The sequence below is a fragment of the Trichomycterus rosablanca genome, chromosome 23 (assembly GCF_030014385.1).
Source record: "Trichomycterus rosablanca isolate fTriRos1 chromosome 23, fTriRos1.hap1, whole genome shotgun sequence".
Taxonomy (NCBI): domain Eukaryota; kingdom Metazoa; phylum Chordata; class Actinopteri; order Siluriformes; family Trichomycteridae; genus Trichomycterus; species Trichomycterus rosablanca.
Window position 1 is genome coordinate 2,623,924 of NC_086010.1, and position 144,179 is coordinate 2,768,102.

At 42.9% G+C, this 144,179-nt stretch overlaps 3 protein-coding genes across 6 annotated transcripts; 2 read left to right on the forward strand and 1 right to left on the reverse strand.

The window, feature by feature from the left end:
* Positions 1-34,333: 34,333 nt before the first annotated feature.
* On the forward strand, positions 34,334-96,843 carry znf385d (zinc finger protein 385D). Of its 3 annotated transcripts, none has more exons than XM_062985944.1 (8): positions 34,334-34,578; positions 45,577-45,719; positions 69,220-69,327; positions 79,294-79,465; positions 90,358-90,618; positions 92,264-92,445; positions 93,576-93,689; positions 94,328-96,843. In XM_062985944.1, the coding sequence occupies exons 1-8, from the start codon at positions 34,569-34,571 to the stop codon at positions 94,562-94,564; spliced, it is 1,227 nt and encodes a 408-aa protein (XP_062842014.1). In that variant the 5' UTR covers positions 34,334-34,568; the 3' UTR covers positions 94,565-96,843. The 3 variants fall into 3 exon arrangements, with proteins under 3 accessions (XP_062842014.1, XP_062842015.1, XP_062842016.1); XM_062985945.1 differs by having other exon boundaries at positions 94,331-96,843; XM_062985946.1 differs by lacking the exon at positions 69,220-69,327.
* Positions 96,844-108,906: 12,063 nt separating this feature from the next.
* On the reverse strand, positions 108,907-118,985 carry rab5ab (RAB5A, member RAS oncogene family, b). 2 transcript variants are annotated; one of them, XM_062985395.1, is made up of 6 exons: positions 118,817-118,985; positions 115,347-115,570; positions 113,021-113,172; positions 112,764-112,886; positions 111,817-111,910; positions 108,907-111,300 (listed from the first exon to the last, which is right to left on the reverse strand). In XM_062985395.1, exons 2-6 carry the CDS (start codon positions 115,513-115,515, stop codon positions 111,185-111,187), a joined length of 654 nt encoding a protein of 217 aa, XP_062841465.1. In that variant the 5' UTR covers positions 115,516-115,570; positions 118,817-118,985; the 3' UTR covers positions 108,907-111,184. The 2 variants fall into 2 exon arrangements, with proteins under 2 accessions (XP_062841465.1, XP_062841464.1); XM_062985394.1 differs by having other exon boundaries at positions 115,347-115,575.
* A 2,342-nt stretch (positions 118,986-121,327) lies between these two features.
* efhb (EF-hand domain family, member B) lies at positions 121,328-133,961 on the forward strand. Its single transcript, XM_062985788.1, has 13 exons — positions 121,328-121,393; positions 121,484-121,546; positions 122,932-123,075; positions 123,205-123,376; positions 124,156-124,266; positions 124,494-124,623; positions 125,218-125,301; positions 126,342-126,409; positions 127,138-127,292; positions 128,848-129,055; positions 130,829-131,059; positions 131,779-131,960; positions 133,738-133,961. Exons 1-13 carry the CDS (start codon positions 121,328-121,330, stop codon positions 133,876-133,878), a joined length of 1,755 nt encoding a protein of 584 aa, XP_062841858.1. The 3' UTR covers positions 133,879-133,961.
* Positions 133,962-144,179: the final 10,218 nt, after the last annotated feature.

A 144,179-nucleotide genomic window follows, 5' to 3' on the forward strand; every position in this document is an offset into this window, starting at 1 on the left:
GAGAACAGTGGGGGTAACATACAGATAATAATAGTAGCAATGTATGTAGATAAAATTATAAAATTATAACCGATATATACATACAGGTATGAAAACAAGAATGTAAGTACAGAATATGTAAAGTGGCAATACAAATGTATGTTTGAGTTGTTGATTCGGTTTAACGACCCCGTCGTTGTGTGGTGTTAAACAGTCTGACTGCCTGGGGAACAAAAGACTTTCTCAGCCTGTCTGTAGAGCAGGACAGAGACAGCAGTCTATCACTGAATACACTCCTCTGTCTGGTGATGGTGCTGTTCAGAGGGTGCTGTGTATTATCCATGATTGATAAGAGTTTTTTTAGAGTTCTTTCCTCAGCCACCTGCATGAAAGTGTCAAGCTCTGTGCCAATCACAGAGCCAGCTTTTCTTACCAGCCTGTCCAGTCGTGTGGCATCGCTCTTCTTCATGCTGCCTCCCCAACACACCACAGCATAGAAAAGAACACTGGAGACGACAGACTGATAGAACATCAGCAGGAGTTTTTTACAGATTTTAAAGGACCCAAGCCTCCTCAAAAAGTAGAGACGGCTCTGTCCTTTCTTGTAGATAGTGGCTGTGTTATCTGTCCAGTCCAGTTTATCATTGAGTTGTAGTCCCAGGTATTTGTAGGTCCTGACCACCTCAACGTCAGCCCCCTCAATTGTGATAGGTTGAAGATGGGGCTTGTGCCTCCGGAAGTCCACCACCATCTCTTTAGTTTTGGAGGTGTTCAGCTGTAGATGGTTTGACGTGCACCATGACACAAAGTTATCCACCAGGCACCTGTACTCCTCCTCCTGCCCCCCCGCTCCAATACACCCCACGACTGCAGTGTCGTCTGAGAACTTCTGCATGTGGCATGACTCAGAGTTGTACTTAAAGTCGGAGGTGTACAGGGTAAACAAGACAGGGGAAAGTACAGTCCCTTGTGGTGCCCCAGTGCTACTGACTACTATATCTGAAAAGCAGTCTTTTAGCCTGACACACTGTGGTCAGTTTGTAGGGACACATAATTGTTTGTTTTCACTTCTTTAATGAGCTTTGCAGACTTACGCTGATGATTTGCTTATATAGGCGTCCATCCAAGTACTTTAAATGAGAGGCTCCACGACGAGGTAAATCAGCCACGCTTAGTCTTTACGGCCCATGTTAGAACAGGAAACTCTTATCAGCTGTTATTGCATGCTTACAGAAGCCCTGACGACCTGGTGGAAGGATCAGCATTGCTTTTCACAACTCTACACATGATATTTAATTGCTCGCTCTGTACTTGGTTTCTTTTATGGTACTGAGGGAACATTGACGCTTACAGTGAAGTGTGTGTTGATCATGACGTAGATCTAGGATCAAGGAATAATCACAGAAATCAGTGTACCAACCCAACAGGTTGAGTGTGTGCACCCTAGTAAGGCATTATTTATTTTCCACAACATTTTGAAACCACGTTTTGTAAATTAAAGCTGCTGCAAAAGATAAATAAATAATAAGAATAAGAATAACAAGAATTATTATTTTTAATACATTATCTGTATTTGTTTATATGTTTTGCTTTGCTGTCTGTAGAAAGTTTGCATTAGGTGCTCTGATTTCCCTCCAAAAACATTCCAGCAACTCCAAACAGCCAGTAAAGTTTATTTATTTATTTATTAGGATTTTAATAATGTTTTACACATTCATGACAGGACAGGTTGTTACTCGTTACACAAGATTCATCAGTTTACAAGTTTAACACAGTCCTGGACAATTTTGTATCTCCAATCCACCTGACTGCATGTCTTTGGACTGTGGGAGGAAACCCACAGATATGGAGAGAACATGCAAACTCCACACAGAATGGACCCAGACCTGGGAATCAAACCCAGGACCTTTTGCTGTGAGGCGACAGTGCTACCCATCGAGCCACCGTGTCGCCCCAGTAAAGTATACAAATGAGTATGAGTGTGATTCCCTTATTCCACTGTTCAGGGTCTATTTCCACCTTGTTCCCATTGTTCTTTTAGCATGATACGTACCCACAAAGACCCAATTTGCTTAATTTCTCTCCCAATTCAGTCATTTATGATTTCCTTTTGAACTTTCTCTACCACTTGCACAAACAATGGCTAATTATGGGCCTCAGTAAAGCACCCGCCACATGAGAAATCTGTGGCCACTTCTTTACACCAGCTAGCGGTGGACTCTTATTAAGTCATGTCACTACGCTGTGATCACTTTGTAATGGTTGGCTGCACAAATGGGTCAGCTTCAATGCCCTCTGTCTTGTATTGAACTAACACACGGTGCACCCAGTTCTGTAAATTTTCTCTTGCATATAAAAGCAAGACCCAAAGCTAATAATAAATAAAGATTTTGCCATTGTGTTCCATTATGGGGCGGCACGGTGGCTCGGTGGGTAGCACTGTCGCCTCACAGCAAGAAGGTCCTGGGTTTGATCCCCAGGTGGGGTGGTCCGGGTCCTTTCTGTGTGGAGTTTGCATGTTCTCCCTGTGTCTGCGTGGGTTTCCTCCGGGAGCTCCGGTTTCCTTCCACAGTTCAAAAACATGCAGCCAGGGTAATGTGTGTCTGCCCTGCGATGGACTGGCGCCCTGTCCAGGGTGTTACTGTGTGCCTTGCGACCCGCGACCCTGGTTGGATAAGCGTTAAGAAAGTGAGTGAGTGTTCCATATGGAACCACAGCATGCTCAATGGTTGTAGATTTGACGTCCACCAATCATCAAACATAGATTGTGACAAATCACAATGCCACTTTTTATTGCTCAAGGGTCCAAGTTTGATTCTCTTTACACCGAGTTTTTTCATCTTCATTAATGATGCAAAAGTTTAGTTGTATCGAGTCTGGTTTTTAAAGTGTTCCTCCTGCTGACACACAGCAGAGGGCGGTAGCGTATCTCTTAAAAAATGTTCCCTCCATCCAAAGCCAAATAATTGAATCAAAAGTGACCAAATCTAATGCTGTTACCTGTTCTGTGGCAATCACTACTAAGCCCGAACCTTCTCCCAACATCTACACCCTCCATGACCAGGAATTTGATTGGATAGAAGTTTACAAACCTATGGCTGACATAATTGGGACCAGGTAGGCCAGAGGTACAATTATGTCCAGCCCACCAGTATATAGGATGCACACTGTTCTTTTATCTTGTTTAATAAATGTTGGCTCTTTTTGGTCCTCGACATAGTCCCGGTTTTTAATTTTGGCCCTTTCTGTGATTGAACTTGGCACCTCTCCATTTCTGTACTGTGCACTCGAATTTCCCCCATGGGGATCAATAAAGGAATCTTATCTTATTTCATGTGCTGGTGCCTTCTTCAGACAGCAGGGGTCACTGTTGCAGCAGCAATGAGGGAAATAAAGCCCTACCCAACCTTCCTGCTCTCAGACACGGCTGATTGTGACTGCTAAGTAGTAGGCTAATGTATCAGGCACACTAAACACACTTTGGTTTGATTATTCTACACATGCTATAGGAGCCCATTTATGTTCTCACTGTGGAACTGTCTGCCTTGATGGGCTCTGATGGGCTCCCGACAGCGAGATTATGGGATTAACTCATTACATACTGTGCAGTAATATCCAGACATACAGAGTACATGCGCAGTAATCGACTCTGGTTGTAAAGTATGTACATGAGATTGATGTGTAGGCTATACGTGCGGCTTCAGACTCGGGTTTGTGTGATGGATTTGTTCTCTGGAGCGTAGCTGAGGGGGACATAACATCAGTCACGGTCCAAATCCGTCATAATGGAGGTCTCACAAAGAGCAAAGCTTTTTACTTCCAGTAATAGCAGTCAATCTTTTTTTCTTTCTCCTGTCTTTTCTTTTTATCTCCTCACTCCAAGGAGAACAGCTGAGAAGAAGCTATCATCATATGCAGTATTTGCTGAGTAAAAATGCATTATATATACTTATATAAATAAAAAAAAAAACACATCTTGCATTTTCTTTAGAGACAGGGGACATTATTTGTGGACTTAAAAAGTTCTGAGGGCTGTCCTCCAGGCTTGATGGCTTTACTGACATTTGGCAAAAATGTCAGAACCTTTCCCCCCCAAAACCATGGCTTTGTATTTATTGTGCTTTACCGAATATGAAGCTTTTTAAAGGCTTTAATACCAGTCATCAGTAATCCAGTCAGTGCAGACAGTGGAGAGGACAAAGTCCAGTCTAGATGGACCTTAAAAGCAAACCAGAAAAGCTAAAAATAAACCAGGACTCAGCAGGGGGAGCCAGTTCCTTTCTGGCCTATACTGAGAATCTGAGCTTGTAGACTTACTTATGGCAATAAATCAAAGCTCTGAGGTTCTAACCACGGAAGCGGTAACTTGTGTTCCTCAGAGTAAAAAGTGCAGGAGCTTGAACACTTGTGTGAAGAGCTTCAAGAGCTCGTTTGTGAGATCCTTGCACAGCTTGGGAAAGAACCAGGAGCTAAAGGGCCTTTTTGTGGAGGGACTTTGAGCTTGTGGTCAAATAACAGCTTGTGTGAATCAGGATGAGAGGAGAAGCACCTCCTGGACCAGTTGGCATCCTTAAATGGCATAGGTTGATGCCATTAAGCTTTAGGATAGCAAGAGAAGATTCTTGTCTTCCAGCGAAATGGCCACCAGCTTTGCAAGGGTCTATTCCTGCAACACTCTCAAGATTAAAGCAGCGAGAGCTTCCTGATAACAGAAAAACGTGAGTAGAGGACTGTAGGTATCAGGATTTCCATTTGCTTATCACAGATCTGTTGTTGCTAGCTTTGAAAGCCATCTTTTATTTCTGTGTAATTCATATCTGGGCTCTTCTACCACACACCTTGTTACCACATCTAGTCTGTTACTCCAGGTAATAATGTTCACTGGACCAGTTTGGAAAGGAGAGGGACATCTGAGGAGATAAAGGGGCATATAATGGTACACTCTGCTCTGGCTAAATAGCCTAGAGAGAACAATAGTGTTTTAAATGAACATATATCTGAATATATAGATATACAGATAATTAACACAGCTCCTGGATTTTACTCGGATATAATTTCAGGGTCACTGAATGTATTTAGGAACTGAAGTTATGTTTGCTTGTATTTTTAAACTCAAATTCTATCATTCTAGGACTCCACCGAACCACAGTGAGGCTCATTATCTCTAAATGGAAGAAATCAACACTATGGTGAGTGCCAGGAGTGGCTTATTGACATCTCATTCCTAACCTATTATTGCTGCTATACAACACTATATACACTGATCAGCCATAACATTAAAACCACCTCCTTGCTTCTACACTTACTGTCCATTTTATCAGCTCCACTTACCATATAGAAGCACTTTGTAGTTCTACAATTACTGACTGTAGTCCATCTGTTTCTCTGCATGCTTTGTTATCCCCCTTTCACCCTGTTCTTCAATGGTCAGGACTCCCACAGGACCACCACAGAGCAGGTATTATTTAGGTGGTGGATCATTCTCAGCACTGCAGTGACACTGACATGGTGGTGGTGTGTTAGTGTGTGTTGTGCTGGTATGAGTGGATCAGACACAGCAGCACTGCTGGAGTTTTTAAACACCTCACTGTCACCGCTGGACTGAGAATAGTCCACCAACCAAAAATATCCAGCCAACAGCGCCCCGTGGGCGGCGTCCTGTGACCACTGATGATGGTCTAGAAGATGAGCGACTCAAACAGCAGCAATAGATGAGCGATCGTCTCTGACTTTACATCTACAAACTGGACCAACTAGGTAGGAGTGTCTAATAGAGTGGACAGTGAGTGGACACGGTATTTAAAGACTCCAGCAGCGCTGCTGTGTCTGATCCACTCATACCAGCACAACACACACTAACACACCACCACCATGTCAGTGTCACTGCATGATCCACCACCTAAATAATACCTGCTCTGTGGGGGTCCTGTGGGGGTCCTGATCATTGAAGAACAGGGTGAAAGGGGGCTAACAAAGCACGCAGAGAAACAGATGGACTACAGTCAGTAATTGTAGGACTACAAAGTGCTACTATATGGTAAGTGGAGCTGATCAAATAGAGTATATTTCTAATTGTGTTTGTGATATACTTTATTCTTCTAAAACGTCACTGCTGTTGACGGGCAAGCTTCTCTCAATAATTAGCGTTTTTATTCTCATGCGCATGCTTTTAATCCAAACAATAAAACGAGACTCTAATTCTTCGTTAAAAGCACGTGTGTACACTTTAAATCAAAATGAAAAAGCCTTTGTTATTAGGCATGTTAAATATTACATTACTGACAGTTAATGAAGTCTGTTGAGGCGAGCGCTATCAGTAATTACCGTAAGAGCTGAAGGTTCATTATGTAAAAACAAATACAAACCTCCGCTCCAGTACAGTCAGGACGTTGTGTGAAGGGCTAATTACAACAGAAAGCAGTAATCTGTATATTCTTTCTGACTTGTAATGAATTAAAAACACTACAAACACTGTATTCTGTGTTTCAGCTCATAAACACTCGTGCTTTTTTGTAAATATCATGATACGGTCATTTAAATTAGACACCAGACACACACAATTAAAACGTAACCTTCACTTCCAATAGCAAGTAATAACTTTTTTGGGACTGAAAACACCAACAGAATTTTTTTTCTTTGGTGCAATGGTTAGTGCTGTCGTCTCCCAGCAAGAAGGGCCTGGGTTCAAATCCCTTTCTGTATGGAGTTTGCATGTTCTCCCTGTGTCCACATTGGATTCCTCCAATGCAGTCAGGTCAGCTGGAGATACAAGACTTACCCTGTGTGTGTGTGTGTGTGGCGGGCGACACACCCGGTCCTGGCTGCCCCGGGAGGAGAGGCTGTGCCAGCACTGCACTCTCAGTACAGTAGAGACGGAGCTGCACTTCCTCACCCAGTGTACCAAGTACCACCACATCCGGTCCCAATTCTTCCCCAAATTTAACACCATCATCCCCAACTTCAACTCCCTCCCAGACACCGACAAACTGCCCCACCTACTGGGGGAGCACAGAGAGAGCTGCACACTAGCAGCACTCTATACACACACCTGCCATTAAGTGAGGGACAGTGGGTGACCATGTCTCACACACACACACACACACACACACACACAACTAATTATTATGACTACCTCATAACTGTCAATGTTACCATTTTTATTGTTATTATTTGCACTGTTTTTATTATTATTTTATTCTATTTTTTTGCATCTGTAACAGTTTTGTATATATTTGTTCTTTCTTATTGTTATTTTTCTTTTTCTCTGTAGCTGAGCTTTGGCAATACGAATGTCCTTATTTGTCATGCCAATAAAGCCTCTTTGGGTTTGTGTGTGTGTGTGTGTGTGTGTGTGTGTGTGTGTGCTTTGTCTGGGGTGTTTCCTACATTTCGCCCAATGAACCGGCCCCACAGTGACCATGACCAGGATAAAGTGGTGGTAAAACAGACACTATATGAATAAATGAATGTTTTTTAAAGTCCTCGGTCCATGTTCTCATATTTTGCACTTATTTAATGTGAGACAGAGAGGGCAGAACTTCATCTGCACTGATCAGTAATCTACCTAACCTAAATAAAATCAGTCCCGACTGGAGTCCCACCGAAGACGGATCAGGTCGGACCGACGGCAGGATCATCGATTATCCGTCTTAAAGTTTATCAAACAAAGGATCTGCTTCATCCAATCACAAGCGGAGACCGATAACACCGTCCTGACCTCTCGCCATCAAGGACGCTCCACTACACACTCCACTTATCCTCCGTCCAGAGTCCAGAGCCAGGAAAATAAATAAAGAGAACGTTTAATGATGCTCAGACTGGAGCTGTGAGGGAGACGAGTGACTGCGGAAGGTCAGCTTTTATTAAAAATGTGTTTCTGTTACAATATGCTAAAATAAACAGTCAACAAAGTAATAAATAAATAAATACAGTCATGGGCGGCACAATGGCTCGTTGGGTAGCACTGGCACCTCACAGCAAGAAGGTCCTGGGTCTGTGTGGGTTTCCTCCGGGTGCTCCGGTTTCCTCCCACAGTCCAAAAACATGCAGTCAGGTTAATTGGAGACACTGAATTGCCCTATAGGTGAATATCTCTCTGCCCTGCGATGGACTGGCGCCCCGTCCAGGGTGTTACTGTGTGCCTTGCACCCATTGAAAAGCTGGGATAGGCTCCAGCACCCCCCATGACCCTAATTGGATAAGCGGTTAAGACAGTGAGTGAGTGTAAAATGAGAAAAATTAAACAGGTCTTAATATTTGTTTAAATAATTTAGAAAATTCAAATAAAAATAGCAAAAATAGCTTTTTTAAACTAAAAATAAAATATAATAAAAACAATAAACATCAAACAAATACAAACAATTAAATCACTGATTCATGTGAATATAAAATAACATAAATAATAATATATATAATGGCAAACTATTAAAATAACAAGTAGTTTAAGAGACACTGGTGGTCAACTGGGAAGAGCTTTGGGCTACCAATTGAAATATTATGGGTTCGAATCTTAGCTCTGCCCTGGAGTCACTGTTGGGCCCTTAAGCAAGGCCCTTAACCCCCCAGGGGCGCCTTTTGGAAGCTTCCAAACAAGCTGTACTGTACACATGTATACGTTTCTATTGCTACTAAAATGACTGTGTGTGTTTGTGTGTCTGGTGTGTTTCTTGCCTTTCAACCAATGAATTACACCCACTGTGACCCTGACCAGGATAAAAGGTGGTAAAACAGACAATGAAGGAATGAATGAGTAAATAATTCTTATTCTAATTAACAGTATTGTTCAGTTTATTCTGTTATTCTATTAGCCATGCAGTCGATGCTGCCATTCCAGTTGATGCATTTCATCTGGTGCTGAGAATTAATAGGTAGGTTGTGTGTGTTTTCAAGTGTGTGTGTGTGTGTGTGTGTGTGTGTTATTATCTATTGAGCCATAGGGGACAGGTCTGTGGGAGAGCGATGGTCCATGTCTGCAGAGCCAGAGGGGGACGTCTCCGCGGGTGATGCTTGTCTCAAAGACAAGGCTGCGTTGGGGGTGGCGGTCCATGTAATAAATCGTCAGCCCTCCCCACGTCTCCCCCCGTACCCCGTCTATCCATCCATCCACCCCTCGTCCATTCCCACAGCCTTGCGGTCCGGGCTCGGCGGAAGGAGGAGAGGGTGCTGCATAATGCGTAACACACACACACACACACTTTCTCATTTAGCTCTTCAAACACAAACACATAATCGTCAGAGTCAAACTGTCACCTTCCTGCAGAGGAAGTGACATTCAGCAAATTGCCTGCAGGCCACACACACCGTATCTCTCTCAGCATTCGCTTCTCAGGTCCGACCCCCTCTCCGAAAAACGCTGGGCTCTGGATACTGGAGCTGGAAATAAGGAGCTCCGTAGGGCCAAAAGTATGTGAACAGCCTTGATTATTGAGTTCTAGTGTTTCACACACACACACACACACACACACACACACATTGCTAAAAGGTGTGATATAAAATCCTCCACCTTTGGTGGCTACAGTTTTAGAAAATATCCTTTCTGGTCCAGCATGACTGAGACCCTGAGCCTGAAGCGATGGTTTGATGAACCCATTGTGACGAAGCTCCAGTGGCCTGCACACACTTTGTTGTGGTCGGGGAAGCGATTTCGCTTCTTGAAGGCCAACACATAGAGGACGAGGAGGAGCTTCCTCACGCAAGATATTCAGGCCCTCAATCAGAATAGTAAAATGAGTGAAAAGTTGAAGTTTTAGGGTTTAGCGCTACTGAAAAACTGATCGTGTCAATTCCTCTGTACAAAAATCACACCACTGAAGCAGGTGAATCTGATCGACTCATCAGAAGCTCTTTTTTACCCTGATCAGGGTTGTGGTGGGTCTGTTTTCTCTAAAATCACTGGGTGCAATGCAACACACCCTGGAGAGGACGCCAATCCATCTCAGGACCTTGGTCAACCCCCCTTCCCAGAAAAGCCCAGACATATAAACATTTACATTTATTTACATTTTCCACATTTAGCAGACGCTTTTATCCAAAGCAACTTACAGTACTGTGACAGTATACAATCTAAGCAATTGAGGGTTAAGGGCCTTGCTCAAGGGCCCAATAGTGGAAACCTGGCCGTAGTGGGGCTTAAACTAGCAACCTTTAAGTTACTAGTCCAGTACAGGGCGGCACGGTGGCATGGTGGCTAAGTGGGTAGCACTGTCGCCTCACAGCAAGAAGGTCCTGGGTTCGATCCCCAGGTGGGGTGGTCCGGGTCCTTTCTGTGTGAAGTTTGCATGTTCTCCCAGTGTCTGTGTGGGTTTCCTCCTGGTGCTCCGGTTTCCTCCCACAGTCCAAAGACATGCAAGTGAGGTGAACTGGAGACACTAAATTGTCCATGACTGTGTTCGATATAAACTTGTGAACTGATGAATCTTGTGTAATGAGTAACTACCGTTTCTGTCATGAATGTAACCAAAGTGTAAAACATGACGTTAAAATCCTAATAAACAAACAAACAAACTAGTCCAGTACCTTAACCCCTAACTAGGACTATCTCAACATATAGTACAATGCATATAGGATGTTATTCTGAACATTCAATCTGTATATAGACTGTGTAGACTTATGTATGTAACCTAGTGAGCTGCATTGCTCCCTACCAACTACCTACCTGATCAGCTGCCTCAGTAGAGAGGATTCTAATAAGACATCGAACCCATAAAACAGATTATTTAGATGCACTACTTATACAGCGATTACATCACCACAGTTTTAGTTTACTAAGCTAACACAGTTAACCTCAGACCGTTCAAACCAACCAGCATGCCAGCTAACGTCTCCCTCCGTGTACCAAAAACGCTTAAACTGTCCCTGACGAGCCCCAATTTACAAATAAACGACACTCGTATAATTACACCTTTATACACATTAAACATCAACGAGAATTTATTTACATTCGAAAAGAACTCCGTTTGTTGCTCCGCATTTCATTCGTCCGCCACGTTTGTAGTTTTATGTGAGAAAAGTCGTGTCGCACTGAATGCTGGGATTGCCTTCAGAGCTGAGGAGGCATCGGACGCTCCCTCGTCATTCCAGCAAGTTATCGCTCAGAATTAAGGCGCCTCAGTAGGAGCATTTTAAGGGAGCTAAGAATTTAGACACGCCCTCTTCTCAGGAGTGTAGGATGACGTAGAATGTGTCTATGTAGAGAGAGCCTGTTTGTATATGCATATGTACTGTACATATATAGACATATTTACATATAAAACCATAACTCACACACATCTTGATTACACTCACAACGTGCTTACAGTGCGACAAGTATAGACTTTATATACTTATATTGGATATATATACACTTTGCATTTCTATTTTTCTATTTTAATTAAAATATTTTAATTGAAATTTCATTTTATCTTTGCATTTTTCTCCTTTTTTCCTCCCAATCTAGTTGTATCTAATTACCCGATGCCATTTTCGCTTCCTCTCTACTGCTGCACACATCCCATTTTCAATTGCATGAGGCAGGTTTTTATGGAGATCTGTATTGTGTACGGAGAGTCACACACCGATCTCCACTATCCCCTTATTATCGCCAGCAGAGGTCGTAATTGCAGCAGTCTTTATAGCGCTTGCTGGCTGCAAAGGAATGCAGTCATGCCGGAACATGAACAGGCCTTCCCTAAACTGTTGCTGCAAAGTTGGAAGCATATAATTTCCATTATATATTTGGTTTATCACACCTGTTAGCGATTAGTGTAGCTGAAAGACATGAATTCAAATAATGAATAATGAATAATTAAAAGGGGTGTCCCAATACTTTCAAATATTATATTTTCATATAAGCATCTATATTTGTTGGTAAATGTGGAAAAACTTTAAAAAGATAAACACTTTTGGCTTCCGTGGTAATTATTACCAAATGCACATCCATCTGTGGTTGCCAGATCAGTCGTAACATCTGGCAACCCTACTTCCAGGACAAAATAATAAATGGATGCATTAGTGTAGGGGGACACACATAAAGCCAGTTTAGAAATTAGGGATGGAACTCCTCCTCCCGCTCCCCTGCACGACGTAACTTCAGCTCCAAGAAATTCGATATCAGTTTTTATGAGTCATTATGATTCATCAGTGAATATTTGGCTCGGATATAAAGAAATTAAAGGGTTTTTTTTGGTAATGTGGAATGTGTGTGTGATAAAAGGCCCGATGTGCCACGCGTTCAGTAAAAAAGACATCTGGAGCGGGTTTTATCCCACATATTGTTAGGGTGCCTGCGACGTTTGGTGATAGTACCATCAGGTCACAGCGTCGCAGGCGTTACAGAACAACAAAGAGCTCGGCCTTAAATACTAGGCCAGCTCATTAGGTGCTAACGCGCGGCACCTGTGATTCCCCTATTTAAGGAGGTGTCATCTGGTTGCCGGCGTCGCACCTTTCTCTTTATTTCGGTACAGTACTGCTCAAGTCGCTTCGTTTTTCAGGGACAGTTTTGGGTAGCCCCGGGCGCTTTGTAGAGCGGCGGGTGTGTACGTCGAAAGGCGGAGGTATTATAGGATTTTGGTTACCTGGTAGGGAAAGGTGGTGCGACTTCGTACAGCCCTCGCGCTGTCTTTGTTTTGCAGCGCAGCGTTCCTTGCTGGGAATTGCGGTTAGCATTTGGCTATCATTAGCCTCAACCGCATCCTCAGCTCTTCCTCTTTGGCCGTTCTGCCTAGCGGATTCCCCAGATCCGGTTTGGTTGTGTGGGTTGGGCTTCTGCTGCCTCCCGCCGTATTCCCGGTTCGAATCCGCACCTCAGCAGAACCCTTTATTCTTTAACTCTCACACCGGCTCTTCCCAGCGGACTTACCACCGCTGGTGACACGCCGGCCGATTGTTATTGCCTGCTTTTTGTGTTTTATTTTCCCTTAGCGATCTCACTGTTTTTCCCGAGCGCTTGCGTCGGCTACGCCTCCTCTAAAGCGCAAGCGTTATTTCCGTAAACCGCGCTCTAATAGCGCAGCGAGCAGCGCGAACGCCTCGTGACTAGGCGATCCGGGTTCGCGCCTCGCCTCCTGTGTTTTGTTATTTTTGTGTTCTCCCCTCTCATTCAGTTTGCCAGCGGTCCAGCGGCGTCACTCGGCACTTTGCCTGAGTTGTTTTTTGTTTTCGTTATTTCTCTTTGTTCTTATTTATTTGTCATTTAATAAAATCCTGTTTTTTACTCTGCATCCTTGGGTCCGTCTGCATTCCTCATAACACATATCCCATGATTTATTTGTATTAAAGCTTTTAGGACTGTCCCATCAATTCACCACATAAAACAATTCATTCTATTCATCGTACGTTCATGTTCACTAATTATTTCATCATGGTACGAGTACGCCGGGTGCAAAGCAGGAAAACACCCCGGGTGCCACGTCCATCCGTCGTTGTTTAGTGAAAACACTTCTGTTTTGCATTTGCATTTAGTTTTAGGGTTTAGAGCTACTGAAAAACTGATCGTGTCAATTCCTTTGTACAAAATCTCAGATCACTGAAGCAGGTGAATCCGATCGACTCGTCAGAAGCCTGATTTTTACCCTTTTTACCCTGATCAGGGTTGTGGTGGGTCTGTTTTCTCTAAAATCACTATGTGTAATGCACCACACCCTGGAGAGGACGCCAATCCATCTCAGGACCTTGGTCAACCCCCCTTCCCAGACGTAGCCCAGACATATAAACATTTACATTTATATACATTTTCCGCATTTAGCAGACATTTTTATCCAAGGTGACTTACAGTACTGTGACGGTATGCTGTCTAAGCAATTAAGGCTTTAAGTTACTAGTCCAGTACCTTAACCACTAGGCTACAAATGCCTACATGCCTGTATTTACAATGTCTGTATTTAGATGCTCGACCGGCTAATAGCACAGCTAGGGATTTGATTCATGGATCCTAGAAGAACAGGGCTAATATAATTTACCGCTGCACCAACCGAGTGCCTCTCATCAGAAGCTGTTCAAATATTACTGAATGAATGAATGATGTATCATTGATTTCGCTGCTCATGTCACAACCTTCTTTCCTGAAGCCCTTCCGATTTATCTGGACCTGGGACTGGCACTAAGGTGCACTGATATGCCCACCCCCCTCCCCTAATGATTAGATTCATGTAACACAGTCTGCACTAACTGGCTCTCAGGTAAACATTTGGCTTTCATACTCATTGGTGGATTGAGTAGCTGGCAGATTTGCACCTAAGCCTGATTCTGTGTTTCCTGATGACTGTGTTGCATCAAATGCAGCTTTTCCACCCTCAAGTCTCAATTTGTGCCGCAGCCTATGGTTTTGTTTTGTTTATTTCTCCAGTTGTATTTTTTTGTTTATTAATTTAGCTTAAACTTTGTTTTTGTTTTGTTCTGACTTAAGTCTAATGCAAGTGTGTTCGTACCCTAATATCTCAGGTTAAGGATTACCTGTTTAAATATCACTGGCTCATAAAACTAAGTTGCACAATCCTTCACTGGAAATTTTAGGATTTTAGACAAGCCTCGTAGCAGCGGCCGCTCTGTGAGAATTTTAGCATGTCAAATGGTGCGTTCCAAGACGACTGATCCTCACGACAAACAAAAATCCGTTCTAATAAACAATTTTATCTCTGACAGCAGAATCAGCTGATTATCGCACCGTGTAATGTCGACTCAAGACAGATACATCCGTCTCTCTCTCTGTCAACAAGGTTTATTCTGTTGAAGGGCGTGATGAAAACACGTGTACCGTCTCGCCTGTCATAATTACACAGGATTTTTATTTCTGCCTGTTCATCCATCACTGAATGTTGTACGCGGCTCTTATTCCAGGTTGTTTATTTGCTCTGTATTACAAGATCACGTTCCTGTCAGTCCGTCTAACGTAACCGAGGTGAAAATAAATACTTGTGACCTGTGCAAGCGAGCTGCTTATGAGCAATTCATTTTATTTATTGAGAGAAAATGAGAATAATGAAACATTAATGAATTCATGTGAGAAAATAAAAGTACAGCTCGGTGTGTGGTGCTTCAGTCTACTGTGGTGTAAACAAATATGATTCAGACTTCTCTCAAGTGCTTTAAAATACAGAGGAACCTCGATTTAACGGACTAAACAGTGGGAGCACTGGTCCGTAAAATGCGAAACACAGCACTAAAGTCAACAAAAGTGCCAAACATGCACATATAATCAACAGTAAAATGAGCAACATAAATAGATAGTATAGTAAATATGTCATGTTATTAAAATTGGCGTACTGTACTACTAGTGATGAAGTTTATTTACCTTGTGTGTTGGAGGAGTTTTTTGTTGCTGTGGACGTATACTGGGGACTCTGAAGCTCTGCTGGTGGATACTGGAGCAGTGCTGGTGCAGAATTAAGCACTAAAACTTGCAAAAATGAAGCATAAGGCACCGAAAAAAGGTGAGAACAGAGTGAGCCTCCCTACCAAATAAAGCCTCTCACTCATGTAAACAGAGAGACACCATCTAGTGGACAATTACTGAACTGCTGGTCTCGGTACGCTTCTCTGGGGAATTTTACATTACATTTATCCAAACTGACTTACAGTACTGTGACAGTATACTGTCTAAGCAATTGAGGGTTAAGGGCCTTGCTCAAGGGCACAACAGTGGCAACCTGGCAGTGGTGTGACTTGAACCGACAACCTTCTGATTACTAGTCCAGTACCTTAACCGCTAGGCTACAACTGCCCTAGTAACTAGTAATTTTAAACAATCGTACCGGGCATTCGGTTTTCCAGATTTTGTCCTTTAAATCCAAAATTCGTTAAATCGAGGTTCCTCGTAATTATATTGTTTGTTTGTTTGTTTGTTGTTAGGATTCGGTTTCATTCATGACAGGACAGGTAGTTACAAGTTACCCATGATTCATCACTTCAAATTTAATGTCAAACACCATGACACACACGTATCATCCACACTCCTTACAACTAATGCTATACTTTGACCTCACCTGTATCAATAAAGTACAATTTTACATTGTTTAAAACCATGCTGTAAAAAGAATAGGTCCTTGCTATTAATGCCCACATTAGCCTCGGCGATCACAGCCCATAAGCTTTTAACTGGGTGCCTCAGCTGTTTTTTTGGAAGGTCAGAGGCAGCCGGGCGGAGAGAAGAGAGAATGAGATGCCACGGTGGAAGTGATGGCACGTAACGAATGGCCTCACGTCGCTCCGCCGGACGTTAGAACAATAGCTCGGCCGTGATGCCGCGCTAACTGAATCACAACTCACTCTAAAGGTCGTTTGGCCGGACATTATCGGGTACACAGCCGAACGACTATTAAATAAACCTTATAAATGTTACAGGCTTTTATTACGTGCACTGTTTTTAAAAGAAGCTTTTTATATCAGAGTTGTTCTGTCCTGTTAGCTGGTGAAACTGAATTAAATGAAGTTCTTAGGAATTATCAGACCAAAATGCCACTTAAGTGTGAAATAAAATATCTTAAAATAGCCCGGTGGCGGTATCATCACTACTACCGGCCGACCGGGCCCCTCACACAGACCTGATTGGCTGACGATTCCTCATCACTGCCGCAATTACGCCCTCTGCTGGCTGGTTGATGGCAGGGGATGTAGATTGACTGGGGCATGTGTTAGGTATGGCACTCTTCTGACATGCTAGACAGTCAGACAGATAAATAGACAGACAGACAGATAAATAGATACACAGACAGATAGATAACAGACAGACAGACAGACAGACAGATAGATAGATAGATAGATAGATCTATATACAGTGTATCACAAAAGTGAGTACACCCCTCACATTTCTGCAAATATTTTATTATATCTTTTCATGGGACGACACTATAGACATGAAACTTGGATATAACTTAGAGTAGTCAGTGTACAACTTGTATAGCAGTGTAGATTTACTGTCTTCTGAAAATAACTCAACACACAGCCATTAATGTCTAAATGGCTGGCAACATAAGTGAGTACACCCCACAGTGAACATGTCCAAATTGTGCCTAAAGTGTCAATATTTTGTGTGACCACCATTATTATCCAGCACTGCCTTAACCCTCCTGGGCATGGAATTCACCAGAGCTGCACAGGTTGCTACTGGAATCCTCTTCCACTCCTCCATGATGACATCACGGAGCTGGTGGATGTTAGACACCTTAAACTCCTCCACCTTCCACTTGAGGATGCGCCACAGGTGCTCAATTCTGTTTAGTCCATCACCTTTACCTTCAGCTTCCTCAGCAAGGCAGTTGTCATCTTGGAGGTTGTGTTTGGGGTCATTATCCTGTTGGAAAACTGCAATGAGGCCCAGTTTTCGAAGGGAGGGGATCATGCTCTGTTTCAGAATGTCACAGTACATGTTGGAATTCATGTTTCCCTCAATGAACTGCAGCTCCCCAGTGCCAGCAACACTCATGCAGCCCAAGACCATGATGCTACCACCACCATGCTTGACTGTAGGCAAGATACAGTTGTCTTGGTACTTCTCACCAGGGTGCCGCCACACATGCTGGACACCATCTGAGCCAAACAAGTTTATCTTGGTCTCGTCAGACCACAGGGCATTCCAGTAATCCATGTTCTTGGACTGCTTGTCTTCAGCAAACTGTTTGCTGGCTTTCTTGTGCGTCAGCTTCCTTCTGGGATGACGACCATGCAGACCGAGTTGATGCAGTGTGCGGCGTATGGTCTGAGCACTGACAGGCTGACCTCCCACGTCTTCAACCTCTGTAGCAATGCTGGCAGCACTCATGTGTCTATTTTTTAAAGCCAACCTCTGGATATGACGCCGAACACGTGGACTCAACTTCTTTGGTCGACCCTGGCGAAGCCTGTTCCGAGTGGAACCTGTCCTGGAAAACCGCTGTATGACCTTGGCCACCATGCTGTAGCTCAGTTTCAGGGTGTTAGCAATCTTCTTATAGCCCAGGCCATCTTTGTGGAGAGCAACAATTCTATTTCTCACATCCTCAGAGAGTTCTTTGCCATGAGGTGCCATGTTGAATATCCAGTGGCCAGTATGAGAGAATTGTACCCAAAACACCAAATTTAACAGCCCTGCTCCCCATTTACACCTGGGACCTTGACACATGACACCAGGGAGGGACAACGACACATTTGGGCACAATTTGGACATGTTCACTGTGGGGTGTACTCACTTATGTTTCCAGCTATTTAGACATTAATGGCTGTGTGTTGAGTTATTTTCAGAAGACAGTAAATCTACACTGCTATACAAGCTGTACACTGACTACTCTAAGTTATATCCAAGTTTCATGTCTATAGTGTTGTCCCATGAAAAGATATAATGAAATATTTGCAGAAATGTGAGGGGTGTACTCACTTTCGTGATACACTGTAGATAGCTATATAGATACATAGTATGAGGTCTGTATACATAGTACTATGTACATAATAATAATAATAATAATAATAATAATAATAATAACAATATAGATATGTAAAATAAATTATATACATAGGGTGTTAATAGATATATAATTGTGCAGATATTAGACCATGGCACTCAACTCTCCACCTGTCTGAATACACAGGACCAGCTGTAAAGTATGGTGGAGGAGGAATAATGGTTTGGAACTGTTTTGGGTGTCTGGGCCCCATATTTCCGGTTAGAAATATTCTTCACAGTATCTGTTTGTTGAATTCACTCTTTAGACTCAGTCGTTATGTTCTAATGCAGCACAAATGCTCGGCTCGGTTTCACCACATTTGCAGAGCCGACCGAGCTTCTCGCCGTTAATAAAGCCTCCAGCGGGTCAGGCCAAAAACATAAATAACGTCCACCTCCCTCCACAGACGCGCTTTAACGGGTGCTTTTGGGTTTCTCGGGCTGACTGAGTCGAGCGAAAGCGAGGGGTCCGAACGCTTGCAGAGAGCCTGGTCCTAATTAGAAAAGCCTGATGGCGAAGGAAGCTTTGGAAGGCTGAGATCTGCAAGTGGATCAAAGGCAAAATGAGGGATGACAAATATCTGAGAGCTGGATTCCTCTGGAATTCGACCGGCAGACTGATGAGAAGGAAGGGTCACGTCCATCCATCTTCTTTCTTCCTAAAAAAAAATTTAAATCCCAATAATACAAAACAGGTGCTCACAGTTCTATACGGTTCTGACTTTGTAAACATGTTTACTAGCATTTCAGTCTTTGTTGGCGATTTTAAAGTGGAGCAGTCGTCATATTTTTAACAGCGGAGACGGTTTTGTAATGACGCATTCTTTATTTCTTAAAATGTTTGTTTATGGGAAAACAGCTGGAGAAAACTGGACCAGTGATGTCACTGGGTCTGTACCAAGCACCAAGGAAAGGAATGCCCATAAATAAAGGTATGAAACTTTTTACTTATGCTGCTACATTCATTTTTGGGAGTCAAGTTCCATTGATGGGCGGGACGGTGGATCGATGGGTTGGATTCCCAGGCGGGGCGGTCTGGGTCCTTTCTGTGTGGAGTTTGCATGTTCTCCCCATGTCTGCGTGGGTTTCCTCCAGGAGCTCCGGTTTCCTCCCACAGTCCAAAAACATGCAGTCAGGTTAATTGGAGACACTGAATTGCCCTATAGGTGAGTGGGTGTGTGTGTGTGTGTCTGCCCTGCCATGGATTGGCGCCCCATCCAGGGTGTTACTGTGTGCCCTGCGCCCATTGAAAAGCTGGGATAGGCTCTACCCCCCCCCCCCCACACAACCCTAATTGGATAAGTGGTTAAGAAAGTGAGTGAGTGAGTTCCATTGATTCTCTTTTCTTTCTTTTTCTGTGGAAAAATAATCACATTTTTTAATAATCTAAATTTAGTAAATTTAATAATTATTTAATAGAATTTCTGGTTTCGGTTTTGGCTGTGGCACTGACTGGGCATTTAACAAACACAACCGGTCATGTCTAAGGAAGAAATCTACTGCAACAGTGACTCCTACTGTCTGATCGAGGCACTTGCACCTACTAGCCTAGCATGGGAAAAAACAACATGCTTTATTCTTTAGCTGTTACGGTACAGGCGTTTCTGTAACCCGCTGAGATTCAAATGCGCTGGTCCCATTTCTAGTTCATTTGTCAGCGCTGTGAGAAGCACTCGGAAAAAACCAAACCCTGCCTAAAGACAGGACGTGAACCTCCTCTCCAGCGGTTCTAAATGATCAGCGCTTCCCTAGAATCCCTGCCAGCTGCCTCCCCTCGGGAATCGTTCTTGAAATGATGCCGGGCTGCTATTAGACGACACTTGATTGTGTTTCTGAAGCTGCACAGGACCCACAGCAAAGAGCGTCAACGTTGGATACGTTGGGATATGTTGGTTCTGTCTGAAAACCTAGTGAGCTGCCTTGCTGCCTAATGCCTACCTGATCAGCTGCCTCAGTAGAGAGGATTCTAATAAGACGTCGAACTCATAATTCAGATTATTTAGATGCTCTACTTTGACAGAGATTACTGAGCCAACAAAGTTAGCCTCGGACCATTCAAACCGACGGGCTGAGGCGGCACAACCCGCTAGCACTCTGTGTACTGAAAACGCCTAAACTGTCCCTGATGAGCCTGAATTTACAAATAAACGACACTTGTATAATTACACCTTTATACACATTAAACATCAATCAGAATTTATTTACATTATAAATTGAAAAGAACTCTGTTGGTTGCTCCTCATTTGTCCGTCATGTCTGTCGATTTTTTGTGAGAAAACCGCACTGAATGCTGGGATTGCCCTCAGCGTTGAGGAGACGTCGGACGCTCCCTCGTTATTCAGTCAGATCATCACTCAGAATTAAGGCGCCTCAGTAGGAGCATTTTAAGGGATCTAAGAATTTAGACACGCCCTCTTCTCGGGAGTGTAGGATGACGTAAATGCATCTATGTAGAGAGAGCACTAGATTTTCAGACAGACCCCTAGACATGTCTCAGACTTGAGAAACGAACACCTGACGGTCTGCTGTAAATCAACAAGACGTCCACAGGAACAGAAGACATGTGCTCCAGCAAAGGAAACATGGATTGTTAAACGTGCCTGCCAGGACTTTACGGTTCAATATCTTTGGAAGCACCTCAGGAGGTTTTTTTCTCAGGGTCATGAGCACATTTATGTTAGTGCTATCAAATATCTGTGAAAATGCTTAACAAGTACAGTTTAAGTCTTGGAGCATGTTCACATGATACGCGTAAAAACCTTTTGCTTTGAAGCACGGCGGTGTTGCTTAGCTTACTGCTGCGCTTCGCTATTTAGCCATTTGCCGTGGTGGGTCATGATTTAGCAGCCGCTTTTATCCAATTGTAAGCAAATAAAAATTAAGGGTCTTGCTCAGGGGTCCAACAGTGGCGACTTGCTGGCGGTGGGGCCAAATTGGTCACCTTAGATTAAAATTGTTGTTTTATTTCATACACAGAAGCATTTAATCCATGCCAGTGTGAAGCTTTTTGGGTGTGGACAGGGTCGCTGATTTCCACCGGGTCTCATGTCAGATGTGATTGTTTTTATTTCCTTGGCAGGAGACCACTGTTCCATATACAGCAGAAGAACTGCAGTAGAGAATTGGATAAATAAATAAATGAAAAAAAATGATACAGCATACACTACATGGACAAAAGTATTGAGACACCTCTTCTAATTATTGAATTCATGTGTTTTAGCCATGACACGTCCTAACAGGTGTAATAAATCAGTGATATAATGGAAATTATGCGCTCCCGACTTGCAGCAACAGTTTAGGGAAGGCCCCTGTGCACAAAGCAAACTCTATAAAGACATGAAGAACCCCTCAGCCTCACTCAACAGCTCTGGAATGAACCGGAACGTCAACATGCTTTTTGATTGAACGGGCACAAGAAGCCTTCTCACATAGTGCTCTCTCTATTTTAACAGCATTTAATTTATTTCTATTGAGGACAGCAGTAAAATCACGAAGCTAACTGAAACAGTCCCGGCGGCTTTTCTACGTAGAAAACAAACATTGAGTCCGTCCGGTTAAAAACCCGTCGTGAAGCAGACCGATGGTGGCCGTGCTAATGAACAGTTCACTGCAGAATCGAATAATAGAGTTCATTCGGTCAATTTAATAACATTAGCCTCATAAATACCGCATTAGGTCATAAATCCCCACGCTAACACGCCTGCTCTGGCGGGGATCTGGTTCTGCCCCTCTGCTGTGTGTTAAAAGGCCTTTTTTAATCCTCGGAGGTCTTTTTGTAGCGCTGGCCTGCAGTGAACACGAGCCTCTTAAAATCTTTAACAGGGTAACTGCGTGAGAGAGCGAGTGTGTGTACGAGAGCAGGCAGGATTCTTTCGATCGGAGTCACGTGGTGTGTTTGGGTTCAGTCTATCTCGACAGGACACGTCGTTCCGTTTGTGCTGTTTTGTTGTTTTTTGTTTGTTTTTTCAGCCTCAGACCGAGTTGGCGTGCAGCTTTTTTGTTTAGGTGTCAAAGCCGATAGAGGCACAAACTGCATCTCACTCCGTGAGTCTCTGAAAAATAGGACACATCACAGTTCCAGCTGCAAAAAAAGTGATTAACTGAATAAAAACAGAACAAAACCAGCATGATGCTTCTGTTAAATGTGATTTAGGATTGATTTACTGATTTAGCATCGAATCCAGGACTTGTTTATCAAAGTCTGTGTGCGGATAAACCGAAGGGGGGTCTGTCAGGACGAATATGTGCTCAGAATTGTGTGTGTGATGGGCGGCACCTCACAGTAAGAAGAGTCTGGGTTTGATTCCGCGGCCCCGGGTCCTTTCTATGTTTGCATGTTCCTACAGGTGCTCCGGTTTCCTCACATGGAGTAAATTGTCCTAAATGTAAGTGTGTGTGTGTAAACGTGTGTGTGCCTGCCCTGTGATGGACTGGCGACGTATCTGGGGTGTTCCTTGTCTTTTGCCCAATGAATCGGACCCACCATGACCTTGACCAGGAATAATGCGTGAGGCATTCGGTAGAAAAACTAAGCAGCCAAAATAAATAAATAAGCAAATAAATAAATAAATAAGCAAGCAAATAAATAAACAAATAAATAAATCAATAATTAAGCAAATAAATAAATTAGCAAAAAAATTACCACATAAATGAGCGAATAAATAAATAAATAAGCAAAGAAATAAATAAGCAAAGAAATAAATAAGCAAATAAGTAAATAAATAAGCAAAAAACAAACAAATGAGCAAATAAAATAAGTACATAAATAAGCAAATAAATAAATACATAAATGAATAAGCAAATAAATGAATAAATAAGCAAATAAATGAATAAACAGGCAAACAAATAAATAAATAAGCAAATAAATGAATAAATAAGCAAATAAATAAATAAATCAGCAAAATAAAGAAATAAATAAGCAAACAAAGAAATAAAGTTAGTTACACCAAAAATGTTAGGTGATGGTAAGATATCTAGCTGCATTAGGAGAGTATATATTATATTATATTATATTATATATTACTAATTTCTCAGTCAATACAGTCCTTACACATTTTCTGCAAATGAACTGCTGCCAATGAAAACAAGTGTGAACAATAAGCCAGAGACCTGGAACAGGCAGATCTGAAACTGGAACGTAAAGGTGGAAAACAAACAGGTTTTTTTATAAACACTCTCTGTGTTTCTTTAGCACCTTTAAAAGTTTAATCCTGTCTGACAGATTCACAGCGCTGGACGCTGCACAGCACCGAGCAGAACCTGCAATAAATTCACTTTATTATTATACACAAAGACCTGCTGGCGTAACCGAACCCCAGAGGAGTCTGTGGAATGGGGTTGCATCTCTTACGGCCTAAAGTATTTGGACACCTGACCATGTGCTTGTCGGATTTCCTGTTCCAAAAATTCAGCTCTAACAGCAGCAGCTCTTCTGAGAAAGCTTCTCACAAGACTTTGAAGTATGTCTGTGTATGGGAATTTGTGCCCATTTGAACAAAAGATGACAGCATTTGTGTGGCTCGGCACTTATGTCGGTCAGGAAAGTCTCAGTTGATGTTCCGGTTCATTCCAGAGCTGTTTAGTGGTGAGGGCTCTGTGCAGGCCACTGGAGTTTCTTTAAACCAAGGGCCTTCCCTAAACTGTTGCTGCAATAAATAGAATAAATAACATCTCGTTTTCAATTGATTAATTACAATGTTGTATTACAATTGTGTTAAAAAAGTGGTGTCCCAATGCTTTTGTATGCTTTTGTTTTTTCCATGTATAACCCGTATAAACCTGCATTGTTTATATATAAAAGTGCTTCCCAATTTAAGATTCCTCATTAATTACATGCTTACAGTTCATCCCATAATAAACACGACACGCCGCTGTGTGACTTTAATTTTCCCCCTTTGTGCCTTTAACGGCCCGATGGCAGCAGGATTTATTGGCGTTCCCGCTCGTCTGTAACCTGAAGGTTGAAGTGAGGGCGTTGTTTTCAGGCTGCGGCGCATCACCACCGGCCGTCCATCATTCACCGGCTTCCTATTCAGCTCGGGACGGTAATTACAACCACTGATGTGTGTCTCCCTAATAAACAGCTCGCTGGAAATGTTCAAGGACTAAAGAGTGGACCATACTGACCCCCCGAGATCACTATCATTCACCTGTCAGTCTCACCTTATCGTCAACAGACCCTCGATCCCTGCTTCTATTCTCTTTACAGACCTGAGATACGTGTTGAGTATCGTTTACCAGGTTAAGTGGTTGTTTCGGCCTCTACAGAGCCTCAGCTGGACGTATATTTGCCGGCCACTTTATTAAAAACAAAGGATAAGCTGTTGGGAACATCCCTTGGTCCATGTGTCACATGATCGCTGCAGAATCTGCTCTGTTGGATTCAGATCGGCTAACGTGGGAGGCCGTTGAAGCACGTCAAAGTCATCGTCACGTTCACGGGACCAGTCCAATATCCGACGCATTATTATGCCTAAGAAAACCATCATCTGCTGGTAAACTGTGGGCATCAATGGAACGCTTCTATGCTCTTTTAAAGCAATGGATACAAATTCCCATAGACACACTTAAAAATCTTAGAAGCTGTTTTAGCCACTTGTGGTTTAGGATTTTGATGTCCAACAAGTGACCTCTATGTGATCTTTATCAGCTATAACAACAGCCGCTCTACAGTCTGTCTGTGGGAATTTGTGCCCATTCAGTCAAAAGATGACAGCATTTGTATGACTGGGCACTGATGCTGAGGTCAGGGCTCAGTGCAGGACACTGGGGTCTCTTTAAACCGAGCTTGTTTTGTGCACAGGGGCCTTCCCTAAACTGTTAAAACTCAAAGTTAAAAGCATGTAATTCCCTATATATCATTGATTCATTACACTTGCTAGCAGTTCTTGTGGCTGAAACACATGAATTCAAGTATTAGAAGGGGTGTCCCAGTACTTTTGTCCACACAGTGTTTGTTCCATGTTGAGGTCACTCACTGGAAGCTGCTCCTCTGTTGTTCCTCATTCCTGTTCCTCAGAATGAACAGTTGGGGTCGTGCCGGGTGGACTGAGCGTCTCAGCGTGGGCTTGAAGTGAGAACAGCGAGTGATATAAAAGCTTTTCTCTTCAGCCTTGACACGAGCAGCGTGGATCAGAAGAACATCCATCTCGGCTTCAGAGGCCGTTTGTGGATTTACTGGACTTTTGGTGACAGGAAGCTTCTATCTGCTGACGTGTTCCTGCTGAGTGATAACCACCGGAGGACCATAAAGAAACCGGGGGTGAAAGCTCGGCATGGAGAGATGTTCTGATAAAATCACAGTTCACAGGATCACTGAGAGGGTAACGTGCCACTGGAACACCATCAGAGGGATTAAAGGGCTCAACATGAGGAGGAACAGTGTAGAGGAACAGTATTAAGAGGAGGAACAAGGTGAAGAAACAGCATTTTGAGAAGGAACAGTACTGAGGAATGAGAAATGGTATTTTGAGCAGGAACAGTGTGGAGGAACAGTATTCTGAGAAGGAACAGTTTTTTAAGAAGGAACAGTATTTTATGGAGGAACAGTATGGAGGAACTATATTTTGCGAAGGAACAGTATGAAGGAACAGTATTTTGAGGAGGTGCAGTATGAAGGAACAGTATTTTGAGGAGGTGCAGTTTGAAGGAACAGTATTTTATGGAAGAACAGTATGGAGGAACTATATTTTGCGAAGAAACAGTATGAAGGAACAGTATTTTGAGGAGGTGCAGTATGAAGGAACAGTATTTTGAGGAGGTGCAGTTTGAAGGAACAGTATTTTGAGGAGGAACATTGTAGAGGAACAGTATTTTGAGGAGGAATGGTATTTTGAGGAAGAACAGTATGTATGAACAGTATTTTGAGAAGGTGCAGTATTTTGTGAATGAACAGTATTTTGTATGGACGAACAGTATTTTGGGGAGGAACAGTAAAACAAAGCAAAAAGTAATAAATAATATTAAAATATGAACAAATAAACAAATAACGAAGGTGTGTGTACAAAATGGTGCGTATATCCAATCATATTTCAGACCTAGGAAGGCCGTACCTCCAACACGAGTGCAATAGCTGACCGCTTCTTTTCACCTGCACCAGGCTGTTCCTCCTATTCTGTATTGCGCACTGAGTCACACTCTGAACTCCATTATTCCCTGTTGCATTGTGCAGACGCCATCGATCAGCCAGTAGACATCGTACACACAGCCAAGAGGTCAGACTAGCCAAACATCTGTGTGTGTCCGTATGGGCGCCCGGCTGGTCGACAACTCTATTTTGTTAAAGTGCTGAAGTACATAAACAATAAAAATTAATAAAATAAGACAAATAAACTCATTTTAAAAATGTAAAACAAAAAGTAACTAAAATAATACAATTTAATATTTATTTATGATCCAAATCATTTTTGCTTTCATTTAGTGTCCAGTTTCTTTTCTTGTGTAATTTCGGTTATGAACTCTGATATTCACTCCTGCCTGAGTTCTTTTGTTGAATAAATCAGTTCTTGGTGCTTTTACTCTCAGTAAGACTTTTAAACGAGCCACAGAACCCAAAACGAGTCACAAATCGGCATTTTTCCATCTGCCCGCGGATTCACCTCTCGCTCGCTACCAAGAAACGTCATTCCAGTCGATGTTTTGGTCCTGCTGGGATCTTTCCACACTCGTGTTTATCCTCCACTATGGAAAGCACCGGTGGAACGAGCTCGGCAGTCGACGCCCATTCCAGGACCTTTGTCATGTTAATTGGCGTCCTGCTGACCGGCTGATGTTCCGTCTCCGGTCAGAAAACAGCCGGGCGTCTTCGCCGAGCCTCGACCCACCGCTGAAGTCATGTGAGTCAAATCCGTATTGAGTTTGGAGCGCGGAGGACCGGCAGAAATCGATACTCGGCCGGCGCTTCCTGTCCATCACGGTTCTTAGGTGTAAAAAACACAATAAACATCCCTCAGGTCCGGGGGGGGGGGGGGGGGGGGTAACTTAGATGAGTATTATTAAATAGTTTAAGAGCTTATTGATTTTATTAGTAGGGTAGTGAGGGGTCTGGGCTACTGAAAGGAAGGTTGTGAGCTCAAATCCTTTCACTGATGAGCTATTGAACAAGGTTCAGGAACCGGTGACCCTAACTGACCTCTTGTTTGGTTTTAGGCCCAGTCAGCTGTAACTTACTGTGTGAGGATCTAGGAAAAGCTGCTTGACACCCAGCCTACATGAATATGGAATATGGATATTGCGCTATTCCAACAGCTCTGAGATCCTGGTTTGAATCTCAGCTGTGCTATCAACTGGCCGTGTGTGTACACAGATGTGATTTCCTACGTCTGAGGAAGATGGGATGGCCAAAGCCCATCCAGGTCCTGGATGTTTCTGCCTCACGCCCAGACCCGTCGCAGCCCTGACCAGGACCTCTCATTGACATAAAAGCTGTGTTTTTGGCCACTGACCACTGACCGCTCCATTCAGGGTAAAACGATTCTGAAAACTGTTTTTTTGTGTCTATACTTAAAACACTGATGTTATGGCATCAACTAGTCCGAACCTGCTGCTGTTTCCTGAGAAGTCCTGCAAATCCATCCATCATTTCTGTGCTCAATAATATCACGTCTAATTTTAGGTTACGCACATTTTACACATTTTACACATTTTACACCTGCTTATAATAGCAATTATTGGGCCGGCATGCACAAGTCGGGGTTTTTATAGCTTTCATGAGGGTTTTATAGTGGAAGATAGGAATTCCTGTGATGTGTGATAGGGATTTTATTTATAAACAATATTTTAATGTTTTTATTTGTTTGTTCGAGGCTTAAAGCTGTGAGCAGGAATGACCAGCTTCTTCTTCTAGTTTATTACAGCACTACATCCACAATGTCTCATTCTAACACTGAGCAGGGTGTTAGATGGAAAATTAAACACTCTAAATTAACACTAACATTTGTAGTTTACACTGGGGTGCTCAGATGGCACGGCGGTTAAACACGTTACCCCATTGGTACTAAAATCTGGAACTTTGTTCAAATCCTAGTTTTGCTTTCAGCTAACCGGGTGCCTACACAGACACCTGATTGGCTGTGCCTGTAGGAGAAGGGACGATGACTGAAACGGGGTTCTTCGCCGCCGATGCCAGTGCGGCCTCTGCTGACCGGTTGAGGCACCTGGACCGGGAAGGAGGTGATCACAGACGGCAGCTCTGAACTCTGACAGGTTAAAAAAGAAGCGACTGACGGCTGCGTACGTGTCCGAGGGGAAGCGTGACAGCCTCGAGTGGGGGGAGAATCAGAATACCCGTCCAAAGAAGTGGTGCCGCCTTTACGTTAAAAAGGTCACATGATCAGTTCTCAGCTCTGCATAGATGCAACTTTGGTTTAATGCCTACTGTGATTTTTACATATTTTGTCTCAGTGTTTTTTTAATTAAAATTGCTAGTTTCCATCTATAATCTAGGAGTTTTTTGTCTGCACTGTGTATGTTGTATTGCTTGCTCGTGCTGTGGTTCACCGTGGTCCTGGAGAAACGTCGTTTAGCTTCAGCATGTACTTGTATAGACCTGAAATGAGAATAAAATCTCTTGACTCTTGAACGAGTGAAAGCTGTCACCCATTAAGCGCCATTGAACAGATAACACGCTCGGTGAAGAACCTACCGTGACTGCGTGAGCGATTGACCAGCAGGGTTCGTTTTAGCTGTGTGCGCCGGTCATCGGCAACCCGATCCGCCGTCACACAGCTGGACTTCGGTTGTATCTCATTTTGTGGTATTTCAGTCCAGCCGTGAAGCATAACAGAGGATTTCCACACTGGTGTGATCGTCTGGTTCTGTCCTTCTGTGTTCACACCATTCATACAAACACTACATGGCCAAAAGTATTAGGACGCCTGACTACGAGCTTGTCGGACATTCCATTTGAAAACTTAGGTAAATAAAAAGACCTCTGTGTGATCTTTACTTCTGAGAGGGCTTCTCACAAGATTTTAAAGCACGTCTGTGGGAATTTGTACCCATTCGGTCAAAATATGGCAGCATTTGTAGGCCTGGGCACTGATATTGGTCAAGAAAGGTTGAACTGATGTTCCGGTTCATTCCAAAGATGTTCAGTGGGGTCCAAATCAGGGCTCTGTTTCTGCAATACTTTATATAATTAATTTATTACACCTGTTTGGAATTGTTGTGGCTGAAAAACATGAATTTAAAAATTAGACGGCGTGTCCTGATATATTCCTATGCACCCTGTGGGTTCCTGAGCAAGAGCCCTAATCCTCTCGGCTCCGGGGGCCATGCGATGACCCTGCGATCTGACCCCGGATTCCAAACAAGCTGGGATACGTGGAAAAAGAATGTCATTGCATTGTGTTTGTGTATCTGTATATATGAGAAATGAATGCGATTTTCTACATTTGCATGATTGAACGTTGCTAACCACGAATGTTTGGCACGACGCTGAATTCGGCTCGCCGATAAGATCTCAGATTTAATTTACATTTCTCTTAAGCCAGGATCAATAACCTCCCTGTTTTCCCAGCACTGCTCTTTTTTTTTACAAGCATTTCAAGCAGATAAAAGTGTGTTTGAGAGAGAGAGAGAGAGAGAGAGAGAGAGAAGACTGAGCTTTGTTTGTGTGTGGGAGAGAGAAGCAGATAAAAAACTACATTAGCTCCCAGGCTGGAACGAGGGTTTGATTGCTGGAGCCTGACAGGCATGTGTTGCATTAACTCACTGATAGCTGCAGATAAAGTGCCGCGGAAGATTCTGCACAAACAGAAACTCGATCCATCAAAGCTCTCTGGCGGCCGCGGGAAAACAAAATGTGCTTTTAATAAAAAAAAAGAAAAGGAAAGAAAGAGCAGCTCACGGCGCAGTCGGGGCGCGGGCGCAGAGATTTGGACGCACCGCCGCGGCTGATTGTTCTCAGTGTGAGATGTTGGTGTGTCGCGTTAAGCCTAGTGCACATTACTCAACGGTAATCGCTTCGGAACGTCGTTTTCTGATCGGGGGTCGTGCGCGCTATGCGAAAAGTCACATATAAGGGTCACACGACGTGATTTATCAGTCGCCCACACAAATCACCTCAAATTCAGACTGTTCCTCAAAAATAAATGTAGGACGTTCTTGATCTGGGTTTGGGAGTGGCGTTGAGAGCGCACTGACTAGTGCACTTTCTACTGGCTTGGCAGTTTTGGTCACTCCTTCTAGGAAACTGGGGAGGTGGGGGTGGGGGGTTGGTGTCTGGTTTTAATTCTTGCCCCCATTCGTGGTTTGGAATGAGCTAGACAGTTCTTCCATTGTTATTTGGTATTCTGCTTTCTTCTCACCACCCAAAAACATGCAAAAGGTGGATTAGCTGGTATAAATGAGGTCTGACCAGCAGTAAATATTGTAAAATTATTAGGGGGCACAACCCCCGATCTGATCAAGGAGAGACGACTCCCTACACTCCTCCTCCGAAATGTGCCAGCATTGGGTTCCCACAATGAGCCGTATTGTGTACGGAGAGTCACGCTAAGCTCCATGTGACCCCCCTCGCCCAATCACCTGAGCGGGCACCCATCCATCACACCCTCTGCAACCCTGACTTGGATGGAGCGGTCAGTAAGTAAAAACTCAGAAGGACTGACAATGAGTGTGCCAAACTATCATATCCAGGGACGAATTTAAGTAGTCAATCCACCTTCTGCATATTTTTACATTGACATTTTCAACTTACAGTTGTGACAGTATACAGTCTAAGCAACTGAGGGTTAAGGGTCTTGCTCATGTGCCCAACAGTGGCAACCTGGTAGTGATGGGGCTTGAATCGGCAACCTTCTGATTACTACATAAACCTAGGTGGTACCTAAACCACTAAGCTACAACTGCCTACGTCTGTGAGGGTAGATCAGAATACCAGGCCAAAGCAAGAGGACGTAAAACCTGTTCTGCGCGCCACACACAGTAGCAGCTCTGCCGGGCGCGCCGCATCTCCCGATTATTTAATTAAGCAAAACCGAAATAGAATCGGTTTCATTTATGCGCTTCTGCATGCAAGGTGTGTCGGCGTCGCGGCGAGAGGTGGTGAAACCGCGGTACGTAGCGGCGTTAATGGAAATGAGATCTGTAATGGCGGCGGGTTCACACTGTTATACGGTGAGCCCTGAGCTGGAAAATTACCTTTCTCTCCCGCGCCGGCCCGAATCAAGGCGCCGCTTCTTTAGTGCCTATTCAGAACCGATACCGCTTTTATTTTCCGCTCAGCGTCCGTGTGAAATCATGCACTTACATTCAGTTTCAGGCTCGTTTGCAAACAACCAGATGAGGAATACGTAGAGGAATCACTAACAGGATAACAGGTTCCTCCACCACGATGTGAAACAGTGGTCTCCAACCACCGGGTCACGGACCGGTACCGGTTAGTGGGTCATTCATTACCGGTCCAGGGTGCAAAAAATGCTGGGGACGGCTGATTTAAAAGACTCTTATCACATCCTATAATGGGGGAGAAATATGTGATATATGTGTTGGATAACTTTGTCGTGAAATTAATGTGACTTTACTCATCTGTTTTCACGGTGGCTCGGTGGGTAGCACTGTCACCTCACAGCAAGAAGGTCCTGGGTTCGATCCCCTGGTGGGGCGGTCCGGGTCCTTTCTGTGTGGAGTTTGCATGTTCTCCCCATGTCTGCGTGGGTTTCCTCCGGGAGCTCCGGTTTTCTCCCACAGTACAAAAACATGCAGTCAGGTTAATTGGAGATACAAAATTGCCCTATAGGTGAATGGGTGTGTGTGTGTGTGTGTGTGTCTGCCCTGCCATGGACTGGCGCCCCATCCAGGGTGTTACTGTGTGCCTTTGCGCCCATTGAAAAGCTGGGATAGGCTATAGCACCCCCCTGCGACCCTAACTGGATAAGCGGTTAAGAAAGTGAGTGAGTGAGTAAATACTGTATATGCTTCCAACTTTGCAGCAACAGTTTAGGAAAGGCCCTTTCCTGTTTTCTATAAAGACGTGAAGAAACTCTGGTGTCCTGCACAGAGCCCTGACCTCAGCCCCACTTAACAGAACGAACTGTAACATCAACATCAGTGCCCAGCCTTACAAACGCCCATTGGAGATATTCTGGATGGGCACACAAGCTCACGTCAGGTGTCCGAACACTTTTGGCTGTTTTTCTATCACTCACGCTGGCTGATAAGAGCAGCAGGATTAGCACACATCTCCTTCAACACGTCTAAAACTGACCGGTGCTTTCCTACAACTGCATTTGGGAGATTCCTACAGCTCTAGAACTCTTGGGCAGGAACCTTGACCAGACAGACTACCTACTAAGTGGTGCATGAGGTCCATGGATGGTCTACAAATTCCTTTTGGTGTCTGTGTGGCTACTTGTTCCTGTTTGCATATTCCACTGTAGATGTTATACCGAACCCCTCCACCACCCCACCCCACACCCCACACGCCCCAAAGCCATCGCCTGTTGATCACATCGGCTCCGTAACTAATGAAAAGCGCGGCGAAAGCGACAGAAAGATTAATGAAGTTTCCCAGGCTGCACCTCTGCGGGGGGACCGACGCCCGGTAAAAGCTACACACGTTGACAAATAATGCACCTTCTCCACGCCGACACCTCCGAGTCAAGGTTAAAAAACACATCTGGCCGGCAGCGGAGAAGGCAGCGGAGAAGGCGGCGTCCCGTTAGAGAGCGTCTGCTCCTGCGAATACACGAGCGGGAGATTTGCTCAGAGGGCTTCTGCTGAGAGAGGAGCAGAGGATTGTGGGAGAAAACACGGGGTTAACACAGCGTGGTAATGAACGCGAGGAGTGGTGCATCAATTCCTGCTGTTCGATTTTTAATACAAAATTACAGCTCTGAGCAAATGTGTATGTGTGTGTGTGTGTTTTGCATTACAGATATTGATTTTCTTTTTTATACACTATGAATTTGTGTGTGACATTAAATACATTTATTTCTTTGTATGTAAGTGTGTGTGTGTGTGTGATATATACACTACATTTATTCATTTGTTTGTGTGTTTATATGAGTATGTGTCTATGAGTGTGTGTGAGTGTGTGTGTGTGTGTGTTATGCACTGCATATATTGATTTGTGTTGTGCACTATGATTGTGTGTGTGTGTGTGTGTGATATAGACTATATGTATATACTGTATGTTTGTGTGTGTGTGTGCGTGAGAGAGAGACACTTTCCTTAAGTAGTGTGTGTGTATAGGTGTGTGTAGGTATGTGTGTGTGTTTGTGATTACATATTTCAATGTGTGTGTGTGTGTGTGTGTGTGTGTGTGTGTGATATACCCTACATAAATGTATTTATACGTATATATGTATGTGTGTGTGTACAGGTGTGTGTAGGTATGTGTGCGTGTGTTTGTGATTACATATTTTAATGTGGGTGTGTGTGAGAGAGAGATACCCTACATAAATGTATTTGTATGTATATATGTATGTGTGTGTACAGATGTGTGTAGGTATGTGTGTGTGTAGGTATGTGTGTGTGTGAGAGAGAGAGAGACACACACACAACATGCCCTTTAGTAGTGTGTGTAAATGTAAATGTAAATGTAAATGTGTGTGTGTACAGGTGTGTGTAGTTATGTGTTTTAGGGCCAGCGACACTGATGCCCTGTCACCAGAGGCCGTGTAAAGATCTAAAAACCAGCAGGAGCAGTTTATATTGTATGTGATGCTGTACTGTATATCAGTGCACCCTTAGTGCCGGTCACAAGCCCGGATCAACAGGAGGGAGTCAAAACTGTGCCAGTGAAACATGTGCACCGATAATCCAGTGCAGGAAAGGGGGGCATTTATTTTTTTCACACCATTGTGTGGATATACTGTAGTCGTTATCAAGGTTTGATAAAAGTGAGGCGGTACAGCAGCGTGAAAGAGAAAAACCTCTCTCTCTCTCTCTCTCTCTCTCTCTCTCTTTCTCACTCACTCGTACATTCTCACAGACGGAACATCAGACTGAGACAGAGAACTAGGATGACAAGTATGGACGAGTGAGGAGGAGAGACAGAACGCAAACGCTCCGACAGCACCGACATCACCGACAGACAGACAGAAACCAAAACCAGTACAGACCAGAATGAAGGAGTAACCAGCTGCAGAGAGAAGCACAGTGAGATATGATGGAACCTCTGGAAGTATCTGCAGCAGCACAAGTGACCGCGCGTACCGGAGACCTGCACGCGTAACTGTGTGTGGAGAGCAGCATGTTCCTGGGTGAGTAAGAACACACCAACACCTGGACAGAGCTAAACATCTAGCTGGAACATCTGGAACATGTGCATGATCAGCACAGACGGCAAATTCAGCACGATTCTCAGAGGATAACAACATTTCTAGAGAACTCGTTTTGCATGTAGTGAAAGTCTGTGCAGCGTAAACGCGTTTAAATCTGTTGCATAAAATGACTTTAAAATGATAAAATGATGTCTGATTTTATTAATGAAGGTGTTTAAATATAATTAAAGCTTTTTTTGGTGGGGGACACAGTGTCACTCGCTATATATTTCACTCACTTAACTCAAACTCAGACGTAGCCTTATTGGCATGACAAAATATGGACATATAGTAAAATAAATATAGTATAATAAATATAGTAAAATAATAATAATAATAGTAAAATAATACAGATTATACATATAAAATGTAAGAAAAACAGTGCAGATTATAATAACAATTTAAGTAATAAAAAAACTCACTTTCTAAGCAGCTTATCCTAATCAGGGTCGCGGAGGGGGAGATGCTGGAGCCTATCCCAGCTCTCAAAGGGCGCAAGATGCACAGAGACACCCTGGACAGGGCACCAGTCCATCGCAGTGCATGCTATATATTTATTTTTAGTTAATTTTAAATCATTTAGTTAAATCAAACAAACTGGAACTGTTTTTTGTTTACTCATGTGATCCATAAAATCGCCTTAAAACAATTTAAAAAAGTATCTGGACACCTGACCATGAGCTTGTCGGACGTCCCATTTCATAAAACAAATGGTGTTAAAATAAAGTGACCTCTGTGTGATCTTTTCAGCTGTAATACGACTTCACAAGACTTTGAAGCTCAGTATGTCTGTGGGAATTTGTGCCCGTTCACTCGAAAGAGCTTTTGTATGACTGGGCAACGATGTTGATGTTCCAGTTCATTCCAAAGCTTTTACCGTCTCTATAGAGTTTTGCTTTGTGCACAGGAACAGTAAAGGACCTTCCCTAAACTTTTGTGTTGTTCATTATTTTACATCCTCCTGCAAACATTTCCTTCATTTTAACTACAGTAGTTGTATTTAACATTAAGAGCAGCTTGTTTGTTTACATTCATGTCTGCCACCTTTTTAATGTATGATTAATGTGAGCGGGTTCAGGGTTTGAATCCCCAGTGGTACTATGAGGACATGATTGGCTATGTCTCATGAATATCCGAGGCTAAGTGACGGGGTGTGTTACTGCACTGCATTCAATGATTCAGAGGAAACCGGACCCACTGCTACCCTGACCAGACAAAAGTGGTGGTAAAGCATGAAAATGATATGAAAGGAAAAATTAACCTCTTAGCAATGGGTCTGGCTGAATCGAGTTGTAGTTGACACCAGGAGCAGCTTGTTTGTTTACATTAATGTAAGCAGCGTGTTTGTTTGATGTAAAATTAATGTGAAAGCCATAAACAAAACGTAATATTTTGGTTTGATGGCGGTTACCCTTTTATTATTAGCTCCATTCAGCCTCGCCCATTGCTGACAGGTTCAATTTTTTGTACTTTCATGCTTTACTACCACTTTTGTCTGGTCAGGGTAGCGGTGGGTCCGTTTTCCTCGGAATCGTTGAGCGCAGTGCAGTAACACACCCCGTCACTTAGCCTCGGATATCCATAAGACATAGCCAATCACGTCCTCATAGTACCACTGGGGACTCAAACCCTGAACCCAGCAGTATTGGGCTAGTGCCACCCACCCACCCGCTAACAGGTTTATAAAATGAACTACACTAAACAGCTTAACTCAAAAGGGTTTTGAAATAGTATGCCTAATAAGCTGACGGACAGGTGTCCACATACTTTTGGTCACCGGGTTGCCAGGTGTTCAGCCATAATTATTTCTGAATAAGCAATAGACCACATGATAGCACAGCTGATAGAACGAGTGCTGCACAACAGCAGAGCCGGGTTCGATCCTTGACTTTAGTCAGAAGTTTGGCATGTTCTCCTCACATCTTTTTGAATGACCTTCGGGTACTCTGGTTTCCTCTCACCTCATTGAAAAACATGCAGAAGGTGGATTGGGTTCTATTTTGTTGTGAGAAATTGAGTGTAAATTTGAGTGTAAATGTTTTCTCACATGGTGCTGGACACACTGCATCCCTGATCAGGATGAAGTGCGTAGTGAGCATGAATTTATAATTATTGGGTGGCACAAAACGATGTGCCTCGGGAACCTGGGTTCAATCCTTGCCCCGGTCCCTGTGTGCGGTGACTTTTGGATTTTGGAGTGTCGACCGCTGATGTTTTATGATAAGGCCTGGCTCACGGCTGACATTCTAATTCATGCCAAAAAGCTCTCTGCAGGCTACTGAAGTTCCTCTATACCAAACTCTTTATATCCCTAAACTGTTGACGTGAAGTTAAAAACTAGTTGTAGCCTAGTGGTTAAGGTACTGGACTAGTAATCAAAAACCAGGTTGCCAGGTTGCCACTGTTGGGCCCTTGAGCAAGGCCCTTAACCCTCAATTGCTTAGACATGCGTCTGCTAAATGCAGAGAATGTAAATGTATTATTAACACTCAATAATTAAGAGGAATGTCAGTGAATAAAAGTGGTGTCCATATAAGCACGGTGTGTATTTATACAGCAGTGATTCCAAGAAAGTCTTGCGGCGTTCATGAACAAACCTGGAAACTTTTCCTGCTCTGTTATCAGGTAAAACAAAGCAAAGTTTGCCTGCAGGTGGTGAAAGATCCGTCAGTAGAAACGTTCAGTACATGAACGAGCTTGTGCTGCAGGCACATTTATCAACACCGGATCAGCACCCGGGGGTGGAACGTGCACCCTTACAGGGCCTGTACGGACCAGTCTGGGGTGCCAATCATGGACGTGTGTGTGTGTGTGTGTGTGTGTTTGTGGTCAGCAGTGATTGTGTGTAGAGAGAAATGCTCTGTATGGACGGAAGTATCGGCACGCCCTTTCTAATTTCTAAATTCGTGTGTTTCAACTACAACAGTTGCTAACAGGTGGAATAAATCAACTAGATAAAGGAAATGAAACAGTTTAGGGAAGGTCCTTTTCTGTTCCAGCATGACTGTGCCCCTGTGCACAAAGCAAAGCTTGGTTTAAAGTTTTTTAACTCTAGTGAACTCACAGGTGATTAATCCAGAAGTGTTTGGATGTAAGATGTGATATTAGTAGAGTGTATAGAGTATGAACAAACACAACACTGAGCTGTTTTGTCAATACCAAGTCTAGAATTTTCTGAGTAACTAAAGCGTTTATAAACAAAAGAAAAAAATCTTAAAGGAAAGCGTGAATAAAGGCGCCGCCGGGGCACAATATCACTAAACCAGGTCAAAACTTTAGTGATTTTGTTACATAATTCTCATTAATATGTATAATAATAATATTCAATAATAATAATAATAATAATAATAATAATTTTCATAAGATTATTAATGATAATAATAATAATAATAACAATATTAATAATAATAATAATGATAATAATAATAATAATAATAATAATAATAACAATATTAATAACAATAATAATATTAATAATATTTATATGATTATTAACAATAATAATAATATTAATAAAAATAGTAATAATAATAATATAATAATAACGATAATAATAATAATAGTAATAATAATAATAATAATAATAATATAATGATAATAATAATAATAACAATATTAATAATAATAATGATAAAAATAATAGTAATAATAATAAAAAATAATAATAATAACAATATTAATAATAACAGTAATAATAATAATAACAATGGCAATAATGATAATAATAATAATAATAATAATAATAACAATAACACCAATATTAATAATAATAATAATAAAATAATAATGATAATAATAAAAACAACAATAATAACATTAATAATAATATTGATAATAAATGATGATGATAATAATAATTATTATTATGTATTATTTTGTTTTATTTGTTATTATCATTGTAATAAATAACAATAATAACAATGCAAAAAATAACATAATAATAATAATAATAATGACAATTGATGATAATTATTATTATATTATTATATATTATTTGTTATAATAATAATAATAATAATAATAATAATAATAATGTAAAAAATATTTTATAAAAAAAAATAACCATAATGTATACTGCAGGATGCAATTAATGAATTTTGTAAACTCATCTATTTTTAATTACACAATAAAAAAACGTTCTTGTTTAATAAGTCAGTTTTATGTTCGGTGCTTTCTTGTTTATATTAGGAATCAATGTCATTACCCACCATGAGCAGGAGCTTTATGTTGATTGGAGAATTGATAAACGATAAGATGCATCACTGCTGGTGTTTTATTTAAACCCATTTCTACACTATTATTATTATTACTATATTATTACCCATAAAACGACTCACTACAGTAGCTTTAATACGCCGAGGAGTCACATGCAGCCAACGTTAATGGTTCATAAATGGTCGCATAAATCTCTGGGCCCCTGTCTGGTTCAGGGCCTCAGGAATCATTCTGTTCAACCCCCCCGACCCTTATTACAGCAGCCCTGAGTATGTGTGACAGATCATTATTACCAGCTCCTCAGCGGTGCTGGAATCGAGTACATCAGTGCTGGGTGTGTTAAATAGGAATGGTGTAAAGTGCTGAGAGAGAGAGAGCGCTGAAATCGTGATTATAATAGGTGCTTGTGTAGCACAGAGGTATATTGTGCTAGCCAGCTACCAGTAGGGTCCAGGGTTCGAATCCACAGTGCTGCTATTGGCCAGTTGGCGTCTAAATAAAGACTCGATTGGCTATGTCTGAGAGAAAGAATTGGACGAGACCCCACGATGGATTGTCGTCCTGTCCAGGGTGTGTTACCCAGTTATTCCAAGGACACACTGTGACCCTAAATAAAGTGGTTGTCAATGCATGAAAGTGAAATTAGATAATAATAATAATAGTGCAAATAATTAAGTGTCTTGTTCATTCATTTAATCATTCATTTATTGTCTGTTTTACCACCACTCCATCCTGATCAGGGTCGCAGTGGGTCTGGGTGAACGCTAGAAACATCCCGGACAGGTTGCCAGTCCATCACAGGGTGCACACACACACACAAACACACACACACACACACACACACACACACACACACACACACACACACACACACCCACACACACACACACACACTTCTTTCTAGTAGCTCCAGTTAACCTGACTGCATGTGCTTGGACTTGGAGGAAACCGGAGCACCCGGAGGAAACCCATACGAACACAGGGAGAACATGCCCACAGAACCAACACAGAAAGGGAATCGAACCCAGGTCCTTCTTACTGTGAGGCGACAGTGCTACCCACTGCGCTTGTGGTCGGTGCAAAAAAACCCCAAACAATTATAAGGTGCCCAGGTGGCGCAGCAGGATATTCCGCTAGCACACCAGTGCCGAGATTCTGAACTCCTTAATTTCTTGGTTCGAAACTCGGCATGGGCGCCATCTAGCGGGCATAATTGGCAGCGCCTGGAGCACACACGGTTCTGCTAGAGCGGTATGACCCGACTATGTGGGCGGGGTCTTCAAACGCTGTGTAAGGACCCTGATTGGCAGATAGAGAGGTGCCTGTACAGAATGCATGGTTCAAAAGGGTTCCACTAAGGGCTGCACGCGGGTTGTCAGAGGCGTGAGCAGCAGTATACCCACCTCGACTGCAATCAGGGATCCACCAGCAGCGGAAGACAAACTGACTACACTAAATTGGGAGAAAATGCATAAATAAAATAGAAAATAAACAATTATATATGTGAGCCGTTGTGAAAGGTACAGAAAGTGTTTATTACAGCAGATAAGAGGAAACAGGAGACGTGAGAGCCCGTTTTTGAGGACCTGAACGGTGAGGTTCGGGTTCGGTGTGAGACGCCTTTCGTTCTTTAATAAAACGATGAGGTTTAAAAGGTTTAACGTGAAAACACACCCAACACGCACTAATACATCAAAGTGACAGCGGGAGTTCAGAGTGACAGTAAACAGCGGCGGTGATGAATGTAGCATCTGCTCCCCTCAAGATAGGAGTTTGGGTGTGTGTTAAATGTATGTGAACCCCCCACGCACCCACTCCATGATGTGCCTTCTGCACCAACATCTGGATAGAGTTGCTTTCTGAGAGTCTTATTGCACATGACACATGTAAAGAAAATGTAAACAAAAAAGACTGACTGGACTGTCCACGTTTAAACTGAACTCCACTGCGGTGTTGTGACGGGAGGAACTGAGGCCAATAACTTGTGTTAAACTGGTTGTACTGGGCAAAAGTTGAACGGGAACTGGCGGCACTGTGGCACACTCTCTGCCTGCTCCTGTGTTTCAGCCACAACAGCTGCTAACAGGCTTAATAAATACACTGATCAGCCACAACATTAAAACCACCTCCTTGTTTCTACACTCACTGTCCATTTTATCAGCTCCACTTACTATATAGAAGCCCTTTGTAGTTCTACAATTACTGACTGTAGTCCATCTGTTTCTCTGCATGCTTTGTTAGCCCCCTTTCATGCTGTTCTTCAATGGTCAGGACCCCCACAGGACCACCACAGAGCAAGTATTATTTGGGTGGTGGATCATTCTCAGTACTGCAGTGACACTGACGGTGGTGGTGTGTTAGTGTGTGTTGTGCTGGTATGAGTGAATCAGACACTTTGTGTCCACTCACTGTCCACTCTATTAGACACTCCTACCTAGTTGGTCCACCTTGTAGATGTAAAGTCAGAGACGATCGCTCATCTATTGCTGCTGTTTGAGTTGCTCATCTTCAAGACCTTCATCAGTGGTCACAGGACGCTGATCACGGGGCGCTGTTGGCTGGATGTTTTTGGTTGGTGGACTATTCCCAGTCCAGCAGTGACAATGAGGTGTTTAAAAACTCCAGCAGCGCTGCTGTGTCTGATCCACTCATACCAGCACAACACACACTAACACACCACCACCATGTAGAGGTACAGATGTAGAACTACAAAGTGCTTCTATATTGTAAGTGGAGCTAATAAAATGGACAGTGTGTGTAGAAACAAGGAGGTGGTCGTAATGTTATGCCCCATCAAGATAAATGATATGCTTTTAACTTTGCAGCAACAGTTTAGGGAAGTCCCCCTCCTTATCCAGCATGAAGAAAAGCTTGGTTTAAGTCTTACTCTTTGAACATCTATATGTCTGTGGGAATTTGTGTATTTGTACGGCTGGGCACTCATGTTGGTCAAGAAAAGCTCAGTTGATGTTCCAATTCATTCCAGAGCTGTTCAGTACAGCTGAGGTCAGGGCTCTGTGCAAGACCGAGCTTTTCTTCATGCTGGAGCAGGAAAGGTCCTTCCCTAAACTGTTGCTGCAAAGCTAGAAGCGTATCATTTCTTTTTATATCATTGATTTATTACACCTGTTGGCAACTGTTGTGGCCAAAACACATGGATTTAGTAATCTGAAGTCGTGTCCTAATACTTTTGTTCACATAGTTTATTTTGGAGTAAGCACACATGATCTGCTTTTATTAGCATTTTGCGTGTCAACAGGGTTGTGAAAGTTGTGAGAGAACGCTCGTCCGGGACGTTTTTAAAACCTGTTGGACGCTGCTTGATGAGCAAAGAACAACGTTATTAAAAAAAGACGCTTGTGCAACGTGCACGGTGTCACAATCCCACCATAATAAACCACACAGCCTTTAATCCCAGCGGCTGTGTTCCAACAAGCATGTTGAGTTTATAAACCCGGATTGCAACACGCACCAGAGAAAGCTGCCCCGGCGGCTTTGGGAATCACGCAGCGGGTCACGTTAGGACCCACAACTCGAAGCTTATGTGGTTTTGTGAATGAGGCTATAAAAGGAGAACGAAGCTCCGACTTCAGATCCGTTCGAGTGTTTTGTTCTCGGCTTCAGAAAATTGGGCCGTTCTTATAATTTACGATCTGAATTCAGATCCCGGCTGTGTATGATTTTCTTTCAAATAAAAGGATTAGTCCGGCCAAATATGGATTGGACACGGCGTTCTTATTTACCCTGAGCAACTCAGTCAGAAGATGTTTGGTGCCTGACGTTCGTTTCCAAAATGATGAGCCCGGTTTGTTGTATTATTGAGTTCAAGTGTTTCAGCCACACTCATTGTTACCAGATGTATAAAAATATACATTTATTTATTCAGTTTCAGGGTAGCACTGTTGCCTCACAGCAAGAAGGTCCTGGGTTCGATCCCCAGGCTGGGCGGTCCAGACGGAGTTTGCATGTTCTCCCCGTGTCTGAGTGGGTTTCCTCCGGGAGCTCCGATTTACTCCCACAGTCACTGAACCTTGCGCCCATTGAAAAGCTGGGATAGGCTGCAGCACCCCTCCGTGACCCTAATTGGATAAGCGGTTAAGAAAGTGAGAGTAAGGGAGTCATTCAGTGTCTGTTTGGCCAGGGTTTTATCCTGGTCATAGTCACGGTGGGTCCGATTCATTCATGAAAGGCAGGAAACACCCCGGACAGGTTGCCAGTCCATCACAGAGCACACACACACATGCTTAGAGTAATTTCTAGTAGCTCCAATTAACCTGAGTGCATGTCTTTGGACTTGTGGGAAGAAACCAGAGAACCCACATGAACACAGAGGGAGAACATGCAAATACTTCATATATATTGTATATTGTATATACAGTATATTGCATATTGCAGAGTTTCCTCTGGGTACTTTGGGTTCCTCCTGCCTCTCACAGACATGCAGAAGGTGGATTGTCTGATCTAAATGGTGGTGAGTAGGTCGGTGAATGCACAAGTGTGTGCCCTGTATTTTCAGACCCCTCATCAGTAGTCCAGGCGTGTTTTTGATCCATGATGTTTTATTTTTCGGCTGCTCCCGTACATTTAAGGATTCGCCACAGTGGATCTGGTTCGCATAGCAGATTTGGCACAGATTTTATGCCGGATGACTCGAATTTGGGCTTGGAACCGGCACTTCCCAGTGACCGGGCTGTTTCATCAGACGCACAACGGGCCGATAGCACAGCTGAGATTCGAACCCTGGATCCTGTGTGTTACCGCCGCTCCCTCCTCGGTGCCCCTTTCGATCCAGCATGATGTAATGTGTCGAATTCATATGTTTTGGCCCTCGGGCACTTCTGTGCTCACATGCAGGGATGGCATCCGGCCCAAAAACACTTAATTTTCACGACCTCCCTGTTTTTATTCTGTCTTTAATGACCTGCAGGAATCGAATCGTTATGCTTCTAATTTAACAGCCGGTGCAGTTCTAATCCAGGATCTCTTCAGCTTTAGCGCCGGCTGTTATTAGTCATGGTGGTTATAGAGTCTTTGTAGAAAATCACTCTGAAGTGTGTTTATCCCGAGGCTCTGAGCGTCGATCCCTTCAGCCCGGCGAGCGCTCGGACACACGGTTTAGAATCCGCCGCTCCGATGCCTCTCGCTGCAGCAATAATTAAAACAAGTATTGACTTTTGTGTGCCGCCTCGCCTTTTATCCCTCCCGCTGCGCTGCCGTGTTTAATGCGCCGGGCTTTTGTCTGGCGCACTTAATAACGACGTGGACGGCAATCTCGGCGTCTGACATTAAACGCGGCGTTATGATTATGAGTCACAGTGACTGGTGAAGGCCGCTGACACGCTCAGATTATCTGAAAATATATTAAAACATGAATGGCATCTGCAGATGAATTTCCAGTGCTTTCGGGAAACAAAAAGTGTTCCTCGATTCGCAGGGTCAGCAAGGCCAGGAAGCACTATTGGTGAGCATGTTCTCCCTGTGTCTGCATGGGCATGTGTTTTTGACGACGCTTGTGTCCTCCCATGTCCCAAAAACATGCAGAAGGTGAATTGCTAACTAAATTGCCCTACATTAAAAAGCAAATGTGATTGTAGATGCTCATTTGACATTTGCAAAAGAGCAACTGGACGATCCACAAACCTTTGGTATAACGTTCTTTAACTGGATAAATTAAAAGCAAGTATTAAATATAGTGGTGGATCTCAGCTGTGCTAACGGCCGGTCGGGTGCCTGCACAGACAGTGATCGTCTAGTCCGAGGGATGGAGGGCCATAATGATTCCTCATTGTTGCTGAATGAGGACCTCTGCTGGATAGACGGGGATAATGGGAATCGGTGTGTGGCTCTCCGTGCGCGATACGGATCTCCATATGAAAAGAAGCAGTCGGCAAATGCGCATGTCGGGGAGAGTGTGTTATTTACGCCCCTCCTCGGGCAGGAGTGGAGGTCTGCAGCAGCAGAGATGGAAATACAAATTGCGTACCTGGATATGAATAGATTATGCAATTAAAAACAATGATGGTGGGTCGCCCAGCTGGCGCAGCGGAATATTCCGCTAGTTCGGTTACTCCTCGCGGTTTTGAAACTCCGCGTTGCCACCGGTCGGCTGGCCGCCATCTGTCAGGCATAATTGGCAGTGCCTGCAGGACTATGTGTGGGTGGAGATCCTCATACGCTGTGTAAGAGACGCCTGTGCAGAATGCAGGGCCGAGAAGAGGGGGGCAAGTGTCGGAAGAGGCGTGTGCAGCGACATGCTCTCCTCAGATGCAATCGGGTATCCCTCAGCAGCAGAAGACAGATTGTGTGCACTAATTCGGGAGGAAAATGTGGAGAAAATGCATTTAAAAAAAAGCATAATGGTTGGAGTGTCATGTTTTGGGGATGCTTTGCTGCATAAAGATCCAAATTACATAAGCACATTACATCAGAAATAAACATCAAGATTCCTGAAACATGGCCGTCGCTACAATTCAGCTTGAGACGGAGTCTTTTACGCTGCAAAGAGCAAATGCTAATGGATGCCAATAATGTGTCTACGAATGCAACATGAAGGGGCGCCGCTGTCAGCTTTTCATTACAGCAGCTCTAGCGGAGCATAAAAACCTCATTTCTGAAGACGACGTTAAAATAAAAGTCGCTGAGCTCTTCCGTACGAGTTACCGCCAGTGTTTGTCTACGCTGATCTATACGAAGCTAAAATCTCTCTCTTGTGTATTTTTTTAGGTAATGGGTGTCAGAGTGGGTTGGTCCCGGCTCTGGTGCGAGCCCCTCTACCCCATGTGCACTCCTGCCTGGGCCTGAAACACTTCCTTCCCTTCGCGCTGGAGGCCGGACACACACTGAACCTGCTGCCTGGATTCACCTCTGTGAGTCACACACACACACACACACACACACACCTACAGGACAGTCTGTCTGTCATATCCCATGATGACCATCTTTACCTAGAATTACGGGGTAGAGATAAGGTTGGGCGGGGTGCATAAGTGCTCTCTCATCTGTTCTTTCATCCCTCAGACATGGCCAGGCCAGTGATCTTGAACCCACGGGGGGTTAGCATATTTGTGTGCTCCCTTTCCATGTGGCATACACCAACACACACCTACACACACCTAAATGAGCTGCTTAATGAGCTGTTTTGTTTTGCTGCTGCAGATTCATTCGAAACCTGATTTTTACAAATTATTAATGTGCAAGAGCTCATGGTGAGGATTTTTAATTAAAGTGCAGCTATCGACATATCAACACAATTTGCAGGCTGATTGTGGAACTGTGTAGGATGTAAAAATGGCCACAAGTGTTACTTTTAGCACCTTTGAGACTATTTGAGTAATATTATTTATGCTCAGTGGACACAAATTCCCAAAATACATTCCAAAATCTTGTGGGTAGCCTTTCAAAAGAAATGGAAGCTGTAGGGAGGGACGGCGGGGCTGGGATGGGACATCCAACGAGCTCATGTACAAATATATACATCCCCTTATCTATATAATATAGATCTAGGTAAACTAAGTGTGTGTGTGTGTGTGTGTGTGTTATGTGTGTTTCTGCAAGATTCTGTAACTTTTAATTGGTACCTCTAATTGGCAGTTTTGGTTTACTGGTTCTCGGTCAACACGTGGCAACAAGGTCTGAACGGTCAGCACTGCCAAACAGCGCGTTCACAGCAGAGCCGTGGAGCTGAGAGAGAAATGGCTTCGACATGCGCAAATTAAAACCAGACATGAGGAGCATGTACACACATACAAACACGAACTCAGGGCGCTGTCGAACACAGCATTGTGAAAGTTCACTTCGGTTCCAGATCATTCCCACTATCATGTACAGCACACACACACACACACACACACACACACACACACACACACACTTCTTCTGTGTTCTGTTTGGGGTCCCTGACACCCCGGAGCCTCTTTAACAGCCTCTTTATTTTATAAATCAGCTTGAAACTTCATGACTGCAAATAAAATATATTTATTTTGATATTGTGTTCCAAACACCCCCAAAATTATATATACTCGCCTGTGTGGGGTCTCAGACACCCCACAGCCTGGACACATGATCAAAGGAAAAAGAGCTGACTCTCCTACACACACACACATACACACACACACCAGTCCCATACTCACCATACAGACATGTAATATACACATGTTCACAATACACACCCACTTATTCTGCACACATGTACAACACACACACACACACACACACACACACTCTACACACTCATCCTCACTGCACCCACCATAAACACACTCTTACTGTACTTACATGTACAACACACACACACACACACACACACGCCATGCCTCAACATACAGACACATAATATACACGTTCACAATACACACCCACTTGTTCTACACACATGTTCAACACACACACACACTACACACGTCATAAACACACCTATTCTACACACATGTACAACACACACACACACTGCACACACCATAAACACACCTATCTTACACACACACGCTCTTCCCACAGCACAGCTGCTAACACACACCCATCAGAACACATTAATGAGTGCACGCGCGGGTCAGTTTATCCATTCCGAGCCGCAAATCGACACTGGAAGCAGCGACGTCCAAATAAAAACCCCAATAAACCCGTCTGCAGCATACTCAATAATCCCCGGATCCAGACAGACAATGTTATTGCTCCATATGATCTATAAGATAAATATTGTGCTGATGAGTGAGTGTTGCTTTCAGCCCACACAGGATTGTGGGAAAGTGAAGCTATACACAAACCACTTACTGCATTTAAAATCCAACAGTTTTAAACAGGTTTAAATGTTTCACATTTATTTTTAAGATTCCTTAATCTGAGCTGTATATACAGCAGGTGTATAGTGTATTATATTATTATAAGGCAGGAAACACCCTGCACAGGTCACCTGTCCACCACAGGGCCACACACACACACACACACACACACACACACACACACACAGGACAATTTCTAGCACCTCCAATTAAACTGACTGCATGTCTTTGGACTGTGATAGGAAACTGGAGCTCCCAGAGGAAACCCACACAGACACAGGGAGAACATGCAAACTCCACACAGAAATGACCCTGGCTGTCCAGCCGGGGAATCAAACCCAGGCCCTTCTCGCTGTGATGCGACTGTGCTACCCACTGCATTTTTCCATTCGTCTCCTAGTCTAGTCATATCCAGTTATCCAGTTTACTTGAACCGCTTCTTTTCACCATTTCCTATCACCGTTCCCTGTATCTGTGCGGTCAGCAGAACCCACAATTACAGCAGCAATTAGGGGAACCCTTTGGCTTGCCCTCCCTCAGACACACTCAATCATGTTTATGTAGGCGACCATTCACATTTACATTTGCGGCATTTAGCGGTTGCTTTTATCCAAAGCGACTTACAGTTATTAAACTACTTAGAAACTACACACACCCGCTGGTGGGTCCAGAATATCTATAAACTATAGAAAGCTATAAACTATATAGCAGGATACTGGAGTACCCAAGGGGAACCTTTACTGACATTATGAGAACATGATAAACCTGGTTGTCCAGTCTGTAAAATAAATGTAAATTTTTTTTATTAAATTACTATTCTTGTTCTATAGAGGAACCGAACCAGGAGTCGCATTTTTCCACTCGGTTGTGAAACAAAAGCAGCTCATTCAAACCACAGCCTGATATTTTATAGATTGGCTGCATGGAGAGCGCTGACCAGCTGAAACATTCAGAGAAAGTGGACACAAGTGGACGCCGGCTGAAACACAGACAGGATGAACGAGTTAAGCCGAGCGCTTCTCGTTTTTTCTAAGCCGAGGTTCTTTTCTCCTGCCCTCCAAAAAATAGCATTTATCTCGACCGGTGACTGCATTTGTTTCTAAGAAGCAATACAAACTCTATTTCCCCTGTGGAGCAATCAGCGGAGGGAACTCTCAGTTTTCCACAGATATTAAATGTGTTATATTTATTTATTTATTAGGATTTTACCGTCATGTTTTACACTTTGGTTGCATTCATGACAGAAACTATAGTTATTCGCTACACAAGATTTATCAGTTCAAGTTTTTAATATCAAACACAGTCATGAACAATAAAGTAACTCTAGTTCACCTCACTTGCATGTCTTTGTACTGTGGGGAAAAACCGGAGCTCCCGGAGGAAACCCACACAGACACAGGGAGAACATGCAAACTCCACACAGAAAGGGATCAAACCCAGGACCTTCTTGCTGTGAGCCACCGTGCCACCTCAATGTGTTAAATAAAGAGAATTTGAAAGGTTAGGGAAAATCTGACTGTGATGTATTTATGGTTTAGAGGGCGTCTGGCGGTGGAGGAATAATGGTTCACTGCAAGGTCATGATCACAATAGATATTAATAATGTCACGATCCGTCAGTGATCCCATCAGTTGCTGTTAAGGCAGGAATGTTTTATAATGGCAGGAACCAACGAAATTCATGGCTGCGGCCTTGGTTGACTGTCGTATTTATGATCGATGGCATTATCGTTCATGGCTATTTATCATCGAAGGGCATATGAAGGTAAGTGGCTCCTACATGTAGATGAGGGACATTTGGCTTTGTTGGGTATTTATGGTCAAGAGATTTTGGGGTTGAAGAGTATTTGACTGTTTAGCTAAATGGTGTAGCTGCATTTGTTTGTGGTGGTATATTTGGTCGTTTGTGGAGTATAGCGTCAACTGGTTCCGAGATTGGCGTTGAGTTTAAAAGACGTTGAGTTTTAAGGTATTTTTTCCCATGAGGATGTTTGGGAAACCTGTTTATGTGTCCCATGGGGTTGTTTTTGACACTCATACACTGAAAATAACACAAATATAATATAAAAAACAGTTCAAATCAATAAAAGCTGCACTTTAGCTTTACATCTTTATTGTTTCCTTATGCTTCTTAATCGTGGAGATGCTTGGAATACCGTATTCCATTCAGTACCAGCGCATTCACATGAGAAGCGGCACAAAGCTTAACGTGAGCTTATTGTACTAAAACAGCGAGTGTGGAATTTCATTAGCGCAGAGAACTTATGAGCAGTAATAATGAAGAGAAGTTTAGTGCTCCTGTCTCCTTCTTTTACTACATTAAACCACGTTAAGCTTTATTTTGAACCAGAAGCGTTTTAGACTCTGGGAGAAGCTGATTCTGATTCTCACCATTTCTCAGAAGCTCGAGCTGTAACACAAGTTTAAAAGTGAAACAGGGAGGAAAATCCGGATAAACACAGATACATGTGGAGCTGTAACCCTGGATCTGACGCTTATTCCACACTGATGCAGGTTCGTCTCATATTCGCACCTTGATGACGTTTTACCACTCAAGCTGAGCGCTGAACAAAGTTGATGTTAGAAGCAGGAAAAATGGGCGAGCGTGAGGATTTGAGTGACTTTGACGAGGGCCAGATTGTGACGGCTAGACGACTGGGTCAGAGCATCTCCAGAACTGCAGCTCTTGTGGGGTGTTCCCGGTCTGCAGTGGTCAGTATCTACACAAACAGTGGTAAACCGGCGACAGGGTCATGGGCGGCCAAGGCTCATTGATGCACGTGTGGTCCGATCCAACAGACGAGCTCCTGTAGCTCAGATTGCTGAAGAGGTTCATGCTGGTTCTGATAGAAAGGTGTCAGAATACACAGAGCATCACAGTTGCAGGGCTGTTTTGGCAGCAAAAGGGGGACCAACACAATATTAAGAAGGTGGTCATAATGTTATGCCTGTTTGGTGTATATTTTAAATATATGTTTTTATGTACATATAATTATATGTTACATATCTGTCAAAACAATACAGTACACATACATGCACATACACATTTTTATGTGCCACACATACAGTATATGTCAATATATGACATTATACAGGCGTATACGCCCATGGTCATTTGGCTGTGAATATTTAAATGCAGTATTTATGGTTGCAGGGGTTTTTATGATTGAGTACACATCAGATCCACTACAAACCAGAATGGAACGTTTCACAAAGATGAAAAATGACTGAAGTGAAATAATTAATGGAAAAATGAACATTTCATGTTGGGTGGAATTTTGAGACAGCGCTGTGTAAACACTCAGACTCTGGAGGTAGAGATTATCTATCATCGTTTATCATGTTCTGATGTCGTGTGATGCTAAGCAGCCGTGTGTGTGAGTCAGGCAGCATGAATGTGTGCTGGGTGAACGGTTTAGGGAAGGTAGGAATGTTCTGTAGGCACATGTTCTCTGGAAAACCTCCACTCGTTCTTTTGTTCTTGATAACGCACACATGCCGTGCATTTCTGCCTGGCTTGTTGCTGCGGGTAACGTTTCACCCATATTGCTGACCCTTACCATCTATGATCTCTCTTTTTTCCCTATTTTAAAGATCGCCCCGTTACAAAACCATCCCTTTAAAGCTTGGAGCTTGCTTGGTGCCTCTAGGCTAATGCTATTATGCAGCTTGTTTGACTGTGAACAGCTCTTCTTGGTGCTTTTTCCATGAAAGTTGACCGTCCGGACAATTTCTCTTTCATCAAAAACGTCAGTATGGGTTTTCCATCCATCCTTAGCAAAAGAAACACACTGTTTTATGTAGTTTTAATAATCAAGGTCAAACTAGCCCTGTTTATCTGGGCGCAGAAAGGACACAAAGTTAAATATAGGGTCTGTCTCAAAACCTAGCGAGCAGTGTGACATTCCTTCCACCCCAAAAAATCCATCACTAAAAGGGAAGATGGGCTGCGGTGGCAGGCATTGATACTCAAGGTCTTGATATAAAACATCATTTAATAATAAATGACTTTTTAATGTGCTGAAAATACAGCTGAGTCGGTACAGACAAGAGACTGAATGCTAATGCGTGATGAGCAGAGCTACAGTTCAGAAGTGACTGGAGTATTTAGTTCAATATGTACAGCAGTTCATTTGAAAGACGAACATCAGACCCCAAAAAGGAGAACATCAGACCCCAAAAAGATGGACATCAGACCCCAAAAAGATTATTGATTACTTGATTTTAAAAGTAACTAAGTTAGATTACAAGTTACTTTATTAGTTAAATTCAGCAGCTACCAACAACACCCCCCGCCGCCTCAACATAAAAATGACAACCAGTTTTGCCAATACTCACTTTATTGGAAGTGCATTTTTAACAGTAACAGTGTTAAAGTTGAACTGAAAAACTATTTCCTGAGAAAAATAGTTTTTATAAAAATAAAATACAGGGGCCGCTCAGGTGGCGCAGCGGTAAAAAGAAACGCGCTGCAACCAGGGCTGGATTCTGAGAAGCGTGGTATCGAATCCAGCCTTGCTTTACCGGTTCGAAGCTGAGTGGCTATATGAGCAACGATTGGCCGGTTGCTCATGTGGGGGGTGGGACAAAGAACCGGATGTGGGTCTCTCTCTGTCAGAATGCGATTGCGTTCTCTGCCGGCTGATTGGAGGCGCTTACACAGAGATGGGAGAGGGTGCCCTTAGGGTGTGTCTCTCCGCATGCAACGCTAGGTGGCGCCAAACTCGTCAATGTGTGGGTGGCAAAGATGCATCTGGCTGCTGCTCGTGTTTCGGAGGGGATACGGGTTAGCTTCAATCACCTCGGTCAGGGCAGGGTTCGGCATAGACAGAGAGGAAGCACGATGCTAATTGAACAATTGGATGCCCTAAAAGTGGAGAAAAAGGGGTAAAAAAAAAAATTCTCTTGAATTAACTTAACATAAATAATTGTTTTTATAAAAAATTAAATTATAAGAAACAAGAAAGATAGCGGAAAACGGAGTCCTCTGTTCACAAGTGTAAGTAAGATAAATAAAATAATTTTTTTTAAAGACAAATAAATAACAAAAAGACGATAAATATCCAAAATTTTGGCGAGTGATGTTTGTAATGAGTCTGTAACTATGGTGATATTACGTCATCACGTCCCCACGTCATCACTTGGTGTTGTGTGCATACTGCATACTTCTGTACTGAAAGTATGTACTTTTTTACCGGCCGAGTAGTGCATACTTTCTCCAATCTAGTACGTACTCTGTAAGTAGAAAGAAAGCAAAAATATATCTTTTTACTAAGGAAAATGACAAAAATAGTAACGCACAGTAACTTGGATAAGTAACTTTAATCTGATTACTGGATTGGAAATAGTAACTCGTTAGATTACTTGTTACTGAAAAAATGTGGTCAGATTAGAGTAACGCGTTACTAAGTAATCAGAATACAAAAAGGAGAACATCAGACCCCAAATAAAAGGGCATCAGACTCCAAAAAGGAGGGCATCAGACCCCAAATAAAAGGGCATCAGATGACAAAAAGGAGAACAAAAGATCCAAATAAGGAGAACATCAGACCCCAAAAAGAGAGCATCAGACCCCAAATAGAAGGACATCAGACCCCAAAAAGGAGAACATCAGACCCCAAAAAGAGGGACATCAGACCCCAAAAAGAGAGCATCAGACCCCAAATAGAAGCACATCAGACCCCAAAAAGAGAGCATCAGACCCCAAATAGAAGGACATCAGACCCCAAAAAGAGAGCATCAGACCCCAAATAGAAGGACATCAGACCCCAAAAAGAGAGCATCAGACCCCAAAAAGGAGAACATCAGACCCCAGAAAGGAGGACATCAGACCCCAAAACCTGTTGCTAACAGATTTTAATTGAATTTTTAAAAAGAAATAGTTGCTCAGGTCACATCCAGTACTGGTAGAGTTTAGTATGATCCTGCATGCATAACGTTCCCTGCTGTACCGCTAGCTTTTTTCTCCCTCTTTAACTATGAGGAGCTCATAATGCTCCTCTAACATCTCAGAAGAGACTGAAGGTGTTGAGAGGAAAACCCGTCTGTAAACCCTATTGAGCGCTGATTGCTGTATAATTAGAAACATTAATGTAAGCTCACCCAGAAATGCTAGCATGGCTAAACTTTAATGAACCATAATCTGGACCATTTAGCGTGATATTACGCGAGCTAACTCCTCAATTACCAAGCCGACGTTGATAAGACACCTTAGCAGCACTTTACTTTTAGTCATTAGCGTTAAAGCCGTGCACATGCACCCTATTAGCCCAGCGCTAATGTTTTTTTCCTTTTTCTTTCTATTGTTGCGGCACTTTAGGGAGCCGCAGAAGATTCTGGATCAGTGAATCCATCACACCGATAATCGTGTAATAAGAAGCTTTAATGTAAACGAACACAGTAACGAGAACTTAGCTAACGGCTAATAAACATCAATCTGGACCAGTAAGCATATGAGCGAACCCTTCAATCCCAGTACACTGGGGATGAGTTTTCATTCCCCTGTTTTTTGTTTTAAATACAGTGGCTCGGTGGGTAGCACTGTCACCTCACAGCAAGAAGGTCCTGGGTTCAATTCCCAGGTAGAGCGGTTCAAGTCCCTTCTGTGTGGAGTTTGCATGTTCTCCTTGTGTCTGAGGTTTCCTCCGGGTGCTCCGGTGTTCTTCCATTGTCTAATTACATTCAGTCAGGTTAATTAGAGAGACAAAAGTCCCCCTAGGTACGAGTGTGTGTGTAGATGTGCGTGTGATTTTTTTTTTTCGATCCTGAAAAGTAGAGCATCAGAACCCAAAAAGAACGTCAGACCCCATAAATGAGGACATCAGACCCCGAAAGGGAGGATCTTTTTTTTGGGTGTGATCTCCTTTTGGGGGTCTGATGTCCCCCTTTTTTAAGGGTCTGATGTTCTTTTTTGGGGTCTGATGTTCTCCTTTTTTGGGGTCTGATTTCTTCCTTTTTGGGGTCTGATGTGCTCCTTTTTTGGGGTCTGATGTCCTCCTTTTTGGGGTCTGATGTTCTCCTTTTTTGGGGTCTGATGTCCTCCTTTTTGGGGTCTGATGTTCTCCTTTTTTGGGGTCTGATGTCCTCCTTTTTGGGGTCTGATGTCCTCCTTTTTGGGGTCTGATGTTCTCCTTTTTTGGGGTCTGATGTCCTCCTTTTTGGGATCTGATCTTCTTTCTGGGGTCTGATTTCTTCCTTTTTTGGGGTCTGATGTCCTCCTTTTTGGGGTCTGATGTTCTCCTTTTTTGGGGTCTGATGTCCTCCTTTTTGGGGTCTGATGTTCTCCTTTCTTGGGGTCTGATGTCCTCCTTTTTGGGGTCTGATGTCCTCCTTTTTGGGGTCTGATGTCCTCCTTTTTTGGGGTCTGATGTCCTCCTTTTTGGGGTCTGATGTTCTCCTTTTTTGGGGTCTGATGTCCTCCTTTTTGGGATCTGATCTTCTTTCTGGGGTCTGATTTCTTCCTTTTTGGGGTCTGATGTCCCTCTTTTTTGGGGTCTGATGTCCTCCTTTTGGGGGTCTGATGTTCTCCTTTTGGGGGTCTGATGTCCTCCTTTTTTGGGTCTGATGTTCCCCTTTTGGGGGTCTGATGTCCTCCTTTTTGGGGTCTGATGTTCTCCTTTTGGGGGTCTGATGTCCTCCTTTTTTGGGTCTGATGTCCTCCTTTTTGGGGTCTGATGTCTTTTTTTTGGGGTCTGATGTCCTCCTTTTTGGGGTCTGATGTCCTCATTTTCGGGGTCTGATGTCCTCCTTTTGGGGGTCTGATGTCCCCCTTTTTGGGGTCTGATGTTCTCCTTTTGGGGGTCTGATGTCCTCCTTTTTGGGGTCTGATGTCCTCCTTTTGGGGGTCTGATGTTCTCCTTTTGGGGTCTGATGTCCTCCTTTTTGGGGTCTGATGTCCTCCTTTTGGGGGTCTGATGTTCTCCTTTTGGGGGTCTGATGTCCTCCTTTTGGGGGTCTGATGTTCTCCTTTTTGGGGTCTGATGTCCTCCTTTTGGGGGTCTGATGTCCTCCTTTTTGGGGTCTGATGTCCTCCTGTATCGGGTCTGATGTTCCTTTATTTTGGGGTCTGATGTCCTTTTTATGGTCTGATGTCCTCCTTTTTGGAGTCTGATGTCCTCCTGTATCGCGTCTGATGTTCCTCTATTTTGGGGTCTGATGTCCCTCTTTTTTGGGGTCTGATAATCTTCTGTTTTGGGTCTGATGTTCTCCTTTTTGAAGTCTGATGTCCTCTTTGGGATCTGATGCCTATATCAGCGCTGATGAACTCATTCCTCACCGTGTTCTGGGCCGGCGGTGTGTTTATGCTGTAGATCTTCGGTGCCTGTGGCCTGTGGTGTGTCTGTGGCAGCGTGTGGGCGGCTGCGGCAGGATTAGTGATTATCGTCCACTTACCGCTTCAGTAACAAATCTCTCACGGCGCTGACAAGTGGAGAGGGAATTAGCATAGCGTGGTTAGCTAATCACGAAGAGCTGGACAGACTGATTTAAACATTCGTATCAGTGAATTAGACCGAATGTTAGATTGAATCCTGCAGCCGAACGTCGTGCTGGCCTGGAATTATCGGGATTTACGGCTCAGATCAATCAGAAACGTATTCTCATGTAAATAAAACGTTTTTCCTTGTTTGCTGATATTAATCCAGTGCATTCACACTCAACCCTGAACTGAAGGCTTGGTGATTAGTTAAGAGTCTGTAGAGCTCGAAATGCGATTCAAAAATCAACTTTAATTACTCGATTCATTCCGGAGTGGTTTGTTTCCCTCGGTGTGTGTTTTTTGTGCTCATGTTTTTAGCAGCGCTTGGGTGGCACAGTGGTGAAGTGTGTGGGTATCCAGGGTTCGAATCTTAGTATAGTATAGAATAGAAAGTCTTTATTTGTCATATATACATATACCAGATACGGTACCATGAAATTCTTTCTTCGCATATCCCAGTTTATTTGGAAGCTGGGGTCAGAACGCAGGCTCAGCCATTGTACGGCGCCCCTGGAACAGACAGGGTTAAGGGCCTTGCTCAAGGGCCCAACAGTGGCTGCATAGCAGAGCTGGGATTCAAACTCTTAACCTTTTAGTTGATAGCCCAAAGATATACCCACTAGACTACCACTGTTCCTAGAAATGAAGGGTTTAGAGCCTTACTTAGGGGGCCAGCAGTGGCAAACTGGCATTGGTGGCACTGGTGGAGCTTAAACCAGCAACCTTCTGCTTGGTAGTCTTAACCAGTAAGCTACCTCGGCCCTTGACTTAGTGGTGCTATCAGCTGAGCCCTGACCGCATTGGAACATCAACTGAGGCTTTCTTGACCAACATCAGTGCCCAGCCATATCGGTCAAATGCTCTTTAGAGCATTCCGAATGGGCACAAATTCCCACAGACAAACTGTACTTCAAGTCTTTTAATAGCATTGTTTCAAAATGCTATGCTTCCAGTTTTGCAGCAACAGTTTAGGGAAGGCCCTTTTCTTTTTCCAGCATGACTGCGCCCCTGTGCACAAAGCGAGCTCTATAAAGAAACTCCAGTGTCCGGCACAGAGCCCTGACCTCAGCCCCACTCAACAGCTCTGGAATGAACCGGAACACCAACATCGGTGCCCGGCCATACAAATCCTGCCATCTTTTGACTGAATGGGCACAAATTCCCACAGACATACTTCAAAGTGTTGTGAGAAGCCTTCTCAGAGGAGTGGTCACTCGACTCGTCCAACAAGCTCATGGTCAGGCGTCCAAATACTTTTCTCAGTACTGAAATGTACTGAACTGATTGTCCGTGGTAACTCTATTCACACTACACATGTATCTGTATGTGCGTGATAAAGATTAGGATGGCACTCGTGCGGTGGCACCTTTAGCTCTTGGAATCAGCAGGAGAATTTCAGTGTCCCTTACAGACCGAGCCGACTTGGCACAGTTGGCAGCGTGTCCTATCACGGGCATTCAGAGGGTGAGCGAGTCTTTTCTGACTGGCACAGAAGTGCTCGATGGGTCAGCGTGGCAGCGGATGGTATCTAGACTTTTCAGGCTTGTTCTTTTATGCGAGTGTGTGTGTGTGTGTGTGTGTGTGTGTGTGTGTGTGTGTCAGGAAGAAGACTGAATGAGCCCGGGCGTCTCAATAGCACGACTGCTGAGCCCATTTACCCATCAACCCCCGGTCTCACATTGGGCACTCGGAGAGAAACGGTGCCAGTTGCCTTGCAGATAATCACACACACACACACACACACACACACACACACACCTTCAGGTTTCTATTGGGAGTAACTCTGACATGTCGCAGAGCAGTTGAAGCCCAGCGGTTACAGTACTGGACTGGTAATCAAATGGTTGCTGATTCAAGCCCCACCACTGTCAGGTTGTCACTGTTGGGCCCTTGAGCAAGGCCCTTAACTCTCAATTGCTTAGACTGCAGACTGTCTCAGTACTGTTAGCTGCTTTGGATAAAAGCTTAGAATATTTAAGCATTTTGCGATTATTTTGAATTAGCCGGCCATGCGTCGGCACAGACACGATTGGCGCCCTGTCCAGGCCTGCCTCACGCCCGGACCCACTGCAACCCTGACCAGGATAAAGCCGTTGATAAAAATGAAATAAAACCTGCTAAAAAAGAAGAATGGCAATTATACATATACAGACGTATACTGTTGTTTAGAAGCTGGGTTCAGAGCGCAGGGTCAGCCATTATACGGCGCCCCTGGAGTAGACAGGGTTAAGGGCCTTGCTCAAGGGCCCAACAGTGGCTGCATGGCAGAGCTGGGATTCAAACTCTCAACCTTTCAGTTGATAGCACAAATGCACAAATATTGTATAAACCTACAAATGCAAATCGCAGGCACCTAGCGATAGGCAGTACCACAATCTAGAATAAGTATTAAAAAACGATTTCTATTTAATTTTGGCTCCTGGATTCCTTTATAGCCGCTTGAATCTGTCTTCAGAACAGCATTTCCCCACCTCAGAACCCTCCAGACAGGCACCGTCGATGTTCCTCTCAGGCTCCCGCCGGGCTGGACGTAAAGTTTCGAGTAGATAAAAGGTAGAGCATTAAATGTTCATCACGCCGTTGCCGGAGGGGAGTGTTTTCGGGGTGAGAGGTGTTGTTTTGAAGTTTACGAGCCTCATAACAGACCCACCATAAGGCACGGAGACGCCCGGGGGAAGATTTAATCCTCACAGTAAGTGTTGTGTTGTGCTGAGATGAGTAAGAGGCTTTATAAGAGGGAGAATGGGACCGTAAACGGCTGCTTTTCTTTTCCTGTGACTGTAACACAAATACAGAATTAAAAAAGATCTGATGGGTGTAAAACACACTGTAGGGACGAAAGTATTTTTGAATTCATGTGTTTCAACCACAACAGTCAAAAGAAAATTTGCACAGCTGTTCACCCGAGCTTTGGAATGAACCGGAACGTCAACATCAGCACCAGCCGTACAAATGCTGTCATCTTTTGAACTGAATGGGCACAAATTCCCACAGACATACTTTAAAGTCTAGTGAGAAGCCTTCTCAGTAAATTGGCTGTTGTTCTGGCTGAAAAGATCACATAGACGTCTCTCTATTTTAATACAGTTTGTTTTCGAAATGGGACGTCCGACAAGCTCATGGTCGGGTGTCCGAATACTTTTGGTCATATAGTGTTTACATACAGCTCACCTAATATCTGGTTAAATGTCTCTTAGCCTCAAACAGCCACTTCTGATCAACAAGCTTCGTGCACAACTGTTGTTTTTCTGATGTGGTCAAAAGTGTTAATATAGTCCACCTATTTTTAATGAGGCTGATGTCAGGACCCAGCTAAGTTCCTTCCAAACGCAGATGTTGTCCATTATTCAGCTTTCAGCCTTTATTCTTTATTATTCATGCACAGCACTATACCTGACAGTAGGTACAGTATTGTTGGGCTTTCTAGTCATTGTGGTCATGTGTTTACTATTTATTTATGCTTTTTCTCCCAGTTTGGCATAGCCAATTAGTCTTCCATTGCTGAGAATCCCGATTGCATTCGAGGAGGGTACATTTGCCTGCTCCACACCTCTTCCAATGCATGCACAGTCCCTTCACCCCTTGCCCAGCGTTTGAAGACCCCACCCATTAAGTCCGGTTCTTTCCCCACATCCCCACCCACTTAGTCCGGTCATTTCCCCATGTCCCCACCCTTGACCAAGTCAGAAAAACAACAGTCATGCATGAAGCTCGTTGACATCTTGTTGATTAGAAGTGGCTGTCTGAGAGGTGCAATTGTGCCCACTAGATGGCGCCCAGCCGACTGGTAGCAAAGCTGAGATGAGGCGCGGAATATGTGGAATGTGCTATCGGAATAGCCCGCTGTGCCACCTGGGTGCCCTGTTTATGTTCTGCTTTAAAACACCCAGGATGCGGCCGCTCATGTGGTGCAGCGGTAAAACACACTAGCACACCAGAGCTGAAATGTCAAACTTGTTGGTTCGAATCTGAGCCAGGCACCTACATGCTTGTTGTTCATACAGGGCAGGAAGCCAGATAGGGACCGTATAACTGATGCAATCACGACCTCTGCTGGCTAGTCGAGGAATAATGCGTTGATCAAGGTGTGGCTCTCAGTGCACAAGGCTGATCCGGATATGAACTCGCCTCGTGCAAGTGAAAAGATGCAGTCGGCTACTGCACACGTGTAGGGGCGGGGGCGTGTGGCAGTCTCGCTCTCCTCAATCAGAAGTGGGGATCAACATCAGTAGAGAGGAAGCATAGTGCAATCAGGGTAATATATACACAGTATATACAGGGGTTGGACAAAATAACTGAAACACCTGGTTTTAGACCACAATAATTTATTAGTATGGTGTAGGGCCTCCTTTTGCGGCCAATACAGCGTCAATTCGTCTTGGAAATGACATATACAAGTCCTGCACAGTGGTCAGAGGGATTTTAAGCCATTGTTCTTGCAGGATAGTGGCCAGGTCACTACGTGATGCTGGTGGAGGAAAACGTTTCCTGACTCGCTTCTCCAAAACACCCCAAAGTGGCTCAATAATATTTAGATCTGGTGACTGTGCAGGCCATGGGAGATGTTCAACTTCACTTTCATGTTCATCAAACCAATCTTTCACCAGTCTTGCTGTGTGTATTGGTGCATTGTCATCCTGATACACGGCACCGCCATTGGATGCACATGGTCCTCCAGAATGGTTCGGTAGTCCTTGGCAGTGACGCGCCCATCTAGCACAAGTATTGGGCCGAGGGAATGCCATGATATGGCAGCCCAAACCATCACTGATCCACCCCCATGCTTCACTCTGGGCATGCAACAGTCTGGGTGGTACGCTTCTTTGGGGCTTCTCCACACCGTAACTCTCCCGGATGTGGGGAAAACAGTAAAGGTGGACTCATCAGAGAACAATACATGTTTCACATTGTCCACAGCCCAAGATTTGCGCTCCTTGCACCATTGAAACCGACGTTTGGCATCGGCACGAGTGACCAAAGGTTTGGCTATAGCAGCCCGGCCGTGTATATTGACCCTGTGGAGCTCCCGACGGACATTTCTGGTGGAAACAGGAGAGTTGAGGTGCACATTTAATTCTGCCGTGATTTGGGCAGCCGTGGTTTTATGTTTTTTGGATACAATCCGGGTTAGCACCCGAACATCCCTTTCAGACAGCTTCCTCTTGCGTCCACAGTTAATCCTGTCGGATGTGGTTTGTCCTTCTTGGTGGTATGCTGACATTACCCTGGATACCGTGGCTCTTGATACATCACAAAGACTTGCTGTCTTGGTCACAGATGCGCCAGCAAGACGTGCACCAACAATTTGTCCTCTTTTGAACTCTGGTATGTCACCCATAATGTTGTGTGCATTGCAATATTTTGAGCAAAACTGTGCTCTTACCCTGCTAATTGAACCTTCACACTCTGCTCTTACTGGTGCAATGTGCAATTAATGAAGATTGGCCACCAGACTGGTCCAATTTAGCCATGAAACCTCCCACACTAAAATGACAGGTGTTTCAGTTATTTTGTCCAACCCCTGTATATTACATTTACATTTTCAGCATTTAGCAGACGCTTTTATCCAAAGCGACTTACACAATGACCTGAACACGATGAGCAATTGAGGGTTAAGGGCCTTGCTCAGGGACCCAACAGTGGCAACTTGGTGGTGGCAGGGGCTTGAACCGGCAACCTTCTGCTTACTAGCCCAGTACCTTAACCACTGAACTATCACTGGCCCCTATATATGGTATATAAGCATATCTATATTATATCTGAACAATATATAAATGTAGATGAGAACGTTGAACATCCCAGCTGTTTTATCATCACCCCCTTCCCCGAATAGTATGCATATTCATATGCTAGCCATTTAGCAAGGTTAAAACATTTAGCTATGTTTTCAGTAGTGAGCAGTGAAGACAGGAAACATTAATGGTATGAATATCATTCTGCTAGTAAGAGAAGCGTAAACAAGCCAGCCGTTTTTGCTTCAACAACTCGGTCTCATAACGTTCTCCAGACGTTAGCAGCAGTGCACCTTTAATCAGAAATGATGTTTTTTTACACGGCTAATTAAAATCAGCTCCGTGTAAGATCACGCCGCCGAACCGTCTCATAGCGCCAAGTATAAATTGAATCCAGTTGCTGTAGACCCAGACACCCACAGAACGTATTAACGCGGCGAGTAAACAGGCCCCGCGTCTCTGCGGCTTTGGGCGCGCGTGTAATGACGTCCTGCGTTGTTTGATTAGCGGCGGGACGAGCGCTCGGCGGGTCCTCGGCGCTGAATCTGAATTGCAAATTGAATTGTTTGAATCAATAGCCGAGCTGATTTCGTCTCTCGCGCGCGGCTCGGTAATTGGAGAAAGCATAGGGCCGCGTATTACTCCTGACAGGTCATTTATCCCACTTTGGTTAATAATAAGTCTGCTGGGGTGTTGACCACTACTGGATTCACATTTTAGGCTTCACACACCCTGTATTTCATCATGCTCATGTACACTCACAAGTACACTTTGTTCTAACCTAATATTTGGAACACGTCTTTGCCCAAAATGCTGTGTAGGCTACTAATTTCTTGGTATAGTTTGTAAATTAAATCCCCATATAAATACGGTGGGTGGTCATAATATACACCAATGTCCAAAAGTATTTACTCACCCATTCCAATCATTGAATTCAGGTGTTCCAATCACTTCCATGACCACAGGTGTATAAAACCAAGCACCTCGGCATGCAGACTGCTTCTACACACATTAATGAAAGAATGAGTCGCTCTCAGGAGCTCAGTGAACTCCATTGTGGTACCGTGATGCCACCTGTGCAACAAGTCCAGCCGTGAAATTTCCTCACTGCTAAATATTCCACAGTCGACTGTCAGTGCTATTATAACAAAGTGGAAGCGATTGGGAACGACAGCAACTCAGCCACAAAGTGGTACCACATAAAATGACAGGGCGGGGTCAGCGGATGCTGAGGCACATAGTGCGCAGAGGTCGCCAACTTTCTGCAGAGTCAATCTGTACAGACCTCCAAACTTCATGTGGCCTTCAGATTAGCTCAAGAACAGTGTGTAGAGCTTCATGGAATGGGTTTCCATGGCCGAGCAGCTGCATCCAAGCCTTACATCACCAAGCACAATGCAAAGCGTCGGATGCAGCACACCGCCACAGGACTCTAGAGCAATGGAGACGTGTTCGTGTTCTCTGGAGTGACGAATCACGCTTCTCCGTCTGGCAATCTGATGGACGAGTCTGGGTTTGGCGGTTGCCAGAAGAACAGTACTTGTCTGACTGCATTGTGCCGAGTGTAAAGTGTGGTGGAGGGGGGGATTATGGTGTGGGGGTGCTCTTCAGGAGTCGGGCTCGGTCCCTTAGTTCCAGTAAAAGGAACTCTTAATGCTTCAGCATACCAAGAGATTTTGGACAATTTCATGCTCCCAACTTTGTGGGAACAGTTTGGGGATGGCCCCTTCCTGTTCCAACATGACTGCGCACCAGTGCACAAAGCAAGGTCCATAAAGACGTGGATGAGCCAGTTTGGTGTGGAAGAACTTGACTGGCCTGCACAGAGCCGATAGATAAAACACCTTTGGGATGAATTAGAGCGGAGACTGCGAGCCAGGCCTTCTCGTCCAACATCAGTGTCTGACCTCACAAATGCGCTTCTGGAAGATTGGTCAAAAATTCCCATAAACACACTCCTAAACCTTGTGGAAAGCCTTCCCAGAAGAGTTGAAGCTGTTATAGGTGCAAAGGGTGGCGACATCATATTAAACCCTATGGATTAAGAATGGGAGTCGCTCAAGTTCATATGTGTGTGAAGGCAGACGAGCGAATACTTTTGGCAATATGTGTGGTCATAATGTTTTGGCTTTTGAGTATCTGTCTTTAGGCCACTTGGGCAGCCGTTTGTGGTAGGGATTTTTTTAGTGGACGTGCTGTTTCCCGGTTCCTGACCTCTCCGCTGGTGATGAGTGGTGAACTTTACTGTCATCCTGGATCAGCCGGGTCTCAGGTTGTCGTTCCTCTGACAGGATAAAGAACATCCAGCCGGGGGTTTTAAACAGAGCTCTTAAAAAGACTCGGGACGACAGACATATTTATGTTGGATGAAGACATGACGTGTCAGACGGGAGCGGTGGTGGTGGGGGGCGGATTCTTTATTGGAGATTTGACAGGAGGAAACGACATGTCAGTCAGAAATATGTGATTCATGATGTTTCAGTGTCGGTGGTGCTGAGCTGCCGGTGGGGAGGCGGTCTTCTAAAGATCGGTGTTACGGAGGCTCGGTGGGGAGGCGGTACGAAGGACAGGACTGATTTAGCTTGGCTGTGAAGTGATACTGAACGCAGACGGATCTGGGGAAAAATAATCGCCTGCATCTTGTTTTGTTAAGCTTAGCTGTGATGTAAAACAATCCAAACACGAAGACCACATGGAGCTTTAAGGGCCCTTTGTGAGGTTTTATATTTTCTGAACTTTGTTTCCACTCAGCTTTACTCATATACATGTGTACAACGAGTCAAAACACTAGGCCTAAACAGCTCTGACTCATATAGACAACACAAGACTTCTAAAGGAGTCCTGAGGCCTCAGTTGCTCTTCTGTTGGTCCGTACCATGGTCCATGTTCTTGGACATTAGTGATTCTTGGATGACGTCAGCGGAACATGGCTTGTCCTTCCTCGGACCCTGGGTGCCTGCGTCCAAATAAGCATAGTATTGTCATGGACATTTTTTGAGGTGGTCCATCTGTGGTCTATCCATTCATCATTTCAACCAGTACATCCATCCATCCATCCATCCATCCATCCATCCATCTATCTATATATATATTCATCCATCCATCAACCATCCATCCATCCATCTATCCATCCATCCATCTCTCTATCTATCTATATATTCATCCATCCATCCATCCATCCATCCATCAACCATCCATCCATCCATCTAACAGATCCATCCATCCATCCATCCATCCATCCTGCTTTGGGATTGTGTGGCAACCAGTGGCACAAGAAACATCACATAAATGGAAGAATAATCGCACTAATAAATATTAAGAAATTCTTGAAGCAAATGTGACACAATCAGTCAAGAACCTGGAGCTGAAGGGATTATAATACACAGATGGTTTGGAATCTTCTAGCGATTCCTTTGACGTAGCTGAAATCTGTGGCCAGGAATTTTGGGCTGAAGTCTCGTCATGCTTCTCACCAGGAGAACTGGATATTAAACCAGCTGAGATGAATTAAAAAAGCACCTTTGTTTTCGACACTAATCCCTTAGCGACCGCTCCATCAGTGTGGGAAGAAGAAAATAAAAATCCTAATGTTCTCGGTGCGTGTCGCAGATGTGCGCATGGGTTTAACCTCTGGAGACGACGTACCCTCATCTCGAACTCTTTCTCCGTACAGATGTTCCCTCTCTCACCACAGCTCCATCCATCTCTCTCAAGCTTTTCACTCTCACTCTATTCATATCTGTGGCTCTCTCTTTTGAAATAATCCCACTTCCCAGAATCCTCCGGGTCTGTAAGGCTTCCATACTCCTCCAGAGCTTTACCATTCCCTCCCCTGCTCATCTAAAAGCCACGGAGAGGATTTATGCGCCCCTTATATCACGTTCTCTTCTCTGCAGCTCATTTCGGATCCATATGGTTCCAATATGAGCTCCTTTTAACCTGGAATTGATGCGATTCTCTAAATCTGTCCGACTGATTAATCAATTTTACGGCGGGTCACACGGTTTCCATTCCATCTTGTTTACTTTCTTAGAAGCGAAGGCTCGGGCGGCTCGGACGTCCCACATTTCAGTCTGTCTGTACGAGGCGCTAGTATAAACGGTGGGAAAAATATAGAAAGAATCCGCTGCTGATTGGTGTGAAAGATGCATCCGATGGCTTAGCATGTATGGGTTCCATATGCCAAATAATATCCGGTCAGATGTGGTCTCATCTCTTTTGATTGATAAATTGGGTACAGGGTGCAGTACTGATGGGCCACAGTCTATGTCTGTCATCTGTATGGTATGTGTAGGACTTTTGGCCTACAAACGGAGCATTAAGAAATACCAAATTTGCCCTTTGACCTTATATATTTATGTATATTTATTAATTTTTGGGAGGGGGGGCAAGCTACAATTTCAGAGTCCACAAGTCCCTGTCTTATACACCAAGCTTGGAAGCCTGGCATTGGCGACCTTGGTGTGAAAATCCATGAAAATCCATCCATCAAGCTCAAGAAAAACACTTCTCGTGCTCATGTTGCTTTAAGGGGCAGTTTGTAACCCAGTAGTGAGTAGTACAACTAAGAATATGCTATTATTATGCGCTGCAGGGCAGAAGTTTTACACGCTGACCTGTGAAAGCACTGAGTGACTGGGTGAGACTGACTTTTATTAGTTTAGCAACATTAACTCCAGAGCTTAACAAGCCGCCGTCTGACGCCGAACGTGTCGCCGCTGATCGACTACATTTAGCCTAAGTGCAGAATTATGTAAATGTGATGGTTCTGCGAGACGTTCCTTTAACTCCGGATCATTTTGTGTTTCGTCGTGTGGAATGTCGTCTACTTCAGCCCGCAGCTGTTAAACATTCATCGCGTCACGCCCGTCGCTCTGATCCTCGTGCGTTCGCGATCGTGATCGGGACGACGGAGCGAGGACGTCTCGGCCATCCCGTCTCGCTCGGTGGAAGCCTTGCGGAACATTTCAGCTCTCCGAGTGGCCTGGTGCACATTTATTCTGAGTGAGATGTGATTGAGATTGAATGAATGATAGTTTATTATTATCTGCAGTTCATTTGTTTAGTCTGGACGAGTGACGAGTGAACGAGTCTCGAGATCCAAGTGACCGTGTTCAAGAACCCCTGCACCGGTTATAATATAAATAAAAGCTGCAATTTTCATGTTTACAAACAAAACAAGTGCTGGTTTTGTAGTACTGAGATTCCTGCAGCTGTTATTTTTTTAAATATACATTTTAGAACCAAAAGTATGTGGACAATAGACGATAAGCTGGTTAGAAATCATGTCACATTCAAAAACCGTTCGTATGTACAGTATGTGGCATAACAGTGTCCACGCTTCTGGAGAGGCTTTTTAAATAGTTTTGAGTGTGTCTGTTGGAATTTGTGCATGTTTAGTGAAAAGAGCTTCTGTGAGGACAAGAAGGCCTGGCTCACAGTCGACGTCTAATTCATCCCGAAGGTATGAATTATGTAAATGAGATGGTTCTGCGAGACATTCCTTTAACTTGGGATCATTTTGTGTTTTGTCGTGTGGAATGTCGTCTACTTCAGCCCGCAGCTAATAAACATCGTCAGGCGTCCATGAGTGTGTTTAGGACGACGGAGCGAGGACGTCTCGGCCATCCCGGCTCGCTCGGTGGAAGCCTTGCGGAACATTTCAGTGGCCTGGTGCACATTTATTCTGAGTGAGATGTGATCGAGAGCGAATGAAAGATAGTTTATTATTATCTGCAGTTCATTTGGTCTCTCTGGATGGTGGTTTTTAGTCTCGAGATCCAAGTGACCGTGTTCAAAAATAAAAGCTGCAATTTTCATGTTTACAAACAAAACAAGTGCTGGTTTTGTAGTACTGAGATTCCTGCAGCTGTTATTTTTTTTAAATATACATTTTAGAACCAAAAGTATGTGGACAATAGATGATAAGCTGGTTAGAAATCATGTCACATTCCAAAACCGTACGTATATAAAGTATGTGGCATAACAATGTCCACGCTTCTGGAGGGGCTTTTTTCCCTTCTATTTATTTATGCATTTTTATGTAGTCAGTTTGTCTTCCGCTGCTGGTGGATCCCTGATTGCAGTCGAGGAGGGTATATTGCTGCTCACGCCTCCTCTGACCCGTGCGGCCCTAGCGGACCTCTTCTTTTTGCCCATGCATTCTGCTAATCAGGGTGCTTGCACAGCGTTAGACCCCACCCACATAGTCCGGACATCCCGCCCTAGCAGACATGGTGGCCTATTAGTGTCTGCTGCAGGGACTGCCCATTATGCCCGCTAGATGGCGCCCAGCCGACCTGTGGCAACGCCGAGTTTCGAACCGAGGAGTTCAGAATCTCAGCGCTGGTGTGCTAGCGGAATATCCCGCTGTACCATCTAGGCGCTGTCTGGAGAGGCTTTTTAAGTTGTTTTGAGTGTGTCTGTTGGAAATTGTGCACAATTTGTGAGGATGAGGCCTGGCTCACAGTCGACGTCCGATTCATCCCAAAGGTGTTCAGTCAGGATGAGTCAGGGCTGTACAGGCTACTAAAGTCTCCCCACAGGAGTCAGTCATGCTGGAACAAAAGAACTGCGTATTGTTAATTTTATTAATTTAGATCATTTTTACTATCAATATTATAGAGCAGTTTGAGATGATGTGGCTAAAATACCGAAACATGCCCCAAACATTCCCCTAAACTCGAAATCTTTGAAATTTGTACCTTTAAACTTGACGTGTGTGCAATGTAAACAAAGAGGTACGTTTTAGGTCAGGGTGCATTCACATGGGAAGCGGCAAAACCGCTTGTTTTTATATTTTTGCGAGGTTTTATCACATTTTGTACTGATTTTAAACTGTTTTTTTAATTGTATTTCAGTGTTTTTTTTATTATATTTGTGTTATTTTCAGTGTATAAGTGTCAAAAACAACCTCATTATTTTATATGAGCCTAAAATATGCGGTTTCACAGGACCATGGGACACAATAACAGGTTTCCCAAACATCCTTATGGGAAAAAATACCTTGAAACTCAACGTCTTTAAAAGCGCCACTCCCAGAACCAGCTGAAGTAGAGTTTTAAGGTACCTGTAATCAAAAGGTGTGTCCACATACTTTTGGCCATATTAGACAGAAGATAATACACACTTTATTGCATATATAAATTAAAGCCAGATTCCAGGAGGCCACGACAGGCTCCTCCACCACAGTGCTGCAGTAATAAAAGAAGGCGTCTTCACGTGCAGCGATGCTCTCCAGACGCTCGGCTCTCACTCCCCACGTCTTATCTGGGTGGCTCTCGGTCAGGAAGCCCTCTGGCCGGGTTTTATCTCTCCGCTGGACGGATGTCTGCCGCTGCTGCCATGTTAATTAGAGCGTTTTCTTTCTCTGGTTCCTGCAGATGGACCCGCTTCAGAAAGTCGTCCTGCATCACACAATTGGCCTCCCTTCGCTGTCTCAGAGGAAACACGTGGCCTGCAACGTCTGCCAGCTGCGATTCAATTCGCAGGTAAAAGAACTCGACCGTATTCAGTCTCGTCCGGGAGTCTGGGCTCGCCGCCGGGGTCTGATCTTAATGAATCGTTAATGCAAACGACACAATCACACAACGAGCAGTTCTAACCTTTTCAGAACAACTATAGTACATAAAAATACAGTTAAAAAATATGAATGTATTCATACGATCGTCGGTTCTAAATACACTAATGACCAAAAGTATTTGGACACCGGACCATGAGCTTGTTGGACATCTCATTTCAAAACAAATACTATTAAAACAGAGTGACCGCTGTGTGATCTCTTCAGCTATAACAGCAGCCGCTCTTTTGAGAAGGCTTCTCACAAGACTTTGAAGCATGTCTGTGGGGATTTGTGCCTCAACTGATGTTCTGGTTCATTCCAGAGCTGTTCACTGGGGCTGAGGTCAGGGCTTTGGGCTGGCCACTGGAGTGTGAGAGTCATGCCGGACAGGATTGTATAGTTGATCTATTCTGCGATGGACTGGCGCCCCGTCCAGGGTGTTACCATGTGCCTTGCGCCCATTGAAAAGCTGGGATAGGCTCCAGCACCCCCTTCCCCCCCCCCCCCCCCCATGATTGGTATTGGTTGTCCCAATACTTTTGTCCTTATTTTATTTTAATAAACCGCTTTATCCTGGTCAGGGTCACGGAAAGGCCAGGGTCCACCGGTAAACACTGGATGCAAAGCGGGAACACTCTGGAGACGGTGCTAATCATGTGTGTATGTGTGTGTGTGTGTGTGTATACAGTCAAATGATCGACTGTTTCTATGGTAACTGCTTTAAATATTCTCTAGTCTATTGCAAACGTGCACCAGGTCTGGTCAATCATATTTCGGCGTAGGAGTACGATTTAAGATGAGGGAAACAGCTTATCGTTCTCACCAAAAAATAGCCAAAAGTGGGTCAGAGGGGGTCGGTCTAGACTTCGGTATTCCTGCTCACAGATCACGGTTCCTCTTGGGAATCATCCGACGTTTCCAAACCAGCTTTGAGATGCAAACACTGAACCCACTACGTTCTAAAGACAGGTTCAGGCTAAAAATGCTGACATAGAGCCAAGCTGTGGACCCACCACGAGCAAGGTGTGGTCCAGAGGTTGAACAAGTCGAGTATGGACGGTTTTGGAAAAACGTCAATGGAAAATAATACTGTAAATGCTTAAAAATATGGGACAGGGGTTTAACCCTCCTCTTCTCGCCCCTGCACTCTGCACAGGCATCTCTTCCACCAATCAGGGTCCTTACACAGCGTATGAAGACCCACCCACCCACACATAGTCCGGTCCCCACCCTGCAGATACAATGGCCAATTAGTATCTGCTGCAGGCACTGCCAGTTATGCCCGCCAGATGGAGCCCAGCCGACCAGTGGCAACACTGATTTTTGAAGCCTGGCACTGGTGTGCTAGCGGAATATCCCGGGTTTAACCTTTTTAACAACATGAAACAAGACTGCTGAGATTTAAAGATCCAGGGTTCGAATCTCAGCGATGCTATTGGCCTTTTGGCGTCTGAATGGACAGGGGGGTGTACTTGACTTGTCAGTGCGATCTTAGTGCTGGTCCCAAGCCTGGATAGAAATTGGAGGGTTGCGTGTAGGAAGGGCATCTGACCAGATACTCTGTGGCGACGCCCGAACACGGGAGCAGCCGCAAAAAACAGCAAAACAACAAATTGACCAAAGTGGTTTTATTATATACGTTTACATTATTGCGTCATTTATTTGGAAGGTCCTATTATGTTCCAGTATGACTGTACCCCTGTGCATGAAACCAGCAGCATATAGACATTGTTTACTAGTTTGGTTTGGATGAACTCAGGCCTCAGTGCAAAATAAGGACTTCCTATTCAACCTGTGCAAGACTAATAATCATTTGACTAGACTAAAAGAGCACAAATTCCCACAAACACACTCCAAAACCACAGAGTTTCTGAAATCCCGAGGCTCGGTTCGAGGCTCGGTGTTGCCACCAGTCGGCTGGGCGCCATCTGGCGGGCATAATTGGCAGTGCCTGCATCAGATACAGCTAAATCGGGAGGAAAAATGGGGAGAAAAATGCATAAATAAAATAATTTAAAAAAGCCTTCCCAATAGAGTGGAGGTCGGGGGTTGAGGGTTGTCAAGTGGTCACCAGTAGAGAGCCACTGGTGGATCCACTTTTTTAAGTCTTGTTTATCCCCGCTGTGTGTTTAGACTGGATTCGGTCTCACCTGCGATCTGCTCTGAATAGAAGTTCAGGCCAAAAAGATAAAAATAGCTGCCGGGTTTGGCATCCCGAACCGCTATGCGTGCAAAGCAAACACATCTTTGCTGATTCCCCGTTTTTCCCCCGTGGGCCTCGGCGTCGTTCATCATACCCCGCTATTTTTAGAGTCACTATGAAACTAATTAATGCGTGGGCGCTCTTTCGGGGTAGGTTTTACCTAAAAAGGCAGAAATTAATCCATTCTGTGGCAGTAACGTGAACTTTCCAAAACTTGTTACGTCTCCGGTGTCGTTTTTAATTCACGAAAGCTTTCTGCCGTGCGAGTTTTATCTTCCCTGAGGTCTTTAATCCCGGAGAACTTTGTATTAAAAATACCATTTTCTCGGGCGTCTTCTATTAGGACGGTGATCCGTTCTGACTGACTGAGATATTATATCTGAGTTATTATGTCTATCGCCGTCCCTATTACTGAAGCTCGAGGAGATTTTGCAGTGTGAGGACGTTTCTTCTCATCTGAACCACCTCGATTTTCCTCACCCATTTAAATAGACGTCTGATCATGGTGGATTTTCTCATTTCTAACCCTTTTTAAAAATGAAATGATCCTCCGGAGCGGTGCGGTGATAGATGTCGAGTTTGAGAATGAAATCACAGAATTTAACTTTGTATATCTGTAGACTTTTTCTGTAGGTTTTATTCACTGGTCTTCATTCGAAAGGAAGCTACCGGGTTATAACCAATACGTATTATGTATTAATAATATAATTTTAAAATAAGAAGCACGCCATTATTTGTCGTATATACTGATACATGTGCACATTACAGTGAAATTCTCTTTCTGCATATCCCAGCTTGTTTGGAAGCTGGGGTCAGAGCGCAGGGGCAGATATTGTACGGCGCCCCTGGAGCAGACAGGGTTAAGGGCCTTGCTCAAGGGCCCAACAGTGGCTGCATAGCAGAGCCTGGATTTGAACCAACAACCTTCTGATTAATAGCCCAAAGCTCTACCAACTAGACTACCACTGTACCAATATGATAGATAGATACAGTGCCTTGCAAAAGTATTCAGCCCCCTTGAACTTTTCAACCTTTTGCCACAATTTAGGCTTCAAACATAACGATATGAAATTTAAATTTTTTGTGAAGAATCAACAACAAGTGGGACACAATCGTGAAGTGGAACGAAATTTATTGGATATTTTAAACTTTTTTTAGAAATAAAAAACTGAAAAGTGGGGCGTGCAATATTATTCAGCCCCCTTGCGTTAATACTTTGTAGCGCCACCTTTTGCTGCGATTACAGCTGCAAGTCGCTTGGGGTATGTCTCTATCAGTTTTGCACATCGAGAGACAGAAATTTTTGCCCATTCTTCCTTGCAAAACAGCTCGAGCTCAGTGAGGTTGGATGGAGAGCGTTTGTGAACAGCAGTTTTCAGCTCTTTCCACAGATTCTCGATGGGATTCAGGTCTGGACTTTGACTTGGCCATTCTAACACCTGGATACGTTTATTTGTGAACCATTCCATTGTAGATTTTGCTTTATGTTTTGGATCATTGTCTTGTTGGAAGATAAATCTCCGTTCCAGTCTCAGGTCTTTTGCAGACTGCAACAGGTTTTCTTCCAGAATGGTCCTGTATTTGGCTCCATCCATCTTCCCATCAATTTTAACCATCTTCCCTGTCCCTGCTGAAGAAAAGCAGGCCCAAACCATGATGCTGCCACCACCATGTTTGACAGTGGGGATGGTGTGTTCAGGGTGATGAGCTGTGTTGCTTTTACGCCAAACATAACGTTTTGCATTGTGGCCAAAAAGTTCGATTTTGGTTTCATCTGACCAGAGCACCTTCTTCCACATGTTTGGTGTGTCTCCCAGGTGACTTTTTATAGATATCTTTGAGAAATGGCTTTCTTCTTGCCACTCTTCCATAAAGGCCAGATTTGTGCAGTGTACGACTGATTGTGTCCTATGGACAGAGTCTCTCAGCTCAGCTGTAGATCTCTGCAGTTCATTCAGAGTGATCATGGGCCTCTTGGCTGCATCTCTGATCAGTCTTCTCCTTGTTTGAGCTGAAAGTTTAGAGGGACGGCCGGGTCTTGGTAGATTTACAGTGGTCTGATACTCCTTCCATTTCAATATGATCGCTTGCACAGTGCTCCTTGAGATGTTTAAAGCTTGGGAAATCTTTTTGTATCCAAATCCGGCTTTAAACTTCTCCACAACAGTATCTCGGACCTGCCTGGTGTGTTCCTTGGTCTTCATGATGCTCTCTGCGCTTTAAACAGAACTCTGAGACTGTCACAGAGCAGGTGCATTTATACGGAGACTTGATTACACACAGGTGGATTCTATTTATCACCATCAGTCATTTAGGTCAACTTTGGATCATTCAGAGATCCTCACTGAACTTCTGGAGTGAGTTTGCTGCACTGAAAGTAAAGGGGCTGAATAATATTGCACACCCCACTTTTTAGTTTTTTATTTCTAAAAAAAGTTTAAAATATCCAATAAATTTCGTTCTACTTCACGATTGTGTCCCACTTGTTGTTGATTCTTCACAAAAAATTACAATTTCATATCGTTATGTTTGAAGCCTGAAATGTGGCAAAAGGTTGAAAAGTTCAAGGGGGCTGAATACTTTTGCAAGGCACTGTAGATAGATAGATAGACAGACAGACAGACAGACAGACAGATAGAGACAGACAGACAGACAGAGACAGACAGACAGATAAATAGACAGACAGATAGATAGATAGACAAACAGACATAGACAGACAGACAGACAGACAGACAGACAGACAGACAGACAGACAGATAGATAGATAGATAGATAGATAGATAGATAAACAGACATATAGACAGACAGACAGATAGACAGATAGATAGACAAACAGACATAGACAGAGACAGATAGATAGATAGATAGATAGATAGATAGATAGATAGATAGATAGATAGATAGATAGATAGATAGAGACAGACAGACAGACAGACAGACAGACAGATAAATAGACAGACAGACAGACAGATAGATAGATAGATAGATAGATAGATAGATAGATAGATAGATAGATAGATAGATAGATAGATAGGACAGTTAGATAGATAGACAGCTAGATAAATAGACTGACAGACAGACAGATAGATAGATACAGACAGACAGACAGATAGATAGACAGACAGATAGACACAGACAGATAGACAGACAGAGACAGACAAACAGACAGACAGACAGATAGATACATACAGACAGACAGACCGATATATAGATAGACAGACAGACAGATAGACACAGACAGATAGACAGACAGAGACAGACAGACAGACAGACAGACAGATAGATAGATGTAGATCTACGTGATCATTTCAGCTATAACAACAGCCTTAAGATTTAAAGGCCTTGAACCTTGGCAATGGTGGGACCAACAACCTGGTTACTAGTCTTTTTGTAACCACTGACTGATTTGCTCATGATCAACTTTAGCTGAATCAGCAAACAGAGCATCCCGAATCCTGTTCAGAAAGGTACATTTTCTTCCCTTATTGCAAATCCCAAAATTCAGAAGGACTCACAAAAAAGTTTTTTTGTGTAAGATCATTATTCGATCATTATTCGGCCTTTACAGACCAGCATGCGACATATTTGTGCATTTTTAGGCAAATATTCACTTCTAGTTTAGATATCAAACTAATACTTTCAGGACCGTAGCTCTGATTTGGTTGTTCCATTGATTAATGGCGTTATTTAACCGCCTTTTATCTCTCTGAGGAAAAATCTCTCTTCCAGCGAGAAGAATTCTTCCATACAGAAACTGTAATGAAAGATTGATGAAGGTGGAAATCACGCTAAACATTCATCGCTGGATGTAACGTCTCTCTGTCTTTGCTGCTCTGCTGTGAACGGATGGATGGATGAAACCGTTTGTTGTTGCATTTGTGTCTTGCTTTCACTATTATTATAACAATATATAATATACACCTACAGTGATGCACTTATACGTTCGAAGCCTCGTGAGCTCTCTGCCTTCATTTCACACTTCAGGATTTTGCATTTGTCTTTATAATTCTGTGACGACAAGGAATGATATTGAAGACGTGGTGTTTTGTATTTGTACGCTTGGTTTGAGGGCTGTAAGGCGTCTCACATCTCTGATTACGCTGCTAGAAATGTCTGATCTATACTGTTAATGCGTTCTAATCGCAACGCAGTGACTTCTTTCTTTTTCTGTCACTTCTTTGTCAAAAGAAACAGATTTATAAGAAATCTCCCATATGCCAATATGCCAACCCTGAGAGAATTAATATATGAACCTGATTTTAAAACTAGTCTGACTCTGGGTCAGGAGGATGTCTGGAGGGGACTGAACGTGATGTCTGGAATTCGTATGTCTGTCATTTGGCCTGTCAGTCAGTGGAGTTCGCGTTCCTGAACGCCACGGTTGGGTAAACAAGAACGACTGAATGTGACCCTGTCAATGTCAGTCACAGCAACCTTTGTTCCTAGTCTTGAAAGGCTCAGAAATTGACAATGCTGTTGAATTATTGATCATCCAGGAGGCTTATCATGATTGGAAAACCAGCTGAGATGTTTATTTTAGTATTTTAAAGTTTCTTGGATGCATAAGAACATCTACATTCTATTTGACTAGATATTGGAACATAACTGTAGGAATTCCCTTTCATTTAACCCTCAAGCTTTGCTTAGGTTAGCCATTGATAAATCCCAAGAGTGTTGGAATGGGATGATGGGGTTGAGATCAAGGACCAGCCACGTTCTTCCACATTAAACTCATTTATTAATGGAGCTTCCTGTATGCACAAGCTGGAGGCACTTCATGGGGGCATTAAGACTTCCCTTTAGTAGAATGTAGGTCTATTCCAAGCCACTAGACCATCATTTCTCCTTCACCAAACATACCTTTTATGGTGCCATCCTGGCATTGCTCATTGCTCAGACTTTCTATAGTTCTATAGCTGTGTGTTTGACTCCAAAGACTTAGCATTGCACATGGTGATCTTAGACTTGTGTGCTGGTTTTTAAACACCTATAAACCTGATCTATGAAGGACGGTCAGTTTTTACATTATGCACACTTGTCTGTGTTGAGCTGTTGTTACTCCTAGACATTCATTCATTAAAATAACGGCACGTACAGTTGGCTGGGCAGCTCTTGAAAAACTGACTTGTTGTAAAGGTGCCATCCTGTCTAATATATGAGTTCTAATATATTGGACAGCAGAAAGTCCCACCCTGGTTCTGTCTGGACTCTGATCTAGACTTACTGTATATCAGTAAAAGCCTGGATTGTTAAACCAATCATCACTATAGGTACTGTAGGTAAAACTTAACCAGCTGGGCTAATCCCAAATGGTTTTAAATTGGCGACAAATGGTGCGACCCTAGATGTCAAAGCCATTATGGTTTACCCAATGTGGTAAACAAATATAGAGAGTAGAAAACCATTTGGAACTACCTTTGGGTTTACCTTGGAAGACGCTAACAGAGAAAGCATAGTTTCAGTTGCACATGTACAGTGTATCACAAAAGTGAGTACACCCCTCACATTTCTGCAGATATTTAAGTATATCTTTTCATGGGACAACACTGACAAAATGACACTTTGACACAATGAAAAGTAGTCTGTGTGCAGCTTATTTAACAGTGTAAATTTATTCTTCCCTCAAAATAACTCAATATACAGCCATTAATGTCTAAACCACCGGCAACAAAAGTGAGTACACCCCTTAGTGAAAGTTCCTGAAGTGTCAATATTTTGTGTGGCCACCATTATTTCCCAGAACTGCCTTAACTCTCCTGGGCATGGAGTTTACCAGAGCTTCACAGGTTGCCACTGGAATGCTTTTCCACTCCTCCATGACGACATCACGGAGCTGGCGGATATTCGAGACTTTGCGCTCCTCCACCTTCCGCTTGAGGATGCCCCAAAGATGTTCTATTGGGTTTAGGTCTGGAGACATGCTTGGTCAGTCCATCACCTTTACCCTCAGCCTCTTCAATAAAGCAGTGGTCGTCTTAGAGGCGTGTTTGGGGTCATTATTATGCTGGAACACTGCCCTGCGACCCAGTTTCCGGAGGGAGGGGATCATGCTCTGCTTCAGTATTTCACAGTACATATTGGAGTTCATGTGTCCCTCAATGAAATGTAACTCCCCAACACCGGCTGCACTCATGCAGCCCCAGACCATGGCATTCCCACCACCATGCTTGACTGTAGGCATGACACACTTATCTTTGTACACCTCACCTGATTGCCGCCACACATGCTTGAGACAGTCTGAACCAAACAAATTAATCTTGGTCTCATCAGACCATAGGACATGGTTCCAGTAATCCATGTCCTTTGTTGACATGTCTTCAGCAAACTGTTTGCGGGCTTTCTTGTGTAGAGACTTCAGAAGAGGCTTCCTTCTGGGGTGACAGCCATGCAGACCAATTTGATGTAGTGTGCGGCGTATGGTCTGAGCACTGACAGGCTGACCCCCCACCTTTTCAATCTCTGCAGCAATGCTGACAGCACTCCTGCGCCTATCTTTCAAAGACAGCAGTTGGATGTGACGCTGAGCACGTGCACTCAGCTTCTTTGGACGACCAACGCGAGGTCTGTTCTGAGTGGACTCTGCTCTTTTAAAACGCTGGATGATCTTGGCCACTGTGCTGCAGCTAAGTTTCAGGGTGTTGGCCATCTTCATGTAGCGCAACAATTCGTCTTTTAAGATCCTCAGAGAGTTCTTTGCCATGAGGTGCCATGTTGGAACTTTCAGTGACCAGTATGAGAGAGTGTGAGAGCTGTACTACTAAATTGAACACGCCTGCTCCCTATGCACACCTGAGACCTAGTAACACTAACAAATCACATGACATTTTGGAGGGAAAATGACAAGCAGTGCTCAATTTGGACATTTAGGGGTGTAGTCTCTTAGGGGTGTACTCACTTTTGTTGCCGGTGGTTTAGACATTAATGGCTGTATATTGAGTTATTTTGAGGGAAGAATAAATTTACACTGTTATATAAGCTGCACACAGACTACTTTTCATTGTGTCAAAGTGTCATTTTGTCAGTGTTGTCCCATGAAAAGATATACTTAAATATCTGCAGAAATGTGAGGGGTGTACTCACTTTTGTGATACACTGTATTTACATGAAGGATTCTGGGTAAAACAGACTTCTTTTGCTTGTTGGATACAATGCCATCATAGCCACGGTCCTAAATTCTACATTGAGAGTCACAGGGACCTCAATTTATTGTGCAAAAGACCAAAACGAGTCAGAAAGACGTTTACAATTGCTGGAAATGAAAAGCTTTGACAATTTGGATTTGACCTCATTTTAACTGCCATCAGGGATCCAATAGAACTTCCTGGATCCAACTCTCGCTTCCCCGGTACCCTGGGGCGGATGGATTCGGTTTGTCATCTTACAATGCAGCTGAGCTGTGACTGAGGCCTGAAACTGCTAGAAATGTGGCCTTGGTTACATCCCAGTTGCTTCCAAGGAAGCAAATCAAAACTCTTGGCTTTTACAGTTTGTTGTGGTTCCCAGATTCTCAACCCCATACTGATGTTTTGAATTCTCTCTCCCTTCTCTCTCTCTCTCTCTCTCTCTCTCTCTCTCTCTCTCTCTCTCTCTCTCTCTCTCTCTCTCTCTCTCTCTCTCACTCACTCTCACTCTCACTCTCTTTTCTTCTCATTTATCCTCATCCTCTCCATCTTGGCACCGTTTCTCCATCAGAGCCAGGCCGTGTCCCACTACAAAGGAACCAAACATGCCAAGAAGATTAAATCTCTGGAGTCGCCCAAGTGCAAGCGGAAATGTTCTCTGATGAATGGCGAAAATAGCAACAAGGAGCCCATTAAGAGCCTCTCGCCTTCCAAACCACTCATGACCCCCATCAAAAGTAAAGGTAGGAGTGCTGGGTCTTATATTTATTTGCATATATCACTGTCACTGTTGGGGAAGAAAAGGTTCCTCAATGGTCCTTTTGTTTATCAGGTCTAGGTAATACCATTTTTTTTTTTTACTTTTTGATGCACCAAAGGAGACGAAACTCCTGAACCAAAACAAAAGAGTCCCTGAGCCACATGATTCTCACAAATCAAACTAGAGAAGATAAACCTCCGTAAAGATCACGATGCGTCGAGTGCCACACGACTGTCAGGAAAGATCAGACACCTCACACCAAATGATCCTTTATTTCTGCTCTTCAGAAACAGCAACATGTGTTTGTTTGTTTGTCGAAACGTTAGCCGCTGATGAATATTAATTAGCAGCGATGGCAGAGACAGATAGCGGAAAGGCGAAAAGGTGAATTAGCTGGTCTAACCGTGGAACCGTGCCAGAAATGGAAAGTGGAGGGCAAAGTGGCTGCCAACTTCTATATATGGGTGTAATGCCAGCATAGGGGTGAATATTTACCATGGTAAATGGGATGTCTATCCGGAAGTTAATGAAATAAGTTGGTTTTTGCCATTGAAATCTCGTTTAATAACGATTATTATAGAAATCATGGCATAAATTACTGTATTTCATGGCAGTCATCAGTCTTCATTGGATCCAGAATCCACGTTTACATGCAGCCTCATAATCTGTTAACAATCCATGTATACTAGCCAGATTAAGGCCATTTCCAATACAGTTTCTGTCCTATTTAATGAGGTGGCTATTCCTTTAAATTACCCATTAAATAAAATAACAATCGCCATGTAAACATCTATATCCCATTACATTCCCAATCACGCATGTGCATTAGCATCATCGTGGAAAACTGGTTTGCAGAAAAGACAAAGTTAATGCTGCTAATTCAAAAATACTTAAAACTAGTTGCGTTGATTTACTTAAATAATTAAATTGCCCTTTTTTAATTAGAGAATGTGAAGTATATTTTCCTGTATCCATCATAATTTTAAATCTATTAAAATACAAACACACTGACTGAAAACTCAGGTAACAAATGTCCAGCTGTGTGTGTGTGTGTGTGTGTGTGAGTGTGTGTTGATGCCTTGCAGTTCCTCCGAGATGCACAGAGGACATTGAGATTGTTGCTATAGATTAAAAGATGCGTCAGCAGCTGTATGTCAGTCGGTTCTGTGTGTGTGTGTGTGTGTGTGTGTGTGTGTGTGTGAGCCTATAGTCCCGATGCCATCCCTCAGTTCCGCTTCAGTGCTGTAGGAAATGTACCCTGATATTAGCTATTAACGAGCAGATTGTCGGGGGAGCCATGCCAGTTCTGACAGCTGTACAATAAGAGAGAGGGAGAGGGAGAGGGGTGGGTAGGAACAGTGGCCGAGCGAGAGGAGGTAGAGGTGAGGTGAGGGTAAGGAGCGATGGGGGTGGACAGAGAGGGGTAACTAGTCTTGTTCAGTCATCAGCACCAGTGAACTGGACATCTCTCATGAGAAAGCAGACTAGCACTAAGCATGCAGTGAGCTGGAAAAACCCCTCACACACACACACACACACACACACACACACACACACACACACACCTACAGTGAGTTTGGAGGTACTTAGCAAAGCAGTGTAGATGCCCGACTGGCTGATGGCACAGCTACGATCCGCGATTTGAATTTCCGCTGTGCCATCGGCTAGCATATTTTACCTCCACGCCACCCAAGCACCTCTTAATCCGGTCAAGGTCTCTTTATTTATTATTACTGCTTCTGTTTTATTTGTACCTTTATCTGAGTTCTCTTTCATCTTTATTGCATTTTTTCTTCTTTTAGCTCCTTATTTAAGGAGATATCAAATTATTTAACCTACACCCATTAGTCTCTCTGTGGGTGGCACTGTCACCCGATTCCCAGATGGGGCGGTCCTGGTCCTTTCTGTGTGGCTCGAGGGTCCGTGTGGGTTTCTCCTAGGAGCTCCGGTTTCCTCCCACAATCCAAAGATATCCAGTCAGGTTAATCTGAGATGCTAAAGTCTCCCTAGGTATGAGTGTGTGTGACCTGGGGACATGTCCAGGGTGTTTCCTGTCTTTCGCCCAGTGAATCGGACCCACTGAGACCCTAAATAGGATCAAGCGGTGGTAAAGCAGACAATGAATAAGTGAATAAGTCCTCATGTTGTTTTAAAGTTGAGATTTTTGGACTACAAAGTTGGAAGTACGAGGGACCTTCAAAAAGTTTCTGCACTTTTATATTTTGGTTATAAGCGGTGAAGGTGTAGTTGGAGGAGTGGGAATCGGTCATGTCTGAGAGACTGAGAGGCGCTTATAGTCTGGATTTAGCTCCATCTGATTTCCACCTTTTTGGACGCTCAAAGAAGCTTTAAGGGGAAGAAGATTTTCATGTGATGATGATGTGAAAGCAGTGGTGCATCAGTGGCTACGTGCTCAACCAAAAACATTAAAAAGTCGGTACGATGCTGGAAAAATGCATTGGAAAGCGACTATGTAGAAAAGTAATGGAATTTGCTTTTATAAATATTTTTATAAATACTTTATGCATTTTCTCACTTTTTAGCGGGTCCAATTGCCCGATTGTGTCATGCCTCCTCTCCACCAGTGCCGATCCCCACTCTGATTGAGGAGAACGAAGCTAACCCACACCCCCTCAACACGTGGGCAGCATGCCGTATGCATCTTATCACCTACACTTTGACGAGTGCAGTGCAGCTCAGCATTGTGTACGGAGAGACACACCCTGAGAGCACTCTATACTCATCTCTGTGCAGGCACCATCAATCAACCAGCAGAGGTCGTAATTGCACCAGTCATGAGAGAGACCCCATCCGGCTTAGTCCCGCCCATATCTGAACAACAGGCCAATCGTTGTTGATGTGGCCGCTCAGCCTTAGCCGGCAGGCAGAGCCGAGATTCGATACGATGTGAGATCCCAGCTCTGGTGTTCAGCGTGTGTTTTTACCGCTGCGCCACCTGAGCGGCTGACATTTGTTTTTAAATAGTTTAAAAAAAGTGTGGAAACTTTTTGAAGAACCCTCATATATATATCATATATATATGTTAGCAACGTAGGGTGTCTACATACTTTTGGCCTGATAGTACAGACAGATATGTTCAGTATGACCGAGCCAGCCAGGCGTTTCTGACACCACTGTATGAATGAAAATATAAATAAGAAATGAAACGATCGAAGCACATTTTTAAATCACCTTATTTCAGGAGAAGCGAGCTTCCTGTGATTCATTTCTTAATTATGGGGTATTATTTGGGGCCTAATCATTTTAATTAAAGATATTAATCCAGCATCGTGGGGAAAATGGAATCAGAACTTGAGGGAATGGCGGAGCTCGGTGCATTCTAACGAGGGTGGAGGGGTTTTAATAAAGCTACTGTAATTAAGGAGCCGAGAGCCGAAAGCCTGAGGAGCGAAACTTTACTCCGTCTTTCCTCTCGTCCTCTGTGCTCACTGGTTCGGAAAGGGAACGTGTCGGAGGACGGCTCTCTCATTGTCTCGCTGTTTTGTCCTTCGTCCTGCTGGGGACTAAGAGATTGATTACAGCAATTACAGACATTAATGAGGAGGACCGAGGTCTGTTTCTTTTGCTCAGTGCAGGTTCAGGTCGGTGCGGCTGAGGATTAGGAATTAGCAGCAGAGTGAAAAAGAACCAAAGCTGGAAGTCTGTTAGGAGTTTTGTATGTTCTTCTCCCATCTGTGTGGTTTTTTTTTTTTTGGGTATTCTTGTTTCTGACCCTGCGCTCTGACCCCAGCTTCCAAACAAGCTGGGATATGTGAAGAAAGAATTCTGTTGTACTGTACACCTGTATATATACACTGATCAGCCATAACATTAAAACCACCTCCTTGTTTCTACACTCACTGTCCATTTTATCAGCTCCACTTACCATATAGAAGCACTTTGTAGTTCTACAATTACTGACTGTAGTCCATCTGTTTCTCTACATGCTTTGTTAGCTCCTTTCATGCTGTTCTTCAATGGTCAGGACCCCCACAGGACCACCACAGAGCAGGTATTATTTGGGTGGTGGATCATTTTCAGCACTGCAGTGACACTGACATGGTGGTGGTGTGTTAGTGTGTGTTGTGCTGGTATGAGTGGATCAGACACAGCAGCGCTGCTGGAGTTTTTAAACACCTCACTGTCACTGCTGGACTGAGAATAGCCCACCAAACAAAAATATCCAGCCAACAGCGCCCCGTGGGCAGCGTCCTGTGACCACTGATGAAGGTCTAGAAGATGACCGACTCAAACAGCAGCAATAGATGAGCGATCGTCTCTGACTTTACACCATCTGACAGTGAGTGGACACAGTATTTAAAAACTCCAGCAGCGCTGCTGTGTCAGCACAACACACACTAACACACCACCACCATGTCAGTGTCACTGCAGTGCTGAGAATGATCCACCACCTAAATAATACCTGCTATGTGGTGGTCCTGTGGAGGTCCTGACCATTGAAAGGGGGCTAACAAAGCATGTAGAGAAACAGATGGACTACAGTCCGTAATTGTAAAACTACAAAGTGCTTCTATATGGTAAGTGGAGCTGATAAAATGGACAGTGAGTGTAGAAACAAGGAGGTGGTTTATAAATGACACATAAAGGCATTCTATTCTAAATTATAACTGTATAAAATATACATTTTAATATTGCCAAGGGTTCAGAATTCATGCACCATTAAGCGAACTCTATTAAAATTAATGGGTGCCGATGCTAACCACTCTCTCAAGCTCTTATAGTATCTTGGTCAGCAAAAATATTTCTTCATAACTATGATGGTGCTTGGCTGAGGTGCTGGGCATCCACCACTGAAATGTCGAGCTCTGGAGTTTGAATCCCAGGCGGTGCTATCGACCTAGCTGGCCGTCCCTCTAGTGAGGGGAAGGTCTAGGTTTCACTGCCGCTGTGCAATTCCAACCTCTGTTGGCACAATACAACGTCCTATACATGTACAAACGCTGTAAACCTTGGAGTGTAATTCAGGTGCTTCATCGATGTTGTCCAGATCTCAGATGTTCATCAGTCCTGTTTAGATCCTGCTGAGCAGGTTTACCTCCATGTGGCAGGGCTGGTAGGTGACCAGTCGACCTGAAGTGCCGTATCCGCCCTCTGATGAATTACAGGATGCACAAAAAAATGGAACGTGGCCTTTTCTCACTGCAATAAGTTGGATTTTTAAAGGTCACATGATTAGATGTTGTTCTTCTCGACCTCACTCGGTACCACCAAACCTTTGCAAGATTGGCAAGTTGCCGTGCTTCGTTGCGCGAGCCGCAGTGCTGACCGTCGTCTTTTCGTTCCATTTTTAAAATGAATCAGTATAGAAGTACTGTGCTGATTTAAGCAGCAGAAATTTTGTCAGGCTATTTTTAAAGCGCACCGACACTGTGCAAACTTCAAACCAGCCGTCTACACCACGTCCATCAACAAAAAGTGGTATAATGGGGTTCTGCTCTCTCTTCTAACCGCTTTTTACAAAGACCTGAGCTTGCAGTATGCTTTGTCAGTGTGCGTTTGCTCATTTTGACCGGCATCTCCCGAGACGTCAGCGGAAAGCAGTTACTCAGCCGTTCCTGTTTTGGTCTGAAATTTCACACCTCCATTGTGACCCAAGAATGGTCATGATAATGGACAGATAAACATCTACTGTGTTTTGTTCGGGTCAAGCCGAGTCAACGATGTGCTCTAGCAGGCGAGGATAAGTTCCAGTTACTGCTAACAAATCGTCCAGCTAATCACCTGCGGCCGGTCCAGTGCAACTTCCAGGCCATTAGAGCGCTGGAGGGGAAGCATTACTATTTCTGAACACGGCTATTAGGTCAACAAATGGGGCATGGTGTTAAGAATGGTTAACACTTAACTGTCCCAACATTTTTTAAGTTAAATTGAGCAACCAAATCTAAAGGTTTTCTGACAAGACGTGAAAAATAATGTCAAAAATTCCATGTCAAGAATTTTATTTGGGAAAAAAACTCTTTATAGAGTATATTGTAAGTAAATCAAATAATTAGGGCTGGCACCGATCTGATACCCGGTCCGATTTTGGCCCAAATCACTGGATCGGATATCAGAATGAAAAAAACGTGTAATCTGATCCGATACTGTTGCTTAATGTAAGCAACTTAATGTAAGCACAACTTAATGTAAATAAGGCCATTGTTTGTGTGTATTTTAAAAAATCATCTACTACTGCCACATCTAAAAACACTGTTTAAACACAATAAAAATTGCTTTATAAATGATAAATCGCTCACTTAAGATAAAGAACCTATCTTGTCCTGGCTTGTAGATCTCTCATCTTTATGAAATAAAACAAACGACAACGTTTCCCGTTTAGCCACAGACGTCCTCTTTAAAATCCAGCAGGGTTTAATAATATGCACGCTTTGGTTTTTAATAATCTAAAAACGTGACAGAACTTTAACAGAAAATCAAAAAAAATTGGTCTATCACGTTTGATTGACATCCACATCTTCCAATTGTGGACACTTTTGTTAAACAAGCCAAAAATGCTGCTAAATGTTGTGTGTGTGTAAAAGTGAAAATAAAAACAGCACTTTTGCATAAGTGTGATGTTGTAGTTTCTGTATTTCTTCCTTTAGAATATTTGTTTTACAGTCTGAGCGTTATGTAGATAGCTAGTTTACCCATGGTGCATTGAGACATATTATTACTGCTCAGTTGTTTGAGAGAAGAAAATGACGGTGTCGGACTTGTATCGGTATCGGCAGATACTCAATTTGCATCGGTATCGGACATAAAAAAGTGGTATAGAGCCAGCCCTAGTATTTATGTATTTCATTTTTACTTTTTCTCCCTAAAAATCCAAACACAGTTTGTGATTGTTTATCCACTACTCATGCAGAGCCACAGTCAAACAATAAGCCAATGGAATCACAAGCCGACTCTTAGACACATCTAATTGGGTCCGTTTAGCATCCGGCCAGGCCGGTAAAGCAGCTGAGACTCATACCCGAGAGCTTAAACGAGCCACAGTGGTGGCATTGGCATTAGACTGCTATGCCCATTTAAGCTCCCGCCCGCCTTATCCTTTTTACTCTGCAGAGTTTGGAGTTGATATTTTACACCCTGAGAGCATGGCCAGTCAGCTCCTAGCCATAGGTTGGAATCAGGATCATTATCAGGCATGAAAGGGGAAGCGCCACTCAGAATCCTCTTTTACAACATTTTGTTGGTATATCTAGGTGAAGAATGCAGCAACATACTGATGTAATATGATTCTTTAACCCCTACTATTTATTAACAGCTCGCACAAAAGAAGCATTCTCTCATCCATATTCCGATTATCTGATTTTCAATAAGCCACTTTGGTAGTCTCCACATTTTTCTTTCGGCTGTTTCCATATTTATGGGTCGACACAGCGGATCTGGTCTGCATACCAGACTTGGAATAGGACACAACCTTCTATCTGGGCTTGGAACTGGCACTAAGAAGTGCGCGTCCCATGTCCCGGTTATAGACAATTATGTCCTGCAGATGCCTGACCGGCCGATAGCACCGCTGGGACTCGAGCTGGGACTGGAACCCAAGATATCAGCAAGTGGTTGGTTAGCTGATTTTACTTTACCGCTGCACCACCCGAGCTTCCTGGTATCTGCTACTTCAAGAGGGAAAATAAAGAACTGATAGAATTAAATGGTATTTTAACAAAGAGTAAATCATCTGCAGCAAATATAAATAGAACAATCGTTGTGGGGACTGTCTGGTTCAGCTCCCTTGGAATCATCTTGTTCTTGCCGACCCAAATATTTTGACTCTTGGCTGCTTTTTAAATCCAGCTTCAGCATCTCCGCCCATATGCAGGTGCTGACCTGTTTCTGTAGATAATCTGATGGGCCGGTTGGGCAGCCATGAATCTCTCATCTCTCAGATCTTCCTGACAGCATGATCAGCAGCGCTAATAAATAAGAGCTACTTAATGGCTCACCAAAACAGAGAGATATAATTCGGTATCGATCGGGTCTCAGCGCCGAGATGAAGAAAGAGGACGCCGGCCGCGTTACGTCTGCACAAAGAGTCAAAGACTCCAGGGATATTGATCACTGATACGCCGCCAACGCCGGAGCTTATTCGGAGAGAAAGAGAGCGGCGGCAGTTCATCTTCTTCAGTGTAATTAATTTCACTGTCAGCTTCATTAGGTTATATTGACACCCAACACCATTGATCTTGATTTATGACGCCACCGTTTTCTTCTGCCGTCACTGTGATATATTAACTCCTCATAAAAGAAACAGGCGATGAAGGACAGAAAATTGTGACGAATGTTCTCAAATGCTCTCAAATGAAAACCCAATATTTTCTTTTCTTCTTATTTAAAACATAAACCATGTGAACAAACGTATTGGGACCACTTCTAATGGTTTCCAACACGTATAATAAATTAATTATATAAAAAAATTATATGCTTCCAACTTTGCAACAGTTTAAGGAAGGCCCTTTACTCTTCCAGCATGCCTGTGCACAAAAAAAGCTCGGTGTGTGTATGTAAAAGGGGTTTCATATCGATAAATCAAATAATTAATGTGAACCTTATGATTGTTCTTACGTTTATTGCGTTAGTTTTACGATGGTCCCTAACTCGTTAGTATCAGTGGGAGTTCATCAGTAAAAGCCGTTTTATTTTCATAAACAATCGTAATCCTGGATTAAACATGAAATTGTGATCATGTTGCCAACTTTTATATGTCTATAATTTGTAAAATTAGTTGGTATTACGTGATTTTTCCGACTGAATGTTGAATTTGAAACTTTACCACAGTACATCAGACAACACTGTGTAGCTTGTTTTGCTGTATTAAGTCTGTTTACAACTGTTAACAATTGTTTTTCCCTAATATAATTTAGTACCATTTTACAGCCAGTGATGGGATGAATAAGCGTTCAGGCTTCGAAAAAACACCTGACAACACTGTTCGCGAACACACCCTTGTCAGCAAACTAGATTAGTAAACCTAATTTAACATTTTTTCTAAGTTTAAGTGAACGTGAACACTCCCCGAATCCCCTCAGCAACACTTCACGTTTAAAATTGATTTTATATGTTTTAAAAGTTGTTTTTTCTTTCTTTTATATAACACTTATATAGCGCATTAAACACCATACCGGCTCAGTCAATGAGAAACACAGACAAAGCACTGCGTCATTCTCTACTCATTATAATATAGCACTGTTACAGGTGTTGCTAATGCTCGTTGATGAGCGCGGTGTTTGATGGGAAATGCAGTTCTTATGAACTACGCCTCGCCGTTTGGTGCTTTCTATTTGACCTCAGTGGGAAATAGTGGAGTCCTAAACTCCCTTTCTTAAGTAATTTTTTTAGATTATGGTATAATGTTTCTGTATAAACGTTAATTTGACAGATCTAATGTGACATAAACATGAAGGCCTAAGATTTATGGTAAAATTAAGCACGCATGGAAGTTTTCAATAAGCTAAATTAACAAATAAGTATTCAGAACGGGATTGTAGCTAAGAGCACAAGGTACATATTCACAGGCTGATATGACTTAATTCTTTTAATGAATAAAATTATTAATTCATTTACTGGTCAGAGTCGCGATGAGTCTGATTTGTTGGTCAAAAGGCAGGTTGCCAGTCCATCACAGGGCACACACACACACATATACACACACGTGGCAGATTTAAGTAGCTCCAATTGGCCTGACTGCATGTCTTTGGACTCGAGAGAGGAAACCGGAGCACCCATAAGAAACCCATGCAAACACAGGGAGAACATGCGAACTCGACACAGAAAGGACCCTGGGAATCAAGCCCAGGCCCTTCTTAATGTAAGGCGGCAACACCACCGTGCCACCCTTAAATGAAATTATGAATTTGTAAAATATGTTTTCGGGCGGCACGGTGGCTTAGTGGGTAGCACTGTCGCCTCACAGCAAGAAGGTCCTGCGTTCGATCCCCAGGCGTGGTCCGGGTACTTTCTGTGTGGAGTTTGCATGTTCTCCCCGTGTCTGCGTGGGTTTCCTCCGGGTGTGTTTACGTGTGTCTGCCCTGTGATGGACTGGTGTCCCGTCCAGGGTGTTACTGTGTGCCTTGCGCCCATTGAAAAGCTGGGATAGGCTCCAGCACCCCCCCCCCCCCCCCCATGACTCCATGAATGTTTTCCAGGTTTATTATGTTTTGCATATTGATCTGATATAATCCTATAAGACAAACATGCAATAAGCCCCAGATAGTATGTCTACATTTTCTATAAAGTAAATTGGAAAGGGGGCAATTACTTTTTTCAAACCAGTATATGTGCTGTAATGTGTAAAGTATTGCCTCTCCTTATGGGATAAATTCCATTCAGATCCACAGATAAGTGTCATTCTTTTCTTAACTGACCCAGAATTTTTATAGACACATTGGTAATAAAAAGACAAAAAGTCATTATGCACACACACCCAGCTGTGCACATCTGTGCGCTCACAAGATGGCGTCCCAGTGGGTTTTGGCTTGTAAACAGTAATGAAAACAGTTTGGAACAGTTCATGCGCATCACAACAGCACGCTATGTCCAAACACGCTATGTCCAGCACTGTCAACATGGTGAGCCTGAGAGACTCAGTCCTGCATTGCATTGTGACCCTGACCAGGATAAAGAAGCGGATGAAAATTAAATGTAAACAAACCTGATAAACAGTTGATTTATTGTATCTCTGTCACCTTTTGTAATGCTTACTTGTGTCCCCACCACAATTTGAAAACTATTTTTAAACCCCTGATTAATTCTTCTTCCTGAAACAAATCCCCACTTTTAAAAATGATTAATTTAATTTCTTTGTTGTGTAACAGTTTCACCTGGATTATGAAGTTACATCACTAACATACGCCTTGATTTCTTCTACAGATTCCAGTCCTGGTCCAGTGTCTGCATCCCTAGATAAACCTGCCTCCAGTGAGACCCAAGCAGACACCAAGCTTTTATCGACAGGAGAAGAGCGTCTTCTCCCTGACAGCCCCTGCTTGACTCCGGGAGTCGCTGTGGATGCTGAAGCTGAGCCGGAGACGGAAGCGGAGACGGAGGAGGAGAAAGCTTTACGTCTGCTTTACTGCTCACTGTGTAAAGTGGCCGTCAATTCAGCGTCTCAGCTCGAAGCTCACAACATTGGTGAGAACATGACAATCGACCAGGCTGTGATAGAAACAGATTCACTGTCCGGTATCTTGGATTAAAGGAATGAATTGGTCAACAGATTAATCCAGACTAAAGAATATAAACTGTAAGCTGTAAATAATGTACTGTAGAACATTAAATGACTGGATTAAAATTAGATAACATCTTACATAACATATTTTCTTAAAATGTGCAGTTTTAATTCAACGAGCTTTCGAGCCACACTACTTGAGCTACAACAAAATAGCTGCATCATTAGAGAGTGCCACCAACAGACTGACCTGTCTGCAGTCCAGACCTGTCTCATATTAAAAACTTGTGGTGCATTTTGAAGCTTAAAATATAACAACAGAACCCTGTATGGTCACACAGCTGAAGAAAAGACATGTTTGAGGGCCTTTCAGCACTGAGAAATGAATGCAGATCAGATTTAATTAGCAAATCACTGCTTTCTGTTTTTATAAGCACTTTAAATCCTGTCCCAACATTTCTGGAACTGAGGTTTGTGAGGACACGTTAAAACAGCAATATAAAAAGCATATAAAAGACATAAAGCATATTTAGATTCAATACTCTCCAGTCACGAGAACTGAAGTGGAGACTGAACACTGGGTGAAGATAAAGTGCTATCATCTACGCTGTAATAGAGCCATCGTCCAGAAATATTTGACCATAACCACAAAACTCAGCAGCTGTCCTGGCACTTTCATTTAGTGTTATATTACCGGTGAGATTTTTACTGCCGAACTGCTGCAGCTGTGCAAAACAGTCCAGCTGTGTGTCCTTAGATAAAACACTGGATGCCAGTTCTACGAGATACAGCAGAAGTTAACAGTGTACGCTGACTTATATGAGTGACGTTTAGTGGATTCAGAAAGTATTCACACCAGAGATGTTCACAAGTCACAAAATACGAGTCCGAGTCGAGTCACGAGTCAATATAATCTACATGTATTGGAAATGTAGCATAGAAATAAATAATCTGTAAGTTCAGATAAAAAACAACAACAGATTAGCGAGTGTATTTTGCCGTTTTATTTCGTGCCTTTGATACGTTTTGTTTTCATTGCAAATCACGGCACAGCGGCCGAAATCCAAAACACAGCAAATAAATCATAACCACTGCTTACCTTAGCTTCTGTTCTTCCAGATGCTATTACATTTATAAGCGTGTGTCCCATTAGGAATAGAATCCGTTATTTTGTAAATGTGCTTATAATTAAAAACCTCCAAACTTTTCCCGGTTGTGAAGTAAAACAGGAACTCGTTAGAAAGCCGATCGAGCGTTTCATTACCACGTCATCTGTGTGACGCAAACTGAATAAATACAAATAACAGCATTTCTTACTAACAATTAAAATCAGAAGCTCTGATTGGTTCAGAAAGCGGTTCTTACAATCATTAGCGACAATTCTGTAGGAGCGTTCCATTCACCCCGGTTGTTCCCAATTGTCACACGTTACTAATGTTAACACATGCTGACGCTAGGGACTCGAGTCATTTTTTTGCAAGTCATGAGTCGAGCCCGAGTCATTTAAAACGAGTCCGAGTCGAGTCTGAAGTCGCTTTGTGTGCGACTTACGCCCCCATCTCTGATTCACGATGCTATAAGAGTGATGTTTCTCTCCGGGTTCCTCAGGCACCAAGCACAAGACGATGCTGGAGGCACGGAACGGCAATGGCTCCATTAAGTCTTACCCCAGGGCGGGAGTGAAAAACAAGCTGGCGACGCCCGCCGTGGCGACCACGGGCCTCCAGAACAAGACATTCCACTGTGAAACGTGTGACGTGCATGTCAACTCCGAGACGCAGCTCAAACAGGTCAGAGGATCTGAAAACTCACCAGCAGGTCAAATATTAAGAATATAGATTTATTTTTTTATATAACAGCATATCTGAAGAGGAAGAGTTTAGAATATTTAACTGGGCACTTAGACAGGAACACCGTGGACAGGGCGACAATCCATCGCAGGGCTTCGACCATCTCCACCTCTCATCCAATCGTGTATGTAGACACCTGGCTGGTCGATAGCACTGCTGACATTCAAACCCTGAACTCAGCTGTGGTTGGCTTGCATGATAGACTCCATTAAAAACAACCTGTCTAAATGTTTATAGTTTTTATATTTATATAAAAATACGACTTACAAATACTAGAATACGATAATAGCAATTGCAGGTTTAGGACCTTGCTTAGGAGCCCAACAGTGGGAACTTGGCAGAGATGGGACTAGAGCCAGCAACCTTCTTATTACTAGACCAGCACCTTAAACACTTTCGGGACGGTGTTCTCTGGTCTGACAAATCAAAAATCGAACTCTTTATTTTTAAAGCAAGGAAGGTTTGTGCTTATGATCCTCAGTACAGACCCACAGTGAAGTATGGAGACGGGAGCATCATGATATGGGGCTGCTTCTCTGTACTGGAAAATGTTATTAAAGGAACCAAATCTGGAAACATTTAAACAATGAAAATGGTGAAAATGGAAACTTTATTGTGCCTGAATCCCCTAAATATCCATCAGTCCATCAGAGGGATCATCTGTCTAAAGAGAAAAGGGACAAATTTGAACCACAAGGCTGCAAAATCATAATTTTTTTTTTATTATTTATCAAGTCTGCTTGCCGAGATGCTTATCCCATTAAAATGTGTCATTTCTTTTAGGGTTTGGGTTTGTAAATGTGGCTTGTACAGACAAAAGTATTCACACGTGTGAAACATTTGGCCTCAGACATCTGCCTACATCTGTTTACATCTGTTTACAAGTGTCCTGGGTGCATTTAAACCTGCGGACATCCCTAACTGAACGTAATCTTGGATAATGGGGTGGAACTGAATGAAAGGAAACTGGGAAGGAAATCGTACTGAGTGAGGAAAGTGTTCAGATGAAAAGACTGAAATTTGTGATCCAGGAAGTAACTGTAAGAACTTGTGTGAATCTCTCCTCTCAGCACATCAGCAGCCGGCGCCATAAAGACCGGGCGGCAGGAAAACCAGCCAAGCCCAAGTTCAGTCCGTACACCAAAACCCTGAAAGGGCAGAGCAAACAACAAATGGCAAATACAGTAAGTCCATTACTGAATGTTAAATTACATAAAGTATATGACCAAACGCATTTGGACACCTGACAATGAGCTACAGTGACAGCCACTCACTTTGAAGTACAGTATATCTGTGGGAATTTGTGCCCCTTGTATGTCTGGGCACTGATGTTGGTCAAGAAAGTGTCAGGACATGCTGGAGGACACTGAAGTTTCTTTATAGAGCTTAGAACAGGAAAGGGCCTTCCCTAAACTGTTGCTGGAAAGTTGGAAGCATATAATTTTCTTTATATAGTTAATATTTATTATACCTGCATGTGATGTGGCTGAAACATGTGAATTTAAGAATTAGAAGGAAACCGGAGCACCCGGAGAAAACCCATATGGACACACAGTGGGTCGTTTCAAAAGGGATTAATATTATATTTAGTCTCCAGACTGTCTTAATAAAAAAAAAATAAGTCAAATAACAGCACTGCAAATTAAATTAAAGGAGTGCCTCAAGGCTCAATCATGGGACTAATAAAGATTACTATTTCTTCACCACCACTTTATTATTATTATTATTATTATTATTATATATTTGTATGCATTTAATATCAAACCATCGACCAATGATTTAGACTTTTAGGTTTCTAACCCTTGTCTGTCTTTCTATCCAGCAGGTCCAGGTGAAGCTGCCTCTGGGAAAGGACCTGTGCCAGTCACTGGCGGCTGCGGTCATACCCTCACATTTGGTGGCGGCCGCCGCGGCAGCCGCCGTAGGTTCTGGCTTTACAGTCCGTGCCAGCCCTAACCCGTCTTTTTTCCAGACGCAGACCCTTTCGGCGGCTCTGCTTCGCCCCGCCCCGGGACCTATCAGGACCAGCCATGCGCCAGTGTTATTTGCTCCATACTGACCTCCGTGACCTTCGATCGGTCAGATTTGCCACCCCAGCCCGTACGGGGAGCGAGGTCCGGTCGTGTGTTGCCTTTTCGAGCGTCTTTTTCCTCCCGGCATCACACGCCAGTCCTGCTCGGGTCGGATGTGCGATGCTTTACTGCAATAATGCAATAAATAAAGAGACAAACCAGGTAACTATGCATCACAACGTGTAATGAGCGTGACGTACTGACTCTAAGCTATAAACAGATTTTTTTGGTGGGTATTTTTTTTTTACTTACATCGTGTCTTCTTGTCGTCGTCGTTCGCTTCTGAAGATAAAGAGATTTTTGTTTCTGTGTTAAAAATTTGGGAAAAGGCTGAAACGAGGGAAAACGTTCTACTGCTCTGCTGGTTGCACTTTAAGCTCTTCCTCCTGTAGATGTCTTTAGTGCATCAAATAAGTAGAACACGGTCTGCTCCTCGCTGTGCGTACAGTTAAGGTCAGATGTTTACATGCACTCATACACGCTGGGTGTTCTGTAGTCTTGTGATTTCTGCAACTGTTCTTTTTCTGTGACTGAACGTCTAAAACACTCGTACTTTCTTGTCCTTTGTAGCGTGACCTCGTAAGTGCTTATTAGTAAATACGATTGACTACAGCTGGTGACATTCGAGTGTTATTCTTTGTTCGGGGCGCTTTATACATATTTAACCAATCATGACTGGTTTGCGGTTGGTTCTACAGCCTTGTGTAATAAACGAGGCACCCGGACAGTGATTGTACTTTATACATGGTTGATTAAAGCCTCGTAAGTTCAAGCACAAAGTCTGGGTAGGAAAATCTGCCAACAACACAGAGCTGAATACATTTATTTTAATTTACACAGTTACAGTTATGTTTAAATGCAATAAATACTTGTTTCTGTGACTGAATATTTAAAACAAATGTATTTTTTTGTCCTTTGTAACATGGCATGTTTGAATACAACTTCTGACCTCTCTGTGCCCATAGAAATAAAGCTAGGTTGACCACACCCATGAAAAAGTACATCAAACAGTGTCCTCATAATGCATGGTGTAAGGGTGCATTTACATGAGAAGCGGCAAAACCGCTGTTGTGCCGGCTGTGCTGTTGTTTCCTATTTATAGTGGCGGTGGCGGTGCTGCTTAGCTTGGCGCAGCACTCAAAGTTCACCTGATTGAACTTCTGACCTTCTTAAAGCGATGAGACAAACTGTTTTATATGATGCAGTAAAACCAACTGGGGCCATACAAACGATGCTTAACGTGAACAAAGTTTAATGTGACTTATCGTAGTAAAACAGCGAGTGAGGAATGTGATTAGTGGAGGAACTTATGAGCAGTAATAATGAAGAGAAGTTTAGTGCTCCTGTCTCCTTCTTTTACTACATTAAACCACGTTAAGCTTTATTTTGAACCAGAAGCGTTTTAGACTCTGGGAGCTGATTCTCTCAATTCTCACAATTTCTCAGAACCTCAAGCTGTAACACAAGTTTAAAAGTGAAACAGGGAGGAAAATCCAGATAAACACAGATACATGTGGAGCTCTTAGACTGGATATGATGGTTATTCCACACAAATGCAGATTCGTCTCATATTCACACTTTGATGATGTTTCAGCGCACCAAAGCTGTGATTTAGAGCCCTAAGAATGAACCCCATGATCTTGCTTGTTCTTTGCCCATGTGATCAGCAACGAACTTCAGTCGAGCTTCAAGGTGTCAGTTTTGAAGCAGAGGCTTCTTTTGGACTCCAATTGCCTGGCCGGGGGCCTGTATGGACAGCGATTGGCTCGTCCGAGGGAGGGAGGGAGGTTCAAAGGGATTCCTTATACCTGCTGCAACTACGACCTCTGCTGGCTAATTGATGCTGAGACGGGGGATACTGTGCGCAGATTGTGCTTTTGAATTGTTCACCTGTTACAAGTCACAGAGAAAGAACAGTAGCAGAAATACCACAGTGACGCGCATGTCTGTTAAACGTGTATGTAAACGTTTGACTTCAAGTGTATACGTAGTCTATGTCTACGTCTGTGTGTGTGTTTGTCGAAATGGAAAATGTTGGTGATAAAGTGAAAGCGGGTGGGTCAAAGTGAAAAACTGCTTATTTATTTTGACATTTAGTGTGAAACCTGCTTAAAAAGAAGAAGCTTTGGTGTGGGTGTGGGTTTGATTTTGTCCGAAAGCTACTCAAACGTGGAAACGTCTACGCAGGTCACGAGGACGGAGCTCATCCGTGCCAACAAACAATGTGAAAACGAAACAAAACGAATTTCAATAAAGTCTTACTTTACTAAAGTGCTTATGCCAATTCTCTCTCTCTTTCTCACACACACACACACACACACACACACACACACACCCACACACACACACACACACACACTCACACACACACAGCATGTTTTGATTAACTTCATGACTGGTGATTTATGGATGGGAACCGTTCCCGTTCATCTCAGCTCCACGTTGGAAGCGTTCTGTTTATTCTGGTCCATGAAGATCAGTTGTTATAATTAGCATATCTGTACAACCTCTCAACAAATCACGCAAGAACAATAAACATGAACAAAACATGAAGGCGTGCCACAAGGGTCGTTCCTGGGTCCGTGTCTTCTTCTTAATTCGGCTCGGTTTGGGATCCTCGATTCATTATGCGTACCCTCTCTACCACCTGCTCAGAGTTCTGCAGCTTCACTGCGAGCCTCGCTCGTCAGAATCCCGTAAGTCTCCGGGTTCTGGATGAACTCGGATGTTCCCCCCGACGGCCCCACGCCTGAACTCATTCAGTCTTCGCAGTTTGACAAATCAGCGCCTGAAAAAAAAGGTTCCATCCAGTGTGCACCAGTCCGATCCCAAACGAGTCACTTGTCAGCCGGGCGGGTAGTGAGAGCTGCCGAATGGTATTGTTGGCTCCATCGTGCGTACATAACTTATTTATGGACAAATAATGACCAACATCTGTCCGTGGGACGAGCTCATTCTGGAGCTGCTGTTCCAAGAAGCTGTCGATGCTCTCACACACACACACACACACACACACACATAGCTGGTTGTCATTTGGCCAGCTGAGGAAGCGACTCTAAACCAAATCGAATCGAGTGTTCGTAGCTCTGGCTCCTAAGTTTGCACGTGTTTTTATAAATATTATGCCAAGCGAAGCCATGAGAAAGAGTTTGTTTGGCGGCAGCTGTGCCAAGTTTGTATTACAACATCTACATGTACCAAGAAACAGACGTTTCCAGAATTTTCTTCTCATTTAATATGCACCAAATGGTCGAAAGTATCTGGACAACACTTATATTTGTTGATTTGTATTCGTCGAGGTGTTTCAGCCACTCAACAAGATTATAAAATTAACAATTTGCTGAAAGACAAAACAAATAAACCCCAAGTGCCATCTGAGGTACCATAATAAAGACTTAGTAATACTCTAGATACTTTCCTTCAAGCGGCCCATATTTTGTTTACAGTTTGTTTTTTTGTTTATAATAATAATATAAGTTACACTTACAGTATATAGCTCCTTTCACAAACCCAAGGTCGCTTTACATTCAAAATAAACAATCACACAGAAAATGAACAGAAAATAAACAGAAAAAAACAATCACACAGAAGTAGCTGAAGACGTTTATGTATTTTTACCCCTTTTTCTCCCGACTTTTAGCGCTTCCAACTGCCTGATCGCGTCATGCTTCCTCTCCACTAATGCCAATCCCCGCTCTGATTTGAGGAGAACGAAGCTAACCCACGCCCCCTCCAACACGTGTGCAGCAGCCATATGCATTTTGTCACCCACACTAGGCGAGTGCATATATGCGGATCAGCCTTGTGTACAGAGAGACACACCCTGATCTGCACTGTTTTCCCATCTCTGTGCAGGCGGCATCAATCAGCCAGCAGAGGTCATAGTGCATCAGTTATGAGGAGACCCTATCCGGCTTAATACCCCACCTTTATCTGAACAACAGACCAATCGTTGTTCGTGTGGCCGCTCAGTCCAGCCGGATGACAGAGCCGAGACTTGATACGATGTATTCGAAATGTATGTGTGACTATGTGTGATTATGATTTTTACGTGACCCAGGCAACACGTCAAAACATCAAATATATCAAAACAAAACACAAAACGAAATCTACTTAATTAATGAAAATGGTGGTGATCTGGTTCCACTGTGGTTTACAAGGTGTAACGTAGAGCCTCCACAAGAGGGTGTTTGTGTTCAACCCCATTTTTTTTTGGCTCAAAACCTGCTTTATAAATCACCTAATTTTAAACTAATACTGTACATTAGTTAGTTCACAACAGTCCCAGGAAAAAAAAAACTCCAGCAACTAATACAGCGGTACCTAGGAACTCAACTTCAGTTGGTTTTGGGAGTGATGTCGAGTTTAAAAGACGTTGAGTTTCAAGGTATTTTTTCCCATAAGGATGTTTGGGAAAAGTGTTAATGCGTTCCATGGTCCCGTGGAACTGCATGTTTTAGGCTCATGTAAAATAATGGGGTTGTTTTTTATCCTTATACACTGAAAATAACACAAATATAATATAAAAACACTGAAATACAATTAAAAACTGTGAAAAATCAATAAAAATACAATAAAAGCTGCACTTTAGCTTTACATCTTTATTGTTTCCTTATGCTTCTTAATTGTGGAGATGCTTCATCTTGGAGTACTGTATTCCGCTCAGTACCGGCGCATTCACATGAGAAGCGACAAAACCGCTTTTAAAGCTCAGCGTGACTTATTGTAGTAAAACAGCGAGTGAGGAATGTGATCAGTGGAGGAACTTATGAGCAGTAATAATGAAGAGAAGTTTAGTGCTCCTGTCTCCTTCTTTTACTACATTAAACCACGTTAAGCTTTATTTTGAACCAGAAGCGTTTTAGACTCTGGGAGAAGCTGATTCTGATTCTCACCATTTCTCAGAAGCTCGAGCTGTAACACAAGTTTAAAAGTGAAACAGGGAGGAAAATCCAGATAAACACAGATACATGTGGAGCTGTAACCCTGGATCTGACGCTTATTCCACACTAATGCAGATTCAGCTCAGATTCACACTTTGATGATGATTTACCGCACCGATCAAGCTGAAACTAAATAAAGGGTAATTTTTAAGGGTACAAATTTCTCCCTGAAGTGCGTCGAGTTTCAAAGATTTCAAGTTTAGGGGACGTCGAGTTACAAGGTACCGCTGTACTAATATTAAAATCCCACTAACCAGTAAGATAAGTACAACATTAGACAAGATTGAGAGAGTTAAATCTGTGTTTAATTACTTCTTGGGAAATAAAAGGCTGATTTGTGACCCCAGCGTCTCCTCAGCACTCTTAATATGTTAATCAGGATGTGAAATATTGCTGCGCTCCTAATGGCGCTCTCTATTCATTTAAGCTACTGTGTAATAAGAGATTCGAGGACGATTACGAGGGCTGATGCACGAGCCCGAGTTTACTTTTAAGCAAGAAGAATTGAGACGATCCGTGATGTTGATTTAGAGAAGCCGAGCTCGTCGGGCCTGGCGGGAATTGATTGTGCGCTCGCTGTAAGGTAATTAATATCGGCGCCAAAAGATTTAATTCCAGGTTGATTCGGAGCTAATGTGGCATGAACTCTGAAAACTCCAGCTCAGATTAGCTGCTGTTAAGACCACTCAAATCAATTACCGCTGAAATATGAGCCTTGTAGGAGAAATTAAAAGAATCCCATGCTGGTTTGGGATGTGCCCGTGTGCAGGATGGGCAGATTTTTGGGCAATAAATACTTAACCTAGGTAGTTAGACTGAGTTCAGTTCAGGTTTTTCATCAATTTTAAAATCATATAAAGTGACATAACAACTTAGGGAGGGCACTTTCCTGTTCCAGTGTGCCCAGTGGGTAGAATTCACTGGGCGAAAGGTAGGGAACACCCTGGACAGGTCACCAGTCCATCACAGGACAAACACACTCACACACACACAGTCATGGGCTGACTGCACCACTCAGTAATTGAACCCAAGACCTTGTTGCTGTGAGGCGACAGTGCTACCCACCAATCCACCGTGCCACCCCATGCACAAAAAAACATTACATTTAAATTTTTGGCATTTAGCAGATGCTCTTATCCAGAGCGAAATACAAAAGTGCTTCCGTAGTGAACATTATCTTACTCTAGTTTAGCGGACAGGTGACTCAGGATGCTGACGCAAGTCTATAAGTACATGGTTGACTGACCACAACGCTACTGAACAATTCTGGAATTGTCCAACTTCAGATCTTTACCTGTGATAGAAGCAATATTAGGACAATTAGCTACGCTGTAAGCTGGATGCTGAAAACAACAGTCAAATCATATTTATGTCGTTCTATTAATTACGTTTATATAACATAATAGATACAATTATTATAATACACCCTGGACATGGTGCTAGCTCGTTACAAACACACCTCAGTCACACCTAGGGGTATTTCATCAATACTAGCCTCTAATATAATAATAATAATAATAATAATAATAATAATTATAGAATTTAATTTATAAGCGCCTTTCAGGATACCCAAGGACACTACAATTCAAGTAAAATTAAAACATAACAGACCAATAATAAAAATACACAGTTAAAAACCGTAACCACAAACTTGGAAATGCAATCTTAAAAAGACGAGACGTGTGGCGAACACGTGCGGAGGGACGGTGGTAATGAGTTCCATAATTTAGGACCAGCAACACTGAAGGCTCTATCGCCAAACGAGCCTAGTTTGGTTGATGGAACAGAAAGCTAGTGGGCATCAGCAGACCGGAGTGAACGTGAAGGACAGTATGGAGTAAGTAGAAAGGTAATCGGGGGCCAGACCATGTAAAGATTTATAGATCAAGAGAAGTATTTTGTACCGTATGCGGTATTGAACTGGATGCCAGTTTAGGAGTTGTGTTCCCAGGATTTAGTGTGGCCGCTGAGTTCTGGACGTACTGGAGTTGCAGCATCATTAATAGTGCAATTTTGAAGACAGGAAGCAGAGCATCACACCATATTTACTCACTCACACACACTTAGGGGTAAATTAAACTAACCAGCTCTGCAGTGAATTATAACAATCTCGGTACATTTATATTTCCTCAACATCTCACATGTGCTTTCTCTCAGTATTTCTCTCTCACACTCTCTCCAAACTGTTGTACTGCTCTCAGTGAGCTCATAAAAGTCTCAGTCTGTAAAGCGTCAGAGCTCTACGGTTCCACAGACCTGGATGTAATGAAATTATCCAACAGGGTCCAATCCAACGTACCATTCAACCTGTTTAATAACCGCAATACAGCGAAACCAAGCTTTAAAAATGACTCCGCACTCCATTTATAAGAGAGTCCTAAAACAGTGCGTCTTGCATCGAGGACCTATAACACTGTATTTCAGGATCCTGTCAGGACGAGCACAACCGTAGCCTGTCACCTGTGAAGAGCAGACGATGTGCCCGGCGGACGGGTGACTCAGCAGGATGCTGACGCAAAAGTCTCCTGCCCATCAACTAGATTTAAAAACGTGCTGCATGCTGGTCAGCAACAGGTCCAGGGTCTGACCGAAGAACTGGGTTCGGTTGTCTGTCTCTTCTGGAGTCTCTGTGTGTGTTTTTAAATCTCAGGTCTCAAAAAACCTACTCAAAATCACTCTGAGTTATAAGTGTGTGTATACAGATAATACACGACCAAAAAAGGCCCTAAACATGATGAACCAGGGCTGATTTTTGTTCTAGGGTCACTATGGAGGCATCTCTGCACAAACGTTATGTGTCTACCACAAAAACCTCATTGTTGTGTAAAATAAATGTATTATTTTAAAATGATCCCAGGAACAATCTGTGTAATTCTGTAGATTAAGCGTCACTGTGGCGATCAGCCCAGATTTCAGATCTTTCTGGTTGGTTCCCTGGCATTTTCAAGCCAGCAGTTTGGGGGGCAATAAAGAGTAACATTTCTTAAGAGCAGGCTCTGAATGGGACGCCGCACAGTGGCTCGGTGGGTAGCCACTGTCACCTCACAGCAAGAAGATCCTGGGTTTAATTCCCAGGTGGAGCGATGTGGAGTTTGTATGTTCTCCTTGTGTCTGTGTGTGTTTCCTCCAGGAGCTCCTTCGACAGTACGAAGAAATGCAAATGCGATGAGCCAGAGATACAAAATGGTCTTTTGTTTTTGTATCTGTTAGTTCAAAATGCAGCAGCTCGAGTGCTAACTAGAACTAAAAAATTTGACCATATTACTCCTGTTCTATCGTCTCTACACTGGCTGCCAGTTAAATTTCGCATTGATTACAAAATACTTTTACTAACTTATAAAGCGCTACATGGTCTGGCTCCACAGTATCTGAGTGAGTTTATTAATTACTACAACCCAGCACGTCCACTTCGTTCACAAGATGCAGGGTTACTTATAGTTCCTAGAATTAAAAAGATCACGGCTGGTGGAAGAGCGTTTTCTTACAAAGCTCCACAACTTTGGAATAATCTTCCTGCCTCTGTTCGGGATTCGGACACAGTCTCAATGTTTAAGTCTAGACTGAAAACATATTTATTTTCTCAGGCTTTTGATTAGTATAGACAAAGGCGCAGAGCTTGGGGGTTCTTGGTCATAGAAACTTGTGGTGATCAGGGATGTTGGGTTGCTGTCGTCCTGCCTCTCTTGTCCGATCACTCAGGTTTGATGACGGTGGGGAGATGGGCGCTGATGTCCTGTGAAAGCCTTCATGACCTTGTTACCTGCTTGCTCTCCCTTTTAGTTATGCTGTAATAATTAGGGCTGCCGGAGTCTAAAACTCTCTGTAAAACTGTTTTACTTAACTAGCATTGTACATTATTAACTACATTCTCTGTTGTTTTACCCCGAGGGCATTCTGATGGAAACCTGTTTACCCGCCGAGGTTAAGGATTAAAGTCGAGACTGCCGGGACAACGATGCTGCTCCTGTCAGATGTGACGGGTCTGGAGTAATTGCAACGACAAGAAATCACTACAGACTTTATTGAAGACTAGAGCGGATAACAACTCTATTATTATTTAATTGTTTATTTATCTATTTATTACCAGTTATAACTTTTTGATTATTTAATTCTGTGTTTGTATGCTCTGTGTAAATCGTGTATTTATTTAAAGTATCCTCCAGGCCACCCAAGAAGGACGGGCCCTGCTGAGTCTGGTTCCTCTCAAGGTTTCTTCCTGTAATTTTCAGGGAGTTTTTCCTTGCCACAGTCGCCCTCGGCTTGCTCAACATGGGTATTTGTATCTGTTGGTCCTGGATTTTGTAAAGTTGCTTTGAGACAATGTCTATTGTAAAAAGCGCTATATAAATAAAGTTGACTTGACTTGGTCCAAGACTTGTAGCATAGCAGTTAAGGTACTGGAGTAGTAATCAAAAGGTCGCTGGTTCAAGCCCCACCACTGCCAGGTTGCCACTGTTGGGCCCTTGAGCAAGGCCCTTAACCCTCAATTGCGTAGACTGTAAACTGTCACAGTACTGTAAGTCGTTTTGGATAAAGGTGTCTGCTAAATACCGAGAATGGCCTGTAGATGGCACACAAGAGTCATGTTTAAATAATGCGTCTAAAGCACAAGTTCCTTCCTTTGTAGTTCTACAATTACTGACTGTAGTCCATCTGTTACTCTGCATGCTTTGTTAGCCCCCATTCATGCTGTTCTTCAATGGTCAGGACCCCCACAGGACCACCACAGAGCAGGTATTATTTAGGTGGTGGATCATTATCAACACTGCAGTGACACTGACATGGTGGTGGTGTGTTAGTGTGTGTTGTGCTGGTATGAGTGGATCAGACACAGCAGCGCTGCTGGAGTTTTTAAACACCTCACTGTCACTGCTGGACTGAGAATAGTCCACCAACCATGGGCAGCGTCCTGTGACCACTGATGAAGGTCTAGAAGATGACCGACTCAAACAGCAGCAATAGATGAGCGATCGTCTCTGACTTTACATCTACAAGGTGGATCAACTAGGTAGGAGTGTCTAATAGAGTGGCCAGTGAGTGGTCACGGTATTTAAAAACTCCAGCAGCGCTGCTGTGTCTGATCCACTCATACCAGCACAACACACACTAACACACCACCACCATGTCAGTGTCACTGCAGTGCTGAGAATGATCCACCACCTAAATAATACCTGCTCTGTGGTGGTCCTGACCATTGAAGAACAGGGTGAAAGTAGGTTAAAAAGTATGTAGAGAAACAAATGGACTACAGTCAGTAATTGTAGAACTACAAAGTGCTCCTATATGGTAAGTGGAGCTGATAACATGGACAGTGAGTGTAGAAACAAGGAAACAAGGAGGTGGTTTTAATGTTATGGCTGGTCGGTGTAGATGGTGTGTGATTGTATGTGATTGTACAAAATCATGGATTTAGTTTTAATAGCCCAAATTTCCAAATAAACCCTGTAATGAGGGTCAGAGAAAGAAAGAAACTCAGTACAAAATCAAGTCTCTCAAGACTGCAATCTGATTCAAACCTCCTGCAGGTGGTTCCACTTTGGTCCAAGATATTTTGCTCCTCATCAGGATAATGTGAGTCACAAAGCCTGATTTCTGGAGAGTCCAGTACATGGCAGCGGGGGGTTTCATTTTTCAAAACACAGGGTTTCCACATAATGTTCGAATGATTAAATACCAAATAAGTCGATACATAAATCCAGGACGGATTCATAATTCCATAATAATTGAAACAAACCTTCCGTCCACCACAACACTGCAGTTTTTTAACGTTTGTGTCGTCTAAAGAAACTCCTGCACTTCTTTATTTAAAGTTTTTGCGTTGATGTGTTGATAAAACTGGGGTCTCTGTTATTTGGGAACAGCTCAGTACTGCTGAGATTCGGGGATCCAGGGTGCACTTCTACACTCTGTGGCCAACAGAATTCGGTAATCTGACCATGAACTGGTTGGACATCCCAATAAAATGGTATTAAATTACACTGACCTCTGTGTGATCAGCTAGAACAGCCGCTCCTCTGAGAAGGCTTCTCACAAGACTTTGAACCATGTCTGTGGGAATTTGTGCCCATTCAAGCATTTGTATTTTTTTTCAGCTAGACCAATATATATATACCGATCAACCATAACATTAAAACCACCTCCTTGTTTCTACACTCACTGTCCATTTTATCAGCTTCACTTACCATATAGAAGCACTTTGTAGTTCTACAATTACTGACTGCAGTCCATCTGTTTCTCTGCATGCTTTGTTATTCCCCTTTTACCCTGTTCTTTAATGGTCAGGACCCCCACAGGACCACCACAGAGCAGGTATTATTTAGGTGGTGGATCATTCTCAGCACTGCAGTGACACTGACATGGTGGTGGTGTGTTAGTGTGTGTTGTGCTGGTATGAGTGGATCAGACACAGCAGCGCTGTATATACGTATATATATACACCAAATCCTATATATATATGATTTGGTGTTAATTAGGGGGCGGCACGGTGGCTCGGTGGGTAGCACTGTCGCCTCCCAGCAAGAAGAGCCTGGGTTCGATTCCCTGGCTGAGTGGCCAGGGTCCTTTCTGTGTGGAGTTTGCATGTTCTCCATGTGTCTACATGGGTTTCCTACCACAAGCCCAAAGACGTGCAGTCAGGTTTATTGGGCAGTTTTGGCCTGGCGGTTAAGGTAATGGACTACATTTACATCTTCTGCATCTAGCAGACGCTCTTATCCAGAGCGACTTACTAGTAATCGAAAGGTTGCTGGTTCAAGCCCCACCACTGCCAGGTTGCCACTGTTGGGCCCCTGAGCAAGGCCCTTAACCTTCAATTGCTTAGATAATATACTGTCACAGTACTGTAAGTCACTTTGGATAAAAGCGTCTGCTAAATGACCCAAGTGCGAGTGAGTGTGTGTGTGAGTGTGTGTGTGAGTGTGTGTGTGTCTGCCCTTTGATGGACAGGTGACCTGTCCGGGGGACCTGTCCAGCCTTTTGCCAAATGAATCGCACCCACCGTTTCGTTATCTGGCAGCCTGCCTGAGTGAACATCAACTCTTTATAATATTTTAATTTGAATAAATCCCATAAAAATGGGCCACCCAGTTCAGTGATAAAGAAATTGACCGGCCTGCACAGATCAACCCCATAAAAATGTTAAAAAGGCAACTGCAATTCATGCCTCTGGATACTGTACATCCCTGCAGTCATGTTCCAAACCCAGTAAAAGCTTTGTAGAAGAGTGAAAAAGCTGGTGAGGCAGCAGTGAAACACCAACACCCCAGGAATATGATGGTCAGGAATAAACACTGGCCCCTCAGTGCCACCCCCTAAACCCACTCTGCTACGTTCTTTTCTCCATCCTGTATCAGAAGTGACAGTAATGAATGCAGCGGCCCAGTCATCATTTTAATAGGACTGTCATCGTCGTGTCGTCTCAGGTCTCCGTCTGACGGGTGGGACGACTCGAGCATGCTGAGGCCTCATCAGAATGAGAAAGATAACGCGTGGGATAAGTTTCGACGTGTCAGCTTGTTTTGATAATAAAAAATACCAACTTAGCATCAGCGGAATCAGAAGCCTGGGGTGATACTGGAATATCGACTTATGTAAATTGGGACGCGTCTGATTTGCTTGTACATCGATTTGGATTTTGAAGTAATTTGTACATCGAAGTTTGCCAGGGAGTCTTTTGAGTCTTTGACATATTGACTTAAACTATGTGGCCAAAAGTATTTGGACGCCTGACCATGAACCTGACGGTTAAAAAAAGATATTATTAAATTAGAGTGACCTCTGTGTGATCTTTCAGCTATAACAACAGCCGCTCTTCTGGGGAGGCTTCTCACAAGACTTTCAATTACAGTATGTCTGTGGGAATTTGTGCCTATTCAGTCAAAGCATCACAGCATCTGTATGGCTTCATTTCAGAGCTGTTAAATTTCTTTAAGCCGAGATTTTCTTCATGTCTTTATAGATCTTGCTTTGTGCACAGGGGTACAATCATGCTGGAACAGTTAAGGACCTTCCCTACACTGTTATACAAAGTGAGAAGCATATTATTTATTTTATACAATTGATTTATTACACCTGTTAGTAATTGTTGTGACTTGAATACGCGATTTCAGTTATTAGAAGGGGGTGGCCCAATAATTCTGTACATATGGCAGTGCTGCCATCTACTGGACAACATACAGCAGCACATGAACCTATATGCGATCGGTGGACTGGTCATTCTTTTCCCTCCAGAGTGACAAATACAGGACCAATAAACATTGGACACCTGTTTACCGACATTTGTGGACTAATTCATCATTTATATTGACAAACCTTGTGATCTTATAATAACAATTACTGACTGTAGCATATCTGTTCCCTGTACACAATTTATCACCCAAAGGATCCACACGTTGACCAGATGATCGTTTGAGTACCAGACCATTCTTAGCACTGTCATGACATGATAGTGCGTGTTGTTCTGGGATGAGTGTATTAGGTGCAGCAGTGTTGTTGGGGTTTTCAAATCCTGTTTAAACCCACTAGCCTTTTTATTAGGAACGCATGCTGTTTGCACTTGCAGTGAGTGTAATGAATGAATGAAGTGTCAGCGACAGTGGTAGCCTAGTGTGGGTAGAGCTTTAGGCTGAGAAAGGCTGAGAGTTCAAATCCCAGCTCTGCCATACAGGCCCTCGAGCAAGGCCCTTAACCCTCTTTGCTCCAGGGGCGCCGTACAACGGCTGACCCTTCGCTCTGACCCCAGCTTTCGTTGTACTGTAACTGGTGCGTGTATATAAACACATAAGGTGTTCTATAGTCTATTCTAACTTTTTGATTACATTGAGATAGAGGTGATTAAAAATCCCAACAACCTTGCTGCACCTGCTGCACTCATACAACACAAACTACTGTGTTATTACCAAGCTGGGGTCATTGCTGTGCTAAGGATGAACCAGCACTGTGGCTCTGAATTTGGAGCTTTCATTCCAGATCCCGGTCCCGAGCTAGTATGAGGTCTGGAGTCACGATGTGTTTATAAACATGACATATTTATTCTGTTTCAATCCCAAACTATGCACCATATGCACCAAACTATAGGGTTGTAATGAAACACGCTGTTTACAATCCCCCACATAGGTACCGATGTTACCTAGTACCTGCTCAAATCTCAGCTTTGCTAATGATCGGCCGACACCTCATAACCTCATTCCTCATAACTGCTGCAGTTACGACCTCTGCTGGCTGATCGATGGTGTCGCACAGAGACCGGGGATAATCTCTGTGTGCGATACGGTTCTCCACATGAACCAGCCTCGTGCAGGTCAAAAGAAGAAGTCTGCATACCACCGCACAAGTGTCGAATGGAGCTTTCTTATACTGGTACTGAATGATCGATGACAACAAGTGTAGACTTTACACGTACAATACACCGTTTATTTATTAATATAAATCACTGGCTGACAGATTCATGTATGCAGTCGACAAGACGTACTCTTTGGCCGCTGTTGGAAACCAGTTGCTAAGTTTGAGGCATGAGGCCTGTACAAAACCCACTGCTACAACATTTTACCTCCTTCCCCCCACGGCATTATGATGACGAGTTGATCATTTTAGGCTTGCAGTTGACCAATCGAATGACATTTCGTTGATCGACGTCGACGGTTCCTGATCTGCTCAGAATAACGACATTATAGAATCTGCCTGGTTTTGGGTGTTCAGCAAAGAGGGACACGGTGGGGACGAGACCGGAGAGCGCAAAGCTTCAGTGCAGGTCGACAAATGTTCCCGTCTAGTGAAGATGAGACGCAGGGGTAAAAATTCTTAGTCAGCATCATAATGCGCACAATGAGAAGATGGGAAAACCAGACCAGACGGTTGATGTAGCCCAGATTTGCATCTCTTGAATCAAATTGTTAGAATATTAAAAGAGCTTTGCAAGGTTTGTTTATATCTCTTGATGCCGCAACACTATGAATTTAGGATAAAAGTCTGTGTTAGAGCCTGCCATGTTTGCATTTGTGTTGATGATACTCCGTTTTATGTTCCTCAGATTTTTCCACACGATTTGTAACAGTAAGAACGATAAAAATACTGAACAGCGGACGTTCGACATCAACCGAATGCAACCAAACGCCCGACCAGTGTTGATATCGCAAGTTGGAAATTCTGGAAGGCCTGGATGTCAGCTAGTCCGAGACTGTGACTACTGTGATTACCGTGATAACGGCGACAGGTAGAGGGCGACACTGAGTCACAGTCTGTATTGGATAGCATTGTTAGCACAAAAGCTTGCCAGTTGGGGGTTTTGTGCTCGTACGTTTACACCGAGGGTGCTTAGTTGCTCAGAGGTCCAACGGTGGGGGCTTGGCGGTGGTGGGGCCGGAACCAGCAATCGTTTGAAGCTGCCACCTCCCACGTTTGGATCATTTAAATTAACGCAGCAATTTATCTGCCCAGAAGAAGATTTAAAGTAGAACGCTCTTTGGGAGAAACTGGACATTGTATGGACATTGTGTTTCATGGTGGGACTGCTAACAGGACTTACTGTATTTATTTTTTTATTAGGATTTTAACGTCATTTTACACATTTTGGTTACATTCATGACAGGACAGGTAGTTACTGCTTACACAAGATTCATCAGTTCAAGTCTTTATTGTCAAACACAGTCATGGATGATTTTGTATCTCCAATTCACCTCACTTGCACGTATTTATACTGTGGGAGGACACGGAACTCCTCAGGGAGAACGTACAAACCCCACACAGAAAGGACCCGAACCGCTCCATCTGGGAATCGAACGCAGGACCTTCTGGCAGTGAGGTGACTGAACGAACTGCAGACGTTGTAGAAACAGTGAGCGAGATCTATGCTGCATTGGACAACTATAATTTTTTTTATTTTATTTTATTTCTGGGCTGAAACAGTTCACAGATCCGTGGTTTATGGTTTGGTTGGACATTTGAATCATTATTTTGGGAATATGGCTTGGTAAAAACACCACCATATGAACATCTGAACCTCTCCCCTTTTAGTGTAATATGACCGTTTGGCATGAGACTGTTATAGCAAGGAAATAGAAACCAAAGCGTTACATGATTACATGATCAGAATTCTTCTCTCGCCGAAACCCAGACCACTGGACGAACGGGCGAGACATGCATACGTCCGTCTGACTTTGTACACCACTACAATTTAGGTCGCGTCTTCATTTCGGATCAGACAGCTGATTGATTTGGGTATCCTCCCACGTTATGGCACGTGAACACGCAGAAGCTGCACGTCCTGCAGAGCCGAGAGGAAGATACGAGCGCCGACGGCCACCCAAACCCGTTCAGAAAGGACACACGACCGGGCCTCCGCTTCCTTAATACTAAACGATACGCACACGCACTCTCACACACACACACTCAGGGTTTCATTCGTTTCACTCGAGCTCATCCTTGCTACCTGTGCAGTTGTGTTAGGTTAAAAACGTGTACTTAGGCTTTGTAGTGATACATGCATCCGTTATACTGAAGTACTTATAATTTCTTAAAAAAGAGAAGAAAATAAAGAGAAACGTTAATAGAAACAGAGCTATACAGAGTCTTTAGGAGTTCCACGGAGCCAGGGGTCGGAAGGATGCACCCCGTGTCCAGAAGTGATGCAGAGTTAGCCGGGAGGCGATCGCGGTGCGTGACGGGCGGTTAGTTGCCGCAGCACGACGCTTTGGCGGGCTGTGCCGTCTCCGCCAGGTCCACTCCTCGATTCCGGGCCGGGTTCGTCCCGCCGGCCTGCGGCTCGTTCTTGGGGAGCTTCTTTGCTGCAAATGAAAGAGCACAACGTCATTAAAAAAAAAAACACAAATACATTTGGGATGAAACAGAAAGACGACCGGGAGTCAGGCCTTCGGGTCAAACATGAGTGTGTGACCTTATACATGCTGTTCGGACTGAACAGGAACAAACCCCCACAGGTACACTCCGAAATCATGCAGAAAGCCTCCTCATGCTATTTATACTGAACAGGCACAAATCCCCACAGATACACTGCAGAAAGTCGTCCCACAAGAATGGTTCAATGAATGGTTGTTCAATAAATATTTTATAATAATGCTCATGGTTTGCTAAATGCAGTATATGGCACATATGACTTCGTAGGCACAAATTCCTACAGACACACTTCAAAATGTCGTGTAACACATTCACGTTCAACATCCAACACTACACTTTTGCCCATAGCTTTAGAATGGGATGTCCAATTAGCTCATAGTTGTGTGTCCACATACTTTTGGCCTTATACTATGTATATATATACTGTATATCTGTGAAGTACATACCGATAGCCATGAAAATCTCGTTCACGTTCATCGACGTTTTCGCTGACGTTTCCATAAACAGCAAACTGTTATCGTCTGCGTACGACTGTGCGTCCTGCAAACACACACACACACACAAGCTTTACTATAAACAATATAGAATTAGGGTGGTAATCAGTAACAATGAAACACCTAAAACCTGCATCTTAACTACTTTACAGAAATCAAGCAGTAAAACATTTCCAGAAAAGATGGGACACTTCCTAGAAGTTGAGGGCATCACATTCAGTTATTCTTTGCACTTTTATCAGTAAAACAAAATTTCAGGCTGGACGGTGGCTCTTTGGGAAGTCCTGGGTTCGATTCTTAGGTTAAAAAGTTCGGATTCTTTATGTGTGGAGTTTGCATGTTCTCCTCGTGTCTGTGTGAGGTTCCTCAGGGAGCTCCGGTTTCCTCCCACAGTCCAAATACTACCTATCCTGTCATGAAGTGTGTAACATTACCTTAAAATCCTAATAAACAAAACAAACAAATAAGTGTCTTAACTTTTCTGGAAATGGGGTTTGTAAATTCCAAATTTTCTTTAGCATCTATTTCACACAGAATGGGAGGTTGGGTATGTAGCCAAAACTGCCACGCCCTCAGTGCTGGTCCCAAGCCTGAATTAAAAACGAGGGTTGCGTGTAGATAGATAGATTGATTGATTGATTACTGGTTACACAAGATTCATCAATTCAAGTTTAATATCAAACACAGTCACTTGCACCAGAGAACACAGAGGAAACCCTCACGGACATGAGGAGAACATGCAAATTTCACATAGAAAAGTCCACCTGGGACTCGAACCCAGGACCTTCTTGCTGTGAGGCAACAGTGCTACCCATCAAGCCTCCCCCAGACCAATGTGGATCAGATCTGCTGTGCTGACCCCTTGTATATATCAGTTAATAAGGAAAGAAAGGACGGACCTGGAAGTCCAGTGCTCTCTTGTTGGCGAGGTCTGCTTTGTTTCCAGCCAGCGCTATTACGATATTAGGACTGGCCTGCCTCTGCAGCTCTTTAACCCAGTTCTTTGCACGTGTGAATGATTCCTGCCAGAAAATAAAACAAGCATTAGCGCCCGTTATCCTCTCCCGTCACTCCTGCGCTCCGAGTGCACCCGGTGCTGCCGGCTCCGAGCCAGGCCACCACGCTCGGTGCGTGATGGGAGCGCGGCCCTACTCACTTCGTTCGTGATGTCATACACCACTATGGCTGCCTGCGCGCCCCGGTAATACATCGGCGCCAGGCTGTGGTAGCGCTCCTGTCCGGCTGTGTCCCAAATCTCAAACTTCACCGTCGTGTCATCTAAGCATACCGTCTGAGTCAGGAAGGCAGCTGGATGGAGGAGAAGGGACAGAGTCAGATTACACTGAAATGCAGAATCTCTTTGTCCTTCAGTTTTAATGTTTCATTGTCTTTTGTTATCTGATATTCCTTTATTTATCTGTTATATTACAGACTGCGATGAGCTGGAGTCCCGTCTACTGTTTTTCTTTTTTTTTTTTAATGCTTTGGCCCAGTGTTTCCATGTAGGCTCTGAACTTATAACATCCCTGATTAAAGTAAACAATATATGAAAATGAATGAATTCAAATTGAATTTATTTTTTAAACTACCGTGATAACTATATTTAATCACTTTAAAATGTAAGAAACATAGGAATATAAAACCACTTACTGAAAAACACAGAAATATCAAAAATATATAAAACTTTATTAAACTAGAATGAACCAATAGCATTTTCCATTCTGATACCAACAATAATCAGCTTCTCTGATCACAGCAAGAAGGTCCTGGGTTCGATCCCCAGGCGGGGCGGTCCGGGTCCTTTCTGTGTGGAGTTTGCATGCTCTCCCCGTGTCTGCGTGGGTTTCCTCCGGGAGCTCCGGTTTTCTCCCACAGTCCAAAAACATGCAGTCAGGTTAATTGGAGACACTGAATTACCCTATAGGTGAATGGGTGTGTGTGTGTGTGTGTCTGCCCTGCGATGGAATGGCGCCCTGTCTAGGATGTTACTGCGTGCCTTGCGCCCATTGAAAAGCTGGGATAGGCTCCAGTGCCCCCCGCAACCCTGACTGGATAAGGGGTTAAGAAAGTGAGTGAGTGAGTGAGTGAGTGTTTTCTTCCTCTTTTCACCCAATTCTGTTTCCAATTGGAGTTTATTCCTCTCGTCGCTGCTGGAACGGTCACCCCCAATCATGTCACACGCCCCCTCCGACATGTAGCCTAGTGGTTAAGATACTGGACTAGTAATCTGAAGGTCGCAAGTTTAAGCCCCCACCACTGCCAGGTTGCTGCTGTTGGGCCCTTAATAAAGGCCAATAAACATCAATTGCTCAGACTGTATACTATCAAAGACTGTATTATGTCGCTTTGGATAAAGGCGTCTGCTAAATGCCGAAAATCAGCCATCCCCCGTGCAGACGCCCTTCCTGGCCAGCAATCTTAACAATGGTGGGCTAGCGTGTTTTATATCTGCTCCACTCGAGCGCAATCTTGATGTTCTTCATGACAAATAAAATATACTGAGCTTGCATGAAGAAGTTCATATGGCACCATCAAACAGATCATGTGTGCCTGTGTGTGTCAGAGATCGGAATCGGGCCCGATCGAGGCATTTTTTAACTGATCGGTATCGGCTTTACTAAGCCCGATTCTAAGCCCGATCCTTCGTTTTACGTCAGCGGTCAAGCAGGTGTCGTAAACGGAGAGTCCAGCAGTGAAGTGTAATGTCTGCAATGCGAGCGTTTCACGAGGCGGTGGGAGCAGAGCTGCGTTCATTACTGTAGAATTTTACTGTTTATATGGTGTGTGAGTCGAGGATCACTCCGGTTTACAAAACAATCACTTTTAATCCGAGTATGAAAACTTCAGGGGGCGTAACATACAGCGTTACCATGTTACAAGACTGAACGACAACTCAGTATCAAGCACTCCGATTGGCTTAGTTACAACACGCCTACAAGTACGGGGGCTCATAAACAAACCAGATATCATTTAACCAAACGATCTAGAAATCTGATACGGCACCTAAAAAATAAACACTCAGCCGAATACAGCGAGTTTATTATTATATGATGAGAAGAGGAAGCGGCCGTCCGCTAACACGGCAGAGATGCTGATTTTCCTCAGAAAGAACCTTCACTTCATTTTGAGTATTCTAGTTTTACTACTACAATGCTGCACTAAGTTTGTTTACTTTTATTTTGTAAAAATAAAAGAACATTAAGCAATAGCTTGGATGCAGGCAATTTTTCCCTTCAGCACTGCAGAGCTATTCAGTTGTTAAACATGTACACTGGATTAATTTGAATAACTGTAATGTACTTGATGTGTGCACTGTGTGAACAGTGTTATCTAGTTCTTATCTAGACAATATCTAGAAAATACAAGTATCGGTTTGAGACTCGGTATCGGTATCGGATCGGGATCAAAATTAATGATCGGGAACAAAAAAAACGTGATCGGGACATCCTTACTCCTCACTGCTCCTGCGAGAGTGATCTTACCTCCTATCGTGCTCTCCTGGAACTCATGGAACTGGCCCTTGACGAAGCGCAGCACCAGGCTGGACTTGCCCACTGCAGATTCTCCGAGGAGCACCAGTTTGAACTGACAGATTTTGTTGCCGGCCGAGTTCGGCCCGTTAGGTCTCGTTGCGCCGCCTCTTCCTGCCATGACCTGTCCACCAGTCCCCTGTTCCGACTCGGGCTTGATCTCGGCTGATGTGACTCTGAACTGGGAGAAAAAGATTTTTTTTTAATGTGTAAAGCAGCAGTTTTATTCACAGTAACTCTCATTCCTGCTCTGCACATGCCCAGACCATCCAATCTTGTCATCCTCACTTTGTCTCCAAAACAGCACACCTTCGCTGACCACCACCAGCATGTCTGAGCAAAAATCAAAACTGATCTGAGTAGGCCATATTTTTCAATCATTAACTGTCCAGTTTCAGTGATGCTTCACCCATTGGGGACAGTGGTAGCCACTCTGCCATGCAGCCACTTTCGGGTCCTTGGGCAAGGCCCTTAACCCTCTCTGCTCCAGCTTCCAAACAAGTTGGGATATGCAGAAAAAGAATTTCATTGTACTCAGGGGACAGTGGTAGCCTAGTGTGTAGAGCTTTGGGCTATCAACCGGAAGATTGGCGGTTCAAATTCAGGCTCTGTCTGAGAATTTCATTGTACTGTACACGTGTATATGTAAATATGACAAATAAAGGATATCTTATATCTTATCTTGTATATATGACAAATAAAGGCGTCCTATTCTATTCTAATCTCAAATTTGTTTCCGTCTGATAGGTGTGAAACCCAAACAGCGTCATCGCTTGTTGTGTAATACTTTCTGAGATGCATTTCTGCCCACCAAGACCATAAAGTGGTCAGTGGAATCGCTGTGGTCTTGATGTCAACTCACAGAATAGTTACTCAGATCAGAGGGTTTTTTTCCAGTCTGATTGTTACTGAAGCTCTTGAACAGCGTCCATAGGATTTTATGCATTACGCTGCTCCTGGGTGACCAATTGAATAAAAATGTAATTGAGCAGATGTAGAGATGAGTTATTAATAAAATGGCTGGGCGGAGAGTTTAAATAGTCAGCTAGTTAACACACTATATGAGGCTGTAAGGGTTGTAGCTGCTGTGGCAGTTGTCGCATAGGGGTTAACGTACTGGACTAGTAATCAGAAGGTTGCTGTTTCAAGCCCGACCACTGCCAGATTGCTGCTGTTGGGCCCTTAAACAAGGCCCTTAACCCTCTATTGCTCAGACTGTATACTGTGGGACAAGAATGATGGGTCCCTGCTGAGTCTGGTTCCTCTCAGGGTTTCTTCCTATAATTTTAAGAGAGGTTTTTTTTTTTTCTGCCACTGTCGCCCTCGGCTTGCTCAATAGGGGTTTTTGGTCTGTTGGTCCTGGATTCTGTAAAGTTGCTTTGAGACAATGTTCATTGTAAAAAGCGCTCTATAAATACATTTTGACTTGACTACCGTAAGTTACTTTGGATAAAAAATTTAAATAAAAAATGTAAGGTCTCAGCCTAAGTCAGGAAGAAATCACAAACTTTCTGCTAATGCTGGGATGTACTATGACACTGTTTATAGTCGAGCAAGCTTTATATTGCCACACTGCTTAGCAAGGAAGACGTGTTTATGGCTGGCTACAGATGGGGTGAGCTGAGTCACAAGCATTTAAATAGTAAATTGTAGAAAGAAAACAGTTTTAGAAACATAAAGAGGGCGTCCAGTAGGGCTGGGCGGTATGGTGGTGCATTCGGTATACCGTAACATAGTTAATTTTAACAGCTGTAGGCTTTAAAGGCAGCAAATCGATATTGTTCACCGCTAAAAGCGCTATGGAGCGCCGTGCAGATTAGATACAGCTCGGGTAGTGTTAGCATGACAGTGTTAAAAGATTGGAACAAACTGCAAGAAACTCTAAGGCTGGATAAATTTATTTCTATATTTAAGACAACTTTTAAAAAACAAATTACAGATATCTTAAGAGATACATGCAGCTGTATGACAAATTGATTCTTCTTTTATACTGTTGCTGGGTGATTGGACTATGCGTTGTTGTACTGTGATCATCGTTGTTTGTTTTCAATGTCTTATGTAAATTTGTTTGTATGATTGTTCCTCAAGAGGCTTTTCCTTTTGCCAGGCCGCCATTGTAAATAAGAAGCAGTCCTTAATGACTTGCCTGGTTAAATAAAGGTTAAATAAATATAAAATACATAAAATGAGAGAGGTTTCCTCAATATGGTGAAAATAATAAACAAAAACAGATGGAGGATGAAGAGAGGGAGACCAAATATGCACCGGAAGAACCTGCCAAAGTTAGAACAGACTAAAACACGATATACTGCACGGTCTGTCGAGCCACGACTTTTACAAACAACGACATCACGAACGCAGTAACGATCCACATATACATGGACACGATTCCTCTATAGACAGTCGAGAAAGAAGCTTTCAGAGCGATAATTAAAACTCTGGATTCCAGGTTTGTCTTACAGGGTGAAAAGACTTCAGGTCAGTCACTAAACCAACATTATAAGCGAACTGGAAGTCGAGATATTTAAAGTCGTCCACTTTTCTATAACAGACCAGTGGTCAAGTTGTACAGGGAGTTTGCAAAAGTGGTTTTATTTGTTAAAGTGAGAGCTGAGGGTCATTGTATAATACTTAAATATTAAATAAACAATAAAAATTGTATGTATTGCACCTGTTTCACACAAACTGAGGCCAAGGAAAGCTTATAGTCCTCAAAACCTTTATTATATACGTGCTGAAATTAAAGCTTTTTATATTCTAGGTACTTATGAGAGTAGAATCAGCCACAGACACGTAAAAAGTCCCAGTCATACCGTGATATACCGTGATATACCGTGATATACCGTGATGTGCTGTAGTTCAGCAACACACTGGCAAGCCTGTGATGTAACTTGAGGATGTGATTAGCAAACCGGGCTGCTAACAAACAAACACGAAAGCTATTTAAACAGCTAATATGAAAACAAATATATAATGTAAAGACTAATATTGCATCCAGACACATTAGACATGCCTTGTGACGGATGTATACTTATTATTAGCTTGATTTTGTACAGGTTTACGTCTGCTATTGACCGCAACAATGACCTGTTTTGCTCAGACCGGTGTTTATTTTTACAGTCAACATATTAGCAAGCTAACGGCTCCATGCTAACATCTGGGACCAGCTCGCCGTCTAACTACACAAATACGAAATGTCTAAAATCTCGCTCAAATTAAAGACTACTTAAATGTTTATATAAATGTCTAATTCGTTTCAATGTTTTACTTTTATTTGAGTGTATCGTTATCGAATAAAAGCGACAGGCCCGAATTTGAAGCGACGACATGCTAACGATGCTAACCGGCTAGTGAAAGAGAAAGAACCGTGATGAAGGAAAATGACACGGCACATAGCGCAACAGATCACCGCTGATACTCACCCGCTGTTCCGATAACAACCGCACGAACTCTGGACCGCCCGGCTGACGTTCAGAATGAAGTTAAATACGACTTTAAGCGCCCGGACTGGAAGTGGAAGCGGAACCGCTGCTGCAATCCGCTGCTGCAATCCGCCGCTGGTTTGCGCACTTCACTCCGCCGCCGCTGCCTGACACACCGTCAGACTGGAACTGACACCTGATGACGCGGAGAGCGAATCAGCCAATCAGAACAGAGAATCACTATTAATTCATGAGAACTAATAAAACGTATTTAATCAAAGTAATAAAAACATCAGTTTATATATGTATATTTGTCTGTCTATATAAGAATGTGTGTGTGTGTGCAGTGATAAATATGTCTGTATATCTGTTTCTGTTTGTCTATCTATATATATGTCTGTTCAGATATTTGTGTACATGCCTGTCTGTCTGTCTATCTGTCTATCTGTCTGTTCAGATATGTCTGTATCTATCTATCTATCTATCTATCTATCTATCTATCTATCTATCTATCTATCTATCTATCTATCTATCTGTCTGTCTAGAAAAATCTATCTGTCTATCTGTCTGTTTGTCTGTCTGTCTGTCTAGATAAATCTATCTGTCTGTCTATCTGTCTGTCTGTCTAGATAAATCTATCTATCTGTCTGTCTGTCTGTCTGTCTGTGTCTGTCTGTTCAGATATGTGTACATGTCTGTCTGTCTATGTGTATGTCTGTACAGATATTTGTGTACATGTCTGTCTGTCTATCTGTGTGTCTGTTCAGATATGTCTGTATCTATCTATCTGTCTGTCTAGAAAAATTTATCTGTCTATATGTCTGTTTGTCTGTCTGTCTGTCTAGATAAATCTATCTATCTGTCTGTCTGTCTGTCTGTCTGTCTGTCTGTCTGTATGTCTGTTCAGATATTTGTGTATATGTCTGTCTGTCTATCTATCAATCTGTCTGTCTTTCTGTCCGCTGATATAAATGTCTGTCTGTCTGTTTGTTCAGATATTTGTGTATCTGTCTGTCTGCCTGTCTGTTCAGATATTTGTGTACATGCCTGTCTGTCTATCTGTTCAGATATTTGTGTATATGTCTATAGATATCTATAGATGTGTATAGATATCTATCTATTTGTCCATCTGTCTGTCTGTCTGTCCGCCGAGATAAATGTCAGTCTGTTCAGATATCTGTGTATCTGTCTGTCTGTGTCTATCTATCTATTTGTCTATCTTTTTAAGAAAAGGACTTGTATGGCCATGGTCCTACTTAAATCCGATTAAAAATGTATAGATGTTTCTAAATTCATAGAAAATGTAAAATCTTCTAACCTTGTAGTTTTAAAGACTTTTTGTCTAAAAAATAAGAGGAAAGAAATAAACCACAATATTGCAAAAGAATAATTATACTTATTAAGCTGTAACTGCCAACAATGGCTTTGCATCAAACTACTGATTTTATTTATTTTATGTATTGATCTGTCTACCAGTGCTAAAAGAAAGATAAATTATTACTAATAACTCGTCCAAAGCAACATTTCAGATCAGGGGAATCCCAAAGGTTTCCGTGCCTTAACCTACACCCAAATAACACACCTCATAATAATGCAAAACACTCACAAGTGACGTTCAGTGCTTGAACAGAAAAGACGCAGGACGTTCTTTAATCCGGGCAAAACATTTCCTCAGTCAGTCATTCCATTAAAATCTTAATTAAAATCTTCACTTTTATTAGATTATTACTATTAGTATTATATATATATATATATATATACACACACACACACACACACACACACACACACACACACACACACACACAAGCTTACTTATATTCCATGAAATGTATAGATTATTTCAATATTGTCTGCCTGTCTAAGGGCAGGTAGAAGGACGAATTACCTTAAGATTTAACATGAGAAAACACAAGAGATTGTGTCACTGTTAGGAGTTTGGTACGTTCTCTTTGTATCCATGTCGCTTTTTTCTAAGTACTCCGTTTGTCACCCCCCCCCCCCCCCCCCCCCACCACCAAATAAATAAATAAATAAATAAATTAGTAGATAAACTGGCTACTCTACGATCACTGGACCCACCGCAATCTTGATCAGTTAGTAACATTAATGCACGTTTAATTGTAGTAATTTAATGTACATTTTCGGTCGCATTATCCAAAGCGGCTTACAGTTCTGTGACAGCATAGGCCTACAAGTTATTGCGAATTAAGAGCCTTGCTCAAGGGCCCCAACAGTGGCAACCTGGGAGTGGTAGGACTTGAACCAGCAACCTTCTGATTACATGGAGCCATAAATATTCAGTCATTGTGTTCTTTACGTAATCGGTGACACAAATCTGATTGGTCCGTCAGTGCTGTTCCGAATTCCTGCACTGCTGTTGAATCGGTTGCTAAGTGACAGCATGTAAACATCTTGCCTACCTGTAGAGCCTAATTACACCTACAACAGGTGTAATTATACCTTAAAACTATTAACATTTATTAAATTCTACAGTAATTAAATGTCATAATGACTCTTTGTGAGGGGAGAACAACCGGCTGGAGGCGCAGGGAGACTTTTCCTGATATCAGAGCGGTAAGAAACTGATATAACGACGATAATAATGAGCACTACAGACTTCTCATTCAGATACAGAACTAACAAGCATTTCTTTATTTTATTCAGGCAGGGAAAGTGGTGGTTCAGGGTGACAGAGTACAATCATGTCTACGGGAAGTGACACCAAGGGTGAGTCACATCAAAACTAGTTTTCTGCTTCATCATCATGTAAGGTTTCTGGATCTGCCCATAAGGCCTGATGAAATAAAATACAATGAATTCTTGTCATGTATACAATCAATCAAATAATCAATATTATTACAATACAACACAGTAAAATATGTTTCAAATAGGACAGTAAAGAAAAAGGGCAAAATTCAAATTAAAAATTGCACTAATCACTAAAAAAACAAGTCAGACGTGTTTGAATTCATATCAAACATTTAAATCGTTTCATGAATTTATAATTTACGTATAAGAAGGCGGCACGGTGGCTAAGTGGGTAGCACTGTCGCCTCACAGCAAGAAGGACCTGGGTTCGATCCCCAGGTGGGGTGGTTCGGGTCCATCCTGTGTGGAGTTTGCATGTTCTCCCCGTGCCCACGTGGGTTTCCTCCGGGAGCTCCGGTTTCCTCCCACAGTTGAAATACATGCAAGTGAGGTGAATTGTAGATACTAAATTGTCCATGACTGTGTTTGATATTAAATTTGAGAACTGATTAACATTGTGTAATGAGTAACTAACGTTTCTGTCATGAATGTAACCAAATGTGTAAAACATGAGGTTAAAATCCTAATAAACAAACAATCAATCTATCCATCAATTAATATAGTGGGGAATATAATATGTTTAAAAGGGGAAAATAAAGAAAAAGGACAAAATTCAAATGAAAAAAATGCACTTATAATAAAAAAAAACAAATCAGACATGTGTTTGAGTTTTATATCAAACATTTAAATTGTTTAATGAATTTATCGTTATGTATAAGAAGACATTTATTAGGACCATTAAAAGAAAGTGGTTGATTTGTGGGTGGTTGGTTGGTTGTGTTGGTTTGGCCCTTTTTTGGGGAATGGGGGTTAAGTAAAAGTGTTCACTGTCCCTCACTGGTCCCTTGACCGTTAGGGGGTTAGGGGGTGGTCGTGGGGTCGCTGGGCTGACATGTTCAACAGTCCTCTCCATTTTTGACGGTCATGTTCTATCTCCTGGGTCTCCGCAAAGCTCCTCTGGGTCCATTCTGAGATGTTGTTGGCCCACTTCTTCCTTTGCCTTTTCTTCTGGATCCTTGGATGGTTCCTTGGACGGCAGAATGACCTTCACAAGGCCGTTGCTTCTTGTGACGTGGCCATACCATTTTAGTTTCCTCTTTTTAACTTTTGTGAGGAGGTCTTTGTATTGTCCGATGGCTTGCTTTATTGGAGATGCCAAGGCTGGTTCTGTAGCATCTCATCTCGACTGCTTGGACTTCTTTTAGAATTGGATGCCCAAAACCTCCTGGTCGACTGTCCGCATAATTAAGCTCTAACTCTGATGGTCTGAGTTGTTTAATGTCTGTTTTTGTGTTTTGTTGTAGCCCGTCACACCTCCAGTGGTTAGAAAATTACTCAACAGCATACGCCCAGAGCCAGGGGTGATTCGTGTGCCCTTCGGCAAAGCAAATGATCCCGATATGTCCAGCAGTCTGGTTCATGGAGTAACCACAAGATCCTCCGTCTCTGTAAATATTCTTAAATATCATGACTGTGTTAATAATCGGCCTGTGATGTTATATGCTACAACCAGAAGGTCTTTATGAATGTCTTATTTTATTCTTTTTTCTTTTGTTTTGTTTTGGTTCGGATCTCAGGCTGGATTAATCATTTACCCACCACCTCAGACCTTCTTCCAGAAGAAACTGTGTGAGAATCATGGAGCTGTTTATAAAAAAGCTCCGCTTGGAAGATCACAAGTCAACAGTCTTGGACTTCCACACGGTCTAGACCTTGAGGAGACAACATTTGGGATTAAAACCATCTACAGTAAGATCCAGAACTGCGTCACAAACAGATTTACTGATGTAGACTTTTTATGTTTAAAAATAATGAATATATATAACTCTAAAAAGTAATTACCCCTCTGGTTAACCAACTAACTAGTTGAGCTGATTTAATTGCTGATCCAATTTAGCTAACTAAACACAGTCTTGAGTCCTGTAATTTATAATGGATGGATTTATAATCTCAATCAATTTAATCCTTATGTAAAATTACACATTTTGGTTACATTCAAGACAGAAACGGTAGTTACTGCCCACACAAGATTCATCAGTTCACAAGTTTAATATCAAACACAGTCATGGACAATTTTCTCCAGTTCACCTGGATATCCTGCAAACTCCACACAGAAAGGACCCGGACCGCCCCACCTGGGGATCGAACTCAGGTCCTTCTTGCTGTGAGGTGACAGTGCTACCCACTGAGCCACCTGCCGCCCAGGGGAAGAAACTATTGATCTAAGATTACACCGAACCACTGCGAGAGCCATTAGCTTTAATGGAGAAAACAATGGTGACTGTATACAGATATGTATAAAGTGGATGATGGATCAGAAAACAATCTGACTACATTATTTATAATGTTATTATTATTTATGTAAACGTTTAATGACGTCCCCTTACACTTTAATAAAAAGTGACTTTAAGGGAATTTTATTGAGGAAATAAATGCCAAAATAATGTGTGCAGATGCAGTAAATTAAGACTAAACTAAAATATATTCAACGTATTTCTTGACTTGACTTTCTTTTTTAATTGTGGCAGCTTTGAGTGCTGGTGAGCTCATCAATCCACCCAAAACAGCAGAGCAGGTAGAAAAGGAGGTGAAAGAGGAACATGAGCATTACATCTGCTCTCATAACTCCTACTTTGTTGGTGAGTAATTTAAACTCAGTGAGTTATTCTAACTTACGCATTTTGCTTATTCAGTCTCACTAGAGTCTTGCTGCCTTTCGATGATTAAAATACTTTATATATTATTTATTCAGGTCCTGGAGGAACCTCGTATTAATACCATACATTACACAAAAGCACGTAAAAAGACGACTAGGTGAAGTTTGTATTCCTGAGTGGGATTCGTGACTTCCTGTTTGCTGTTTTAGGTGAGCGTATAAATAGGAGGTATGACCCGGGTACATACAGAGAGGACAGCATGTTCGGCATGCTCACTCCACATAACAACGATGGCCTCAATGCCAGGCGGGCTCTCCAATGGCCCTGTGATACACAAAGGTAAGCCTGGCGTGTATGTTTCTTTGTGAAGAGCTTCAGAGCTGCCAGCTGAAGCCGGAAGACAGAGCAGAAAAGTAGGAAGTGAAATTCACAGATTATATATATAGTAGTGTAAAAACAGTACTCTGCACCCTCTGTGAAAGCCTGTGTTTTGGTTTGTTTGTTACTGTAGAAAACATTCAGTCATTTATTGTCTGCCAGGCCAGGAAATCAAACCCAGACCCTTCTTGCTGTGAGATGACAATATTGTCCACTATTGACCATCTTAATGCATAAAGAACCTTCCAAGCAAGAGCCACAAGTAAAGATTTGAAATGGCCCAGGAAAAGTACTGACCTGAACCCATTAGAGATGCTGTGGTAGGACAAAGAAATTAGATTAGTTTTAGTATTAAAGATAAACAGTCACATTTGGCTATGAGCGCTCTGTGTAATATGTTTGTTTATTAACAGACAATCATTTAGTGTGTCAAATATGGAACCACCAATGCATTCAGAATGGGGGCACTTACTTTTTCACACAGTTGCATACACTGTTTACGTCTGTCGTGACTTTTAAACACAACACAATGAAATTACCTTCATCATCTCACAGGAACCACAGCGCAAAATTAGTCTCTAAGCTCTGCGATGACTTCCGAGAGAGAACACAGCCACACGTGGGCAGAGTTCATGACCCGTAAGTACTGATCATGATTCCTTATTCTCTGGTGTATACGGTACACACTTACTGGCCACTTTATTAGGTACACCTTTCTTGCACATACATGATTGTAATTGATACTCAATTAAATATATTATACCTAATTCCTCCCCAAATTCAACACCATCATCCCCAACTTTAACTACCCCCCAGACCCTGACAAACTGTCCCACCTACTGGGGGAGCACAAGAGAGACCTACAGCCTTAAGTTTTATGTACGTATATCTGTCACTATTTTTTATCTATTATATTTTTATTGTTATTATTTTTCCTAAATATGTAACTAAGCTTTGGTGACACTAATGTCCATATTTGTCATGCCAGTAAAGCTATGGTTGAGTTTGAGTTTACTATGCATCTGTATTTGAATGATTTACACCATCATTTACACTATTTAATTACTCTGTTGCTCTGTTTACTTTGCCTTGCCCTCACTTACTAGATATCATCCAATGGTGGACCATTCTCAGAACTACAACGACCAACACTGCTATAGTAGTGACATATAGTACTGTGTGTTGTATTGGTATGGACATGCACATCAGGTGCAGTGTTATTGGGTTTTTTTAAAGCACTGTTTACACTTACTGCCCTCTTATTAGGAACACGTCCTGTTAGCTAGACTTGTAGATACAGTAGTACAGTAAGAAACTACTGTGCTTTATTACTGGACTGTTTTAGATTACAAAGTGCTGTTGGATTTACATCTAGCTTTTCATTTAAAACACTACGTTCCACAAAAACACTTCTGTACCTAATACATGAAGAACAACACACACTACTTATAGTCATACCATGCCGGTGTCATTGCAGTGTCAAGAATGACTGGGCTCCAGTTTGTAATTGTATATGCACAAAGTGCATCTAGATGGTGGTTGCGGCTCATAAAATGGCCAGTAAATGTACATAATATATATGATAGGTGGTCCGGTAAGGGTATGATATTTATACTTGACATTTTAGTGCTTCTTATTAATTAATCCATCAATCAGTCGTTTCTTTTTATCTGTTTCAGGATTTCAGAGACTTTGAGAGTCCCCGCTGACCACACGTTTGGAGTCTTGCTGCGTCCCGATGAGTTTTGTAATTTGAATGCACAATCCATGCAACTCAACAGCTATGAATAGATTGTTAAAGACAAGGGATGATTTTAACATGTTAACAGAGCTTTAAACTTAATTATTGACCTGCACAAACTTCCTTTTTTAAACAGGATATATTTCAATGTTTTAACATCAATGATATTTACGGTTAATACGTAACAAAGGTGCATGCAATGCTCACTAGGTATCACATTGTAAATTCATTAAAAGGGATTTATATACAGCAGTTACCTTTATATAAGTGATTTATTTCTTCTGTTAGCAATTGTTGAGGCTGAAAAGCATTAATTCAGTAATTAGAAAGGGTGTCCTAATCATTTTGTCCATATACTGTAGCTTGACTGTAGACAGTTCTACCTGTGTTCCAAAAGCTTCCTATTTCTGTCATATTTCTTAATAGTTGGGTTTTCTAGCCATCCTTGGCAAGAGACCACTGTTCCATGTACTTTGTACCTGTAGAAAACTGTTTAGAGAATCTATGAAATGTGACTCCAATGACTTATACAAGAGCTCAAGTGCGTGTGCAGCTCAAAGCAGTTGAAAAAAACAAAATAACCCAAGCCAGTCGTGGCAAACGTGTTTCTTACCAGTGTATGTAAACGTCTGACCTGATCAGTAGAACTGATGAAGCTCCTCAGTTGATTAAATATACTTCAAAATGATCCTTGTATTTCACTGTTTTCCTTACCGTTCCTTCCGTCCCTGTAGGTGCGGGTGACCTTCTGCATGCCACACCACATTCTGAGTTCCAGAGAGGCCGGGACAGAAGTCGTACCCTGGTCAGTGCTGTACGCCAACATCTGAAGAAATCCAACTTCCAAAACTTCAGCTCACTTCTGGAAGCATTCAGACACTACGACAAGGTTAAACGCTCTTCAGTAGATACTTGATATGGATGGATAGACATAGTGTCTATTTAGCTTAATCAAATAAGAGGTTTATTTATTTAGTACTGCACACTGGGTGTTTCGGGGCTCTCTTGTGGACTCTTCTATTCAGTTCACCATCAGCTTGTGTAGTCTTAAAGAACCACCATATTTACAAATCTGAACCAACATTCATTAATGATTTGGTAAACTACAGCTTGTTCCTGCTTTTTTTGTCTGTGTGATCACCAACAGACGTCTGTAAGTCCTTAAGGTGTTGATTTGTAAAACAGAGGCCTCTAGATGTTTGTTCTAATTGATCACCCATAGTCAAATAGTTTTAAAAGACCTCTTTACAAAGCACCTAAACTCAGAACTAGCATGCACTTTCTAACCTTCAATAGCATCTTATATAAAATAAAGATTTTAACAGGGTGTCAGCGGATTTGTATCCTTGGAATGTCACCTACTGTAACTAGATTGCTGTATTTACTGTTTACTGTGGAAGTTCTTCTTCTTAAAGCTTAAATGTCAAAAATATAAATGTAACTGCAAACCTTTATTAATAACCTTTACTTCAGTTGTATGAAGAATTTGGTTTACGTCACCTAAATAACATCTCCAAAAATAAGTTCTAGGTAATAACCAGGTAAATGTAAGGTATAGACTTCAGAGTACTAGGTAATTATGTATTGGTACTTACTGTCATGTTACCCAGGTTTTTACTTCACACTTACCTGGTTAATACCTGGAACCTGTCAGACATTTTGGTGTAATTAAATCAGACCTACCACCATGTTACTCAAAATAATTACCAAGTACATAGATACCAGGCACTCTTATTCAGAGCATCCAAGCATGTCAGCTTAAGTGCTTAGTAAAGAGGTGGGCTCGTTCCACCACTTGGGTACAAGTACAGAGAAGAGCCTTGACGCTCGTCTTCCTTGAGTTCTGGGTGGAGGATCAAGTCGAGCGAGACTAGTGGATTGGAGATTGATTGGTACAGAGCAAGGTTTTATTAGACCTCGAAGTTTGTTTGGGGCTGGTCCATTTTTGGCTTTGTAGGCAAGCTTTGTAGGGAAGCCAGTGAAGAGAACTCAGCAATGGGGTGATGTGGCATTATGGATGAGTTGTAAGGGTTTAATAGTGGACATAATAGCACCTACCAGGAGGAAGTTGCAGTAGTCCAACTGTGACATTATAAGTAACTGGATAAGAATCTGAGTGGCTTCCATGGAGAGAAATGGATGAATATTCTAGATGTTGTAGAGAAGGAACCGGCACCATCTTGTCATGTTGGCTACATGAGGAGAGAAGGTTAGTTGGTTATCCAGGACAACACCAAGGTTTCGTACATTATCAGATGTTCCGATCTGGGAGTCATCAAAAGAGAACTTTAAAAGAAAGCGTTACCAATAATTTGTTTATTATTGCAGTTATTTATCGTTGGAAAGAAACGTTGTTGTGATGTTGTAATGGATCAATCCTCAATACTCCCTCCACAGGCTAATTATGCGTTAATATTTTTTATTGTATGTACATACGTGTACAGAAAGACCAGGGGAAGATCGATAAACACGACCTGCGGGAAGCTTGTCGTCAGTTCAACCTGGACCTCAGTGAAGACGTCCTGCACAGCTTGATGGATCACTGTGACCCCGATAAAGATGGGTTCATAAGCTTCCTGGAGTTTGCTAATTTTCTTAACTGGAAGGACAAAATGCCGATCAGTGAAGCAGAGCAGAGGACTTTAACAGCAGGTGAACTCAGACTGATGGCTTTACAGAATTACTGTCAGATATTATGAGGCTCTGGTGTATTCGAGTGTATTAGGTAAACAGAACGTGGTAGGATAAGGGGAGACTGGTGTAACTCATGCAGGATTTGACCGTCCTTAAAAAAACGATGTCTAAATGGCAGCATATTGATGTCCTTAATATTAATAGTGCTTTTACAGATATTAAAGTTCATTCATCCATCACCTGCTTTACTATCCTGGTCAGAGATGAGGTGGGTCTGATTCATTTGAAGGAAGGACACACCGTGGACAGGTCGCCACACACACACACAGGCATGTCTTTGGATTTGTGGGAGGAAACCGGAGCACCCGCAGGAAACCCACTTAGACACTAGGAGAACATGCAAACTCCAGAAAGGACCCTGGCTGCCTGGCCGGGGAATCAAACCCAGTCCCTTCTTGCTGTGAGGCAAAAGCGCTACCCATTGTGCCACCGTGCCACGCAATGTAAAAGTTACCCATGCACCCATTCTATTGGCACTAATAGTCCTTGATACCTTGACTTATGCTGTCTTTTGGATCTTTGAGTTTCTTACATTGACTTTGACTTTTATTTGATATCAGACAGGATGAACCTGAGATATTTCATCTTTTATCTGCTCAACTTCATTTCATTTATTAATAAACATCCATTCCTGCATTTCAGACCTGCAACACATTCCAAAAAAGTTGTGGACAGTAAAGCATTTACCACTTTGTAATGTTGCCATTCCTTTACGCACTGAAATTCTTCCTGATTCCTTTAATGGTTTAATGATATTATGCACTGTAGAGGGAGAACATGCAAATCCCTTCCAATCTTTCTTTGAGGTTCATTGTTTTAAAACATTTCAATCATTTTCTCACACATTTGTGGACAAACTGGATCCTCTGATCATCTTTGCTCATCAGAGACTCTCAGCCTTTCCTGGATGCTTCTTTTATACCAAACCATGATTACAATCACCTGTTCACAATCACCTGTTTGGAATCACATCATTATTTAGTTTTTGTCACCTCATTATAGCCCTAATGGGCGGCACGGTGGCTAAGTGGGTAGCACTGTCGCCTCACAGCAAGAGGGTCCTGGGTTCGATCCCCAGGTGGGGCGGTCCGGGTCTTTTCTCTGGGTGCTCCGGATTCCTCCCACAGTCCAAAGACGTGCAAGTGAGGTGAATTAGAGACACTAAATTGTCCATGACTGTGTTTGATATTAAATTTGTGAACTGATGAATCTTGTGTAACATGAATGTAACTAAAGTGTCAAACATAACGTTAAAATTCTAATAAACTAACAAACTAGCCCTAAATTGCCCCTGTCCCAACTTTTTTTGGAATGTGTTGCAGGCCTGAAATGCAGGAATGGATGTTTTGGGGTTGTATGTTTTATTTACTGTCTTAACTTTGGTGAAATTGGGGTTGTAATATACCCTATGGGGACAAAAGTATTGGGACACCTACTACTGAATTCATGTGTTTCGGCCACAACATCCTTTGGCCACATAGTGTTTTATATGAGTAACATTTATAAAAAAAATGATAACAGATTAGGTGATTAAGCACAAATGCTCAGTATAATGGAGTACAAAGAGCATTTTTTAAGTCCATTTAAGAAAACAGACTTTTTTAGTACTGTTTTATTATTAGTCATTAATAATAAATGTATGATTAATTATTATTATTATTATTTGTTATTTTTAACATCACAAATATTGACCCAAACTGAACATTTGCTCGTGTCCGTCTCCTGCTTCAGAGCGGATGCCCAGCGCGGCGCCGGCCTTCAGCCAGAGACCCGAGTCTCAGGAACCAGACGCAGAGAAGCAGGTGGGAGAGAGTCTGGCCAAACCAGAGGACCTGGAACTAGCGGAGGTGGGGGGCGTCCTGAAAACCCCCAAAACGCTCAGCAGAACCAAAGTGGAGCCGGGGCGCTTCGTCACCTCCTCCTCTGCCATCTGCGCCGTCGTGGGTGGGCTTCCTACTACCGGTGAGTCACATTACAACCTTTGGGTCGTTATGGTCAGAACTGTGGGTGGCTTGAAAAAAATTCCACTCTGTAATTGGTTTGTCAATATTATACGGCATGACAGCCAGAGACAGAGCTCCTCTAACCCTAAAAATTACTAATCCAAATGATAAAAGACTTCATAAGAAATAAATGATATGAGCAAAATATGTGGACACCTGAGCATGAGCTTTTGTGCATCTCATTTTAGGAGCATTTTATTAGCACCGATGTGGAGTTGGCCCAGTCTATGCAACCATAACAAGCTCAAATCCTTTGAGAAGGCTTTTTACAAGATTTTGGAGTGTGTCTGTAAGAATCTTGTGCTCATTTAGTCAGGAAAGCACTTGTGAGGTCAGACACTGAACCCCTGACTCACAATTGACGTTCCAATTCATTCTTAACATAATTAGTGGACTTCATCCCACAGATCTGTGTACCACTGTAGTTCCTTTATGCAAAATCTGGCACAGTTATGCTCAAACAGGACAACAAGGTCCCCAAAAATGTCCCCACATCTTAAAATCATTTAATTTATTAATTGTAATTGGTTTTATATACACGTAAGTTGGTGTAGCTGGTCAGGTACAGCTGAACATCCAAACTCAATCATTAAAAAAAGTGTCCACATACTTTTGGCCAATATCAAAAGTTTAATGAAGGCATGACCTGTTGTAGCAGATGATTTTCTCTCTCCTGAGGTTCTCGCACATTCGGAGTGCGGGCGGTGAGGACAGATCTTCCTCCCCCGCGTATCAAACGCATCACTGATCGCACCAACTACGGTGACGAGGCGACAGCGTACGACCTGCTGTTTCCCCCTCTGCACTCGGTGTTTAACGTGAACGAGAGAGACTTCTTCAGCCCTCGCACCAGGGACGAGGTGGGTCAATATTATCATGTACGCCATGTGGTCAAAAGTATCGGGACACCCCTGCTTAACAAGCTTTTGATCAGGTGTCCACCAACTTTTGACCTGTGTTTCTTACAAGTCTAGATAAACGTTTGTCTGGTTCCTGAGATTCAGGACAATGGTAGCCTAGTTGGTGGAGCTGTGGGTTCCAGGCTCTGCCAAACAGCCACTGTTGGGCCCCTGAAAAAGGCCCTTAAACCTCTCGACTCCGGGGGCACCGTGCGATCTCTGACCCTGCAGTCTGACCCCAGCTTTCAAACAAGCCGGAATACGCAGGAGAACCATTTTATTGTACACATGCAGAGGGTGGACTGATGGCTCTAACTGCCCCTCAGTGTGAGTGAGTGAGTGAGTGAATGGTTGAGTATGTTGCCCTGCAGAGGGTGGATTGACTGTGAGTGTGTTGCCCTGCAGAGGGTGGATTGATGACTCTAACTGTCCCTCAGTGTGAGTAAATGAATGGTTGAGTATGTTGCCCTGCAGATGGTGGATTGATGGCTCTAACTGTCCCTCAGTGTGAGTGAGTGAGTGAATGGTTGAGTATGTAGCCCTGCAGAGGGTGGATTGATGGCTCTAACTGCCCCTCAGTGTGAGTGAGTGAGTGAATGGCCGAGTATGTTGCCCTGCAGAGGGTGGATTGATGGCTCTAACTGCCCCTCAGTGTGAGTGAGTGAGTGAATGGTTGAGTATGTAGCCCTGCAGATGGTGGATTGATGGCTCTAACTGCCCCTCAGTGTGAGTGAATGAATGGTTGAGTATGTTGCCCTGCAGATGGTGGATTGATGGCTCTAACTGCCACTCAGTGTGAGTGAGTGAATGGTTGAGTATGTAGCCCTGCAGAGGGTGGATTGATTGAGAGTGTGTTGCCCTGCAAATTATGGATTGATTGTGAGTATGTTGCCCTGCAGAGGGTGGATTGATGGCTCTAACTACCCCTCAGTGTGAGTGAGTGAGTGAATGGATAAGTATGTTGCCCTGCAGAGGGTGGATTGATGGCTGTTAACCGCTTCTCAGTGTTACAGAGTAAGTGAGTGAGGGTGAATTGACTGCGAGTGTGTTGCCCTGCAGAGGGTGGATTGATGGCTCTAACTGCTCCTCAGTGTGAGTGAATGAATGGTTGAGTATGTTGCCCTGCAGAAGGTGGATTGATGGCTCTAATGCCCCTCAGTGTGAGTGAGTGAGTGAGTGAGTGAGTGAATGGTTGAGTATGTAGCCCTGCAGAGGGTAGATTGACTGAGAGTGTGTTGCCCTGCAAATGATGGATTGATTGTGAGTATGTTGCCCTGCAGAGGGTGGATTGATGGCTCTGACTACCCCTCAGTGTGAGTGAGTGAGTGAATGGATAAGTATGTTGCCCTGCAGAGGGTGGATTGATGGCTGTTAACCGCTTCTCAGTGTTACAGAGTAAGTGAATGGTTGAGTGTGTTGCCCTGCAGAGGGTGGATTGATTGCGAGTGTGTTTCCATGCAGATGGTGGATTGATGGCTCTAACTGCCCCTCAGTGTGAGTGAATGAGTGTATGGTTGAGTATGTTGCCCTGCAGAGGGTGGATTGATGGCTCTAACAGCCTCTCAGTGTAAGTAAGTGAATGGTAGAGTATGTTGCCCTGCATTAGACTGATACTCTGTTTAAGGTGTTCTCCCGTCATGCTCTCCCGTTGCACAGGACCCACTGTGACTCTGATCAGGATGAATTAGTTATTAAGGATGAATTAATGAATATCTTTTATTTCCTTGTTTCATTCCAGATGATGCAGATCTTTAGGAACTGGAACATTTCAGATCAGATATTTGAGGAAGTCTGGAACTCGGCCTCCTTAAGACACCCAGCCGGAGAAGTGTGTGTGGAGAACTTCCGGAAAGTTCTCAGAGAACTACAGAGCTATTAAACAAACTGAACCGGTCTGTTCATGACCTTTTGTTCAATGTTTATAATAACACTGCATGCAATAAAGTCTATAAATGTCTAAAAGTATTATGACCAAAAATATGGTGTATAGAACTAATCATATAAAATAATGATAGCAGATTACCTAATAATGCTTATGTCTAATTAAACATATGGGCGGCACGGTGGCTTTGTGGGTAGCACTGTTGCCTCACAGCAAGAAGGTCCTGGGTTCGATCCCCAGGTGGGGCGGTCCGGGTCCTTTCTGTGCGGAGTTTGCATGTTCTCCCCGTGTCTGTGTCAGTTTCCTCCCACAGTCCAAAAACATGCAGTCAGGTTAACTGGAGACACTAAATTTCCCTATAGGTGAATGGGTGTGTGTGTGTTTGTGTGTGTGTGTGTGTGACCTGCGATGGACTGGTGCCCCTTCCAGGGTGTTACTATTTGCCTTGCAACCATTGAAAAGCTAGAACAGGCTCCAGCACCGCGCAACCCTTACTGGATAAGTGAGTGAGTAATCAAACATATGCTTCCACTGTTTTTGGCAAGAGTTTAGGGAAGGCTCTTGTCTGGTCTGTCTTCCTGCTTGGTTTTATTGAGTCATTGGCACTCGTGGCCAAAACTGAAGAACCTAATAGATGGAATCTGAGAGCGCAGACCTTCCAGACTTCCCAATTTTCAGTATTCAGTGATCAATATAATGATACACTGGTGTGAAAAGGTAATAGGGAGGGTGGTTGTAGCCTAGCAGTTAAGGTACTGGACTAGTAACAAAAAAAGGTCGCTGGTTCAAGCCCCATCACTGCCAGGTTGCCACTGTTGGGCCCTTGAGCGAGGCCCTTAACCCTCAATTGCGTAGACAGTATACTGTCACAGTAAGAGCGTCTGCTAATGCCTTGGTCATTGCATGGTAATAAAACATCTCTTAATGCACACATTTGTACAGCTTCGTTATGGTCAGGGTCAAGAGAGCACCATAAATACACCACAGACGGTGCACCAGTCCATCACAAGGCACCATACACTTACCCAGCCAATATACCTTCTGCATGTTTTAGAAAGTGGGGGCAGTAGAGTTGGCATAATAAACCACACACACACACACACACACACACACACACACACACACACACACACACACACACACACACACACACACACACACACACACACACACACACACACACACACACACACACACACACACACACACACACACACACACACACACACACACACACACACACACACACACACACACACACACACACACACACACACACACACACACACACACACACACACACACACACACACACACACACACACACACACACACACACACACACACACACACACACACATCTTAACACTTTAAGGGCAATTTTATTAACTCCAGTGAACCTGACTGCATGTCTTTAGATTGTGGGAGGAAACCCATACAGACACGGGGAGAACATGCAAACTCCACACAGGAAGGACCCTGGGAATCGAACCCTGGACCTTGTTGCTGTGAGGTGACAGTGCTACCCACCAAGCCACCTTGCAGCCTGATGTATGAAATAGTAAAACAGTGGGTACAGTGGCACAGTGAGTAGCGCTGTTGCAGCACTGTACCAAGGGCCCAGGCTTGATTCCACTGCCAGGTAGTCAGCTCCTTTCTTTGTGGAGTTTGCATGTTCTCCACGTCTTCCTGTGTAACATTACAAACCCATAACATTACAAACTCTCCACAGGGGCAGAATTCAGGTCAATAGGACCTATGCTGCAGCATAGCACTGACTCTGTCAGCCACCGTTAGGCTCTGCATGTCACGCTAATGCCGCGGAAAAGCCTTTTATAGACGATAATATTCCTCTCTATCCAGTCTTACAGCGACAAAAAGAATGAAAACAGAATTCATTTACTCATTAAAACATGCTAGAAGGATTATCGTCAGCGGGAAACGTTCTAGCGAGGGTTCATCGTGTGCAAACAGGTTCTAATATGATTATCATTTCTGTTCAAATTAATACGGTTAATACCATATTAGCTAATTATTCATCCGTGCACCAAATATCACAGTAATCCGTATGAAAATGAGAGCATGTTGCGAATGAGAATGGGAAGATGTGCAATAATGAGCAATTTCACATCTTCTTTTCTGCTTTTTTGCCTGGATTAGGATTTTCTTTTCACTTTATTAATGTGTTTAATACACAGAACGCAGGTTCATCCCTCTGTGCATGTATTAGCGAGACTGTTGGACAGCGTTTTTTAATCCTTAGTGTGTCTCAGATTAACACATTCAGCCAAGAAGCTGAATAATAGAACAGGAAAATTATAAAATTGAGACTGACTGGTAATTTCTGTTCTGGAAACATACAGTGCAAGTGAAAACCAGACACAGTGCTGAATTTCTGGCATAAATCGCTCATTTCAGACCTCAGTCACACTGATTTCAACTTGGTCAGGATCTTGACTAAGCTACTGTTTAACTGATTTTCAGTCTTTTAGAAGTGACCTCAGCTTCAGTCTATGGACAGATGACCTTACAAAGAAAAGTACTTAAGTTATTGGAGAAGCCAAACACAAGCACAGAGTAAAATGCGGTGTTACTCGGCCCTAAATCGACAGTACACTGTAGCTGATTACCTGAGTACAGTAACTGACATCAAACACAGAACCACACTGACAAAGTACAGCGGCCCGTGGCTAAGCACTGTCACCTCACAGCAAGAAGGTCCTGGGTTCGATCCCCAGGTGGGGCGGTCCGGGTCCTTTCTGTGTGGAGTTTGCATGTTCTCCCCGTGTTTGCGTGCATGGGTTCACTCCGGGTGCTCCGGTTTCCTCCCACAGTCCAAAGACGTGCAAGTGAGGTGAATTGGAGATACTAAATTGTTCATGACTGTGTGATATAACCTTGTGAACTGATGAATCCTGTGTAATGAGTGACTACTGTTCCTGTCATGAATGTAACCGAAGTGTAAAACATGATGTTAAAATCCTAATAAACAAACAAACAAAGTACAGACTCAGTGCTCACAAGCTGGCCATCGAGACCGGACGCTACAAGAACTCCTGGCTCCCCACAGAACAAAGAGTGTGTACACAGTGCAACACCAACACCACAGAGACCGAGCTGCACTTCTTAACTGAGTGTCCAAAATACACTCACATACGGGAGGTGTACTACAAAACATTTCAGAAACTTCACCCTTAATTCTGCTCCCTCACCAACACCCAGAAACTGAGCATCATGTTGGGAGAGGAGAATGTATCAGCTCAGTACGTATCTGCCTGCCACAGTCTGAGAGACACGGACTGATCCACCCAAACACAAGAACAGCCCTGATTGACCCACACAGAGATTTACATTTTCAGCATTTAGCAGACGCCTTTATCCAATATCCTTTACATTACAGTTACAGTATACAGTCTGAGCAATTGAGGGTTCAAGGCCTTGCTCAAGGGCCCAACAGCAGCAACCTGGCAGCTTTGAGGCACTGGTCCAGTACCTTAACCACTTGGCTACAGCTGGAGATAATATTTGATATGCACATCTGTTTTTATTCTATTTTTCTTTTTTATGTTTCTTTTTTTAATTTTATATTTTCCTAAAATTCTTTCTTTTTGTATATTTTTATAAATGTCTTTTCAATGCTTTGGCAATACTGTAACCACCACAACAGTCATGCTAATAACGCTCTTTGAATTGAATTGAATTGGAAACCGGAGCTCCTGGAGGAAACCCACACAGGCACAGGGAGAACATGCAAACTCCACACAGAAAGAACCCTGAACCTTCTTAATGTGAGACAACAAAAAATTTGTTTATTTAATCAATAATAAATGTGAGTGAAAGTATGAAGTTGCACAATTTTGAACACAGTAAGACTAAATGTCTAAAAACCGACCAGAAATGAAAAGCATCATCGAGTGTTTTGCAGTCATAAGGCGACACTTTGACTCAGAACACTCACAGACGACAGTAATAAGCTCTCGTTATGAGCTTATTATCATCTGTACATACAGTGCAGGACTATCATTACTCATTACTGGACTATCTGACCTTTTCTCACACTTTTGGTTCATACACACTAAGCTACAGACAGGAGACAAATGAAAGGAAATGTCAACCGACATGTTCTTAGTAAGGTTTTGAGGTTTTGATGCATCTTTGCAGCAATTCTGCATGTCTGTGGTGCTTTACTGATGAGATGGAGCACCGTATTTCGAAAGATCTTCCCCTTGTTGGTCCAAAACCTCTCACGGTTGTTGTCCTGTAGATAAGAAGACTGATATTCTGGAGCACCACTCTTCCATTAGACTTCCATTTTCCCACAGACTGAACTAGGCAGATAAAATCATCCATTTTTTGTTTTACCACTGCTTTATCCTGGTCAGGGTCACGGTGGGTCCTATTCATTGGGCGAAGGACAGGAAACAGCTCAGACAGGTTGCCAGTCCATCACAAGGCACACACACACACTTTTATGACTGCATGTCTTTGGACTGTGGGAGGAAACCAGAACACTGGAGGAAACCCACACAGACACAAGGAGAACATGCAAACTCCACACAAAAAGGACCCCAGGGAATCGAACCCAGGCCCTTCTTGCTGTGAGGTGACAGCACTACCTACTGCACCACCATGTCTGCCTCTATTCATCTATTTAGAATTTGTTTATTCAATACTAAGTTAATCCATTCAAATATCCACTAGACTAATGAACCTGCTTTACTGTAGGGTCGAAAATATACATACATACAGGCCTAGTAATCTGAAGGTTGTTGGGTCAAGCCTCACCACCAACAAGTTGCTATGGTCCATAACACTCAATTGCTTGCATTGTGTTCAGTAGCAATTATAAGTCGCTTTTGGATAAAATTGTCTGTAAATGCAGTAATTGTAAATGTAAGTGTTCACAGTCAAGCGAGCTTTACATCAACAATGACCTAGGTGCTGATGTGCAAGAGATGACCTGCTTTCTGAGATCTACAGAGCATCGAGTGCTACATTTAAATAAATAAATATATATTTTTTGTGTTCTAATTATTCAGTTAAAAAATTGAAAAGTTACATAAATAAATATAAAAAATGTATAAAAAATTGTTAAAAAGTATACTTTTTTAAATAATAAATTATAAAAATCCCAAGTCTAGACATTTTGGAATGTGAACTCTTGGTTTTGTGCACTTTACTGTACTGTATAAGTAAACGATTGCATTTTCAGACCTGAATCTCTATGGTTCTGCTTCCCCAGTAGATGGAGCCCATAACCTGTAGTTTAACTTCCTTCACACTGTTTTTCTATACAGATGTGAACCTGAACATGGTGACACAGATGTGACACATTTCTTGATTCTCGGTTTTGACACATACAGTGAGGAGGGAAAATTATTCAACCACCTTTGTTCTCATAATTTAATATCATTTCAGTGTTAAAAGTCACTTCTAATTACTTCGTACGCATTAAGATGTATTAAATTCTTACTATCTCTCGCACATTCTAATCCGTTTATCCCAATCAGGGTCGCGGGGGGTGCACACACACACAAACACATTTACACCTTAACATCTCTAAGAGCAATTTTATTATCACCAGTTAACCCGACTGAACATGCAAACTCCACACAGATAGGACCCGAACTGCTCCACCTGGGAATCGAACCCAGGACCTTGTAGCTGTGAGATGACACCGTGACAGTGCTACCCACTGCAATTTAGTTCTAGATATTATTGCAGCAGTTATATCAAAAATAAGTGCATACCTGGCAGGGTGGTCTGTACCAAGGGCCTGGGTTTGATTCCACTGCCAGGTGGTCAGGTCCTTTCTGTGTGGAGTTTGCATGTTCTCCCCGTGTTCCTGTGTCTGTGTGGGTTTCCTCTGGGTGTTCCGCTTTCCTCCTACATTCCAATGACATGCAGTCAGGTCAAGTGGAGATACAAAAACAAAATTGCCCAGGATATGAGTGTGTGTGCCAATGATGGATTGGCAACCTGTCCAGGGTGTTTCCCACCTTTCGCCCAGTGAACCGAACCCACCGCTCCCCCTTCATTGTAAAACAGACCAAAAATGAATAAATGAATGAATTAATAAATGAACCACAATCACAGACCATTCAGATCTTATGAGGGTCCCACTAATAGACTTAAATTTTTTAACCTACAAGTATTATCAAAGGAATTTGGAATGAGATTCTCAATTTTAGGGTAATTTGGGATGGGAACTGGGGCGGCACGGTGGCTCGGTGGGTAGCACTGTTGCCTCACAGCAATAAGGTCTGGGGTTTGATCCTTTCTGTGTGGAGTTTGCATGTTCTCCCCGTGTCTGTTTGGGTTTCCTCCCACATTACAAAGACGTGCAGTGAGGTGAACTGGAGATACAAAATCCATTAAATACTTGAACTGATGAATCTTGTGTAACCAGTAACTACGTGTCCTGTCATTAATGGAACCAAAGTGTTTAAAACGTGACATTAAAATCCTAATAAATATATAATTAAATAAATAATGGGAACCGAATTTAATGAGGGAACCTAGAAAGAACCGACATTGAAGAAGCACACAAGGGTGTGATGTTTAGGTGTCCACATACTTTTGTCCTTGCTAAACAATTCAACATATTTTCCAGTCGTACCAACACTTAGTTAAATATCAGACTTGATATCTGGTTAACTAACCCCACTTTACGTCGAGGTTCATGCTATGTAGAGGAATTATTTGCCCCCCTGTGGGGTCGCTCTGTGGGCTGCAGCTGGGCGTCCTCTTTTTACACCGCGCAGGTGCAAAACATTATTGTTTCAAAAGCTTAAATTTGATAAGCAGAGCAAAAATGTAATTAAAATCCCCCGCCGTACTCGGTGATTACAGGTCAGGTGTTTCTCTATGGGCTTGATGTATGTTTGTTCATTATTATTATAGTTTTTTTATTTTTCTTTTCTTTTAACACAATAGAGATGCTTTTTTTCTTGATCGTTGTCGAACATCTGCACTGAATTCCACCCACGTGCTGCTGTGCAACAAACAGTCAGGTTTAGTTTGAATGTTTCAGGAAAGTGTGGTTGTTTAATTAAACGTGCACCCGGTTAATATCTTATTGTTCCTTTTATTTCATACAGTGAAGCAAGTGATGAACCGCTTTTATTTGTGCTATTTAATAACAACTATAGAGCCAAAAGTATTTAGACACCTGAACATGAGCTTGTTGGACGTCCTGTTCTTTTAGAAGAACCTCTTTTGAGAAGGCTTCTCACAAGACTCAGTAGTATGTCTGTGGGAATTTGTGCCCATTCAGTCAAAAACTAAACAGCCAGCATCCTGGGGTCAAGGGGTAAAGAAATCCACCTCAAAGTTCGACCCAGTGCATGTTTAATTAGCGGGTAATTTGGTCAACATGATTTTAAACTGTTAGCAATCTCGGCTAAACCGATTTGTTATCCACTCCTGTCTATAATGTTATGACCGGTTGAGGGTGAGTGGGGTGGATTTAGGGATAGGGATTACAGCTTTACTTCCACTCCAATCCGATAAAAAAAAGCTCCCGGTCGTTAGTATTTCTAAACATTGGATGTGAGATTAGTGTGGATAAGTAATTGCCTGTACAGTTTGTGATGATTGAAAGAAAGCCGTGATATAAAAAGCCGTTGTAAGATGTATTACAGTAATTATCTCTGTCCATCTGAAATACTTTTACAGCTGGAGGCTGAATGGAGCAGAATAAAGGAATCTGCTGCAGGGATTTCATACACGTTTCAATTCATCACTCCTCTAAATCCTCCCATTAATGCAGTCAGCACACCTGTAAGTGATGAGAAACAAAACCGTGAAATACGGTGCATTTCAACGTCCCACGTCGTACAAATCACACCACAAAAACACAGATAATAAAGAAATAAAAAAACTTATAAAGTACGACTGACAAACTTTGATTCTCTGTTACGTTACGATTCCATCAAAATCTGTTTGGAAAATTCATACAGCATCTGTTTTATATTATTACTTTTAAATATAAGTGACAATGATACATAACCTCTCACTGGAAGATGCTCTATATGATCAAAAGTATTTAGATACCTCACCATAGCTTGCTTCCAAATCTCTGTGATCCTTCAGCTATAACAGCAGCCCCTCCTCTAAAAAGGCTTCTCACAAGAATTTAAAGTATGTCTGTAGGAATTTGTGCCCTTTCAGTCAAATAAGTGGTTTTATTTATTTATTTTTTGGTCGGATAGGCCACAATAGCAGTCATGTGGGCTGCACATGTTCATTAATTTACTAACACCAGGCCTGAAATCAGTGGCTGGATGCTGATGTTGGTTAAGAAAGCCTCAGTTGAAGGCGCCCAGGCGGCGCGGCGGGATATTCCTCTAGCACACCAGCGCTGAGATTCTGAGTTTGAAACTCGGCGTTGCCACCAGTCGGCTGGGTGCCATCTAGCGGGCATAATTGGCAGTGCCTGCAGCAGACACGTTTCTGCTAGGGCGGGATGACCGGACTATGTGGGTGAGGTCTTCAGAAGCTGTGTAAGGACCCTGATTAGCACATATAGGTGCCTGCAGAATGCACGGGTGTAAAAGGGTTCCGCTAAGGGCTGCACGCGGGTCGGAGGAGGCGTGAGCAGCAATATACCCACCTCGACTGCAATCAGGGATCCACCAGCAGCGGAAGACAAAATGACTACATGCTAAATTGGGAGAAAATGGTAGAAAATGCAGAAATAAAAGCCTCAGTTGATGTTCCGGTTCATTCTAGAGCTGTTGAGTGAGGCTGAGGTCAGGACTCTGCAGGACACTGGAGTTTCTTTAAATCGAGCTTTTCTTCATGTTTTTATAGAGCTTTGCTTTTTATGTTAGAAGGGGTGTCCAAATACTTCTGTTCATATAGTGTATCTGCCAGGCGACTCCAAAAAGGGTAAATCAGTATGAAGCAATTGTTTTTATTTATGGGCTTCCTATTCCTGTGATTCAAGCATAATATTGGAGATTGAATTCATTTTATGGCACTTTAAATTTTCTATTTGGCCTTTTTGTCAGGTGGTCCAGCGTCCATAAGGGTGTTTTTAATTCCTTTAACCAAAGTTTAATATCTTGTAACTTTAATTTATGTCTTTATTTTTTATTGGATGCCCTTCTTGACACAACCCTGTTATTTATATTTCTATCCAGGCTTGGGACCAGCACTGACAAGTGCACCTCCCAACCTCTAGGCTGTTTCAGGCAGATGTGTCCAGGCCGATAGCACGCTGAGATTCGAACCCTGGACCCCCAGATCCCAGCAGTAACAGGCTAGCGTACTTTACCGCTGCTCCACCCGAGCTTTGAAACTTTTGAACATTAGACAATGAAACAACATTAGCGTCGGTGATTTAAGTAATAGTTTCCTATTTATCTCCCTGAGGAAAAACATTTTCTCTTTTTTTAACTTGTTTTTTCTCTCGATGCATAAATTAAAAATCTGCTGAAATTTATTATTCATTGAAGATGTGATTAATATGCAAAATTATGCAAATTAAGATGCAATTAGGCTCCAATTCTCTAGTGGAATTTTCCATTATAATTTAATACAAAGTAACAGAGTAATTGGTGTCACGTGTAATTACGGTTACTCAACTGTACTTTCCGGCATGCAAATGATGCAACTATATGTCGCTATCCTATGCAAATGCACCATGTGCTGCTGGAAACACCTAACAGCGCAGTGCCAGGCTTTTGATGGATTTAAGACGCTTGGACTGGCACCGACTGGCACTGACTGTTCATGTAGTTCTGCAACTTCTACTGAAACTTTATGTAGAGAACTTTTCTTCTCTGGAGTGGTTTGAATTTGTATACTACTCATACTACTCATACTACACATACTACTCATACTTCTCATACTTCTCATACTACCCATACTAATCATACTACACATACTACTCATACTTCTCATACTTCTCATACTACCCATACTAATCATACTACACATACTACTCATACTTCTCATACTTCTCATACTACCCATACTAATCATACTACACATACTACTCATACTTCTCATACTTCTCATACTACCCATACTAATCATACTACCCATACTACTCATACTACCCATACTAATCATACTACCCATACTACTCATACTACACATACTACTCATACTTCTCATACTAATCATACTACCCATACTACTCATACTACCCATACTAATCATACTACACATACTACACATACTACTCATACTACTCATACTGCACATACTACTCATACTACTCATACTACTCATACTGCACATACTACTCATACTACTCATACTACCCATACTACTCATACTGCACATAC

Bases quoted from the DNA above. Each gene is read 5' to 3' on its own strand.
- znf385d (XM_062985944.1), top strand. The intron at 90,619-92,263 runs GTGAGAACATGA...CGGGTTCCTCAG, and splicing joins GCTCGAAGCTCACAACATTG to GCACCAAGCACAAGACGATG. The intron at 92,446-93,575 runs GTCAGAGGATCT...CTCTCCTCTCAG, and splicing joins CCGAGACGCAGCTCAAACAG to CACATCAGCAGCCGGCGCCA.
- rab5ab (XM_062985395.1), bottom strand. From the start codon at position 115,515: ATGGCAGGAAGAGGCGGCGCAACGAGACCTAACGGGCCGAACTCGGCC. The intron at 113,173-115,346 runs GTAAGATCACTC...TCCTCCATCCAG, and splicing joins CCAGGAGAGCACGATAGGAG to CTGCCTTCCTGACTCAGACG. The intron at 112,887-113,020 runs GTGAGTAGGGCC...ATTTTCTGGCAG, and splicing joins TGTATGACATCACGAACGAA to GAATCATTCACACGTGCAAA.
- efhb (XM_062985788.1), top strand. From the start codon at position 121,328: ATGACTCTTTGTGAGGGGAGAACAACCGGCTGGAGGCGCAGGGAGACT. The intron at 123,377-124,155 runs GTAAGATCCAGA...TAATTGTGGCAG, and splicing joins TGGGATTAAAACCATCTACA to CTTTGAGTGCTGGTGAGCTC. The intron at 124,624-125,217 runs GTAAGCCTGGCG...ATCATCTCACAG, and splicing joins TGGCCCTGTGATACACAAAG to GAACCACAGCGCAAAATTAG.